This window comes from Vigna angularis, chromosome 1, assembly GCF_016808095.1.
Source record: "Vigna angularis cultivar LongXiaoDou No.4 chromosome 1, ASM1680809v1, whole genome shotgun sequence".
Taxonomy (NCBI): Eukaryota; Viridiplantae; Streptophyta; class Magnoliopsida; order Fabales; family Fabaceae; genus Vigna; species Vigna angularis.
The window spans coordinates 56777608-56921786 of record NC_068970.1 but is presented as its reverse complement, the minus strand read 5'-3'; the positions used below and the strand labels follow the sequence as shown (position 1 = coordinate 56921786).

Below are 144179 nucleotides of genomic sequence, written 5' to 3'. Positions count from 1 at the left end.
CAACATATAAAATACCACGACTTCATATACACCATTAAAACATCATATAAAAATATTACGACTTCTATAAAATATCATAACACCATATAAAAATATTGCGACTTTCTATAAAACACCGTAAAATCATATAAAATATTATGACTTCATATACAACACTAAAACATCGTATAAAAATACTATGGCTTTTTATTAAATAACATGACATCATACAAAAATATTACAGCTTCATATGCAACATCAAAACATCATATAAAAATATAACGACATCTTTTAAAATAGGACGACGACATATAAAATACTACTGCTCTCTATAAAATACAACGATAAGATATAAAATACTACAGCTTCATTAGAAAATCTCAAAAAAAAAAAAAGATTAGCTGACTATTAGAAAATCTAAAAAAAAGAAAGAAAACTCTAAAATAAAAAAGTTTAAGAAAATTGTGTATTTTTAAATAATAAAATTCATTTATAAAATTTTTATTTATATTTTAAAATAATTAAATCTCAATATTTTATTCTGATTTTAATATCTAAACATTCCTTTACGTTATTTCTTCTTCACTCTACATTATTTTTTTCATGAGTTTTTTTTAATTTGTTTAGATATATTATTCAATATATATATATATATAATTAAATATATAATAAGATACCTCATTTTGTAGAAATTACAAAGTATTTTATTATAAATAAAGTAAAAACCTGATTTATCAGAGCAAACTGCAAAAATATCTTCATACATTTTTATATAAAGATGAATATATGTTGAATGAATCATAATTCAATCCGACTTAGGAACAATATTTTATATTGTTTCGGTATAGTGGTATGGTCAATTTATTTCTTAAAATAATTTATAAGATAAGAATTTAGATGTTTTTTTTAGTTTGAAATATTAATTTCATTTTATATCGTTTCTTCAGCACAAAATATTATTTCTCATACTATTTTTGGAACTCAAATTTGTTTAAATGACTTTAGATTTAAAATCATGTAATATTATTAATGTAAAAAATTTTATGTAGTAGTTTTGGTTTTTCTAAACTCGAATTTTGTTTATTTTATTTTTTTATATTTTAATTACACAATATTTTATTCCGAATTTGGGTAGAAAAACAATTTTTTTCCGAAATATTCATTTAAAAAAAAAAACTCATTTAATTTATGTATTTGTTAAAATAAAATATTGAATAATTTTCCTCAATTCTAATACCTCACATCGCCTCCAACCTCATTTAGTTTTTAATAGGTAAAGATATTTCCAATTTTGAATCACCGAATTAAATCTACATTAAATCACATACGGTATAGAAAACTATTTTATCTCTTCATTCTATAAGTTAAAGAAACTAACCTATGACATCATAAAATGAAGAGAATATTAAAAAAACTTCATCGTATAAAATATGCTTTTTTTTGTAAAATTAGTTGTCTTTATTACTTAAATAATCATATATTTTTATAAATAAGAATTCACATTAAGGATTGCAATGAATTAATGAAAGGAAATGAACTATTTTAATAGTAATAGTAATTTTATATTTTTCTCATACTCTTTATTTAGTAGCTGCAACTTTTTGGCTTCTTAACTAACTATGGATTTTGCAGTAGTCTGCTGATCATACTAGGCTATTCTTTCTTGATGAGGGTATCGTCTTTCTTGTGGAGGGTATCATCGGCTTCGGCTTCTCCATCAGATTCTCCATCAGAAGCAAATTCAGAACCATCACTTGTCTCATCATCTTTTTTGTTCAGCCTGTCGTAATAATGCCTTAACAAAGGTGCCCACAAATCTAACCGTTTGTCATTATTGAAGGGTTTCAAGAAATAATAGATAGCTCCAAGATGGAAAGCCTTTGTCATGGAAAACCAAGTACTATCCTCAGACATCACTGCAGATGGTTAAAAGTCAAAAGTTAAAAACTTGAGTAAAAATGTAAAAGACTAGTTACTTGATGGTTAAAAGTCAAAAGTTGAAAACTTGGTAAAAATGTAAGAGACTAGTTACTTGATGGTTAAACAGTCAAAAGTTGTAAACTTGAGTAAAAATGTAAAAGACTAGTTACTTACTGACAAAAGGAATATCAATTTCTTCTTTATTGAGAAATTGCAGGAATTCATAGCCATCCATCATTGGCATATGAAGCTCCATGATGATCAAACGAATGTCTATTTCTTTTTTCAGCAAAACATCCACAGCCCTTGAAGATTCAGAGCATATTACCACTGCACACAATTCAAGCATAAGAATTACATATTTCTCTTAAAGAATGATTACGAATAGAATATTATATATATCTAACCTTGATGAGAATTCTCTTTGCATGATTTCTCGATGACTTCAAGAGCTCCGGGGTCAGTATCAATGACAAGGACATTGAGATTTGGTGGAAATTCAGCGATGTGAATTTCAGAAGACGAAGTTCCGGCCATCACTCTCCACTATCACCTTAGACTAGGAATGGAGAAAGCAATTGAAAGAAATGAATACATATGGCATGGTTTAACAAAATCCAAATCCCCTACTGAACTGATCCAAGGTTGAAACAACATAAATCAAATATCCGGGTAATTAAAAAGACCCAGCAAATTTCAGCACAAGCGAATGTTAGACAAATGTCACAGCTCAAACTAAATCAAATTACAACAATAAAGCATATTACATCATTCTACAACAATTAATCATACTAAATAAGATTCAGACAACCAGGAACCGGAATCCAATATTCTTCATTCAAACCAGAAACACCATCTCTTGCGGGACCTAGACAAAATTGCACCTAGAAATCGAGACCTCACATTCCATTCCAGCAACAAACCGAATGCACCAAAATCCAAAACACCATCAAATAGGAATCCTAAAACGGTAAACAAACATGTGCAAAATTATATATATCAATGGATTTTGGTATCATTTATTATGTATGCTGTTACGATGATAAGCATCATAACATGTGCAAAATTGTTTTGTGCACAACTGTTTTGTGATAAATGGAGAAAAGCTTGTGATACTGAATTTTTTATCCTAGCAAACAATGACATATGGGAGGTAAGTCCCAGAATTGAAGAACCAAGAGGCTGTGAATTTCATAAGACACTGAGGATCCACAAGAAGCAGCTGAGTGCTTGGCAAAGGAAAGTTTGATTAGGCAAAAAAAGAGGGTTCTATAAAGATAGATGACAAATGAAACTTAAAAAGACACACCAAAAAGGAAAAATTGGTTTGTCCACGGTGGGAAACCTTTTCCTTAATTTCTCATTAAGCCCATTAAATTTAAAATGAAAAAGTTAGTTTTAGAACTCAATACTAATCTACTTATTATTAATCTGACAAACATAAAAGTATTTTCAATTTTGGTAAAATTCCTAAAGCAGGTTGAGTTGCACAGTTTAACCAACTACTTACTCTATTACTCTAACACACTCACTCCATTAGGCACCTGTTGATAGAGAGCTATATAGACCAAGCTTAAGAAATTGGTACACAATAAAGTTTTGGTTTTGGGAGAGATGAGAAAATGTATGGATAGAGGATGAAGATGCACTTGAATTATTCCAGACATAATGCTCTATGTTTTTTTCACTACAAAACATAGAAACTAAAAAACACTGCAGCAGTTGAGTGAAAAAAAGGATAAGAACAAAGGCTTACTACTTTTCAGAAAAAAATATTTCATTACATTAAACCACACGAACAAAGGGATGTGAACAGATGAGTGAAACAGAGGCACACGCAGATGAGTGCGAAACAGATCACACGAACAGAGGAGAAACAGTGCGACCACCGAAGGAGGCACGACGCGACCACCGCTGACGGCGAGATTGCGGCCGACGGCGACTGCGAGCGAGGGGGAAAAGCGAGCGAGGGCGAAATGCGAGGAGACGACTACTAAATCGCATAGACAGTGCTGAGTGAATCGTAGGAGACTAACGAAGAAGAAGAGCTTCGTCAATCAGAAAACCCTAATCTGGTGAGCCCTAAAAACGACAAAGCTGCTAGCATATATGGCATAATAGATCTATATAATTCTCAAGTAGTTGAAATGAACACTAACCTTGTCGGAGGTACCGATTCTCCTCTTCTACTACTGGAACCCTACAGAAGACGATAGCACGATTCAGAAATATAAGGGTTATATGACAAAGAAATACTTGGAAAGATAATAAAGAGTGGGCACCTCCTCCAATCACTTCATCCTGCAATTCCAAATATTTCCAGAATGACAACATTACCTATATTGTATTAATATTTATTTAATAAATTAAATGGTCAAAGATTTTTTAGGGCGTTAGTTATTATTCGAGAGATATTTTCCTTCACGCATATCTCTGCACATTTTGAAACATCTCCTCTCTTGCTCTCTTTTGTTCTTCCCTCTCCTTGGTTGCACACAGCACACTCCAGCCACACACAGAAGGGATCTTTGAGGGTTTAGGAACTCCCGAAGCAGCCTGTGCAACAGAAAAGGAAAATCTTGCACTCTCTGGAATCACCATTCGGAATCAATTCCACATAAAAGTACAATGAAAGGGAAGAAAGCAAGAAGAAAGAAGATGGGCACCTTAAAAAAAGAGGAGGATTGGCCACCGAAGACACGGTTATATGCATGAATTTTGGAGAGAATCTGAGCAACTTCAGGATCATGACGCTGGCTGAGGGAGTGTTCGGTGGGGATTAAGAGAGTGATGGGTCGGCGACAGAGAGGGCATTTGCAAGAGCTTGTTCCTGATGAGCATGATGCAATTTGCTGCAAAAAGAAAAGGTTGCGAATTGATGGATGAAAGATTGAAGGGTGAAAAGAGAAAGCGAAGAAGAGGGTTTTATACCACAAAACCAGTGAGAGCAATTGGCTTGAGAAGGAATGTGAAAGTTGGCATGGCAGATTGAACAGAGATCATTGGGAGGAGGAACAGACTCCATTTCCACTCCTTCATTCGCTGTGTTTCTCACTCTCCACCTCTTCTTCTCTTCTTCTCTTCTTCTGTTCTTACTTTGCTTCCCTGATACATCTATCATTACAACTACAGATATATACCATTCCATACCTCTTTTCTCGTATTTTCATCCGATAACATCTTCACAATTTTTTTTTCTAAAATATTTATATTAAATCTAAAAAATTTATAAAAATTATTTTTTAACGATTAATAATTATCTAATTAAATTATAAATTTATAAAAATTCATACATAAATTTAAATATAACTATAAACTAATTAAATAAGTAATATAATTAAACATTTTAAAAACAAAATCGGATATGTATATCTAATTATTCGTTTATCGAATCCGATAAATTTTTATCGAATTTTTATATTCGATACACATTTTAAGAATTTTATTTTCTTTAGAATATTTTTATTAAATTTTAATAAATTCATACAAATTTTCTTAAGATTTAAAAATTTTGTAATTAAATTATAAATTCATACAAATTAATATCAATTTAAAAATAATTATAATACATGTCAAGTCGTGTGGAATATGATGATAAAGAAATCCAATGTAAACAGAAAACGGAAAACCGTCATAGTTAAAATGAGTCCGATGTAGATGTTTCCAAGTAATTAAATAAATTAAACTATTTTTATGTTTTAAATATAATAAATGTTTTCTTTTTCAATAAAAATTTTCATTACATCAGCACATAAGAAGCCATCACAAATGATGTCAAAGGAAAAATCAAGCCAACATATGTATAGCTTGCGAGAGAACTGTGAAAGCTGTTTAAACCCTACAGTTGCAAGCAATCACATCAGTTTACTATTTATATAATAATTAACATAAAGCTAAATCATAACAATCTAATAAACTCATATACTGCTCCCATAGATTAACAAAAAATCATTCACGAATTATGAAATAATACAATAGTAGAGCTACAGTTAATATCAATAATTGAAGAATGGAGTAAAATTTTATTTTCAAGCAACATATTTCAATCACGATAATGAATCAGCAAGCATGAAAATAAAATATGGACGGAATACAAGGCTACAATTAAAATATAATAAAAATTCCTCTAAATTATATATCAAGGAAGAAAAATAAAACATCACCGACGGACAGATGAAGAAACATTAATATTGATAGTCATCAATGAAACTAAATGGAACTTGCAAGCCAACATGTTAAAGTCATCATCGGGAATAAACTGGATCTATAGAGATACACTTGTACGTGTTGTATATTGTCATACAATTATGATATTTTTCTAAATGGATAAAAAATATATACATACCCAATAACTATCATAAATGTCATAACTTTCTTACGTTAAGAAAAGTGAGAATTATAAATTTGTACTTAGAATATATAATGTCAGACATAAAATTATTCTGTTCAAAATAAAATATAAAAAAAATCTAACTATATGGTTTTACTATTGATTAGAGATTAATTATACTTTTAGTAAATAAATTTTGGGAAAAGAAATCAGTTCTGATTAGTCATATATATATATATATATATATAAAGTCTCTGATAAAATTTCGATTTTAGTTTTTAAACACTAAATTTGAAAGACTAAAATAATAGTTTTGGGATTTAGGACATATAAGATTTAGAGTTTCAGATTTAAAATTATTTTTAATAGGCATAATTTTAAATGTTGGTGAATGAATTTTGTAATTATTCGATGCTAGTAAAAAAGTAGTTGCATACTCATGTTTTTGTGCTCATTTCTCGTACCTTTGATTCTGACATTTTTCTCTCTTTTCTTCTATTCTTCTATCAATACTTACAATAAGTTAAATTCAAATTTAATTTTAAATCATATGCAATTAATTTCGCTGGAATATACTACATGCATCATGGTGTCAATGCAAAGTATTACCTGTTTTTGAAAAAAAAAATTATTTGATACCCTTTTTACTCTCAAACCCAAATGAAAACTGTTTGACAATAAAATATTAAATCAAGATATTTAATTTGTCCTTACATAAAGATGAAAGAATTTCATTGGAACAAGAGCTATGATTGTAGGATATTGAAGAAAGCTATAATAGAGCCTCAGCATTATATTATTGAATCATATAATAAGGTGAATACATGTAACGAACTTTCCCTAAGAACAAATTTTCTAATATATAAATAGATAAATAGAAGTGCAGCAGGGGTTTCATTGCTAGAATTTCAAGTAATTCAACGCAATTCATTTGAAACCCCATAACCATCACGATGAGATTTCTGCCATCTCCATGCAATCCTCAAACTCTGTTGAAGATCAGTGTACTTAGCACTCCAATCCAGTTCACGTTTGATCTTTCTTGGGTCACTGTATACCTCAGCATAATCACCAGGACGACGAGGAAGAAATTCCACTTTAATGTCCACCCCTGTCGCCTTTTTACAAGCTTCCACAAACTGCTTCACTGAACTACCTGATAAACATACACTAATACTATAATCAAACGTACAAGGTTGTTTTGTTTTGTTTGGTTTGGTTCAGAAAATATGTTTTCTGCTGTTTTCACCATCCAAGTATTTAACTTACCCTTTCCAGTGCCAACATTGTAGATCCCAACTTTAGCAGGTTGCGCCTTTTCTAGAGCTTTCACATGAGCATCGACCAGGTCAGTTACATCGATATAATCTCGTATGCAAGTTCCATCAGCCGTCTTATAGTCTGTTCCTCTTACCTGCATAGTGCCACCACCCAATCAACACCCTACAGCTACTAAAACAATCAAATGCAAACTTTATTCCACTTTTCATCATACATATCAAAACACAGTCTGACTTCTATAAAGAATTCCTTTTCAGTCATGTAAGAGAAAAAAAAAATGAAAACTTCAGTATCAGCATACCTTTAAACCAGGTATAATACCACGAGCAGCATCAAAGCAAGCCCCTGATATTCGACCTTGCTCTCGCAGTTCAGGCCTAGGAGCCTCACCCAAATTTCCATTAGGGTCTGATCCAATCACGTTGAAATATCTGGTAGTTTCCCAAAGAAAAATTATAAAGAATACCAGCACAGATAATTCTAAAAATCTTTAATGTATCCATAGTTAAAACTCAAATTGTATATGATCATACTAACATGAGGTGGGAAGTTTTGTAAAGCCAAAAAATCCAAATACAATAAAGGAACATGTCGGAAGCTCCATAAAAATTTCCCAAAATGTACACTGATTAAATGGATGAATAACACGATCATGGAATCCCGTTTGCTAGGTTCCATATATTTCAGTTACAGTAAGAATCACTTAAGTTACAACTTTTGCAACAAAGGGCACACGGAATAAGATATAAAAAGCTGTTTGAAATGAAGGGAAACATGTAAATCCAACCTCAGTATCATTATTGCCATGTCTGAGGTTTTAGAGAAATCAAGGATGATGTCTTCAGCCATCTTCTTGGCTTTTCCATATGGATTTATTGGGACCTATATATAGAAATAGAACATCAATGTTAACTCTAAATCTCCTCGAGCCTAAAGTCAATTCAGGATGCAATGAGAAACATAAAATGTTTTCAACCAACCCCCATAATTCAACTATCCTTGGATTCCCACCTGCTGCGTTTCCTCTGTAATGGGCATCTTTTCAGGTTCCCCGTATGTTGCACATGTACTAGAATATATCAATGTCTTCACATCATGTTTGGCCATAGCCTCCAGTACCAACAACGTGTTTGATGTAATATTGTGATAATACCTACCAAACATGCAAATTCGAAATACATTAATTATTAATAAAGTAAACCGAAATTGGTCAATTCAACCATAAAATACCATTCTTGTAACAACAAATTGCCCAACTCCATCAACAAATTCATATCTAATTCCAAAAATTAGCAATATCAATAACATAATTCATTCTTAGAGTAGCAATAGCAAATATGGTTGTACTCAATCAAAAACATCCTCTAGATAAAGATGGTTTTAGAATAGTCCAACTTATTTATAACTAGTCTGGTATTCATTGGAAACATTATTTCAATAAGAACAACAGTGTGTCTATGAAATTCGTATCCACAATATTGAACGGCAAATAGAAATACACACGTATCTTGCATTACACTTTGTGTGTCTAAAGTGTGTTTACAGACTCAATGCGTGAATTTATTGACAAAAGCAAGACCATAACAGAAATCTGTGTGTCAATTCAAATAATTCTTAAAATGTCAACTGGTATCTAAAAAGCTATACGTGATCTACAGTACTTAGATATAGACGTTTGAAATTAGAAACTGCGCACAAGTGCCTTCCACAACTTATTCAGCTGAGATTAACATGAATGAACAAAATTCAGAAGTGCTTACTTAAGAGGATCCATTGTGCTTTCTCCCACGTATGCAACAGCAGCAAAGTGCATGACAGCATCAAATTTGTTCTCCAAAAATATTTTTTCAACCTAATAACCAGTCAAATAAACAATATTTCAAGGTCCTTCCCCACACATGCCAAAAGAACAAAAAGAGTGACACCGAAGTATTTCTAGTAACAAACAATGTAAGCATACAGATTTTTTATCTCCCAAGTCAGCATAAATAAATTGAAGTCTTCCAGGTTCCGGAAATAATCCTTGAAGAACCTTAACTGCTCCCAAATTTCCACGTGAAAGATTGTCCTGCCAGGAAAAGAAATGTCAGGTCTGTAACAATACACTGAGAAGTGCATTTGGCTTAACAGAGAATGAACTTTTATGAATTGACATACTACTATGGTGACACGATGATTATCGCTCAAAAGTCTTAGAGTAGCATGTGAACCAATAAATCCTGCACCTCCTGTTACTAAAACATGAGTGACACCCGGTTCATGGATGGCAAACTGCAAAGGGAGGAGAAATAAAACTTAACGGTAGCTAGATGAATAAAAGAAAAAAAAGGTACAGTTGAATTAGATACATAAAGTAGCAATAAAATTGGGCGAGTGAAAGAAGAAAATTATGACTGAAAAGTAAACACCATATAACAACTCTCAATTATTCCTGTTAGGGATATCTGTATGCATGGATATCTGTCATGCAGTCAGTTAGGTCTGCATGGTTTTGTTACTCATGTATATCTACATATACCTTCCTGTATCAAGCTTTGATCAATAAGATTCATTCTCTGTTTTCCTTTTCAAGCTTCACATCTTCCACCGCTTATCTCTAAACCTTACAATTCCTTTCCCCTAATTTCTTTCTATCTTTCTCATCTCTCTTAAAACACTGCTGAACACCAACTGAACAATTTTAATGCATCTTTCAAATATGTTATTAAAAAGGCCAAAGAAACTTAAAACAAAATTTATGTATCTGTTGCGCTGTATTCATATGTATTATAACAGGGTTTATACCCATATCTCTTGTTGTTAGGTAGGTACAAATGTATTATAAAACCTCACTACAATAAATAATATAATCTAATATACAGATACAACAAGCATGACCGGTGCACTAGTAACATATATAGTTGACCACGGTAATAGTGTGTAGCATTTTAATGGTGTCAATGGTATAAGGATTACCGGACTAGAGGAATTCAAAGATGGAGTTCGCTTGATCATGATAATACATAGTGTTGTTAACACAGCAGCAAGAAATACTTTCCCAACAAAATTGCCCTTCCTTTTTGGATCTGGATAATCCAAACCTAAAGGACAGAAAAACGGAAACTACATTTTCAAACTCCAAGTATATTACGAGTGAGCCAAAATAATAACAAAACACGAAAAAATCACTGGAGATTGACAATTATGAACTCACAAACACCTTGTAGTCAATTATATACATGCACTGCAACTAGTCTATACTATAGTCTAGTCATACAAAAGGTAAAACTTTCAATTCCCATTTTCAAACTGATTAATACTTTTAACCAACCAAGCTTCATTTAAAGGGGAAAATATAAAAAGTTACCACCATTTGTGCTGAAATTTATAGGAGAGAATTATACCTCCCATTGTTGTAGCTCTGACTGTCCTTGGCTGATTTCTGGACCTGCCAAAATTTAGCATTTGCAGAACCCCTTTCTTTTAGAGCGTAGAATGAGATCTTATTCCTTAATATCAATTAACAAATCAAGCTCCACTCCCGACATTGAGTGACATGCTGCACTTAAAGTCACACCATTTGAGACATTTTCTCCTCCAGAATGGAGAACAACCCAAAGAAGTACAAAAGGAAAAGTCATCTAACAAGAAAATATAAACCAAGGAAAGGATTGAATCCACAAGCACAGTAAAGTAAAAAAAACAAGGGTTAAAATTAGGGGAGTGAAGTGGGGCGGGGGCGGCAAATTCAGCCAATGAAAACACGTACAATTCAAATAACCACAAAACTTTTGTGCACAAAACAGAACCACTGCAATTTACAAATGTATAAACAAAATTGACACACGATGAACCAAAGAGAAGGCATTCAGAATTCCAAGATCCACTGAAAGCAGTACAAGAACAAATCATACAAAAAATAAAAGCAAAGAGACGCACAAAGCAGAAAGTTAGGTTCTGCATAACTCATTACTCATAGCACTAGCAAAATACATGCACGCCAATTTGTTCCTCAAAGCATTAAAGGCGAATAAAACATGGGAAAAACGAATCCCCCAGGAAGCCCGCATTGCTATTTAATAATCATTGAGAAAAAGACTACAGATTTTTTAACAAACCCAGAAGAAACCACATTTTCATGATCCAACACAAGACAACAGCGAACAAAAACACCGAGCAAATTAAAATTCAGAATCACACAAAATTCCCAGAAAAGAAAGACGAGTTCGAAGCTTAAGTATCGCTGAGGAAGCCGTTCATCAGAACCAGAGCCATAACCGCAGTGACAATTACCTGAAGGAAAAACAATGCAGAAAGAAAAATGCAAGCTTTCGGTCACCCAAAAGATATTAATAGAAGAAAGAAGATTGAAGAGGTAAAAAGAAGAGAAAAATATGTAGGAGAAGAGAAGGTGGAGAGAAAGATGTAGAAAATGGAAAGTGAGTAGCAAAGGGGTCCAAAATTGAAGGGTGGTCTTGAGAGCCTTGAATATTGATGAAGAGAGAGAGAAGCGGAGAGTTCTGTGCGTGCAGTCCATGCTGTCGAATCGTTAGAGGGAGAGAGAAAGAGAGAGATGCGACCCTGAATCAAAGGAACAACAACACAACATCATCATACGCCTACTTTCTTTTTATATTTCTTCACCTCTATTTCTTGTTACCTTCATCATCATATTAACTTTATTTATCATATTAACATCATTTATTAATTTATTTATTTATTCAATTTATGGAAGGATCACGTTCAATTACTTTATCAAATTTTATTAATATAATAAATAATATGACTGTAAAATTTTTAACATATCAAATTTACTAATTGGAGTCAATTTCTGGACCAAAGTCTTCATTTTAAATTTTATGACTACAAAAAAATCGGTTCACGATATTTTTCTGAAACTATTTAAATTAAAATTTGATCTGATAGATATCTAAATTAGGAAAATTATTTAAATTTATTATATAACACAATTTATTTAATTCATTTTAGAGTTAGTACTTTAAACAAGAAAACAGCTTTTTGAGTGTCCAATCATGTGCAAACATTTGTGTTGTACTATAAGAGGTACGCGGGACGGTTCCGATTTAATTACAATATGCGTTGCATCATACGGAGCAGGTTTTTCTATTTTAGGACCTACGTGTCCTCGGTTAGAGAGCTACTCCCTCCACCGTTCCAACTTCTCCCTACACCTTTCCATAATTTTTTTAATTTCAAAATTATCCTTTTCATTTTCATTATTGGAAATGTCTTTTTTAACAACTCTTTTTTAACAATTTTTTGACAACACTGACGTGGTGGCTTATGATAGGTTGGTTTCAAATATTGGAAATGTCTTTTTTAACAATTTTTTGACAACACTGAAGTGATGGCTTATGATGGGTTAGTTTCAAATATTTTTCTGAAAACAAATTCAAACAGACCAATAAAACAATGACATGTGACCCATTGTCAAAAAATTGTTAAAATTTGTTGTTAAAATATCAGAATCCTCAAATATTTTTCTGAAAACAAATTCAAACAGATCAATAAAACAATGACATGTGGCCCATTGTCAAAAAATTGTTAAAATTTATTGTTAAAATATCAGTATCCTTTACTTTTATACCAAAATCCTTATTTCTTACCTCTCATTTTCACTCACTGTGGAGTCCTCACCCTAACTCTCACTTTCTCTCTTTCTCTTCTCTCCATATCCATTTCACTCTCTCCATATTTGTCAACCCCCCAACTCTCACTTTCTCTCTTTCTCTCTTTCTCTCCTCTCTATTCCGTTTCTTCCCCTACCAATCTCGATATCCGTTTCCATTTCATTCCTTCTCTCTTCTCCATTTTGGTGCCTTGGTTGTGTGTTCGTGGTTCGATGGTGGTGTGTTGATGGTGCTTCGTTCGTGGGGTGTGTCTTCTGTGGAGATTGGCGCTTTTGTTTGGTCTACGAGAGGTTGTTTTTTTTTCCTATTTGAACGGATATCCACATCCGCTCAAGGCCAAACGGAAATGCCATATCCGATGAGGCCTTGGCGGTTTTTTTATTACTGAAGAGAAAAAGATGAGCAAAAGATGAAGGTCTTGGTCATTTGCCCTAAATATTAATGAAGCGAGGGTGAAAAGGTGTTGTTGCTCAAAGATTGAAAAGATCTTGAATCCAAGTGCTTCAAAGGATGCAGTGGAATGGGGAAGGATTACTTGGGGACAAGGACTTGCTACATAAGAGTCATGTCCACCACTTTGCCAATTAGGATATTGGGCCCTCACAATGCTGCAATTTACAGAAGACCCGCCTTGAGATGCAAGTTGCACCGCCCAAAAACTTTGGTGTTGTTGTTTATAGGAAAGTGTTGAACTATAATGAGTTCCACGTAACGGGGTACCTAATGAGGCTGCTGCTGCTGTAACCGGACTTGTAGTCAATTAAAGCATCACGGAACTAAGCTTAATATGATAATAAGACCATTCTTAGTTTCACGTGAATTACTCATAGTAGCAGAATGAACTGTTCCAACAACATTACTATTTCCACTTTTCGTCCAATTCAAGTTGTGTGCTTCCATTATAACCTCACAGTTTGACCCTTCGGGAACTCTCGCTTGATGACTTTCACAAAGAATCAAAGATGGTTCACATAATACTTTCAATCTCATTTAGTTGGGATAGCAAAATAGTTGGATCATATAGGCTTAAGACTTACGTGAATTATGCCAAACATGGTCACGAATGTCTAACAGTACTTCTCAAAAGAGTTGGTCATAAGTTATAAAATCATCTTATTTTATTAGCAAATATTTCAGGTCCTTAGTTTCTTTACACTTACGTACAGTTGCCTGAACAATGCTTATATATCAGTCAAACAAATGCTGCTATCATCATTTAGAGAATTTAATCTCTACTTTCGTTAATATAGTATGTACATGTTTGAGTAGCATTCAACGTGTTCATCTGTTGAGTCTAATTAAATAAACCAGAAAGTAGTTTTTATTACTTCAATAACTTTCTTTTGCAGTTTTGCTGTCATCTTAATTTCTACTATCAGTGATATTATTCTGTTCTGATTCTTATTTGTTGCCATCACATTATATTATTTTGCTATGATAATAATTTTATGTCTGGTACAATTATTCTTGATTACTATTTTTGTGATACAAGGAAGAATCATATTTCTGAGATTAATAGGAATGTGATAGTCATCAAAGTCTTTTACATTCAGATTTTATCATTTTAGTTTGATGTCATTTTAATTTTTCTATTCACTTATATAATTCTCCTTTATTTTTGTGTGTTGAATTATGTTTGACATTTCCCCAATAATTTTTTTTTAAGAAATTGTAATATATAAGTAGAAAGCTTGCATACCCTAAATGACTTTTTCTTAGTTTGACTTAGAACAATCAAGTTTTTGAATAGGATCCGTTTTCCTTATTCCAACTAACAGCCTACAAAGCAACAATTCCAAACTTCAAAACAGTGCTAATACTTATAGTACTTCTGAGAAACGTGAAGAAAAAAATGAGAGTTAGGGAATTAGGATTTTGATATAAAAGTAAAAAAGGTAAATGGTTAAAGTAAAAATAGTAATTTTAGAATTAAAAAAATGATGTGGAGGTGTAGGAAGCAGTTGAGATGGTGACGGGAGTAACTCTCCCTCAGTTAAACTCAACCTTCTGTATTGAAGCCTTTAAATTAATTTTCACTTTTTATTAAAACTTACATATGCTTTTATATTTAAAAAATAAAATTAATAATAATTATTATGAAAAAAATAATCAGTGGTTTATAATACATTTTTTTAAAAGATTTCCAGTATATAAGTATTTACTTTTAGTATTAGATAGTTTATTTTAATTCTTATTTTTTCTTTAAAAAATAAAATAAAAATATGAAATATATATTTTAAAGAATTTATTTATGTATTATTATAAATTACTATTGTTAAAAAGTAAACAATATGAACTGTCAGCGCGATGTCTCTTGCTAGCTTTAATAGTGTGTTTAATGTTATATGAAAATTTATGTCTTATGTCGAAAACTTATGTGGTGTTAATTTCAAAGATTTCTTTTTCAGCTGCAGTGCTGGCTGAACTTTATGTATATATTATACCTTTGTTTTTAAATGTCTATAAAATATTATACTATATACATGTGTGTTCCACTCCTGCAAACATTTACTAAAAAGGTTGGTTGATAAAATAATGAGATTTATAGGGAGTACATTATCTTTCTCCAATCCAAATATATAATAAGTAGTTGGGTTCTAAATTTAATAACTCTTAAAGTAACCATGTGCAAAACACATTCCAATTTTTTTTAATATTTATTCTCATTTATTTTCAACAATTGCAATTGTATTTATATCACATTTATCTTTTTAAAGATAAAATGATAATTATGTAATTTGATTTATTAAAATATTTTTTTAATTTATCATGCATATTTCATTATACAAATTTTTATCTCAACTCTATTCAAATAATGTAATATTTAGCTCAAAACAAACAATACTATAATTTTTTCTCTATTTTCTCAAATTTATGTATTAATTCTCTCTTAAATCTTGTCCTCAATTCAAAGACACCCTAGATCCAAACATAGACCTAGTTTTCTTTTGTCGTTACAAACTAGACTTTATGAAGTCTTATTATGTTAATAATCTTCTAAAAAAATACTTTTAAGTAGTTCATAAAATTTAATATTATTATGACAAGAAGATCGGTGTTTCATTCTCAACCACGTGAAACTATTATCACAATACTACTATAAAATACTACTATAAAATAATACATTATTGACAAAATTTTATGAATTCAGAAAAACTCAATTAATAGATTTTACAGACAAAAAATAATTTTATCAATGGATTTTAAGATTTTAATTACGATAAATATTTTCGTTGATAAATCATAAATAAAATACATTGATAATATATATCTTTTATTGTTGAAGAATATTTTATTCATAAAATAAATATTTAAGTTTTTGTTTTAATTTTGATCATTAGTGATAAAATTCATTTTGATGAATTTTTAAAAATTCATTGGTTATTGAATTTTTTAAAAATTTATACAATTTTTTTAAAAATTTGTCAACAAAATAGACGTCAATTTTTCTATTAAATTCAACAAAATATATTATAAATAAAATAGAGATGAAGATAAGAAAAACAGAAGAAGGAGAGAAGGAGAGAAGGAGAAGGAGAAAAGAAGTAGGAAAAAGAAAAAAAAAAAAAGAGAGGATAAAGACTCTATAAATCTAACATAGAAAGAAGATGAAGACTCTATAAATCTAACACTTATTCTACTCTTAATCTCCAAAACATTGTTATTGACTCTATAAATCTAACATAGAAGGGAGTTCACATCTTTTCCTCTAATCTTTTGCATTATTTTTTTAATGAAAACTTTTCAAAAAGTTACATTTTATTTTTTATATTCTAAGTATACTTTTAGTTATAATTCATAATAACATTTCCATTGACTCAAAGATACTGTGACATAAATCTAAACACGTTACTCCCCACAGACAACAAAAAATCATCGTGTTAATAAATCTAGTTTGTAAAAAATGTTTTTTAAAGTAAAATATATATAATTTTTTCGTATAAATTGTTTAAATTCATAAGTTTTTTAAAATATAGAAAAATATATTTCTTTGAATTAATATTTAAGTTTTTGGACTGAAGTCTATGTAGCTAACCAAACTCTCTCACACTTCTTTTGATAAAAAATTTTCAAAATTCCTTTTTCCTCTTCAAAAAATGTTTCAGCATCAATGTCTTGGGCCATTAGGGTTACCTTGGCATTTTTAAGATTGATTTTTATTATTACTTAAATAATGTTTGGGTAATGGAAGTGATGTTCTATAAGCATATATCAGATTTTGGTTGTAAGATTTGAGATGCTATGTAGATTATTTATACACCAAAAAATACCTGACAGATAATTTTATGTAAAACTGATGAATTTTAATTGGGTAATTTCTAGAATGCTCATGCTACATCACCACTGTGACTTGAATTATATTTTAAAAGTAGTTTTAAGTTAATAAATAATTACCTGAAATACATCCTTAAAAGTTTATTTTTTAAAAAACTGAACTATAAAATAATGTAGATTTTACTCTAAATGGTTCAGTATTTTTAGTATAATATGATATAATTATTTGATAATTTAATTTAGTTTGGTTAATTTTATCTACTCCTTAAATGTTAGTAGACATGCACAACAAACTTTTATAACCAAACTGCATTGAAATCATACAAAAATTGGAGTACTCCAATCCATTCACAAAATATTTTTATTTTCTTAATATTAAAATGTTGAAACAAATTCTTTAATTTTAGAAACCCACCACCTTTCTGTTGGGTCTATGGAGGAAGATTCAATGAGACTCGTATTACTTTTGGGTCTATCAATAAGGAAATTCACCAAGAAGATACAAACACCAATGAGATATGAATCCAACCATATAAGAGATTGATACCTATCTCTACCCAATTTTTATTCAATGTAAAACTTGGACTCACATTTGGATTTTCAACACTTTTCACGAAACTTGTGTGGATTTGAAAAGCAGAAAGAAACCAACTAAGAGAAGTTAATTAAGAGACATCTCTTTTTTGCTGATGAAAGAAACTAAGACAACTCAGTTTGCTCCCATATGCATGTATAAGCCTTTAATATAATTAGCTGGGAAAGCTGAATGAGTGAGATCAAATTAGGTATGTGATAACTTTTTCTTTTTTCTTTATATTAGATAGTATATAATACTCCTTAAGTTTGCTTAAACTATCTATCTACCACAGTGTTTCGTTGCGGTGGGATGTTAAAATTCTAAAAATTAGACACCAATAAATTAACATAAGATGACAATTTTTTTATACCTATTAAATATAAAGATGAGATTAATCTTTACTTTAAAAATAAAAATGAAATAGTCACAGAGACCTTTTGTGTTAACTTCGATAAATATCATAATATGCAATAACCATCTTAAAAATTAAGGAGGTGCATGAATTAGGATTCCAAAAACTGTAAAAGATTTTTTTATAATATTATGCCAAGACTTTTTTAATGATATTAAATTAAAATTATTAAGATTTTTTTTAAGAAGAAAAGAAGATATGGTGGTGATATTCATTTAAAATCGTTTACAATTTATTAAAGAAAAATTGATATAAAAATGTTCTGTGTTTTTTTTTTGTTTAAATAAATATAACTAGGTTTCATGTTACTGTTTAGTAGACAAATAAATAGCACATTTATATATCAATCTCAACGAAACCTTTGATATTATTTTAGGCTCTCTTTCTTTGAAATATTTCATCCTTTTTTCTCTCTCTCTCGTAATTGGACGTGAGATGAATCTGAATGTGTGGTTTTGGAATCTATAATAATTTTACATTATTTAAAAGTTGAGATGAGATAATTTAAATATTTTTGTCCTTCACATTCGACAGATTATCTGTTTTACACCTTATTTGTAAAACGATATATTGAACTATATATGATAAGAAGAGATCTATTTTTCTTTCTAAATTTTATCATTTTTACAATTTTGAATGTAATAGTATTATATTGTTAACTAAATAACATAAGATTGCATTTTGAAAGTTATGTTGATGGTGGTGACATACACTCAAGCATATTAGTTAATTTGAAAGTTAAAACATCACAATGCACTCACCATTTTTTTAAAAAACAAATTTCATATAAAACATTTATCTTCCTAACCACAAAATTTATTCCATGTTTGTCTAAAAATTGAGAAGCAAATATATTAATAGATTGCATGGAAAGTTCCACCCAACACTTATTTTTTTTTTTTAACAACTTTTAGGTATAAAAATGAAATCCAATATATTATTGAGTCCCCCTCTACAAAGTTCTTATTTATCTATTTTATACATGATATTATGTTATCTCTCAAACTTATAATAAAATTATATATATTAGCTAAATGGTGCGTATTAAAAGTTAATTAATATTTTTTTCACTAAGTTGATTAACTTTTCCTTTAAAAAAAATTATTATATATTTTTTGTGTATAAAATTGATTTTTTTTGTTATTTTTCTTTTTTATATAATAGTAACTGATTAGTGTGTTATTAAACTAAGATATATTACTACAGAGTAGTGTTTAACATGAATTACATAGAAAAAACAAAAATTAAACACTATAGAGCATGTTTTAATTTCAATCACTCAAACTTATATAGCCTGAACCCAACGAACCGGGTCCAATATTTAGCCGAAGGTTTGAGTGAAAGACTTTGTTTTCTACACCCATCTAAAATTTAAAGGAACTAAAGTTGAAATCGATAGAGAATAAAATTATAGATTTTTATAGGAAACACGCTATATAATGATAAATGTTATTACGGAATAATACCTCGTAAAGAGTAATTTAGTATGTTAATTATGGACTATCTAATACAAAATGCTTAGAAATCATTTTTATTACTATCCAAAATGTACATTTTAAATAAATTTAAATTATCCGTTAAATGCAGGTTGTAAATGTTTAGTTTAGATAAATTTCTAAATAATCAAACCTTATGCATGTTAAAATAAAGATATTGAAAGAAGATCAGGTGAGAACTTAAAGTTATCTATGCACAACACAGTAGCTAATTTGTAGGTTTTGAAAGTTTTCTGGACAACTTTTATAAGTTTGGACTTTCATCTTTCCTATGCATAGGCTAGTTAGATTGTGAATAATTTTATAGTTGACTTTTTTTTTCACGAGTTTTGGTTGTCCTCCATGAATTGCAATTATAATAACAAACTATAAATGTACTTATCTTAAGGCGTTACATAGCTAAGATATCAAAAAGCATAGTAAAAAAATATAAAAAGAAAAATTAAAATGTATATTGATTCTGATTTAGGAGAGGATTTTGGTTACTTTTACTTCAATTTGTTTATAAGTACTTGCTGAAAAAATTTCCTAGATTTATTTGCAAGATGCACGCAAAAGAAGACAATTAAAAGAAAAATCTGATGAATTGTTCCCAAGAAACTGTCCATATATGTCCAAGAAAACATGGCTGATACTACACAATTTTTGTCATGCTATTCAACAAAACATCAATGAAAACTACACATTTTTGTCACGCTAATTCAGCCAATTTTGTTCATGACACGGTTGTTTCAGTCTTCTGATCCTCCAATTGCTTTAACTCCCTGCGCCAATCTTCTAGTTTTGCCAGCTTTTCCAATTGCTCTGGTTTTAGATCTTGATCTGCACTTCTCTGCTCCAATGCTTCTGTAAGTCGAATCTGAATATAACAGTTCAAAAAATTAGGCTAGGAAAATGGAAAAGCATTATTTGAGATATTTCTTTACTAAGGCGGAGGATAAAAACACATGCATAGTTATGTAAAGAAGAAAAAAGAAGGTTTTCCAATAACAATATTTTTTAGCAATCTACCCATAACAATATTTTCTGCCACCATCAGTTACAACATTGAATATCTACTATATGTAATTATCAAAATTGATCTCAGTGTTTTTAAAAACATAAAATAAAAGATTCATCTCAGTATCTTTCTGTCAGTTACAAGTTAGATGATAGCAAGGATCCATCTTTGTAGTCAAAACAAACAAAGCTAATTAAAAATAAAATGGGACTAGTGAAACCTTTGCATCACCAATATAGTGTTTGGTAGAAAGAAATGAAAGGGAGGAGAGTGGAGATTCGTTTGATTCAAAAGTTGGAAGGAAGAGGAGAGAAGAGCAAAAAGAGTGGGCGAAAATCCCCCCTCTTCTGAACCAGTCACTATTCAGAAGAAGTGCTACAGGATCTTGAGTAGCATTACTTGAATGTCTTCTTTCCTTCATTTTTTAACGGATGTAAGAATATTAATAGAAAGAAAGGAGAGTAAAGAAAGGAAAAGTAAACAGCAAACCCCAGAGGCTATAAAATGCAACAAAGCTTTTTATTTTTTGTCCAATAAAAGAGTGGAAGAAACATCTCCAATCTTGCAGTGCCTCAGTAATAAATTCTCGAGACAGGAGTTAGTAGCAAACACAAATTATATCCTATTCCTTGGATACTAGATATGAAAACCTATACCAATGCTGCAATTAACTCAAATAATGTACAATACTAGATAGACAACAGTGCCATAACCTATGATCACAAGCTCTAACACCGACACCAGATACAAAATTGGACACAGTTAATGATCAAAGTAAAGAACACCACAAAGGCATAACACAACATTCTAAATTTCAACTGCATCATTCTTTTCACCTATATTCTTATTTTCTATACAATGATCTGCAAAGGCTAAATACTAATTTATAAATTTGAAGTCGTAAAAAGATGAAACTTCAGGATCATGTGCTTATATCTGAGCTCTTAAAGATACTATTCCTACCATCACAAGCATTCTGCTGAATCATATCAATCTTACATTCTAAATTTCAACTGCATCATTCTCTTCATCTATATTCTTATTTTCTGTACAATGATCTGCAAAAGGCTAAATACTAATTATAAATTTGAAGTCGTAAAAAGATGAAACTTCAGGATCATGTGCTTATATCTGAGCTCTTAAGGATACTATTCCTACCATCACATGCATTCTGCTGAATCATATCAATCTTACATTTAAATACTTGCTTTATTGTAACTCAACCCTCATACGACTTTCAGCTTCACTAACTCTTATATTGCATGTTGCAACAAGAAACACGTTAAGGACCTTCATTTTCTTTCAATAAATACCCGAGGGACACTTTAACAGGATAGGCCATAATAGCATACTGAAAAACCGAGGAACCAAAGGGGCACGGATGTTTCCTACACTTTTGGCACATTTTTGGCAAACGGAAAACTCTGTTCATTTTACATCATTTTAAGAAAAAGGAATCGGCTGTCAATGAGATGCTTAAAACTAAGAGCTTAAAGGTTATCTTGGAGACAGACAGAGAGAGAAACTCAAATAAGGGAAATGTTTTCTGGACGCCTAAAGTGATCTTAAACCAAGAGATAAATAGAATACCAGAGAGATAAATGAAATAGGTGATATCAGTGATAAAAAGAAGCCATAACAAGGAATTAGGAATCCATATAGAAATGTTCTCAAAACACAAGATACATAAATAGAACATCTACCAACATGGCGTGACACGGTTGACAGATAATAACGTCTTTTAAACATGTGGTTGTTTGACTTTCATGTCCCCTTATACGAAAAACATATGATCGGAGATGTAAACCCTTAAATGGATCTCAGCAAACAAGTCTCTAACTCCTGACTTTTGGTTGGAGATAACCCAAGTCCAAAAATAACTAAATTTTTCTATAGCAATTCTTTTAAACTCTTTTCCCACGACAAAGATTCTGGGGGAGATCATTAGCAATGTAAACACACGAAATTAATATATTTCTGTCACAAAAGATATATTCTGCTGAGAATCAGAAACAAAGGCAGTCTATTTAATATTCGAAGCTTTAACTTAGAATGGCGGCGATCACTGGAAAGACAAAAAAGAATAATAAAAAGCATAAATTGCGCACCTTCTTTTTGAGCGCTCGAATTCTCTTGTCTACATCTTGAACTTGTTGCGTGGAATCTTCCACAGACAAATCATTGACAAGGGAGCTCAATGCCTCCACAGATTCCTTCTTTCCACCATCTTCACTCGCACCACCTTCTTCATTCTTATCCTTTTCAACCGCAGCCTGCAAGAACCCGCACAACTCGTATAAAGATTAATCAATCAATTAAACTAATTAATGAGCAGAACTATTTTTCCATTACCTGGAGCCGCTTCTCCTTCTTTCTTTCGTTCCTCTTGACGGACTTGGTCTTGGGCCGCGCATCGGCGTCGGGGTCGTACCCGGGAGGTCCGGCGGAGCCCATCTCCTTTTTCAGCTGCACAGGGAAAGGAAAAAGGAGTGAGAAACGGCGTCGTGTGGAAAGAAAGAAAAAAAAGGGAAAAGATGAAAATAAGGAAGCGCACGAGAGCGGGCTTGGGCTGGTAAATGGGGACTTCGTCTTGCGGGGTGTAGCCGGCGCGGATGCGAATGGGCTTTCGGAGGGTTCCGTCGGGCCGTTTTGTGGGGCCCAGGAGCCTTTCGCCTTCTTTGAGCGTTTTGGCTAGCTCCGCTATTTGCTTTTTCCTTTCGTCGTCGCTCATTTTTGGTGACAGAGGAAGAAGAAGAAGCAGGTTATGCGACTCGGTGACTCACTTAAGTAGTTAAAGATACTTGACAATTAAACTCTAGAATAATTATATCATATTCTTCTATTTATAAAAATAAATTAATAAAAAAATACATAATCTAGCCACAATATAATCATGATAATAGAATAACCCTAAACAAAATATAATTATAATAAATAAAATAATCTTTAACACAATATAATTCTAATAAATAGGTTAACCCTTGATAAAATATAATCATCATAAAATAGGATAAATATCCTAATAGCCGGAACATACAAATTGTATGTACTAAGCTTGAAACAAATAAACTCAATCCGAGGGTCCCTTAAAAACTTGATCAATACATTTGCGAGTTGATCGTTCAACCTAATAAACTCAGTACATATTTCTTCAATCAACAACTTTTCATGAACAAAATGACAATCAATTTCTATATGTTTAGTCCTCTCATGAAACACTGGATTTGATGCAATGTGCAGAGTAACTTGATTGTCGCAATACATCTTCATAGTATCGATGTCACAAAATTTAAGCTCGTGAAGGAATTGTTTCACTCATATAAGTTAACATGTTAGTAACGTCATTGCCCTATACTTTGCTTCAGCGGTTGATCGAGCTACTACATTTTGTTTCTTACTTTTCCATGAAATAATGTTTCCTCACAAAAAAACACAATATCCTGTAGTAGACCGTCTATTAATAGGCGAACCTGCCCAATCTGCATCACAATACCCAGAGACTTGAATGCTTCCTTTATCTTCATATAACAATCCTTGCCCGGGAACCTTTTTGACATATCTTAGAATGCGAATGAGAGCATTCTAATGGTTAACACACGGAGTCTGCATGAACTGACTAACCACTCCAACTGCAAAGGATAGATCTGGCGTTGTAGTAGTGAGATAAATCAGTTTTCCAACCAGCCTCTTATACCTCTATGGATCGGAGAATAGTTCAACTTCTTCTGCCTTTAATTTCTAGTTTGGGTCCATGGGACTGTCTACCGGTCTGCAATCAATCATGCTTATTTCTTGTAATATATCAAAAGCATACTTTTTCTAGGAGATTACAACTCCATCTTTTGATTGCGCTACGATGTTTTCCGGTCTTTTTCTATGATAATGATGCCATTGAACAAAAACTTCAAAAGGAAAAAAAAACAAACAAAAAAAAACAAATGCCATAACAATGGTTAGAAATAAGGAGGCAAGAGGGGAGTGAATTGGTGTTTTATAAAAACTTAAACTTTTCAAATTTTTTTTTGAGAAATTAGAATGATCTTTAAAATTTTTTGTGTTGTAAGTAAATGTGCATGCAAAGAAAGTAAAGAGATAATGAAAGAAAATCAAACTCAAGATTTTTATCTTGGTTCGGCCTTAATGCCTACATCCAGTCACTCTCCCAATCAACCTTAGATTGGAGAGTATTTAACTATAATGATGAGAGTATTACAACAAAGGTTTTACAGAGTTCTCTCAAATGCAAACACCTTCCAAACTCTCAATCAAATATTAAAACATAATACACCTGCACACACAGAACCACTTGTCCCTTTTTGTAAAAACCCTTTGAGAATCCCCTCTCAAAGTCTAAGAGCTCCTCACTCTTCTTCCTGACGTGCATGTTCAGGGAAACAACATATCAAAGATTGCAAAAACTTCTTCTGATCAACCTAGATACACCTGGAGTAGTGCTAATGTGATCAGCCAATTTAGCCCACGAAAATGCTTTTCAAGAATGCCCCAAGATTCTTCAAATTCTTCGCGTTCTTGATTCTTGGAACGTATGTACAACCTATAAATCTATCTAACATCAAAACTGTAAGATATGAAATTGTTAGAATGATCAAAAGTCTTAGATTTACAAACAATGCATCAATTTATAGTTAGTGTCATATCAGTTTCAAAGTAATCGATTACGTTAGTAATATAATCGGTTACATAAAATAGATGTAACAATATTACAACTAACCCAGCTCTTAATTGAATGCTCAATTAATGTAATCGATTTGCATTTAATGTTAGTCAAACATGTTTTAAAATACCGTTAAAACAATTATAACTAGCATGAAATCAGTTTTCAAAAATACAACAGACTTAATTGAATATCCAACATATGTAATCGATTAAGCTTAAAACTTAAACAGAGTTTGAAAACTTTTCTTCTAAAAAACTCATCATAGCACAGTTGAAAAAGATATATGCAAACACATGGGTTTTAATTGATTTAACAATTAATATAATCAATTCAAACTAGTTGTTTTGCCACAGTCCAAAACATAAGGTGTCTGATGACCTTAATTGATTACAACAACATTGTAATCGATTATGTCATACAGATATGCTTTTGCGCTTGTGATTTTCATTACACAGAAACATACAATATGCATACACAAATACAATCACATCATAATCACAATAGTATGCATAACCAACACAATATGTCCAATATATGTATTTATCATAATATGTATATATAACACATTAAGCATGTACATATTCCACATATGTATAACACAACATAGAAACACTTTTTTTTGTGACATGACAACATTCATGTGTTGTTGCTATTAATATGTTGTCATCATCAAAAATAACATAACAAGGATTGAGTTCAGCTATCACATTGCTCCCCATATCATCAACAACAACAATATAATATTAATAGCAATTGTGAACTCCATACATATAATAAGTGATCATAATTAACATTGTTCAATATAATGAAACAATTGAAGGAAAAGTCAAAATGATACAATAGAAATCAAATTAAGACTATCAAACATACACATGGACTCAACTACCACTCATCATCATGTTACACAACTTATTCCATTGATGATGTAGGGGTATTCCTATTAACCTTTTCGTACATACTAGGTTTGCACATAAGAAATTATAACACTGCTCCATAACGGTGTTCATCGCAGTCAATATTTTCCATATGTCACCCTTAGTGTATTGGAATTATGGGATGGGACGTATGATCTCTACTTGTTCATTGAGAATTTCATTTTGCTTCTCAATGGCAACCACTTGATGCTCGACCATGGATGATATTTTCTCAAAATGAGCATTACTGGATCCCATGACATCCATGAAGCCATCGAGCCTTATCGTTAACTTATTAAATTAGGAGTCCATTATGTCGACTATAGGTTCCTTCCACTTTGAAACACGTGAAGATGACATGCCTCCGGATGGGACAAAAGGCATAAACTAAGTAACCCCTGGACTATACTCGTTCATAGGTGAAAGGGATGGTGAAGTTGGATCACCCTTGAAACATAGGTTCTTCGGGAATGTATTCCATTTTCTCGCTGAGATCAACCTGTAAATGAGCCTCCTACTAAAGTTTATGTGCTTGACAAGCTTTTTGTACTCCACTCCCATATCTCGATCAGTAGTCCAAAGCTCGACCATTAGATCATAATGTCTAATGGTAGTGATCCTCCATTTAGCTGTAGAAGGCTTTGCTTGAAATGCAATATACACCCAAGCATAAATTAATAAATGCTTAACATTTCAATAACAAATCCAATTTGTAAGACATGTCATTAATACCTTTATTAGGTTGTCTCAAACGTCATCCCCTACTTTAAATCTTCTACATGTTGCATTCCATGCAAATCCACTAAGTGACCTAAACAAGTCATGAACCTCACGTCACTTGTCCTTCAATACTTTTTGTCTAGTTTTGACATTGTTTTTTGTAATAGCAACATACCCAAACGAGTGAATATTTTCAAGATATTATTATAAGCTTGGTTTGTCCAATTGTCATTAATCATGTTCCCAAAAAGAGATTCATCGAGCATGACATTTAGAAGTCGTTCGTCCATGTCCTTAGTCCATTTAATAAACTCTCTGGCTCAATTGGACAACTCGATCGCAACATTCTTTCCCTTTTTCATTTCAAACCTAATTCATAGAGAAAACCTTAACAAATTATGTTCAAATATTCATAGAAACGACTTCTTATCATTACAAATAACATAGTCAAAACAACACAATCAAGTACAAAAGGTGGAAAATTCATAGAAATGACAACTTATAAAAAAAGTGGATAACATTCTCATGGTTTCATAAAATTACATATTTAGTATTAAAACCTTTACCTTAAAGTATAAGTAAAATCGATTGTTGTTCACCACATATGGATGAACCTCCGACCTTGTGGGCTGAACTAAAAATTCAGTCTCCAAAGTTAAAATAACAACTAACATATTGTTAAAGTGTTTGCTAACTGTTGACCCAGATCGATGGAAAAAAAATGTGACACTTCAATTCTTCACGTTATGCCTAATTATATAAAGAAATTAAGCAACTTATTCCTGTACTATTGACCGAATTACTTCCTTAACTAATCCATTTGTTCTTAGCCTTTTGAATATGCTAAATAAATGCTTCTAGATCCATCCGAATAATGTCTTGACACCGGTTTTATGCATAAGATAAGACATTAGTTGTTTTCTACAGTGGTCTTTGTCTGGTACAAATTCCGTAACATCACTTAATGCGTTTGAATACATCTTCAATATATTCAAAGCAAATCCAATAATGTATAATATTGTTAATGTAACTAATGATGTGCACATTTGACTATGTAAGTGTGTTACTGGATTGTCCACACGTACGACATCATCATCTATATCTTCACTTTCTAAATAAAAATATGCTAAAATTTTCGTATTCCATTTCTAAAAGGAAGAAGACAACACGATGATCATTTGGAGGGTTTACTATATGCAGAGGCGAACAGAATCAAAAGGTTAGGGTTTGAAAGACGATCAAAAGCCTAAGATTTGAATTACAAAGGAGATATTTTTTTAATGTTAGTTTTTTTTTTTTGGTAGTGGTGAGAGTGGAAAGAGGCGGTTTAAAACACGAATATAGGGTGAACAAAACTCAACTGTTGGAGGCAACATTCAAATTTCATGTAAGTGTATGCATAATGAAGAGTAGAATTATGGATTTGGCTTATTGGCTTCAGACACTTTCGAGGAGGTCGTAAAGCAACCTAGACCAAGGATTTTTGGCTCATCGTTAGGGGAAGGTTTGTTTCTTCATTCTTTTGTAGAATTTCTCATTTGCTTCAACAATTTCTTTGTCCCTTTTCTGTTTTTCCCATGTTGAGTTTGTGTTTGTGTTGATTTCTTTATCAAGTGTAGTTGAATGTGTTTCTCAAGTGTGGTTTAGGACCAAGCAACGGTCGTATTAGGTTGGATTCAGGTCAACACGACCAATCTAGCATAATCTGAATTTATTATTTAAAATCCATATTTGACCATTTCAAGGGTCTCAAGGGTCTCGATAGTTGATTTCGGATAGTATATGGATAACGGGTTATCTAGGTTTAACTATTACAAAGAAGAAAACGCGTCACCAATTAGAGAAGAATGTGTTACTCGCCGACTTTCCACAAACATAACCACCGTTGAAGTTACAACATAACATTCGAATTCACCGTGACGACGTAGATCGAACCTCCACCCACACATATCTACATCGCACTGCAGCCATCGCAACGGAGCACTACAATCAATGCAGCCACCACGACAAGAATGATGCTTATTTGTGTGTTGGTGAGCTTCGAGAAAGCTTTCTGAAGAATGGGAAGAGCTCCGGTAGAGGATACGTCAGATTTCACCTTGTTCACCAATTCCTACAAATGACCCCAAAATGTTTTAGCAAAAACTGAAGATATAGCTAGAAACATTCAATATTCATGAGGAGGTATATTTATAGACATATAAACAGTTATTATCTATCCTATTATTAGAAATAGTGGGTTTTGTAGAGAAAGATAGAAAAAGATTAGGGTTTTCTTCTTAAAAGGAACCTCGAGAACAATTTTGAAATCCAAATATATAAAATTTCTTCACCTTACATTTTCTTAGACTGACCAATAATATAAAAAAATCGATAAAAAAACTAACCAAATAGAAAAATAGAGTTTTAAACTAATTTATTTTATATAAAAGAAAATGAAGAAAGAAATTTTTAAAAGACTTATCTAAAAAATTTGCTAATATATATATATATATATATATATATATATATATAACAATTTTATAATTATCTTTTGTTGAGAGAATTAGTTTTTATAACAGTCTTACAATTTTTTTAAAGTTACATTTATAACAGTTTTTATAACAGTCTTACATTTATAATTATCTTTATCCAAAACTATTAATAATAATAGATTGAAGAGTTCTACATTGAAATGATTAATTTAATTAGGAAGGAAATTAAAAAAATTGTTTGGGTAAACCTGTGGAAACATAAAATTACTTGTATTGTGAATCTAAGCAATAATAGTAAAGTGTGTCAGAATGTTTAGCATTATTTTCCTAGTGAAGCTGTTTAAGAAAAGTTGAATGAGTCAGAGAAGTTTACATTTTTAAGCACTTTGATAGGCAGAAGAAGATGCAACATTGGTGGATATGGACGTAGTTTTCGAGCTTCAAAGAGGAAGATCATTCTCCATGGAAATAGGTTATTTTGACACAGTTCAAGAAATCAAAGAGAAGATACAAAAGTATCAAAACATTCCCGTGTCCCAGCAAACACTCATCCTCAATGGCCAATTCCTCCAAGATAACGATGATCCATGGAAGGTCGAAATCCTTCACAACACAAGCATTCAGCTTCAACTTTCCTACGACAAGGACGAGAAGAAGGACCCACTTAATTCTCCACTCACCCAAATCCACCTCAACATGAAAACCGGATCCAAAACACACGTCGTTCCTCTCGAAGTGGACGTCAACGACACCGTTTCCAGGCTTAAGGAGAAGATCCGCGAGATTGAAAACGTCTCTGTGCCTGTTAACAGGTTGGTTTTGCATGCAACAACCGGTGCAGAGCTCCATGATCATCAACTGTTGCGAGATTGTGATGTTTCGGATAACAGTGAGATCGAGGTGAGTTATAAGCCGTCGCCCACGGTGTCTCCGGCGTCGAAGAAGTTGAAGGTGATGGTGTTACCTAAAAGTGGTATGAAGAAAGTTGCAGTGGAGGTGAATGCATGTGATAACGTGGGAGAGTTGAGAAAGGAGTTGCAGAAGTTGAATCAGAGGGTTCAGTTTCATTTGCCTCAAGATGGGTATTTTTTCATTTATAAACAGAACGTTATGGATGATGATAGATCGTTCCGCTGGCACCATGTTGTGCATGGTGATACCATTGAAATCTTCAATGGAAGTGTTACGGGAGGATCATGAAATGGAAATACTTTCTCAGTATATTACACAACAAACACATTTGTTTTTCTGATTTTTTTTCAATAGGTTAATCTGTTACTTTTTAGAATAATTTTGTGTTGTCTTGTAATTGATCTAGAATTAAAGAAAATGAAAAATAAAACAGTTTTGTCCAGCCTGTTATGGAGTTTTGAGTGTGTGAGAGTCAGGTGCATTGTCTTAGGAATAATCCACGAGCTGAGTAGAGTGTGAAGGTAGGATATAGTGAGTATTCCAAGGGTTGTTCTACAGCTTTGACTGTCAATTAGCACCAGAAATATTGGATGGCTGTGTTTTTTAGAACTTGCGTTTGGAATTAGTAGTGTAGTGGCTGTTTCTGAACTTGGCCTTGGTGCATTGAAGTTTTAGGGGCTAAAACCAGTGATATTCTTTGAACTTGATGTCTTGAAATATTTTGGTGCAAATTCCATTCTCCATATAGATTGTTTTGATTGGTTAAATCAATGGTGAACTTCTTAAATTAGATGCATGTTTCTGCATTTATTCATGTTAGATTTTTAGTGTGCTGTTGTTGTATTGCTGGAAAAATTGGTTTGATAAGTTGACACAAAAATCTGGTATGGTGCAGGAAATTCCATTACTTAAAAACAGCTTGGCATGTTATGACTAAAATCAGATTTGATGTAGTGATAATATGGACTACATAATTTTAATTCAGAAATATAGTTTTTGGTAGATGATACATGGTGTGGCTTGAGAAATTGTGGAGAAAATCTGGTTGAAGTGTTATTGCCTAATGAATGAATGTTTTCTGGTTTGCTTGAATGGATTCTCACTGTTCTGTACGAATTACAGGTGCTGTTTTGGCGTGAATTTGGCTATCATATATTTTTGGAATAACATATAAGTTTTGACGCTTATTATATTTATTAATCATACCTTTTGTTTCAAGTTAGCAATTTAACTATTGAAGTATTGAAGTTGGAAAAAAGTTAGGTTATAACACCTTGATTTTGTCCATGTAAATAAAAACACTATTATTATTACAACTTAGTCTTTTAAATTAATGTTTTGTTGACATTGTTCAAACTGGTTTAAAACCAGTTGAATTTGATAACTAAGTAAATTTACTACTTGTGTTTTATTCATTCATTCCTTATTTTTGACACTAAGTAGATCTATTATTTAGTGTTGATTTCTTCCAATGAAATTTTTTATAACTAACTAGAAAAGCTACTTAGTGTTGAATTCTTCCGTTCCATCAGTAATGAAGATACCATTTTTTTAGATAATAATGTAAAATGTATACATCAATTAGGATAAGTTACAAAAAAAAATATCAATATTATTTTTTTAATAATTATTTAATATTTTTTTAAATTTTGAGAGTAATTGAACTACTTTATTTAAAAAAATAGAATTCATTGTATTTGATTTTTCTAAGCAAATAAAATTTAAAATCAAATCAATTCAAATTCAATTAATTTGAATATTTTATAAACTGTGAAATTTTGTTTCAAAAACACAATGCTAATGTTCAACAGGTTAAGAATTCCCTTTTCGTTTCAAAGGTAAAATCGTGATTGGACAGGTTAAGAAAAGTTATTATTATTTTTCCTTAGAGCTAGGGATAACGTATGCAATTTTCTTTGTTTTAATAAAATTACTTTTATTACTTTTTATAGGTATTGTTCATTTTATTTTCATATTTTATCTTAGTTGCAAGTAATTGTGTTATTACTTTTATACTCAACATGGAAATTATTGTATTTCCATTATTACCGTAGATAACACTAAGAAATATATAAGTTGCTTTCAAAGTCATAACAACAAGATATGAGATAGAAAGGTTCAATGGAATAATTTCTCATTATAAAAACGGAAGATGAAAGCAATTTTGTGAAAGGATAATGTTTAACAACAATTGAAAAAAGACTTCGGATATTAAATATAAAAAGTGAAAGAAATGAACGAGAATACTATAGTAAATTTGCATTTAGCATTGATAGATGTGGTTTTATCTAACATTACATAGAAGACTATAGTGAAGGAGATATAATGTACTCACTTCACACACGAATATTCTTAAAGAGAAATTCTTCAAATGGCGAAATCCACATTAATGACGAACCATGTCACCAATTTGAGTATGTTATTTTCTTAACTTTCAACGAAAAATTACAACATAGTTGAAAATAAACATACACAACTTCTAATTTAGAGTTTACTTGATTTGTATAATCAATTTGTCATCAATGTAACAAATTACAATATTGATGACAACCTACATTTTGAGGATGTTGTCAGAATTATTCTTGAAGAAGAATCCAAGTTGAAGAACAAAGTATAAGTGGTGGAAAGTTCAATGCAAGTTGAGGCTTTGGCGATAATGATAGGTAGATCAACAAAATGTGAATCTAGCGGGAGTCAAACCCATGACAGATCAAAATCTCAAAGTAAGAAGCATGTTAAACGTTACCATTGTGGCAAGAGGAGACATGTCAAGAAATATTATTGGCACAGAAATAATGGAGGAAAAAACTCTAAAGCATCAACAACACAAGGTTATGTTACAAGTACCTCAAAAAACGAAGATATTTTGGTGAGCGAAATAATAATTAGCTTTAATGGTGAAAGACTTGCATTATAGGGGGATAGTGGATTCATGTGAAACTTAACACATGACTTCAAATTGAGACTGATTTTATTCTTATGAACCTATCTCAAGTGGACCCATGTTTATGGAAAATGGTCATGCTTTAGAGATTGCTGGAGTCAGTATTATCAAAATAAGAATGTATGATGATATTGTTTACATAGTTCAAGGGGTAGACATATGAAGGACTTGAAGAAGAATCTATTGTATAGTAGATAATTAGATGACCACAAGTGTAAGATCCACACTAAAGGTGGAATCTTAAAGGTGATGGAAGGGAATCTGGTAGTGATGAAAACAAAAAAGATCATGAAAAATTTGTACGCGCTTATGAGAGATATTTTGCAAGAAGTTAAAGCAACAATTGCCTCAACAAGTCAAGAAGAAGCAGTGATGATGTGACATCATAGACTTGCGCATATGTTAGAGCGAGGTATGCAAATCCTTGCAAAATGTAATCTCTTACTCAAACTCAATAAGGTTGATTTACTTTTTTTGCAAGCACGTGTGTTACACAAGCAACCTAAAAGGAAGTTTGTTAGAGTGAATACTTGAAGCAAACACATATAGACTTGATTCATTCTTATGTGTGGAATCACTAAAGTTATTCTTAGGAGAGACAAAGTATTTTATGTCGATTGATGATTACTCTAGGAGATTGTGGATATACCTCATTAAGAGGTCGTAAAAGTGTTTTCGGTATTCAAGGAATTTGAAGCACGAGTAGCGCTTGAAATTGGAAAAAGAATTAAGTGTTTGGGTTATGCTAACCACATGAAGGGGTATCGCCTATGGGATCCCACTACCCACAAGGCTATTGTTAGTAAGAATGTAATAATACTCCAACTAAAGGCTCTACAGAATGAAAAAATTTGGTTTACAGATTGAACAAATATCTTTACAGTTTAAAGATGAAACTTAGGTGTTCATACAAGATATTCAATTCCTTCATCATTAGTCTCAATTACAACAAACTGAGTTCAAACCATTACTTATTGTAATAGGTTTGGTAAAGATGATTTTATCATTTTACTATTGTGTGTGGATGACATGTTGGAGGTAAATCCCATTAAAGCTCGAATATAAGAATTGAAGCACAGTTAGCTACAGAGATTCATAAGAAGGGCTTAGGACCAACAAACAAGATTTTATGGATTTAGATTCACCGAAATAGAAAGGATAGGAAGATTTGGATTTCTCAGAAGAATTTACTTACTGAAAATCTATCATAATTCCTATCAATTATGAGTTATCCTTAAGTATGATTTCTAACAATGAAGTGGGGAGGACATAATAGAAATGTCTCGAATACCTATGCATCCATGGTAAGTAACCTTATGTAAGTTATGATTTTTACAAGACTAGAAATTACACAAGCAGTGAGAGTTGTTAGTAGGTTTATAACAAATCTTAGTGGAAAACATTAAAGTATTATTAATGAGATCCTTATATACATAAAAGGAATGTTGTAACATAAACACAATGACACAAAAATAAGACATGATGTGAAGATTTAATGAATTTTATCAAAATTTTCAAACGAGAGAATGTTAGAAGAGAATGTTAGAAGAGAAGTCTCACATTGGTGAGAATTTTTCTTGAAAAGTTTCACATAATAGATGAAAACTTATTTGAAACTTATTTTTCTTATTATAAAAGAAGTTTGAACAATCCCAAAATCTCTTCATTACTTTTTTTTTATTTTGCTTTATTGCTTGAGAGAACAATTAAGAGATAATTTTAGCTTTGAGAAAATGTTAGTTTCTCCTTTAAGGTGAGAGATTACCATTGTTTTTTCCTTAAAATGTTTTTAATAAAATAATATTCTTTGCCTATTATATGTTTTGTTTCTTTTACTTTTGTTTTTTATTTTAGTTGAGCAGTCTCTTATACTTATCATAACATTCACTTTTTAAAATATTTAATATATTACACTATCCTTATTATTTAATCTCATATTAAAGATGAATTAAATATCTTACGCCAAGTAAAAATAAAATAAAATTAATATATAAATTAATATATAATCTTTGTACACACATAATTCGCAACCCATCTCCACTTTCCTGCGCTATACCCATTGTAATCAATTCTTCAGAAAAATTTTAGTATTTTATTCTAATCAGTAGGTGATCTGCTATGCCTCTGATATCCATCAACTCTTCCCTCTACATAGCTCCTAATTCCCCTTTTCAAACCTATTTCAACAATTTCATACACTCAATTGGGCATTCTCGTACTATCAATTTTTATGTCTCCTCCAAGCCTATTTAACACTTAATACTATGCACCAATCATTTCCCTCCATAACACTTATCAGTATCTATCACAGAGATAAAGTTCTGATAGAATGCGATAAAATCCTGTACTTTATATAGATTAATCTAAAGACTGGGTACGTCCAAAGAGTTTAGTTGTGAAGTTCTACTTTTTATATTGATGCTTTCTGTTAATTATTACAATCATACACTATCATACTTATTCAAATTATCTCATAACACAACACACAAATCACAGGAACATCGTTTAAGGCTTGAATAATGTTTATACAAATGTTTGAATTCGACAAGTTCAATATAAAAAAGAAAAAAAACAGGCCCTTTAGATTATATTGCAGTCTCAAGCCATTAACACGTTCATGGCCTTCTATGCAGAGAAATTTATTTAAGAATAACACATCCTATGCCTATTTCAGTACTAGGTATGAAGTTATTTGCGTTATTCAACAATAGAACTTCTTCCGAGGATGTCTCATTTGTGTTCCTGTGATTTCTTGACATCTTAAGCAGTCGTATATGGAATCTCTCCAATGGTGTTATCTCCTTGTACACCACTTCCGAACGTTTCTTTGTAGGAATCTTAGTACTCCATAGACGTCCACTTTTCTCAGCTGACAAAAATTACTAACAACTGTCAGAAATATAGATAAAAATACATTCCAAACTAAGTATGAATCTCTGCATCTGTAACATAAATAGATTGAAACAACAAGAAGATTTTTTTCTACCCTTTTTATATTTATATTTATCAAAAAACCCAGGTTGAAAATTCTTGGGCAGATAGTCCTCAAGACCAATGCTTCCTCGTTTCTTATACCTAGATCCACATGCATTGCACAACACTGGCTTGTCTTCTGGTCCATTACGCCAAAGTGGGGTAACTGATGAAGCCATACATAGATGTCGGCAACAAAATTTTTCAGACAGAATAATTTCAGTAACATAATAATGTCGTTGATTTGTTTGTCTATTCAGACATGACAGTTTTGAACTGCTTTCATTGTACATAGTGTGTTTGCATAATTACTCAAATGAAAAAACTAGTGTATTTATTTTATATTAGATATTAAAAAATAAAAATAAAAAGAATAAGAACGTATATGGTTTGTCTGTGTATTCTTTTATAAAAAATTATATAAAATAATTTTATTTCATGGTGTTAAAACTCAGTCGATCTCATCATGTCTACTAGAAGAAGAAATAACAGAAGAAAAAAGTTCTAAACAAGAAGAAGACTTACCATCAATTCCACAATGGAAGCATGGACCAAGCTTTTTCCCCATATGTGTAAAGTTCCTATAAAAATATTAAATCCAGAAAAACCCTAAGATAAGATCTATAAAAACTTAAAATTTGTACCCAGAATTGAAGTTGTAGAGGAAGGAAGAAAGAGAGAGAAAAAATCAGTGAACTTTCTCAATATTCCCAAATTTTTGTGTCTGAGAGTTTGTTCTTCTGTTTCCATTTCTTGTAATCTTAATCACTTGCTCTACACTCTTGCATTTAAGTTTTGTTGGTATGTAATTAAGTCTTAAACACGTTTAAATTCACATGTTCTACAAATGTCTATCTGTATCATCAGATCATATAGGTACAAAAACATGCTAACGTTACTTTTCAAAACCTATTCAATATAAACTTCAAAAAAATTATGACATAAAAGAGAGGGATAAAGGTGGGGTTGAGTTTTATAAGTCTGAAAAGTTTGTGAGAATGTTGCTTGTGTTGTGTTTTCTTGATAGAAATCCATTCAATGCTGGAAAATAGTTAATTTAATAATATATAAAACATATATTAAGTGGATGGGGAAATTAAAAAGAAAAACAAAATTAGTACATATACACGTAAAATAGAACTAAATCACCCACTAAAGCGATATTCAACTAATACTATTAATTTAATATTTATTATAAGAATATAAATAGCATATTTTCTTATAGGTATTAAATATTATGCCTATTCTCTATTATATATGTAATAGGTTTTAATAATATTATTAAATGATATATTTATTAATCATAATATATTTAATGAATTTAATGAATGTAACCCTTATAAGTATACTATTTAATTAATGTAATATTTATATAAATATACAAATTAAATGATATTTGTATATTGTAATAAATATTGTATTTATTAAATATAATGTTTGGAAGCGGCTGTGTACTTTGTAAACCTTAATCTTTGCATAGTATTGATAATGTAAAAGAGTTAAATTAGCAAAATATTTTCTATAACTTATTTATTTTATCTATACCTCTATTTATAAAGGGGTTTCTCCTTTCTATGTCCATATTTATGTTCTAATTTTATCTTGTAAATACAAGTTTTTTAAAATTAAAATCATTATTCTATTAATTTTACATTTTATGTAACCTTTCTTTAAATTTAATCATTTTTTCAAATGACCGTTTTTTAAATTTTATCATTTTTTAATTATAATTTTCTGTGTGTATATATATATATATATATATATATATATATATATATATATATATATATATATATATATATATATTCACGATCAAAAGAGAGAAATTGTTTTCATATTAATATTACTTAGTGATCTTCTACTAATGTACTAATTTGGAATAATTTATGTATTATTAGTCTATCCAAATGAGTAATTAAACTATAATGATTAACTATTGTGTAAAACTATACTTTTATTTAAGAAGATATCATATCATATCATATCAAAACTTAAGAAATTAGAAAAACTCATTGAGTTGACTCAAACTGTACATTTTTTTTTTAAAAAGGAATTCTCCCAGTATAATAAAATTAACACTAATCAATTAATAACATTGAATTTGTTTTGCACACCAAATGAGTTGTAAAATTTGTCAATTAATCGTGGACGTTAATTCACTAATATGAGATTTTGAAAGTAGGCTCTAAAATGAATTTTTAAATCCACATCCTAAGTCTTAATCCATCACTGGCCAAAATTTTAAATTAGAACAATATAAAGTCAAATTGACCGATACTAGTATTATTTATTTCAATATTTATTTAAATTAATATCAATTAATTTAAAATTAATATTATTTATTTAGATATTTAATGTCAATTCAGTCATCTTCAATATTATTTGCTTTAAATATTATTTAAGTTTAGATGGCACATTAAATTTATTTTTAATATTTATTTAACTTTGTGTCCCGACAGTCGATGTTGTTTTAATATTTTTTTTCTGATATTAATTTAAATTTATGTCCATAGTCATTTTATAAATATTTAACAGCTTTGAAAAGAGAAGTAATATATATATATAATCTCTAATATGTAAACCTATATAAATTCATGGCATAGTTCCAAATAATAAATGTATAAAGGTATAATATATTATTTGGTCTTTAGTTTTAGGATTTTGTTCAAAATTGTTTTACAATTTAAAAAAGTTTTCTCATATTTCGTTAAAAAATGTTTAAAATGGTCCTTTTGACTTATTACGTTAAAAATATAACGGTACAGTTGTCTTCGTGGCCAAGGCTGAATGATGTGTAAAGTTTTTGCAATACGTGGCACATATGATATATTTGAATGTGTAAATTAAAACAAATATATAATGACGTTAGGTTTAACCAAATGGGTTAAATCAAATTATCCTTATCTAAGAATCCTATCACAATTTCTGGGTTTAACAATCTGGTGAAACTGGTATTGTAATCACTGTGGCGTGGTGATTTCTTGAAGGTTAAATTTGAAGATCATACGTATGTGAGGTAAGTGTTGCTAACCCTAACCTACTTACTTGATGTTCTTGTTGTTGGATTTGGGGGTTAGGGTTCGAGGGGGAAATAGAGGGTGGAAAGTAATGGTGGAGAGGAAGTGGATGATGGAGTGGAGGGTGGACAGAGATGGTGGAGTGGAGGTGGAGAGGAGGTGGATGGTGGAGCAGAGGTGGAAACTAATGGTGGAAACTAAGCCAAATATCTTTCATGTGTTTTTCGCTGATATTCATTTGGGACCAAAGTACACAGTTTTAAATTGAAAAGGGGACCACATTGCACATTTTTTTACTAAAGGGGAAACTAAATTTAACATTACATATAAACATCTGAACATAAACATTGAGCTTCACCTTCACATTACATGAACACCTACACCTGAACGTAAATATTGAGCTTCACCTTCACATTGTTTCTGCATTTCTAGCTTGTGCAATTTGCAGGTTGGTGCCCATGGATGCTGCTTGCAAACTAGGGTTTCTGCGATTTGGGTATGTTTATGGTTTGCTGCAGGTGTGAATTGGATTTCTAGGTGTTTCGATTCGGTTCTTGCTTAATGGTGGTGAGGCGCAACACATGGTGAGAATTTTGCCCTGATTACTGGCGACGCGATTTAAGGTTTCATGGTGGTTAGGGTTTGATTTTTGGGTTTTGTGTTGCTTTTCTCTGCTTCGAATTGTAGGTCTGTGTTGATGGTGGTGACAACGGCATGATGGCCTGAGGGTTTGGTGGTGGCGTGTTTCGTTCTGCGGCATCGGCGACGGCTATGGTTTCATAGTGGTAGCACAAGAGTTTCTGGTCTTAGGGAAATTAAGGTTTCACGGTGTCCTCCTATCCTTTTACATTAACATTGCCGCATCAATGGGTCACAGTTGCCACATCATAAAATATTGTACAGATCAAAGTTGTCACATAATTGCATCGTTATGTTTTTAACGCCGTAAACCAAAAGGACCAACTTGAACTATTTTGAACAAAATATGAAACACTAGTGAACTTTCTTAACAGGTAGGACGACTTTGAACACAACGTTCAAAACTAGAAACCAAATAATATATTAAACTATTTCTAAATTATAGTGGAGATGTTTCTTATAAATGTAGCGAGTCTACAATAAACTAAATCTATAAAGGCTAAAATTTCTTAAAAATATCTCAGCTTTACACGTAAAAGAAAATACTAATTTTTGTAATTCTTACATCTACAAATCTTAGTTTTAGCTAGTTTGCCTTCAAAAGAAAGGAGTAAGTTTATCCAAAACGATAATGCTTTGGGTTTATATGGGCTTTCTCATATACCTTACATAACACACAAATTAAGTGATCATCACATATCACAAAATAAGACAATAACAATTTGGTATTAAATTAACCTTTAAAATTCTAATTATTAAGAAAACATAAATTGAGCAAAAGAAATAAAGTTTTAGTGAAAGTTAACATGTAAAGCCTGATTTCATTTATCATAATTCAAATAAATTTACTCTTCACTTTTTTTTCTATCATTTTTCTCAAATCTACTACTCCTTTAAAAAAAACCCTTAATAAACAAAACCTTAATTCCTATTTACAAACTCGACTTACGCCAACAAGAAAGTACAGAACAAGAAAACGAAGAAGGCGCAGCTGCTTAGACAACAAGTAGAGTAGCAACGTGTAGGGCTCGGATTGGGCCTAGCCATGGAACCACATCACCTACTTTAAAGTAGCACCACGGTTTTGCTAAGTCACCATCCAATATTTGAATGAACGTTTAAAAGTTTTTTATTATTTCTAATTTTCCTTTTGTATATTTTTATCATGGTAAACTTTTAATTATCTAATTTTATCAATTAAAATATTTAATCTATTTTTTATTTCTTAATATCCTTTCTTTAATCTATATAATTTCACTTACATTTATCTTTCTCTTCAAAATCATTCAAATTCATTGTTCTAAATCCATCTTCAAATCCAAATACAAACTTAAAGAAATGTTGATCATACTTAAAGAAATGTTGATCATTTGTATTATGTTACTAATATCTATTAAGAATTTAAGTATAAGTTAAAAATTTTATATTAAATAGAAAAGGAAAAAATATAAAAGGAAAAATTAAAAAAAAAATATTAGATTAAAGTTTGGGATGAAAATCATATCAAAAATTTTAAGTTATTCCATTATAAGAAAATGTTAAATTATTAATAGAATTTTATTGACAAAAGCAAATTTGGTAAAATGAAATTTATTGACATAACTGACAAATTATAAAATTTTAATTATTAATAAAAATATTTGTTTATAATAAATCTGTCGGTAAAATTTGTTAATAAATTAAATTTGCTATTATTGATGAAAATATCAACCAGAAATTTGTCGCCAATGATCCCTACTTTAACATTAATAGAAATGTTTTTAGAGGATGTTGATGACATTCTCGGAAACATTAAGGCAACCACTTATGTTGCTAAACCTATAATGAATGAAATGTTCTTTCTTCCTTGTATATAATATGTTTCTCATTTTTCTATTTTATTATGCTCACATCGTTATGAGTTTCATCGGTATGCATGTGGTATTTCTCGGAGGGGATCACCTTGTTAGATGAAGCTTCCTTGACCTAGGATGTGCTATGTATCACAAAGTAAAAGTCTTCCTTGATTAGGTAATTCTCAAGAGGGATCATTGTGTTAGATGAAGCTTCCTTGCCCGGGTACTTCTCTAGAGGAATAATCAGGTTGGATGAAACTTCCTTGCCTAAGTACTTCTTAGGAGGGATCATCGCGTTAGATGAGGCTTCCTTGTCCAAGAATATGCTAAGTAGTGATCATCAGATAAAAGCTTCCTTGGCTATGTATACCTTAGCAGGGCTTACCTCATGAAATTTCCTTCATCTTAACTTCAATTATAATAACAAATAATGACTCAAATAACATGATAATATAATTGATTGATGCCTAGTTAAAATATTCTTGGCTAAAATCCTCCTCATCTAGGTTGTTGTGTAACGTTGGGTAATTACATATTATGATTTCTTTTTTCTTTTCACATTACTTCATATGAACAAACTATGTCTTTAGACTTAGCCTTAAAAGCCTCTCAATTATTTTGGTTTTGATTAGGATGATCTAACATTGCCTTGGTTCTTAGTCTCAACATTTCTAGGTGGTATTATTCTAAACTTGAGATTTATAAAAAGAAACCATCATGAATGCAAGCATACATGCTACTGTTAGATTTTTATGTATACCATACAATAATCAAATCGGACATTATTACAACCCTTCTCTTTTATCATAAAATATCTTGAAAAATTCTAGTTATAGAAGTTTTCTTCCTATAAGCATGATTCTCATTGATAATTGAAATTATCATTGTTTTTATTTTATTTATTTTTATTTTTTATTGGTATTTTTATTATTTCTTTTTAGAGAATTAAGGTTTTTATTTAATAAATTAGAAAATAAAAATATTTGGTTCTTATTTGTTAAAATATTATTCTGATAAGTGAAAATCATTGAGGATTGAAGAATATCTCAACAAAATCAGTCATCAACAAATTGAGTTGCTTCAGTTACAAAAATCTAATAAGTGGAAATCACTACAAATTGGAGAATTTCTTAATAAAATTAGTTGTCAACATATTTGGTTACTTCAATTAAAAAAATCAAGTGTAAATTTCTGATCCAGTCCATTTCGAGCAAACTCGTCTAGATCCTACAATTAGGAGGCTTGACAAAGTTAGAAACTACACCACTGTGGCATTGAAAATTAACTCTAAGAGAGATACGACAGATGCTCATTCTGGAGGCTATAGGGATGACTCATTATTTTTTTCTAGTGTTCATAATATATAGGAGTAACTAACTCCCTTTTCCCCAAGGATTGGAATCTTCAATCATTATGATTTCTACTATTCAATACTTTTTTTTTCCATTACTATTGTGTTTTATTATCGATGTTAGCTACATGAATTGATTTATTGAATGTCAAAACCTAAACTAGAATAGAACAACTAATTAATTGAACATTTAGAAACAAAATTCATCATTAATCATTTATAACATTGAAATTTTGAACTTATTGCGAACTTATAATAAAAATTCCTAAGACATTAGGGTTTTTATTATTAAAGTTTAGACTTGTCGCTAAGACCTTAGGGGCTTGTTACATGTGATGTGAATGTTAAAGTAGGAATAGGAAATATATTGTTTAGTGTTTTCCATATTGATTTAATTCATAAAATCTAACCCTAGTGAAGTCTTTACCATATAGTAATTTCATAAATTTTACTACTTTCTCAGTTTTAAATTTATTTCATACACATCAATAATTTTCATTCCTTTAAAGTTCTTAGCCTTAATTAGTGAATAAAAATAATTTTTCTAAATAATGCAAGTCTCTATAGGAAATTATATATGTACTTATCCACTTTATTACTTGTACGATTTTGTACACTTTCCAATTTTGTAACATTCACATTCTAGTAATACAAACTACGCTTTCTTCTTTCCCTCTTCAACACTTTGAAGCTTGGTCCTCAAAGTCTAAAGTTAATCTTGAAATTCCTTATTCTTCTTCTTCATGACTTAGGCGTTGAGAAATCTCCAAATCTTTAGAGGAAAGGGCTTGCTTCTTCTTAAGTTCTTTAGGAAGGGACTACACATTCTCCAACAAATTGACATTTGGTTAAGTTTTCAATTCTTGCAACTAGACAACAATTGTGCTTTGGAAATAATGAAGGGTGGTCAGGCTACTCAAAAACATTACTTATGTCGATTGCATACATCCAACGATCCTGACGATGTCAAACATCGTTGCATCATAGGGTATAGGGAAGCTAGTTCCCCCATGTGTAGGCACCCACCCCAACATGTTAATATACCATAAAGAGTGAGAATACAACTCAAAGGTGGAAACACGATCAACTCAAGATAATGGGCACTCTTTACTACCATAGTAAATAAGGTCAGTAGAAAAGGATGGCAAAGGAGATGTGGGTCATAATGCTTGAGGAGTAGTTGAACTACTAAGAAGAACTTGGTATTGTGGGGGATTGATTGGGAAGCCGCCACGATGAATATTTGGTATGGTCGGGTAATCATGCTTGAGGAAGGGATAATTGTGTCTGGTTTAGGGCGGCCTTGAATAAAAACACCTTATGGTTAAGCGCGGGCTTGAGAAGAAGCACTTTTCGGTTAAGGGTCGGCGCAACTAGCCTTCAACATCTTTCCTTTTCTTTATCAATCTCCCACTAACTTCAATGCTTGGAAGGGCCCCCACTCGAGCACGAGCACGAGTAGTACAAAAATCAAACTTTTTACCCATGATCAAGCAACAAAGGTTAGCACAGTTAGAGTAAAACCAAAAAAGAGATCAAGCAAAAGTAAGTAGGAATCACCCAAGAACGTGGTGATAGGGTTCTTGACAAAGGACACACTAAAGAGCACTTTACTATTAACCAGTTGAGGAAGATCTTTCAAAACAATAATGTCCCTCCTTTCCTTGGTTGATAGGTAGTGTTTAACCTTAGATTTAAATTTAGTTGGCATTTTCTAATAGAGAAGAAACCTCAGTGTGACATAAAAGAGGATACATTTACTTTTATATGACTCAAAGTAGCTCAACTTGAAAATTTGATTTTTGAATCCTTTATAGGATTAGGTATATATACAACAAAAAGAGACTCGTATTAGGCCCCATTTTTAAAAACTCACACGACTTCCTGACCATGTTTAAGTTGTTAAACATACATAAACTTATTCGATGTGGGTGTTATTCCTAATTGATCACATAAGATCTCAAAGGCTTTGAGAAAAGTTCAATTGTTTGGATGAAGTTGGCTAGGCCCCACCCTTATCATAAAGTATTATATTCAAAGTCAGATAAGGGAAAGGAAACATCCGGGTCCTTACATATATACTCATACAAATGAAAAGTCGACAAGGCCGACAATGGTTTTTGGTAAACCTTACCACTAATAGAACATGACTCACTCTCTATATACTTTATAAACTCTTCGTAGATGCTGAAACAGGAAACAAAATTTTCTAGTAACGTAGTGGAGAGGAAGTCGGAAGCATTACTAAAATGTTCCCCAATGAACCTAAAAGTACTCATGGTCATTGATGGAGGGAAATTTGCCCTTCGCCCTATCTTGGGAGGCTCTTCAAAAATTCATTCCCCAATTTTACATTTTCCTTTAAAAGATGGGGAGGGGAGGAGAAGAGGAAGGTTCGTTTAAGGAACCTCTAAGGATGGACTCAGTTGGACTCAATGAGTTATTATCTTAGATAGCAATAATTTATGGATCAACCAAAGATTGTCACCCATTGAGAGAATAAGAAACAAAATAGGAAGACATGAGAACATACCTAGGGATTTAGAAGCAAGTGAGGAACAAAGGCAAGATGCGACATGAGAATGAAAGAAGGCAAGAAAAACTTGAAGGACAAAAATAAGAGTAAGGTATGAGCAAGAGCAAGAATGCCAACACTTAGTTAGAGAAAATGATAAAAGAAATGAAGGAGGGGGAATATAAGGTGAAAAAGTTAGAACATTGAGAAAAAAAATGAGATTCTTCACGAATGACAATAAAAAAAATTATTGGTATTCCAAGCGTTTCGTGTTCTCCACATTTGAAACTCTCTAATAAGTGACTGCCACATGTCACTACAGGTAGATGAAGACGTTCTGGGCAAAAACCCTATAAAGTGTTGTTGTAAACATAACTGTATAACTGACTTGTGTCAGTCAATGCCGTGTGCTTATGCACACCCTATATACTTCACTGTTTTTGATTCTTTCAATACAGTTAACATTCCCCACTTACTCTCTGTGTGTGCTATCTCTGCTGATTTACAACTTCCCTCTCTGCATACTGATACGTTAACAGTGGTATCAAGAGCACAGGTTCGAAACCTGGTGGATCAACTCAAGACGATCAAGAAGATGACTGGTGTAATACATAGTAACTTTCCTGTGTTTGACGGTAAAGGGTTCGATGACTGGTGTGTCAAAATGGATGCAATTTTTGGCTATCAAGAGGTTGACGAGATTATCAAGAAAGGTTTCAAGGAACCAGTGAAGGGTGATCTCGAAGAAACAAAGCGATACAAAGAAAATAAGCGATTGGATTGTAAGGCCCGGATGCTCCTACATCAATGTGTATCGGCTGCCATTTTTCAGAAAATTTCGAAAGAGGCTACGGCAAAAGAAGTATGGGAGATCTTGCAGGAGGGATACGGAAATTCAGGCAAGGTGAAGAAGATTCGGTTGCAATCCTTGCAGCGACAATACAAACTTTTGTGCATGGGCGAGCAAGAAACCGTAATAGACTACATCGGAAGGATTCAAGTCATTGTAAACGCGATGAGATCTTGCGACAAAATCGTGAAAGATAAGAAAATAGTCGAGAAAATTCTCAGAACTTTGACACCCCAGTTTGACCATATCGTCGTAGCGATAGAAGAATGCAAAGATCTTGCAACGATGAAGGTGGAGGAACTACAAAATTCACTGGAGGCAGATGAACAAAGACTAATCGAAAGAAGGAATGCAGAAAAAGAAGTGAATCAAGGTACGAACCAAGCCCTACAGGTTAGCAACAATTACAAAACCAGAGGACGTGGAAATGGAAGAGGTAGAGGTCGTGCCCGTGGAGGTCGAACTGGAGGCAGAAACTCCAGTGTTTCTGATCAGAATGATGAAGATGAATGTAGTGAAAACAAGAACGGCAGCAAGAGAGGAAGAAAATACTCCAGAGGGAGAGGAAGAAGTAACATTGATAAAAGAAACATACAATGTTATACGTGCAATAAGTATGGACATTATTCATCTGAATGCTGGCATAATGAAGATGTAAAGAAAGGCAAAGGAAAAGAGGAGGCTAATCTGGTGCAAGATGCAGATGACTCTGATTCAGAACAAGTGCTATTAATGAGTACAATCAAAGAAGACGAAAACGAGTACAAGAATGGTAACTCTGCATGCGATAACAGATGTAACGAGTGCAAGAACAGTGTCTCTGCATGCGACAGATGTTGTAAGGCTAAACACGTGTTGTTAGCTGACGAAACGCATCATGCAGAAGATGAATCTTGTTGGTACTTAGACACATGTTGCTCCAATCATATGACAGGGAAGAAAGAGTTGCTATTGGATCTGAATCCGAGTATTAAAAGCAGCGTGCGTTTTGCCGATGATAGCGTGATCATGGCTGAAGGAGCTGGAAGAATTATGATCAAACGTAAAGATGGACGTCCTGCCTACATGAATAATGTTCTGTATGTTCCAAACATGAAGAGTAACTTGCTGAGTTTGGGGCAGCTTCTTGAAAAAGGTTATACAATGACTATGTGTCAGAAACACATAAACGTGTTTGACGAAAGACAACGAATTGTTCTTAGAGCCCCACTTGCCAAGAACAGAACCTTTAAGGTAAATCTTAATACCCTTGCTGTTCAATGCTTGACCGCTGTTGATTCCAAGGAAGAAGCTTGGCTGTGGCACTATCGGTTCGGGCATCTGAATTTCAGAAGCCTGAAATTGTTGAAGAGCAAAGATCTTGTAAAAGGGGTTCCTGAGATACAGATTCCTGACAAAGTATGTGAAGGATGTGTTGTTGGGAAGCAGACCAGAACCAAGTTTAAACAAACCATGTACAAGAGAGCAAAGCAACCACTTGTTGTTGTCTACTCGGATGTTTGCGGCCCATTTGATGTGGAGACAATAGGAGGTAATAAATACTTCTTGCTTTTCGTAGATGAATGGACTAGGAAGATGTGGGTGTACTTGATCAAAGAAAAGAAAACTGTATACCAATGCTTTGTAAAATTTTGTGCTATGGCGGAAAGGGAATCTGGTTTGCAGGTTAAAATTTTCAGAACAGACGGTGGAGGAGAATTTAACTCACTTGAAATGAACGAGTTTTGCATCAACAAAGGTATCGTGCATGAAGTGGTAGCTCCATACACACCCCAACACAATGGTATTGCAGAGAGAAGAAATCGGATGTTGCTTGACATGACCAGGTGCATGCTTAAAGCAAAGAAGCTGCCACACTGCTTATGGGGAGAAGCAGTCTCTACAGCAATTCATCTTCTGAATAGGAGTCCAACCAGATCATTGACTAACTGCACCCCAAAAGAAGCTTGGTCTGGAGTTAAACCTACAGTTAAAAATCTGCGTGTTTTTGGATCTATATGTTACAAACATATACCAGATGAAAGAAGGAAGAAGTTAGATAATAGAAGTGAGATGCTTGTTCTTGTCGCGTATCACTCAACTGGTGCCTATAGAATGTATGATCCAAGAAAGAATCAGATAACTGTGAGTAGAGATGTTATAGTGGACGAAGAAAACATCTTTGATTTCAATACGACAAAAGCCGAACCAGACTCTGTTCAAGGCATTTTAGAAGACAATCATGTTGAAGAACAAATTACTTGAGGCATTGAAGGCAATAACAGAAGGTCACAGAGAGTTAGATTTCCCTCAACGAGGCTGTCAGGGCATGAAGTGTTTGCAGATAGTGATGTATTCACTACAAGAAATAATGGATTTATATACAGAATATTATATACGGATTTAAATCCGTATATACGACAGATCTTATATACAGAATTTATATACGGAATTTAAAAAAAAATTATATACGGATATTATCTACGGTTATTTATATACGGATGTTCCGTATATAAAATCCGTATATAAGGTTGGCGCGTGGTAGCGGGAAAATTATCCAAGGATCGGATCCGTATATAAGTTATATTATCAGTATGTAGTTAGAACCAATTATTATCTGCAGATATTATATACGGATCAGGGAAATAATTATTTTTAAAAAATATATTTATGATTAAGTGAAAGTTGGGTGTCATTTCTCAACCTCGAGCTTTCCTCTCTTTCTCGAACCCTAGAGATTTCTTCTCTGTCGAACCATCATGCTTTCCTTTCTCTTTCAAACCATCTTCGATCTCAGTTTGGTGTCGTTCTTTGGAGCCATCTTCGGTGTAGGTGTTGGTCTGGGTTCTTCCTCGTCTCTCTCTCTCTATTATTGTGACCTTCATCAAACACTATGGTTGGGGCTCATTGTTGGGTGCGGTGCCATAGTTGGGCGTTGAGTAGCTTAATCGGGTAAGTAAATCAAACCCTAATGCTTAGTAAATTTGGTTCTTCTTTGGCCATTCCTTTCATGAAGCGATTGTCATCAATCATAGGCTTAATCTCGAACCATCATCTTCGTTGCTGGAACCGTAGGAGTCCCTGCCTTCAATCGTGGTGTTTCAGTCGTGGTGCCGTTGTGGGGTAATCGTGTTCTCCGTCAACGCCGTCGTGATGTTCCAGTTGCAGAGGAACCCTAGGACTGTTGTTCTCGCACTCTGATTTTGGGTCGCCGTCATTCAGTCTCGGGGAGAATGTGGTGAGTCCAGAATATTGTTCCTTTAATATAACTTTTGTTCCTCCGTCCTCTAGCTTCTCTGTCAGCCTGCATATATCACCAACCAAACCATAAGTGTTTTTCATGATTAAAAACAAGCCTAGCTACATATATTTTCATGCTTAAATTGCACTAAAACAGGGATGGTTCCTATAAATTCTATTGTCAATGAAATTAACAAAAGTAACTATAATTTACATGTAAAACCTTCCATAATATTCTTGGTTTCCATAAGTACTGGTCACAAAAAAATTTGGATAATGTGTACCTTGGTTATGAGTCTTTCAAATGCTTCAGTTAGATGCTCTTCCATGTACCTCTCAACAGCAGAAAGGACGTCATCCTGCTTACTAAATATGTTCTGTGGAGGAACATACCACAGAACGTAAATTGCTTCCTAACTATCCTACTCCTACTCCTAATTCTACTGAGTTTCTTCTCTGGTTGCTGCATCAGTTTATAACCAATTCTCTGACCAACTCCCGTAGGATCCTCCTTGAATTCAGACTAGTTGTTTTGTCTTGTTCTCAATTGGTAGCCTGAATTCCTTCCAGCTTTCACGTTTGTTTTTGTCTCCCCCATAGGTTCCTGACTTCCTTCAACTCCTAGATTTGCCAAGGAAATAGGTGAGGCCTTACATCTCTTGTCTTCTTCTTCATGCCGTGGACACCCTTCTTCTTCCCATTCACACATCTGTTTCATTCTCTGCTTGATGTGAATTTTCTTCCATCCATGGCTCCCTTCTTCATTCCTCTTTGAACGCTACCCATGGGTCATCTCCGTGTACCTCCAAACTTCTAGATCAAGGTGCTGCACTTTCATTTGCTGCTGGGACAAGGTGAAGATAGCTGGGCTTGCTTACTGGATGCGTTGCTTCTGCTGTGATCGTCATGGACGCTGCTTTCAAGCTTCTCCTCTCCAGTGATGCTTGTTGGATGGTTGCTGCATCCTCTCATGCTTCCATCATCAAAATGTTGTGTGCTTTGAACGTGGCAGCTGTTGTAGTCCAGCCAAGATTCACGTGAATCTTCTTCTAGTAGGCTCCCTTCACCATTCCATGACAATGAATCAACTCTTCTCCCTTTGGTCCTCCAAAACAATCTTCAAGAAAACATCCAAAATAGCATGCTAAGTGGTGGCTGGATGGTGCTTCTAATGCTAGACCAGAACCGTGGAGCTTGCTGGACTGTGAAGGCCGTGAGTGCTGCTGCCATCTTTCGGCGAAGCTGCTGGACTTTCTTTTCTCCAAGACCAAGCCGTGACCAAACTTTCTGCTGCATCTCAAAACTGTTTTCTGGACTTCCTTCTTGAAAATAATAAAGAACCGAACACTCTTTCAATTTGTGGGCCATGATGTGCTTTTTATTTTTCAATTGAAGAATCAAAACCAAGTGGAGTGAAATAGCCTGAGGCTGGCAGAGCTGACCCCACCCAGCAACTCAAAATAGATTTCACTCCTCTTAGATTAAGCACAAATATTTGAATGCTTCAATGCTCTTCCTGCACACATGTCTCCTCTTTCTCTTAAACCTTCCCATTCTGTTTTATCCACTCTTCCCCTCCTCTTTCTCTTTCTTTCTATTTCTTGCCTCCCAAGCTGCTGCCCATCACGTTCTCTCCATACTCTGCTGGTCATCACACCTTCTTTATTTTAATTAAGTGAAGTGCCGTGTGCAAGCTGTACCATTTGCTCTCTATAATGCCGTGTCTTTTAGTGCTCACGTGGGGTCCCTTTCTTAAACATTGTGATTGCTTTCTTTTCCTAAGGCCGTGACACTCACTCTGCACCATATATCTATTCCGTGAATTAGTGTTGTCCACTTTCTTCCTTGTGATAGCTAAATAATTTAACCCTTTCTTAAACATTGTGATAGCTAAATAATTTAACCCACTTTCTTTCTCAAAATAAAATTATGTTATCCTCCCATGCCTTGCTGCACTGAAAACTTCCTTCATTGAAGCATATTTTTACATTGTGGACCGTGAATGTGGAACTTCCCATGCTGCCAATTAACTATGTGCTTTCCACTTTCTTCCTTGGTTCATATGGTGTTTTTCATGTGAGTGGCTTCCTTGTCATCATGCATTTTATTAATGGCTATGCAAATGGAACAATGGCACCAGGACGTTGTTCTAGTTGGGTAAATCCAAATTGCGTTGGAGGGGATTCTGGTACAGAGCCCTATATAGTTTCACACAACCAACTTCTTGCTCATGCAGCAGCTGTTCGTGTATACAAGACCAAGTACCAGGTTTGTTATTACTTTGTTAAGAACCTTTTCTTTCATCAATTCAAATTTTGTTGAACTTTACCTATATATATATATATATATATATATAAGAAAAGGGATAGTGGGAGTAGTAAACTGATATTTTGAAACGTGCATGTGCAGGCATCACAGAAGGGTTTGATAGGCATTACCTTGGTATGTAATTGGTTCATACCATTTTCAGATACCAAATCTGATCAGAAAGCTGCTAAAAGATCGGTTGAATTCATGTATGGATGGTAAGAAATCAATTCTTGTTCCTCTTCTTTAGTTTGTTAAAGACTACCAATGGAAAACTGAATCAAAGCTTATTGATTTCAGGTTTATGGATCCATTAACCTGAAATCAATAAAAGGGTCTTCTTTTAAATTATTTTAAATGCTTATTCTTTGGAATGGTTACGTGAATTGGTATATGATGTGTCATGCATTATCTTATTTCTATGTATTGCATTTTAGTGGATTTAAGCCAATGGGAATTGAAATGCATTCTTGCTGGAAAAGCTAATGGGATTTAAGCCAATGGGGATTGAACTTCATTAAACTTTTCTTTGCCATTGCAGGTTGGAAAAGCTATAACAAAAGATGATAAAGCTCAAACATAATTGTTCTGGTTGTGATTACAAGTTGCTAAATTAGTATTGAAGTCCAAAGTGTTATTACTACAGAGAGTTATATGATTCAAATGCTACATAAATATTTTATTCTATTAGTTGGTTAAAATCTTGTTTAATATATATTTGTATAGTGTGGATGCAGGGCATATATATTTATTGTATGGGATGTTAGTTATGATTGATATATTGTTATATATATTACATTTATTACGTTATATATTATATAGCAAGCTAAGATAAGTTTTCGTTTCAGATTTTGGGTGTAAAATATTATAATATATATATATATATATATATATATATATATATTAGATGGTTTGTAATAAACTTTTTCCTTTGGGATTATTAGTATATTATATTAAAAGTATTAACTGGATTGCTGCAAAATTAATTTTATTTGGATGTATGAACGTGTGAATGTACCAAGAGGTTTGAACAAATATTATGCACCATACCTTGTGATTTTAGTATAATCTTGTTGCAAATTTGGATTCAATTATTATTAATTAGTTGACTTCTTTTTCATAATATTTTAGATAAAAACTCTTAAGAAAAGAAAATAATAAAAAATCTGCTGAAAATTCTTTGCTGTTTTGATAAAAATGTTGCAGGAAATTATTTGATGTTTGGATATAAAAATGTTGCAGAAAATTGTTTGTTGTGTTGATTCAAATGCTACATAAATATTTTATTGTATTAGTTGGTTAAAATCTTGTTTAATATATATTTGTATAGTGTGGATGCAGGGCATATATATTTATTGTATGGGATGTTAGTGTTGATTGATATATTGTTATATATATTACATTTATTACGTTATATAAGCTAAGATAAGTTTTCGAAACCTATGTCTTATTTTTGATAAATGTTGAAAGTTTTCAGTGAATTATATCTTTTATTAAATAGTTGTAAATGTTTATCTATATTAGATGATTTTTGGCAATTTGTTAGTTATGTTGACTTTTATCAGCTATTGTAACTCATAACTATTAAATGCAGATGCAGAATTACCTTTTTTTTTTTTATAAAATCATAAATTATATACGAATTTTTCCGTATATAATTATATACAGATTTTATATACGGATTTTTCCGTATATAATTATATACAAATTTTATATACAGATTTTCTATATATAATTATATACAGATTTTATATACAGATTTTCCGTATATAAATTATATACGGATTTTCCGTATGTAAATTATATACGGATTTTTTCGTATGTAAATTATATACGGATATATCCGTATATAACTTAGCTACGCTTCTTTTATATACGGATTTTTGTCCGTATATAATCCGTATGTAATATCATTTTATATACGGATTTTGGAGGTTATATACGGATTTTGACCGTATGTAACTGTGATTTTTCTTGTAGTGATTGGACTCTGGAGACTTGACTCATCTTGCATTTTTGGCAGATGCAGAGCCTATTACTTGGAGACAAGCCATTGACATGAAGGATTGGAAGGAAGCTATGATTGAAGAATTGAGATCCATTGAAAGAAACAGAACCTGGGATATGGTTGAACTACCTCAGCATAAACGGGCAATTGAGGTAAAATGGATTTTCAAGACAAAGTATAAACCAAGTGGTGAAATAGCAAAGCTAAAGGCCAGACTCGTAGCGAAGGGTTTTCTACAGCAACAAGGAATAGATTATACATATGTCTATTCACCAGTTGCAAGACTTGAGACAGTAAGACTCGTGATAGCAGTTGCTAGCTGGAATAACTGGAAAATTCAGCAGTTAGATGTGAAATCTGCCTTTCTCAATGGCCCTTTGGAAGAGGAAGTCTACGTGATGCAGCCACCTGGTTTTGAGAAGCAAGGTGAGGAACAAAAGGTGTATAAGTTGAATAAGGCATTATATGGACTCAAGCAGGCGCCACGAGCCTGGAACAACCATATTAATGCACTATTGATCAAGCTGGGATTTCAAAAGAGCTCTGTTGAATTTGGTGTGTATGTGAGAATGCTGGATTACAGAACAAACTCCTGGTGTGTTTGTACGTGGATGATCTCCTCGTAACTGGAGATTCTGAAGAAGAAATAGATATGTTCAAGAAGAAAATGAAGGAAGAATATGAAATGTCTGATCTAGGCAATCTGAGTTACTTCCTCGGACTGGAATTTATGGAAACAGCGAATGGAATTATTCTACATCAAACAAGGTACATCAATGAAGTTCTGAAACGTTTCAACATGACTAACTGTAACTGTGTTCCAACCCCAGTCATTGCAAATTTGAAGCTTGTAGAACAATCTGAAGAGGAATGTGTAGATGCTTCTCTTTATAAACAAATTGTGGGTTCCTTGAGATACATCTGCAATAGCAGGCCTGACATCAGTTATGGTGTTGGCTTACTAAGTAGATTCAGGCATGAGCCTAGGACATCACACTTGACAGCAGCTAAACACGTTCTGAGGTACTTAAAGGGAACAACAAATCTTGGTCTTCTGTTTCCCAAAGCATCCAGCAGCACAGAAGGTACATTGGAGGTATGGTGTGATTCAGATTGGAGTGGAGACACAGTGGATAGAAGAAGTATGTTTGGTTACTTCATTCAATATGGTGGAGCACCTATTTCCTGGTGTTCTAAAAAGCAAAGTGTAGTGGCACTTTCAACCTGTGAAGCAGAATATATATCATCCGCAGAGACAGCCTGCCAGTGTATCTGGCTAGAAGCACTTCTTGGAGACTTGAAGTTGGAGTGCAGAAGACCCATACAGCTGATGGTTGACAATAAATCCGCAATAAGCCTGACTAAGAATCCTGTGTTTCATGGAAGAAGCAAACACATTGATACTAAGTTCCATTTTCTAAGGGATTTAGTGAGTCAAGGCAGAGTTGAGTTACTGCACTGTCCAACTGAAATACAGAAGGCTGATATTTTTACCAAAGCTCTCAGACAGTCCAGGTTTGAGCAGTTGAGGAATTTGTTAGGTGTAAATTCGTTCACTAGTTATGTTTAGGGGGGTATGTTGTTGTAAACATAACTATATAACTGACTTGTGTCAGTCAGTGCCGTGTGCTTATGCACACCCTATATACTTCACTGTTTTTTATTCTTTCAATACAGTTAACATTCCCCACTTACTCCCTGTGTGTGCTATCTCTGCTGATTTACAACTTCCCTCTCTGCATACTGATACGTTAACATAAAGTAATCATGAGTTTTCAAAATCTTTCATTAATAAGGAGAAATGTCAATTCTTTAAAGGCCCAAGTTACAAAGGTTAAACATAATGTTAGATATCAAACGCCGTGCTCATAAAACTAGCCAATAATTTGTCAAAAATATTAAGTTGATCTTGTGCTCGAAAAAAATAGCCAATAATGTGTCAAAAGTATTTTGTTGATTTTGTGTCAAATACATTGGAAAACATTGAACACAACTTGGCCTTTCATTTAATAACTTGGTCTACTTTTAAAAATTATTAACTTTGGAACTCAATGGGTTTATGACCTACTCGACTTAAATCATATTATCATTGTAAAGTCCAAAACGATCCAATAAACATTAGGATCTAAGTATGCCACATAAAATAATAATCTCCCCAAAAAAAGAGAAAAATGATATTCAAGTATATATTTAATGTTATATAATATTATAAACAGAATCCATTCATGATCAATAAAATATATATGTTTATCATATTTGTTATTATACTTTTCGTTTATCTATCATATTTGTTATTGTACTATACATATTAACATGTCTAAAAGGCTTATAAATACATGCTAGTACATTAGTAATCATTTGATACTCATTCTTTATTCAAATTCTTATTCAAAAATATATCTCTTAGTGACTTGAGCGTTAAAATCCTTACAGATCAACTTCTTCCTTCTAATGTTTTGGAGTTTGAATACTTGTTGGCAAAGAATTCAGTCCATCTCGAAATATTCCGACCAAGTTTGATAAGAAAGGTTCGGGGATGTGTATGAAAGAATCATAGAATAAAACGTGAAAAGAAAAGAATGCATATAGAGAACATCAAAAGAGAAAAGTTTATTGAATGTTTTCTGTATGTCGAAATACAACAGGGAAGAAAAGAAGAATATATAAGCAAAACAGCATAAAAATGATGGCACTGCAGCGAGAGAACTAGAAAAATAGCCATAGCACTTGAGAGAGAACGCAAGGCACTGAGCTTATTTTTCCTCAGAATTTTGACAGTTTTAGTAATTTAAAAAATATGGGGGACAAATCTGCACACACAAATAATCTTCTTTGCATGTAATTTAAAAAATAGAATATTAATCATATATACTAATCCATGTGAGTATATTCTTTATTAAAATCAAATACTCAATCTTATTTTTTCAGTGAAATATTTCCAACTGTATTTGGAATTGGTTGGAGTTTGTATGATAATTCCTCCCTCATCACCTAGTATTGATTTTGCCTCTATATCCCGCTACATATGTTCACATATTTTATTATATTATCTTATAACTTTTTACACCAGATATAATTTTTTTGTGAGAATCTTTTCCTAAATATGTATAAATATATTTATAAATATTTGTATATATTTACAATAAATATATATGTATATTTATAAATATTTACAGTTTGACTTGTGAGAATCTTTTCCTACTATTTATTAGTTTTTCTTGTGTTTCTTTTTTTTTTCTCTTGCTCTATGTTTTATTTTATTTTCGATTTTTTACATAGGTTACTTTCATTTTAAATTATGTATTATTGCTTTAAAATAAAATTAAGATCAAAATAAGAAAAATATTTGTGTAAGAAAATCTTTCTTATATATATTGTTATAAATAAAGACTTATGAGGTGGTTTTGCACATCATAGCTTTCCAAAAAAATTATATACCCTTCTCTTTTATATTTTCTAACATTTTCTCAATCTTTCTATTTCTATATTGTAAATAATACTGTAATGCACGTTTAATTACTTTCCGTGGGCATCCAAAGAAATATCTAACAGACCTGTTTTACCTCTTAAAGAATTTGTTTTAAATTTTTAATTGTTTTATGGTAAGCAAAGAGATAATTTTGAATCCAAACTACGCAATTGCTTATTATTTACCTCTTTGTTAATAGATATGTTCTTGAGAATAAAATGCCCCTATATGGAAAGACGTGTATTATTAATTTCAAATAAATGCAGTACACATCGGGAGACATATTTGTTCATTCCATTACTGAGACGACCGTTAAAAACCAGATTAATATGTTTTTTAATTTCAAACAAAAAGGGAACCTTAAGATTAATGTTCACTGAAATTGTTTCCTAAAAGATGCAAGCGCATGGTTGTTTTTTCCCATTTCTAACAAAACTCAAAGCGCTCTACGAAAAGTTATATCTATGAAAACTGAAACAGTATAAATATATAGCCCTTGAGGATAAGCATTTTATGCAAATTATTTTTTCTGATATATCTTCTACCAATTATTTGCGCAATGGAAGACCAGAAAAATGAGGAGAGTGCAAGAAATGTGCTTGTTTCAAGCTATGTTACAGGTAATGATACAACTAATCAAATACATAAGTTAAGTCCTTGTTTGATGTGAGTTTATATTTGTTTCTAACAATTAGACATTTTTTCTTAGGTAAGAGAAGGCGTTCATGGAGTCGTGAGATTCCTAGAAAGAAACGTTCAGTGATGTTGCGGAAGAAGATGATATTGAAGAGGTTTCATATACTGCTGAAGAAGATGTCAGAAAATGAGGGGAACCCAGATGAATCATCCACAGAAGAGGTTTTGTTGTTGAATGACGCCAGTAACTTCATAGCTACTAATGAAATAGGGCTTGGTGGAGTTCTTCTTAAACCATCTGACAATGTTTCTGCATAAAAGGTTCATTTATGTATTATTCTTAATGTGTTAAAATGACTAGATTCAGCAGTGATCATGTTATGTATCAATAATAAATCAATGTAAAATGGCAGACATTGGAATACTGATTGTCTTGTATCAATTCTTAAACAGTGATCATGACAAAAATTTGATCGTATTGTTTCTTTTAAGAAACTTCTGTTGAAATTGGTAAAAAATCTTTATAGGATTATGAAATTGACATGAAATGTGGTAAAACATAGAAGGAAGAAACGTAAATGGAACTTAGAATTTTTAGATTTATTTTGGAATGTGAAAATAATTTAATTTACTGAATGTTCGGAACCAACGTCCAACAAAAGTGTAAAGTTATGATTATTTTTATGACTAAAAAATCAATTTAGACTTAAACTCATCGTTAGAAAAACTGACTTTGTATATTCTACTTGTTTAACTGTCTGAACTGAATTATCATGTCCAAGAATTTTTGGAGTTCTTGATCATATATCAAGTTCAAAAAACTTAGCTTCTTTATAGTCTGCATGAATGAAGGGAGTAAAATGAAATAGATAGAGTACGGAATAAGAGGATTAATAAAACAATTTACCACAAAATTCAAATGGAGGAATAATTTTTAAAGTGACCGATTCTATATGAGAACGCAGTGACACCATCAATTTAGGCTACCTGTGGAATACACTGATATTCATTCACTTTGGTGTATTAACATGTGAGAGTATTTGCTGGGAGTCTCAAATTTCTGTTGGGTAAACTTACATGTGAGAATTATTGTTCATGGTAGATTTCATGAGTAGTTAATTTGTTGTTTTGTATGTTTTAAGAGTGCAAAGGTAATGATGGTGTTATTAGGGTGTCATTGTTTTAATTTGTAAGGTTTGGAGATGAAAAATCAAATATACTGTAATGTTGTTTGCGTGCATATCACATAAGATGTGAATTAGAATTATTCAGATAGAAATTTTTTGTGTACAAATTGGTATAAGAGCTAAAGAATTTGAGTTAAGGAGTGTTAAAAAAAAGTGAGATGTTCATTTTAATTAACAGGATGTGCCCTTGTTAAAATTGACAAAAATTTTCAACTATAATAAATCTTTTCTTGAATCCTAAAATAATATGGAGTAATGAAAAATGGTCATAAAGAACTAGACAACATTATAAATTGATCGAATGTTTAGTTGAACGCATTGAGAATAACCCGAATGAAGTACAAGACAACTTTGTATGTCTTGTACTAAGATAATTGCGACTCTAAGAAGATTCTAACTTTCAAATTTTCAAAAGAAGCACATGGAATATATTGAAGAAGACATATAAGGGGACGAACATTGAGAAATTGTTGCGAACTAATGTCTTAGCAACAAGTATAAACTTTAACAATAAAAACTCTAATTATTAGCAATTGTTATTATAAGTTCGCACTAAGTTCAACATTATGATGTTTTGAATGACTAATTGTTTTATATCTATGTCTAGCATGTGAAATCTATTAATAGCCTTATTTTTTCACATTCACAAGCCACTAGCCTTAGTAAATGGTGTCTTTACTCGAACCACCATTGCGATCCTCGGAGGCATTGCCATTTGGAATCACCACCAATATCGTGTTCCTATTCTATTCTTTATGTTATTCTTGCGTGGGGAGATTCTTCTTCATCCTCCTTTCTCGCAAGAGTGTCAAACAGAGTCAATAAAGTCCTTTCCCAGTGAGTCTCATTACAATGATGCAATCCATCATCATGGTGAATGAAACTTTCAACACAGTCTGGCAGTAACTTCTTTAAGCCAAATTGTACCAACAACCAGCAAATATTCCCCACATCACTAGCTACGTCGTAGCATATGAAAAATGAAGTATTAGATAATGTTGTTTCTAGATGATTATGGTTTTGGAATGATTTGGTGAATAGAGTTAGTGGTTTTAATGAAGGGAATGGAGGAACATTGAAAGATCATGGTGTCATGAAGATGAATCAGATCGTGATATTTAACGACGGAATTTATAGACAGATTTTTTCTTCGATAATTATCAACAATAATATCCTTCGATAGTTAACGATGAATTTTTTCTATAATTACTGACGGGTTTTTCTTTCGATAAATATCGACAAATAAAAAACTTCATCGATAAATGTTACCGACAGATTTCGATCTACCAAAATATCAACAAAAAAGAGTTATTACCGACATATCATTTATGTTTAACGACAAATTTTTCCATCAGTAATACTTATTTTCCTTGTAGTGAGGGACTATCAATTATGCAGACAATATTCATGTAGTTAAGAAGAATACTAGAACATAAGAGTGGTGAAAAAGAAATATATTGAATAGTAAAAGTCACATTACATTCAAACCCATAAACAAAGGAGTTAGTTATTTATATACATTTTGAACACCAAAAAATAATAATTAAGAGAAGTGTGTGAAATTTAATGTGGATGATGAAGCAATGATGTTTCACTTTTGATTTGGTCTCTTACGTTTTGATGGACTGACCGAATCGGTGAAGAAATATATGGTGTGTGGATTACCAAGTATATATGTATTTATGTACACCAAATGAAATACACATTAACGTACTATATTCCTATTATAAACATTTTATGGAAAATATTTAGTAATAAATATTTATTGACATCTTATGGAAACTCTATTAAGCGTGTTCTATAAAGACCAACACTTAGCTTACTTGAAGCTTTTTAGGTCATTATTGGTTTTGTACAATCAGAGTAAATTTAAGGTATCCAATATCTAATACACTTTTTGTTGTAGATATGCAATAAACTCTTTATCAACTTTTCACCACATAAGATTTTAGTCTATATCATTTAAACACTCCGTAGAACCAAAATATCTCTATAATATAGGTTCTAATACTTAATAATCACGTCAAATAGGGGTTCACATACCATTTAGATAGGTGAGTGACATTTGAGTTACATTTCATACACACATGTCATTTACTAACATTTTTTTAATCATTTATGATGTATAATTAAGAAAAAAAATCACTTTAGCAAAGATATTTCTTGCTTGAGTGAGAAGTTTTTCACATTAGCAAACAAAAACAAATAAAGACTAACCTAAACTTTCAATCACTTTTTTTAACAATATTAACTAGAATAAAATTCTCCCAATGAACAAAAACTTGACTCTACTTAAATTTTCACTTGATCGAGAGGATGAAAACACTTAAAATAACAACTAAGCAATAATTTACAAGATTTCTAAAATTTAGGTATAATACATATAACAATTCTACCAACTTAAAATTCAACTCATCCACTTTGAATTTCACCAATCAACTAAAGGATGTTATAATACACCATTTACCAACTTCCCATGTTAATATGAAACTTTTTACATCAATACAAAAAAAATATTCAACATTTTCAAACCATCCTCAAGAGTCGTCACTCTATATATAGGTTGTACATGGATAAACTTATACATCCATTCTAACTCGATTATAATAGTTAACAAGGATAATGTTGTTTAGAAAATCTTGAAGCTCAATAAGTATTAATGTGAAAAGGATAACTACAAAGATTATAGAAATCTAAAACAACATTAAATACTTAAACTGGGAAAAGATAAAGCTTAAACATAAAAAAAAATGAGAATCACAAGATTTTTAGAGAAAGAAGACACTTTGATTTTAACTCAGATAGGATAGAAACAATCTTTAACTCTCACTTTTACAAGGTAGGATTTGATATTAAAATGAGAGATGAAGTTAGAATCTCATAAAAATAAAAGAGAAAAAAAAACTTAAAGAGATGAAAACTTGTTTTTCCATTCTTTTCCTTTTTACTTTTTATTTTTATTTCAGTAAAATCTTTATATTAGGATAATCATATCTAACATGAATTTATTTGAAAAAAGAATAATAGTTACATACACAAAAAAAGAGATTTTAAAATTAGCATGTACATTTAAATTTTATAATAGTAATTAATATATTCAAAATTAACTTTTTATTATTTGAAAACTTTTTAATATTAATTTTGTTAAACTTATATAATTTATTTATATTTTTATAAAAAAGTAACTACATAAACAAAATATATTTTTATAAATTTGTTAATATTAATTTATATAATAAGATACTTCATATCTTTATTTAACATGTTGTATGTGTATTTATATGTATAATTATTGTGACAAATAAATTTAAATTAAATTATTTATAAGAGTATTAGAATTACATAACTAATTATTTAAATATTTTTTAAGATATTAATTATAATTTGAAAATATTATATATATTTTTTATAAAATATAGATATATAAATAAAATATAACATTATATGTTTTACTTAAAATTATAATTTTTTTATAATTTATAAATATATAAAGAAAAGTCAATTTTAAAAGTTATGTGTAATGTTATCTACCAACATTGAATATAGTTAGAACTTATCTTGTTCTATTTTATCTTGTTCTATCTTGTTCTTAAAAAAAACAAAAAGGACTCTATTGTCTTGGTTAAGATGCCAACCAAAGCAGTAGAAGGGGACATACTGCCTCGATTTAGAAGAAATCGAGGCATAAAATCCTGCGAAAAAAAAATTAAAAAAATAAAAAATTCTACTGCTTTGGTTAACTTTAAACCGAGGCAAAATCCTACCTTTTTATACCTCGGTTCTGAATTGAAGCAAAAAGTCTAGAACTTTTTGTCTCGTCTAGATATGTCTCGGTTCGAAAATCGCTGTTTATAGACGAAAATAACCGTTGCCTTTTTTTCTGACTGCATTAGTGATTCACTTTAGTATTTATCCTGTCTTATTTATCAAAACAAAGCTAATATGAAGAGTGAATTAAAAAGACCTACTAAACTACTTTTAGAACCTTAATTCGAAAATAATTTAATTGGGTCATATTTCAAGATAATATCGTAATCATGACTTAAAATAAGTCAGATAGTAATATATTATCAAATTGTAAATCTATATTTAAGAGACATCAAAGTTAAAGTCAACCTCATTTTCTAAATTATAATACATTTTACAATCTTTTAAAAATAAACAAGTACAAAATATATTAATTCTCTTAGAACTAAATTTTGAAGTAAAACAAAGACACAAACAGAAAAGAAATGGAAATTTTTAATCAAATATTGAATAAAAAGAACATGAATTTGTGGGTGGTTGGGAACATCTTTATCTACCTCATTACCTCCACTTCAAGACCTTTAAGTTATGCAAAGATTTTCACAAACATGTGTTGTGTGTCATTTTCAAACACTAAATTCAAAGTTCATGTTTCCTTTTCTTGTCTTCCATTTTACATTTATAATTTTTATCTATAAAGTTTTTCATATAGAAACTAACATTAAGTAAGTATAAGTTTAATTTATTTTCATAAAATTGATTTATAAATAAGAATTATCCATATTTAATACATAATAAATTACGATAAGAAAGTACATTCATGTAAATCTCGTGTTTGAAATTAAATATTTATAAATAATTTTATAATAAATAACACAATATATTTAATAAATTTTGTTAAGATAAATTATAATATCATATTAAAAATAAACTTAAGTCTAACATATTTTTACAAAACTTATATATTAGTAGAAATTATGTTTATTTATATTATAAATTAATTTTATCTTTCAATTGATGTGAATTTTAAATAAATAAAATAATACTTTTTAAAAATGTTAACATTTTTTATTGCTGAAAATTGAAGCATCTTAAAGGTGGTTCCCCCACCACCATTTGACTATCTTAGTATACGCGTTCTCTTTGGAAAACTTGAGACTCTTGTCATTTCGTTTTTGTTGAATCCTTTGGTCCAAAGTAGTAAATATGAGATGAAATTCAGCCGAAATTATGGACTGTAAATTAGAGGTAGGTAGAATTTATTGGTTGTGAATTATGATAAATTAAATAATGTATAGGATTGTAGGATATTCATGTTTAGCAAATGCGTTAGGCACACTTCAAATTTCCATGGAATAAAATGAAAATGGAGAATTAAAGTTCAACACTTGAAGAAAATGGAGCTTAACTTTAACCACTAAATATCATTTTCTATATATGAAATTATGGCTCCAGCAACATCTTCTCAACAGTGACAACTTGAATTAGGGAGAAAAACAAGTAAACAATACTTCATTCATTTGACATGAGCTTTAAATATTGGTTAATTTTATCAATTTATCACACGAGATTTTATCGTGTAAATTTTATTTTAGTGTAAAAAGAAAGGTTATGAACTCAATGAAAAAAAAAATAGTAAAAAGAAAGTTATCCAGATTAATAGATTCGATATACCTATTGTATGATTATAGAAATATTATAAAGTAACCATACTAAAATAAGCTTTTAGAAAAATATTTGATATAGATAATAAATAAATGTTGTACTTAATGTTTATTGATAATAAAAATGCCTTATTTTATTGAATTAAATATTAAAATGAATCCAGTTTTATAAAGATACACCTAAAATCTTTAAAATGGTGAGTCTACTATTCAGTTTATTTGGAAAGAAAATCCTCACTAAATTTAGATAAAATTGACCATGTATCTCCAAAAATTTCAGACCTTGATATTGGGAATAGGGGAGGAGATTTTTACTTTTGGACCACTCACATTAACTTTTATAAAGTTTTATTTTTCTTGGAATAAATAATGAACTTCTAGATGAGATATTGGTTTTCTAAAATTGAAGAAAAATTGGACAACTTTTCTTTTCTTCTTTTTATTGACTCTCTATAAGCTAAGTAGGTTCTCTTTCTTTCTAGAAGCATGTGTTAGTTTTACCATTCAAACCTTCTGTGAACTAAATTATTTTATTAAAGCAAATTTTATATACTTCTTCACTCCATCATGAATCACGAATTTCTCCTTTAGTTTAGTATAAACTAATTCAATTCAATTTATTTGAATTGGAATATTTAAATTGGGCTTCTACGTAGGTTAAATAGATTTATTTACTACTCACTTAATTATAATCTTTCTTTTCAATTTCTAAAAAATAATAATTTTTTAATTTAAATCTAAATAAATTTCAGTCCAAAATAACGTTAGACACCTCGTAAACTTACATCTATTTTTTAAAATAATTTATTTTTATAATATTACCAATTTGAAATACAGAAAACGATTTCAGTATGTCACAAATATGTATATATTATGAGTTTCAAGTAACGGAGATTAAACACTCAATGTTGTCATCGAGATTCGTCAACTCGTGCACAAATTTGCATCATAAGTCAAAATTAATCGATGCAAACGAAATTTAATCAGTACATATGAAATTTAATCGGTGCAAAATAAATTAATTGGAAGAAAATCAATCAAACACACCTTGCAGCAACAATGACAAACGTGAACAAAACAAAAATGCGAAAGAAAGTGAGGCTGAGCTTGTAGGGTTTAAAATGGCATTTGACATCGGCCCTCATCCACCATTGACGTCTAATTGCTAAAAAAAATCCATTTTAGCGCTTCTTTTGGGGTATTTTGACGTCTGGGGAAGGGGATCCGACGTCTAATATCTAGAAAAAAAAGTGACATTTCAATTCTGATTTTACAGCTTTTGGCAAAGGATTTGACGTTTAGTTTGGGAGACCGATGTCTATATCGTAAAAAATTTAATATTGACACTTAAAATGAGATATTTTCAAACTTTTTTGAAGTTGATGGAGGGAATAGTCAATGTCTAATTTGAGTTAGACGTTAGGGACCTCTAGCTGTGTCTAAAGGTAGTAAAACAATGACTTTTCAGTTTTGTATGCAGATCATTTGACATTATGACTTGAAAGAACCAACTTCTATATTTTATTTGATTTCAGACTTTGAAGAAACCGACATCTATAATAACGATTTATTTACAAAACTATCACAAATATTTTTTAGGTTGGATTTTTTCTGGTTAGACATTAAACTTGTAGAAATTATGGTTTGTAGAGAAATAAAAGGAATGAAAATGAAAAAAACAAATAAATCCATAAATAAAAAGGTCATAGATATTTGATACGATAAATTATGTAATTATTTTTGTAATAGAGAAGTAGCTATTTTTGTTGAGTAGTAACCATAATGAGGTTTTGCAGAGACATGTGGTTTGGTCACAGTTTCTCGGACAAAGGAGCCTGCTATGCATATGCTATTTATTTACTATGTGACCAACCACACAATAAGTGCGTGTGTCCCTCACTCCTCCATTATAAAACCACCCTTTCTTCTTTCAATTTCCAACAAACTTTTACTGTCTCTCTTCATTACTTCTCTAACTCTGTTCTATCACTTTAACCACAAAATTAATCAAGAGATGGCTCTGGGAAGAGGCAGTGCAGTAGTGCTATCACTCTCTCTCTGTTTCTTCCTGCTTCACTCTCACATGGCTCATGCTGCCACCTACACAGTCGGAGGTTCTAATCGTTGGACCTTCAACACTGTTGGCTGGCCCAAGGGCAAACGCTTTAGGGCTGGTGACACACTTGGTTCGTTTCCTACCTTTCAGACACTTTTTTCATAAAGATGTCTGAAACATGAAGCACCGACAACTTTTCTGCATGTTTTTTTTCTGTTGCACAAGTTCTGGTTTTTACCCAAGTTTGTTAAAAACATTTTCGTGTGTGGTTTGCAGTGTTCAAATATTCCCCTGCAGTTCATAATGTGGTGGCGGTAAACAGGGCTGGGTATGATGGTTGCTCGACTCCAAAAGGGTCGAAAGTGTATCGTTCAGGGAATGATCAGATCAGACTTGCTAAGGGACAGAACTTCTTCATCTGCAACTTTGCGGGTCACTGTGAATCTGGGATGAAAATTTCCGTCAATGCTGTTTGAGTTTGTGTTCATCACTTTCGATAACTATATATATCTCAGTGCTTTCCTACTCATATACGTATTGTAATGCTAATTGTGCACCCCTCTTTAGTGGGAACTTATCTCAGTTTAATAAGTTGATAACATAGGTATGTGTGAGAAGAAAAAGGGTGCTATCTGTGCTCTCTTCGGTATGTTACTTATTTTCTGTTTAAGAATAAAAAAGTTTATTATTCAATATCATATCTATCTGATAACACTTTTTCATAAATACACTTATTATTCAATCCTTTCGTAATATATATTGTAAGATTATATAGTCATCATTTTTCAGAATTGTCAGCCTTTTTAGAAGGTTGACCAACCCACTTTTAAATGATTTTTGAGATAATTACATTATAAAATTTAACATGTTTTTATCTTATACTAAAATTTTTGATTAAACAAAAATATCAAATACATTTATATTGTCGGTGCACTTTTTCAGATATTTATAAATCATGTAATTCAATTTGTCTGACATTTGTAATGTGAATTTATAGTACATTTTTTATATTTTAAAATTGTAGTGCGTAATGCAAGGTTTTTTGAGTTTTAGATAATTCTAATTTAATGTTTGACCAATTCAATGAGCATATCCAGTACGGTAATCTGGACCGTGTTGACACCGCATAAAAAAATTTATTTTCTACTTCTACTCTGTAAACCAACCACTTTTTCATTTTCTATATTCAATAATTTAATTTATATTTAAAATTAAACAATGTAATTTTATTTGAACTAAATAATTTAATTTAAATATAGTATTACTATTCAAGGTTGTTACATGAACCTAGGAAGAGAACAATGACGTTTAGTGTAAGGTTTTTCAGCGAGAAGATTTGTTACGATTTGGTAACAATGTGACGTGAATAAATGTATATAATAATTTAGTACACTATTTTTAATCGAAATATATTATTCATTTTATTTACTTTTGTTTAATTTACAATTTTCAACTAATGTTGAACTTTTAATAATCTTCTTAAGTATGGGTTGTATTTATCTCAAAAATCTTTTTCTTATTTCTCTTTTATTGGAAGTTCTACATGAATTAGAAAAGGATTATTACAAATACAAAATTTAATTGAAGCAAATAAAGATTAGGAAGTTAATTAGATAATTCAAACAAATATAAAAATAAGCCTAAAATAAATAAATAAAATAAAAAAAGTCTTTAATTAAGCAACACCAGTGGAAAACTATCTTACAAAATCAAATATAAATCAATTATGTTTTTGCCAATATTTTTCGTTTGTTTTTATCTCCGTTATAGAATATTAAGATAACGACAATATAGTTTATGTGAACTTAATCAACATAATAGATAATAATATATTCTTTTCATGAACATGATGATTAGGATTCAACTTTTTTTATTGTGTATGGACAAGCCTTTAATAAAGAAAACATAAACTATACTTTTCCTATCCCTATTATTTGAAAAACAAGTCGTTGGCAATACAACAAAAATATAAATTAACATTTCAACTATAAGGTACAATTTTTTAATGTACACTTTTGAGAAGAGTCAAAACACACAATTATAACATGCTTGTCTTAAAGTTCATCGTATATTCACAAATTAAAGATCATATCTTTTAAAGCATTGGTGGGTTATATATATTAACCCTAAAACTTGGAACTCATGTGAATCAACTCACATAAACTTAATTTTGGACTCAACCCTAAAAATTTTCACATTATAGGATCCACCTGTGATTAAAGCACATGTATCTATCTATAATGATAACTAAATTAAAATGATTATGACTCTATAGGGCCAAGGTGTATTATTTCTCTCAAATCAAAACCATTATGACTGTGCTCCGATCCATGTTCTTGAGTCATCATTTTGAACCATAATAAAGGCCCCAGCATTTCTCAACCACCCCATTACCAATTTCCATCATCTTTTGCTATAAAAACATCAACTTTTCTTACTAACATCATCTTTGGCTATAAAAACATGAACTTTTTTCTTACTATAACAACAAAGTGTTTTTCTTTCTTAATCTTTTGTATTGCAGTTAAAAGCATGGCCCTGGGAAGAGGCAATGTAATTGTTGTTCTAACACTGTCATTTTGGTTCAGTCAGTCACCTACACAGTTGGAGATGCAAATGGTTGGACCTTTAACACTGTTGCTTGACCTAAAGGGAAACGATCACTTGGTTAGTTTCTTTGGATCTCTTTTTCATTTTTATTCATATTTTATAAAGAAAGCTCGAGAGATTAATTTAAGAACTTAATAGGAAGGGTTTGACTAACCAGTCTACTTAAGACACTAATTATATATCTCCGTTAAACCAAACTAGTTGCTTCAATTATTGCACACTGATAAAGTTAACGTAACATATCTAGTAATTTATCATGTCATTGAATTTATTTGTGTGATATGAGTTACTGATGTGACAAATTTAACTTATTCAAAAGATTATATATAGCAGTTGAAAATCATGTTAAAAAACTACCAAATTGGCGATGGTTGAATATCGTAACTATCAGAAGTTTAAATAAGTTAAAAGTAAAGTAAAAATGATTTTTTTTTTTGAATGAGTACATATAAGAAAAGTTAATACTCAAAGACATTTAAAATTTTATATTAAAAAAGATTGAGAATTCTTATATGAACAATTCATATTTAGATATAATTAATCTCCTCAAGCTTATCTAAGTAAAACATTTAAATAGTGATATCAGAACTAATGAGTTATAATGATATTCAATCGGATGAAGACAAATATGTCATATTGTGATAAGACGCAATTTTAATTAAAATTAACATAAATAAATATGTTAAAATAAATGAATTAATGAGACGAATAAAAATTCAACTCATACTTATAAAGAAATTATTATCAATCTAAGTATGAGTTAAGAGTTTCATATTAAATAAAAATAAGAAAAAAAAACAATAGACATCAAATTTTAAAATTTTATATTAAAAATAATGTTAATATCTTTATAATATCCCAACAAAAAATTCCAACAATTAGTATTAGTTAGTTATTTTTCAACATTGTAATATAGCTTATATCACATCATATATTCATTTACGAAGAGTTCTAAAGATAGAATTAAACAACTCAAACAAGAACTCTTGATGACAATATTACATTTTTACTAAAATGATACATACATACATATATATATATATATATATATATATATATATATATATATATATATATATATATATATATATATATATATATATATATATATATATATTTGTATGTATTGTAGTTTTCAAGTACATCCCTGGGAGTGACAATGTGGTGGCTGTAAAGAAAGGTGGTTTACAAGACATGCAAGACTCCAAATGGTGCCAAAACCTATAATTCGTTGGTCACTGCGACTCTGCTACCAAAATTGCCATTAATGCTCTTTGAGTTAGCATTCCACAACTGCACTATCTTATGTGGTTTAAGTATTGTTTGTCCAATTAAAATCTGAGGTTTTACTTCACAACACAAGATAACAACTATTTAATGCTTTATATTTCACTTTTATCTTTTTTAATTTTCATCTTCTATTCCTTTTTTGATTTAGTTATCATTCCTCACTGCCGTTTGATACTAATTACTTCTGTCTCTGATTTCATACAACCTTTATTGAATTATTGTCACACCTTGTTTTTTAAAATTTTTGCATTGAGCTAAGTTTGATAATAAATTTATCAATGTGTCTATTTTCCTTAAAAATCGACTAATTTCTGTATCTATTAATTTGAAAAAACTATGTTATTAAATAATAATGACTTTTAAGATACTTACTATAAAAATTAAAATATTTATTTAATTTATAATTGAATTACACAACCTACACATTAATTATTTCCCACAAAAAATAGTTAAATTAAAGGCTCAAACAGTTTTGTCCAAATTTTTTAATTTCCTTGACGTTATTTTCTTTTTCTTGATGGAAAAAAAATACTACCATATAATATTGGGAACCTTTACATTTTTCCACCAAATTTTATATATATATAAAAAATGAACATTTGCATTCATACAGAAGAAATAATTCAAAATACAATAAAGTTTGACTAAAGCTTGATAATTGAAGCTAATTACAAGGTAAAGAATAAAAATACAATAATACAATTCATACAGACTGAATATTTGCAAAAAAACAAAGTTACACGAAAAACAATATAAGTTAATTGGCACATCCAACTTTAAATATCGAGAGATGAATCAATGGGCCCAAATCCAAATAACTAGCATGATCTTCTTTACGGATATTTCTTAAACTGCACCTCCATACTTTCTTCATGCACCTCCATAAGCAAATTAAAAAGACAAATTTCCCCTCATACTCTTCCCTCCTCTCCGCCTCCACCCCATATTCTTGTAAAAGTTGTATTTCAAATTATATAATTTGAAATGCATTCTATACTTTCCATTCTAGTTTGTATAATCTATATTTTAAAACGTTTTCGAATTATTCACTCTTAAACTCAAAATAAAAAAGAATAAAATTAGAATTTTAATATGGAGAGACGTAAGAAGCACTCTTACATTCATTGCATTAATAATCCAAGATTTTGTTTTCGGCACTCCAACAGTGACTTTTGCTTTCGAGAACTCTATAATTTCTTTTTACACCTACATTGACAAACTAACCTCGTTAATAATATTTAAGAGAGTTTTTGTAACACAAGATTAATTGGCTCTTTCTAAAGATATTTCATGGTGTAGGTAATTTATAATCCTTGACTTGTTTTTCACATACATTCTCCTTTTCATTCGTGCACCCTTCTTTTACATTTAATCGTAAAATTATGATTTAAATACCATGTTAATATTGTATCTGTTTACTTTGTTTGAAATGGTTCTTATTTTTGGAAAATATTCATTTTGATTCCTTCATGTGTAATTTTATGTTTAATTTGGTATTTTCTTATGACATTGTTTACATTGTTAATGACATATTATACATTGATAGTATTTTCTTTCATGGCTCATTTAACACAGTGTACACATTGTCACATTATCATATTCAACTTCCCAACACATCAGAAACTCTAATCACCTTCATCACCACACATCTCCATTGCACATTGTCGGCGATGAGCTATTTTCGTTCAAAACGCAAACCACACATGCATCTTCTTCCAAATTAGAGTCAAGTCTAATGCATCTTCTCAAATCAGGTTTCGACGTTGTCATCCTTTGCTCGCCAGCATTCAAACTTCATTATAGTACTTAGAAGACACAAATTTTGAGCCAGGAAAAACCAACAAGACACAATTGCACCACAAGTCATGTGTGAAGCCTTGTTGGAGATGCAACCCACCATATCTCTACGCAAGAATCGCACCACCAAAACCCAAAATTGCAAAACATCTTTGTCCACCTCGACACACTAAAACCTTCACTACGAGCATGAAAATAACAATCACCACACCTGAAACATCGTCGTTTACCATCAAAACCCTAATCATAGAAATTAATCCACATGAGAATGAACCTAGAACTGCCACATTTGCGTTTCTCTCTCTCGCGATGCCGAAAAACACTTGCAATACAATGTCGAAACAACCACAAAACCAAAAAAGCACCACCCTGAGCTTTAAAACTCTTCAACTTGAGTCCAAACAACTAGAACCCATGATGCATATATGCAAAAAGTGTTTTACCACACAGCAACCACCTGAAAGAGAAAAACCATACTAGAAAACACAATTCTAACAAGCAATGATGAACGATGACGGTGAAAGTGAACAACGATATCAACAGTGGTGGCGAGGGTTCCTAATGTGTTGGGAGATTTAAGATAATGTTGGACAAGCTACATAAGCTAATAACATTATCAACAATGTCTTGGGAGATTGAAGATGATGTTGGACAAGCCACATAAGCCAATATTGTTAACATGTATCATCTGTCGCCAGCAATTTAAACAGCATATAAGAAAAAAAGACCAAATTAAATGTAAAATTACATATTACACTAGTACAAAAATCACGTACAACGTCAAATATTTTGGGCTTTTAACGGCGAATTCGCAAATGACGTCATATCAGGAGATGTTAAATTGACGTCGAATTTAAAAAATTCGACGTTAAGTTAAGATCGAATTTTGTCAATATATGACACTAACTTAACGTTGAATTTTGTTAATATACGACGTTAATCACCTTTTTTGTTTTTTTAATTAATTGTGATACTTTTTTACAACTCTACGAGACCTTAAAAGGAGAAAAACAACAAATTTCAGTTTTTGATATTTTATAAAGCAAGAATTATGAACGTAGTATTAAGGAAAAACAACAATAACTAACAACAAATAAGTTCAATCAAACAACAATAACAAACAAGTTCAACCAAACAATAACAAACAAGTTCAACAAATAAGTTCTTCAAAACGAAAACTAACCTTCAAAATGTGGGTTCGTTGGAATAAAGTGTCGTCACCGGTGACAGAGAAAACAGAATGCGCCTATGAAGGACAAAAGCACGAAAATAATCAGTCAAAACAAAAGAAAATCATACATAAAATGCATTTGTATCAAATGAAAGAAAGATTACATGTGATGGTCATCAAACTTCGTTCGAGAAAAGTTTGAGAAGAGAATAGGGTCTCGCGCGCTAAGATAAAGTGAATGAATTTTCAATGTCCCACTCAAATTTTTATTGAATTCACTAACATTTTGACGTCTATTGCTGAGACATTCGACGTTTTATATCATTTCACGTCGAATTACAATTCTAAACGACGTTTAATAATTACAGTTATTTACAAAAATGTCACTGATCATTTTTAACGTTGACTATTCAGTGGTTAGACGTTAAACGTGTGACGTTATACGATGTTTTTGTACTAGTGTTAAGAAACCAAAATGAACATTTTTTGAAAATCAGGATCATTTGAAAGAGTAAACAAATACAAGAATAAAAAAAAGTATTTAAACTTAAAAGTATTTTGTATTAAAAATAGGGTAGTTAGTTTTTTTTATGTAAAAGGAAAAATAGTTTATGTATCACCAAAATAAAATAAAAATGTTTAAATATATTTCTACTCCTTTAAGTTGGGATATTTTTTTCTATTGATTTAATTGTAAAATATGAATTAATTAGTCTAGTGTATAATTTACTAAAAGAAATCAATAAATACTCAATTAAAGGGACTACATAAAAGTCGTAGTCCATTTACAATCAAATCACGTTACGCTTAACATTAATCAAAGTCATTTCGAGCCAATTTCCTTTATGGAACAATTACCATAAGTAATTGACTGTAGCAATAAATTCATGTCGTTTTGGGACAGAAAATGGGATGTTTTTCTCTACACTTTTTTGCAAACAATAAATTTTACGTTTTTTATTATTTTACCTAAAATTCCTTTTTAAAATAAAAAATACTATATTTGTTTCCTCAACTATAGAACTGTTTTAAAGTTTAAAATAATATTAATTATTTTTTATGTTGATTATATTCTTAGTTTTAATAGTAAAATTTTTGAAAAGAAAAAGCGTATACAACACTATAAATGTTGTTGGTGTTTTTTTTTTTATTTATATATATTAAAGAAAAACTCTACATATAACTGATCAACAATACCTACGATATTTATAGTATTGTATATAATCTTTTTTTGTTCTTTTAAAATGTTCACCTAATTTTTAATTAATTTACACATATATGCTGCATTTATTGTAATTAGAAATAAAATAGAATCACACTATAGATGAGGAAAATTTATGCTACGTCAGTTTCTACATATTATAACAGAGTAGAACAAAGATAATAATTAAAGTCAAGCCATTTTAGAAGAAAAAAATAATTGATTAAAGAAGGTAAAACTTTATATATATATATATATAAGGAAAAAATGTGAATTTTTTTTTTCAGAAAAGGTAAGGATTAATAAAATAAAGTATAAATTTAAACGAAATCATGACTCTAGAGATAAGCTGAAAGTGGACTCTATGGTCATTTGAAAATTGCTACCTGATATAAAATTCACGAACCTGTTAAGTGGGGACCAACTTAGAATATCTTTGAGAAGAAAATGGCCATTGCATAATCAAGTAATCATTTTAAACTTTAACATAAGGAACTTCCTGCCATTAATTTCTTTCAGGCCTGACCCCACTGTCCATCAAAATGAAAGATGAAGTTGGCCCCGCCAGAACAAATTAAATCATAATATGAAATGTAAAGTCATGCATATATGCAGGAAAAAACATCTAGGTAGGGTTCATAAATCTGTAATCATTATGGTAGTTGCATTGCCTTATTCTTTTGGTGTAAGTTGCACTGCAGTATATAATATTATAAATAGATAGATATAATGAGAAATGAAAACTGCTTATTTCTGGTTTGGAACACTGAACATTGATTCATTGTTGCATCATATGATGATGATATCTGTCAGCTCCAAAGGGCACTAATAGATTCCTCTCCCATTTACAAAGAATTGATGTAGCTGACATAATAAATCCTTTTGGTTGGTGGTGGTGGTTGGTGCTATGTGAGTGCATTATGTGGACAATTTAGGGCAGGAATTTGGTTTCCATTTGAAAACACTACAACTCATAATGGTGGCCTCAGAACAGCATTGCCAAGTCTAAATTAATCATACCCTAATGCTTCTAGGAATCCAATGCTGCAACTGCTACAAGGGTCTCACACTACCCAATGGAGTTTCAACAAGTGGAAGCGCATGCAAATATCCCACAACACTTTTTCAGTTTAGATCATTGAAAAGGTGCAACATTGCCATCAAAGCCAAGACAAAAGTTTAGGACACTAACAAAAGGGGAAGTTAAATAAAACATTTACTTATTCACGTTCAAGTTCAGCTTAGGTGGTTGACTTTATATAACACCAACCAAATAAAATAAAATAATATAATAGGTTATGATCAGTGAGTTGCTTCCACCCCCAAGATCCTCCTTTTGCTGGGAAAAATAAAAGCAAAAACTAAGTACCTTGTGTTCACCAAGCAGTGCTCTTGCTTCCTTGTAGAAAAGTTACATGTTATAAAGAAGAATCTGCAAAAATGTAAAATGGAAACTCATTAGGGTGAGACATACAAGAAGTTGCAGACTGCATATGCTGAGAACAAAGTTAAAGGAATCATGGCATGAGTGTATGTAAATTAACATGTGCATGATGTGGAAAACTATGATTATGCAGAACTCAGAAGAGATAATATGAAAGAGAAGAGAGCTGAGGCCACGAAGGTTTCTCAGAAGCAGATTCACATAGCTCGTTTGGTGTTCTGACCACCTCCAGTTGTCACTGATCTTTAATGGAGGTGGACAGAATGCCAAATTGACTATAGAACAAGATTCTGAGAAACCCTAGAGGCTATATAGAGCAAAAGGGAATGGAAATTCTGGGTGAGATTTGAGGATGATGAGATGAGAGACAGGTTTTGACTAAGCAATGAGGAAGAAATAGTTTTGTATGATGAGTTTTGAAATGGGAGTGGCCTTTTGTAGAAAGAAGGTATAGCATGCATGTAGTTGTGCTGTCTGTTGGAATATTTTGGCCTTTTGGTGCTTCTGTTGTTTTCAAAGACTTTCAATCTCTTGGTTTTTTTCTAGAGAAGTTTAATTGCTGTTATATATATCTGCTTAGGTGTTGTACATTTATGACAAAAATAATGTCTACTCTTTTTGAATTTAGACTTTTGAGCCCTTAGAGTGCAACATTCTTTGCTGCTAATTATATTTTGCAAATGGTTAATTCTTTGACATTGGTTGTTATGTCGCAATTTGCTTGCATTGTGATTTCACTATGCTTTTTTGACTTGCTTCCAAAGGAGGAAGCAAAATGGGCTGGCCATGTCCCCCACTCAGTTTCTAATTATTTAATTTATTTCTCACTTGTCACACTAATTATTTTACTAATTTTTGTATAATTTATGTTGTATTTTTAAAATATAATGAGTTTAGTATGTATTTTGAAATATGTTAAAAAAAATAGTATCTAATAAAAGAATATATGTTCTTAACATTGGTCAAGTTGAGATAATTAAGATGTCAGTGATATCTAACTTGAGTTAGAAAAATGTTCTTAATCAACTTAACTTTTGAGATTTATTACTTTAGAATATGCATAACTTTTGATTTGTTTATTTACATAATGAAAATCCTAGAAACATATTTAGAAAATGGAATAATCTAGAACTATATAGGTTAAGTTTTTACAACAAATACATCGGTTAAATTATTAAATTGGCTTGATTGAATGATATTTGGTCAGTTTTTGGAGTCTGAATGTCTAGACATAATGATAAGAAATGTTCGGTATATAAAATAAAATATCCACCATGGAAAGAGCATGCACATATTCAAAAGATATATTAATGATTTAAATTTTGTTTTAGTTTTAAAATTGTCTAATAATCATTTTTTCTATTACATAATCATGACACATACTTTTACGGAGTGTAAAACATTCTCATTCCTTTGAATCATATTCCTTTACGGCTAATTTTACTCGTTAAAAGGAAAAACTGAACAAGGTTTTTGTCTGAAATGGTGGTTCCTAGTTTTGCACAAAAAATGTCTCATGGTTTGGTTATTAAAAACCATAGAACTGTCCAGTTCTTAATATTAATGGATAACAAATAAGATAGTTAGATCAATAAGGTTAATTATGATATCGATTTTCCTTTAATTATGATATCTTAAACATTTTAAACCTTAAACAAGTTTTCTTATAGTCACTTCTAAGACAAACATAAAAATTGAAATGTTATACATAAATTAAAACTAATTTATGTGTTGCGTTATAAAAACTTCTATATAACTTTTTAAAAAATTTGTTTAACTTAAATAATACTAAATATAATATAATACGAATAGAATGTGATCATTTTTCTTTTGCATATTCCTTTTTTAATCTTCAATATAATATCAAATTGCAAGTCATATTTACTTTTAAAATAATTATTCATTCCTAAATTATTACTTTAAAATTGTATCACATTTTATTTAATTTAAGATACTTTCTTTAATATTTTTAATTATTGGTAACTTATCAATTGCTTCATAATCTATTGTAGAGTTAAAGTCTCCATAAACTTTTAAAATAAAATAGTAAAATACTTTAATACATGCACTAAAATAAAAAACGGTAAATATTTTTAGTAAAAATTGTAAACTCATGATATATAGCTATTTAATTTTCTCATATCAAAGAGGCTTATTAAATAGTTATAAAAACACTTATATTAACTCTCCATTTTTATAGCAGTTTTTTACTCTTACTTAATAGAAAATTTAGCAAATATTCTTGAGATCCATAATGCTGTACCAATTAATTGCATAAAGTTACAAATTTATCGTTTGGCTTTAATTCTAATATTGAATAAAAAATTACAGTTAAGTAGGTTCAGCAATTTGATATGGCTACTTAGAGAACAACCTTTGGATCTTTTTCCAGTATTTCTTGAAAAAACATTTAGCATTGTTCATTCTTTTTATGGAAATAAGGGTTATAAACTGAAGTATATCACATAATGAAAGTGTTACCCTATGGAAGACAACAAAATGTGGTAACAGATCTTAGTTCATAAGGTTGCTTCCCCACCCATGTCTTTTTTTTTTCTCTTTTATTGCAGGTCCCATCCCATGATAAAAGATGGCTGATGTTCCATTTCATTAAATATTGCATTTCTTTTGAAGTCTGAATTAAAGAGAAAGGTATCTTCGTAAGTTTAACTCTGAGTATGCTGCTTTTGTATATGCAGATTAGCTTCACATACATCCATGAATATGCAAATTGAACTTTTTATAAATTAATTATATAATTAATAGAAAAAAAAGTAAATAGTTTTCTTAACCTGTTCTAATTAAATTCTTGTTATATGGAAATGCCAGATATAGGAAGTTATAGCAATTTTATAAATGGAACTTTTCTACAGGTTCAAAGTGTTACCCCAATGGAGACAACAAAATGTGACAACAGATCGTAGTTCATAAGGTTGCTTCGCCACCCAATGCCCTTTTTCTCTCTTTTCTTTGTAGCTGCAGGTCCATGATAAAAGATAAGTGAAGTTAAGGATGAGAACGAATGGGATCATATACATAATATTTATTTATTGGATATCAAATTTATAAAAACAAAATTTATTTTGTTATTTATTGGATATTTATTTAAAAAAAATTCATAGATTTTTAAAATAGGACAGATATCCATGAATATCTATAGATATTTAAAAAATTATATTTTATAAATTTTTAAAATAAAATATAAAAAATTAAAAAATATATTTAATAAAAATTAAATTAAATATAAATTGAATTTTAATATTTTATGGATAACTTTAACTTGTTTATAACGGATATTATTGAAATCTGATTTAAAGATAAAGGTATCTTCCCGTTGAATTCTGATAAAGGTTCATTATATGCAACATGAGTTTAATTCATGTAAGGGATCAACACGAATTTTAACCTAACACATTGAGTTTATGTTATTTTTATTTAATACGAGACTTAGACTAAGATTTATTTTCATATGCAAATAGTTCCACATGCATCCATGATTATGCAAATTCAACTTTTAAATCGTCTGATTGGTGTAGACAACTTCATTCAATTTTCCAGTTGATTTTTCTGTTACAACTCTAGTAAATTAGGTGGCTTCTATTTCAGTATTCTTACAAGAACTGTGTGAGTAACTAGTACTGAAAAAAGTGATAAAAAAATCCGAAGATTCAGGGAAGAAATTCTTTACATCATTCATGTGTTAATGCATGAGGAAACTCTCATGTGTTTAGGTGAAATAAATTACGTTGAGAAGCATATTCTATGTTTGTGCATATAGCTCAAAGAAAATCGATGAGCATAAGAAGTTGTTAAACTGAACCAGTTGATAGCAACAAAGAAAATTTCAACCAAAAGAATTGTTGTACAAAGAAAAGGCCTTCAATCACATAATTGGCTAAGGCATGATCCATAAAGAGAACATGTATGTCAATGGTAACATCAGGATCCACCAGCTCTGTGGTATGGCTTTGTAAGCTTTTGATCGATTACATACGGCCTGTTTGTCGTGATAGGAGCATGTCGTTTGATTCCTGCATTCAACAAGAGTAATCAAAAGAAATAGAGGCAATGATATGAGAAATATCTTGTATAATCCTATGATGTGTTCCCATTTCTTGAAACATTTAACTTTCAAGACCAAACCTACCTTGATCCACAGAATACGACAACAAAGTCTGCTTTTGAACAGGTTATTAGACTTGTAGGGTCATCAAGTGCAAAACTATACGCTGCAGGGCACACTTGTTTGAAAATTTTGGAGTAGTTTGAAGGCAAACATGTTGCAGGGTTTCCATAAGTCCCTCTGCAGCAATACTCGTCAGTGTTGAAGACATCACACGCACTACGGCATCCAATAACTTTGTCATTGTCCTTTGAAGCCAATTCTGAGGGGCAATTCTGCCTCAAATCTCCATCACATCCAACAGTGCTGCAGTTTCCTGTGCCATTGATGGCTTTCACTACTATTGGTAAGTTGAAGCCATTCACAAGGCTAACATCATAGTAATCAAGTTCACCAAGGCTGAAGTCAGCACTTGTTGCAGGAGGGTTTCCAGGGCCAGTGCAGTTTATGCTGGTGCCACAGCCACCAGTTTGGCACTTTCCATTGCCACCACTGTCAAAGTTGCAGCCTGTTCTGGCCCATATCCTCCCACTCCATCCATCAGGAGCAGTATAAACAGTTGATTGCCCTGCTTTCAATGTGAAGCCATCGCCACTGTGGTTGTCACTGCGTGTTACGCCAGGCCATATTGTTTCCTTGCAGTAATTTACCAAGGTGAATGTCTTGCTGCTTCCACAAAGTTCAGGTGCTGCCAACCAACAAATCAAAACACCAAGCATAAAAGTAAATTTCCATCCAAGAAAAAGCATAGAAGCTCCTTGTTTTAAGAGCTTATAATTTGGTTAAAATCTCCCTTATGGGAACTTAGTGTACTAATTTACTAGTTACCAACTGTGTTAGTGATGAACCAAGAAAACTATCTAATAGGAATTTCAATCTTTTTTAGTGTATTGATCCAAATAGGAATATTGAAAGTTGGGAATAGAGGAAACTCAAAAAATAGGATAGCACAAACCTCAAGTGTGCAAAAAACAGACTTTTGTGTTTTTCTTTGTAAAGTGTTACTTCACAGAACAGACTTGTAACATGAGGTTTGTATCTACGTGTGTGTATTATGAATCTGCATTATGTAAGATTTTCAACCCATGTAGTAAAAGTAAATGTAAGTGATATAAGTGGAACTTCAATTGGAAAACATCATTAAAAACATTTCAGGAATAGTATTTAAGGTTTACACTATTTGGTTCACTAAGGTTGGAAACAGATAAAGCTTAAAGAAGGAAATACCTGAGGTGATGACAATGAAGATGGAGGTGAGTTTGAGCAGTGCAATGTGTGTATTAGCCATGCTCCTTCTCTGTCTCTTAGTTATGTGACATTTGATGTGGTGTGAAGGGTTGTTATTTAAGAGGACAGTGGAAGAATACGTGAGGAAGAGAGTTTGTGAACAATACTGACAGCCTAAACAAGCTTCCTTGCTTAATCAGACCAAAAATACCTTGCCCGCTTATGTCACACTGATATCTTAAAAACTCATGTTTTTCACCTTTACGCACTTTTCACTAATCTTACAAGTCTTTCCTTTATTTAACTTTTCTCTTGTTTTAAGAGAATCAAATTCACTTAGATATCTCATTTAGAGGATCATGTTTTAACTGACATGGTTGGTCAGATAAAAATGGATTCTAAATCTCATATATGCGTGACTTTATTTTATCTTTTCCTTTTTCAAATGTTTCTTTAAAATTATGGGAAAATGGCACCACTTAAGATGAAGAACAATATATAACCTATATAATGCAGAATCGCAGAATAGACATGAAAATTAATAATGTCTTGCCCTGAGGGATGCTTGTTTCTCAAGTGCAAATAGGACCTTTTCTTCCTCTGAAAGGAACTTTTCCAGTTAGAACATAGAGTCTCAAAGCAAAGCATTGCAAAACTGTGCACGTCATGGATCTGTTTGTTGCTTCATTAGGCCATGAATCTTTCTGTGGTCCATTCTATTTGAATGGGAAAGAGATTAAAGATGTTTGATCTCAGGTTCCAAAGCTTCAATTTCCAACAGAAATTGCCTTATCAAAGATTGTACTATCAGGAGGTGATTTTGATGTTTCTAAATTTCTCAAAAGGAAGTTTCTGTATTCTCTTACTTTGTTGAATTTGACACTTTGTCTCCATATTCTTTCATGTTCTTGTTGAAGTTCATAAGCCTCTTCCTTTGCATCTCATCTTCTCACTCACATTCTATAGCTCAATTATAAGGAATCCAATAAGAAAACTCTCAAGGACTGTTCTGGAACCTTCCATTTCCCTTTTTCTCTCCAAATTTTTTAAATCCTTCCATAACTTTGATTTTTATCTAAAACAATTCTTGTAAAGAAAGAGCAAGAAAAGGTTACAGTGATACCTCTATTTTATAGTTTATTTATACATATCTAGAGCCTCCATTTTTAGGTCTAAACACTCTCCACAAAAGTGAATGTATTATATTTTACCAATTTTCATAGAAATATTCTAGCATGCAAGTATCTCCTTAAAGAGATATACAATGGTTATCTTCTAATTTCATTTTACTTTTCACATATAAATAATTGACCTTATCAATAGGCTTTGTTCAAGTGTTACTTCTTTAAATAATGAATTATCGTATACTTTATAATTTTTTTTTCTAAAAAGAGATACTTCCAAGAAAGAAATTCCATTTCTTACTCTTATTTCCCAGGAAATACTATTATCAAACCAATTTCTATTTTTTCCCAATCTACAAATTCTCGGTGCTATGCATATAATTTTATTTTATAAATACTTTTAATAAATTATATGGGAATCTATTGATTATAAGTTATACTATGCAAGATTTTTCGTCGAAACTGTGAATGGTTTAATATGTTAATGTCATAAGTTGAACCTAATATTAAAAAAAACACTCAATTCATATAATTGATAAAATTCAACGTACCTAAAAAGTTATTCATCTTATCAATTTATGGTAAGTGTTCAATGACATTATTTTTAGATTTATAAAGTGTTCAACTACTAATATCTTATTCACATCCCTCACAAAAGCTTTCTAACATTCTACCACAAATTATAATTGCCATTGGTTTGTCATTAATTTAATCACTAATTTTTATTTGATTTGTTAATTCAACATCGCTCCTTCTTCTCCCCGGCGAGGCATCCTTCTTCGTCGCGAAAGAGCTACAAACGAGACTAAATGTAGAGATCTTTCTTGGTTGCGAGGTTTCATGCTATTGGGAGGCACAATCTGTAGTAAATTGATCTTGGTTATGGTATCGCAAGGTTCTGTTGCAGGTGATGGTGCAACGATCTCTCTTTCTATCACTGATTGTGTTGGTTGGCTGCACTAGTAGTAAGGTTGATACTATTCGTCAATTTTCAATTTTTAAAAAACCAAATTCCAGGTTACATACTTCTTTATTAAGTCATGTCATGCCATTTAAAAACTCCATAACAACATCTGTAGTCACTGTTTATTTAATGTGTTTAATCAATTTAATAGTAAGTGTAGTCACTGTTTATTTAATGTGTGTTTAATCAATTTAATAGTAAGGGTTGAATTGCATCCATTTTTCTAAATCATGGATCCAATTTGAGATAAAAAAAAATAATAAATAAATTGATTTGCAATTTCGAATAAAAAATAAAACCATTGAAATGATTAAACCTAATTTAAAAAATATATCCACATGTTAAACAAGCATTGTGTTACATGACAATAACAATTTTACATGTCAATATCACGTGTCAGTGTTTTATATTTAATTTGGTCCTTATATTTGTTATTTTTGTTCAATTTAATCATAATTTTTTTCAAAAAATTAAAACAATTTTGTCTCTTTATAAATCGACATTAAATCTAACACTTGACACTACCAGTGTCACATAACACTATTAGTGCCACATAACACGAAATTGTCTTAACATGTAAAAAAAATTTAATTAAAAATAATTAAAAAGCACAAAATGTATTGTTTATTGTTCCTTAATTATTTAAATGATATTAACAAAAATGCCTAAATTGATGAAAATTAAAACTTTATTATAAAAAATTATTAAAACTGAATTAACAAAACCGAAAATAAAACTAAATTAGTATTTTAACCAAAATTTAACTTATTTTCATTTAAAAGATCCAAATATAAAACTTTATTAGATAAAAAAATACATTCTCACTTAAACTGTAAGGCATTAAATACTAACAATAAGTTTATGATCGACTTTGAAGATTAATCTAGAGCCTATATCACCCTATTAACTCTCCTTAAGCATTTTAAATACTAAATTTGTGCTATCCAATATTTACAACTCAGTGTCTTCATCGTGATATTAATAATTTCATACCCTTGCGTTTTTTTAACATACAATCACATATGCAGTTTTATCAAACAACAAAGTAGTTACTAAAAATAACTTCAATTTAAAATGAAACTATAAACACATAATCAAAATTCTTTAATAGGTTAAACTGTATTTGAACATAATGAATGAGATAAAATATTAAAATATCGTGATAGTATGGTTTTCAAATTTCGAAATACCGAAATAAAAACCATGTCCTCTTCAAACTCCCGCTCCTTCTTCTCTCTCACTGTTGCCATCACTTTCTCTCACTGTTGCCAATTAAGAGAGAGAAAAAGGGTTCCTCTATCGCCTCCCATCCCATCCAGATCTTCCATGCTACCCTTTTTCCATTCCTCTTAGGTAAGCTTCCTCAATTCACTTCCAACTTTCTTCACTCTTTTTTTCTCCATTTTATCTACATACACCTTTCTTTTATTCACTTTCTCAATGTTTCATTTAGTTTCTATCTAATGCTAGATTAAAAAAGTAATTTTTTTAATGCAAATCTGAGAACCTTCGTTAATTGGCATCTGGGTATTCTTCTTCTGCATTCCCATATGCTACATTGGAATCTTGATTTGTTGACATGCTGTATTGTTCTTTATAGTTAGCGCTTCGTTCAAAGAAAGAAAGATTGTTTGGATGTTTGACTTCCCTGTTGCCGATTGTTAATCTGACAGCTAAAGTTGTAAAATTCACCGTTCAATCAGTGTTTCCTTGTCTTGAGTTTTCTTGATGTTTCTTTTCCTCGTTCTTTGGTCATATGATATATGAAATTTGAGGGAGATTGTTGTTTGTGGTTTGTGGACTTTTCTAATACTTGTGCATGTCAAGTTCGTGTTTTTTTTTTGTTTACTAAAACTGAAAAAACAATGTTTTGTGGCAGTGTTGTGTGTTTGTTATAGTAACTGGGCCAGATGACATGGTGTGGTTCATGTAACCAACCACAGATAAAGGTTTTTTGTTGCTGTTGTGTGTAGTTTTCATAACCAAAGAGGCATAATGTGGTGTGATCTATGTGGTCAATTTCGAGATAAAACTTTTGTTGATGTTGTTGTGTATTTTTTTTCTCATTCAAGCCCAATGATATAGTCTGATATATGCGGCCAATTTTAACTACATTTTGATTTTGAAAGATGGTGTTGATTCCGTGCACAGGTTGACAACTATCTGTTTGATTCTCCATTCTTGTTATCAGCTATGGATGCTCTCCCTGATGCCATTCTCCAATGCATCTTGTCCCAGATCACCAATGCTCGTGACGTTTCATCATGCAATTGTGTTTCCAAGCGATGGAAGGACTCCACCCCCTATGTCAGAACCCTCTATTTTCCTCGCAGTTCATTTGACTCCCCGTCGTCTTCTGAGGGTGCTGACAACGTCATAGAAAGAATGGTGTCAAGAGTAGTGAAGTTAGATGAGCTAATTGTGTATTGCCCCTTTTCCCCTAATGGCCTTGCATCATGGCTGTCACTGGTGGGGCATTCTTTACTTCAGCTTGAGCTCCGAATGGATAACCTTAATGACAACCAAGGCTCCAGTGAGAGCCCTTCCAAATTGGACTATGTTGGTTTTGCTAAGAATTTGGAGTCTCTGAAACTGTGGGGAGTGTTGATGGTGCGTACCCCCAACTGGGATGTGTTTCCAAACCTCAAGAACCTTGAAATTATTGGTGCGAGATTTGAGGATCATGTGTTGAGTGCGGTGCTTCACACTTGTCCTGTTCTCACTAGATTGTTGCTGCTTGGATGTGAAGGGGTTAGATCGTTATCTATCGAATTGCCATGTTTGGAGCAGTGTAAGCTGGATTTTTATGGGATGGGAAACTCTTCTCTCACTCTGACTTCACCCAAAATAGAGTCCCTTGAGGTACAAGGCTGTAGCTGGATTAGAGTTCCTAAAACCAAGCATTTGAGGAAACTTTCGGTATCCAACACTGCAGGTAGTTAACTCGTTGTTGTTGTTACTGTTGACTGTGTCTCAATTATATGAAATGAAACCAATTTTGTCTCTACGTATGTTCATGGATTGTTTGTTCATTAAGCAAAACGTAGATAGTTTTTTTCTAACTAGAATTAGTTTGTCTTTGATAACCTATACTGATCTTCTATGCAAAATTTCATTACTTGAAAAACTATATTATTTTGGTGAAATTCTAATTTTGAGAATATACCAAAAGCATTTATATTTTTTCCCCTTTTGTCAGTTTAACTAACCTTCCTTTGAATTTATATGCTTTCAGGGAGAGTATACATGGTTGATTTTGGAAACCTTTCAGCTCTGGAGTTCCTGTGTATGAGGGGAGTTCAGTGGTGCTGGGATGCCATATGCAAAATGTTGAAATTGGCAAGTGAGGTGAAACACCTCTTTATGAAGGTTGAATTCACTGGGGACTATGATGCACTTCAACCCTTTCCAGAAATTGATTTTGTTGACTTCTTCAACAGTCATCAAAAGCTGCAAAAGTTTGATATCCATGGAGCCATGTTTGCAGCACTATGCCAGAAGAACAGTCTGAAACATGTAAGTTCATAATATAATTACCCTTCTGATTAAGGGTTCTTGTTCTATATTTCAATTCATCTAATGGGGATATTTCACAGGTGGATTCAGGGTTTGTGATTCCATTTCTGGAGGAGGTTGTGATCACAGTGAGGTCACCTCTCAATGCTGAACAGAAAATGAGTACACTGGAATCATTGCTGAAGTACGGGAAAAGTCTTAGGAGCATGGTTATAAAGATTCTGGAGATGAAAAGCTGCCATAGCAGTGCTGATGATTTTTTTGACGAGATTTGCAGGTTCAGATACATGAACCATAGCATAGTTAGAATAGAATAAAGCTCACGAAGAGGCTATTATTATTTCTTGATGCATTCATAATTTAAGACGATTTTCTTCTGAACTAATTACATGGTTAACATTTTTTTTTTCTGGTTTACATTTGAAATTGACTCTTGGTTTAGTAAATTTGGAGAATAAATTTAGCATCCCTTCCATGATTCTGGAAAATTGCAGATGCTTTGAAGATCCTTATGTTTCCTTTTCCTGTTTAAAGGATTATTACTCATTATTACATTACACCATTTTCAATTTTATTATTCTTTTTCAGAGAAAAAAACATGCATTGATAATTTGTGTATATATTTTGCAGTCAATCTAATCAAAGTTATCATAAATATGATTTATTAACTATGATAATAATCACCTTGGAGATTATACTATCATTAGATTTTAGCTACTTGATAATATTAAGTCTAGTACATTTACATTATAATTGATTAAAGTCTAGGTTTTATGTATTATTTTTTAATTACATTTAGATTCTTCAAGTCCTTATCATTTTATTCTACACTTATTTGGCCATTTTTTTTTAGTTCTAGAAGTATTGGATAAACCTTCCTAAAAAGGTTCTACAGTAATTAGATGCAAGACCAATTTTCCACAATAATGAAAAATTAAGGTATCTTATCGTGCATATTGCTTTCATAACCTAAGTCAAATCTGTCAGTAGGAATTGTATTATATTTTAACAACTTAATAATATTTTTTTAGTTCTAGCCACAAATTTTGCTAGCACTCTCTTCAAAGTCACGACCTTTTCATAGAGCTTTAAAACATTCATTGGTTGATTCAAGAGTTTGTCATTTTTCGAAACCTTTTCATTGAGGATTTTTATCTTTTTCTTAAAAACCCGCGCTCCTATGAGAGCATGTTCTTCTTTATTTTCTAGAGTTGATATTCTCTTGTTGCACACATTTTCTTAAAAACTCGCGCTCAAATGTCTACTTTGTTGAGTGTCTAGTTAATAGTTTCCAATTACAGCACAAAAGAAGATGGAGTGCTATCAAGATTTAACATGTTATTAATTTTTTACGTGTTCGACTCTTTAGTTGTGTAATTGCACGAGTAAAAATAGTTTATATTAAATGCACAAATAAGATACTTTTTTGTTTTGACACTACATTTTTTAGGTATTTTAAACTCTTTCATTCAAGCATTCAATTCAATGTTTAATATAATATGATAGCTCAACTTTGATTCATTTTCATATAAGATTGGATATGGAGTGGATATTTGAATATCAATCTAGAACTAATAAAATAAATTAAATTTATAATATCTAGTTAAAATAGATTTGGATTAAGATTTATATCTATTTTAATTATATCAATTAGATTTGGATTTTTTTTAATCTAATTTAAATTAGATAAAAACTAGATTGAATTCACTATCATTGAAATTAATTTCAGTAAGATCGATTTAATATACTTGACTATCATATTCATGAATATAGGTTGGGTTGACTTGACTCAACTTGATTATCAGTGAATCTTTGATTAGGGTTAACTCGAGTTGACTTTCGACTAAGATCTACTCTTGCGGACCTTCAATTAAAGTTGATCTTAGATCAAAATTGATTTGACTGACTCTCAAATGAACCGACTTGGTAGACTTTCAGTCAAACACACTCCGTTGGCTATTGGTCGGATCGAATTAGTCAATCTTTAGTCAAGCAGACTCAATCAAAATTTTGCTAATTTTGACCGGATTGACTCGATTGACCTTTAACTCAAACTAACTCAGTCAAAATTATGATGAATTTTGACTGAGATCGATTCCACTAACCTTCAACTCAAGCTAACTCAACCAACCTTTGATTGAGACAAATAAATTCAACTTTCATTCGATGTTGACTTGATCAATCTTCAACCAAAGACTACTCGGACCATTCTTCAATCGGGGACAATTAATCAAGGTGGCCAATGATTTTGATTAGATTAAATATAGAATATAAATGTTAGTGTTATAAATAAAGTGATCATACTCTTTAATGTTTCACTTAAATATATAAAGAGTAGTTTATCAAAAGTTAAAGTTATAAGTGTCTGGACAATGGATAAGTGGTGCAATGGTCAATTATGGATTGTCTAGTTCTGACAATTACTATAAGCTTATCAATGGTTAATTAAGTTGGAGAACTATCTTCACGGCGGTCAAATGCTTTTGTTGGAAAAATTGTGATTTCCCCATTGAAAAAAATTACCTTATTTTTTTCAACCTTGTGTCATTTCAATAGTTAAAATAAATTGTATAATGATATTAATAAACAAACTTTCAATAACTGTTTTACACAGAATATGTATAAAACATGCAAATAAAACTAGAAAAAAAAAAGCCAAAGATGTAGTAGAAGAGATGAATTTATCCTTTTAACAATTGTCTAATTAAAAAAAACAATAAAATATAAAACATATAGATAGGTATTTGTGGATGAGTTGATCATATGACATCTTTCTTGACATTTAAATGATTAAAGATTTCTGAAATTTTGATTTGTTATAAAATTGAATTGTAGGATACTTTTACGTGTATTTTCAATTCATTTTGAATAAAAATGAATTGTGCTATTATTAATATCAATGTTAGATTATTAGCTTTATTCTATTCGTTTTTGCATATTAAAAGAATAAAATATTTAATATCAAATCCTAATAGAGTTGTAAGAAAATATGTATTATTATGGTTTTCATCTCCAAACCATTTTTAAAATTTATATTTACTTCCTAAACTAAATATATATCTATTTTAACTTTATATTTTATGAAAGTCACAAAATATTCACTCTAATAAACGATACGTAGAGTACTTACTATGTAACATAAAATTTCACAATAAGTTATAATATAATTTTGTGTTCTTTTACATGAACTTTTTCAAGGAGGATGAAATATATATACTAAAAATACAAACACGATTTTTAAAATAGTTTGAAAACTTAAAAATATATCTAACCCTTAATAATAACATGTTTCGTTATCATAAACCTAAATAAACCCACCAACGAATTTCTAATGGTAATCTAACGTTGGATTTGATCCAAGACAGTGGAAAACATAATCTATTTAACAGAAATTCTGTGTTCAATATCTGTTGCGACTTAATTCATTGGAGCATGAGCAGTATCTGATTAAATGAACCGAAAGAATTTCATGACAAGACAAAAAAAACAATGATAATGAATGATAAATATCTTGAGGCATATAAATATTTATAATTTACTCTCCTCTAAACCATTTTATTTCCTACCAAACAAACTTAATAATATTATCACTAAATTAACCCAAAAGGCCTTTATATCCTCAACAGCAGTAGCAATTGAAACAGTCAAGCTTCAACACAATACTCCTTACTGGTCTTATCCTACCCAGTAATTCCCTGCACAAAGATGGTGACTAACAAGAAACAGATGTGATAGCCCACCTCATACTACCTTAGTATCATTCATTAAAATTCTTCTCTTATCTGCCGGTTTTCATATCCCAATCATACAAGACAATTCATTGTAATAAAATTTAGAAAAGTAAAAAACTCTACTTATGGTATCAAAAATTTCTGTCTAAGACTTGAAGTAGTGTCATAAAAAAAATTTTAAGTATTAAAATGTTCTTTGTATCACTAATAAAATTAAACTAACAATAGCATAATCTATATAAGCTTCTTCTTCTGGAAGAACCGCTTCAGATACCACAATTGCAAACCTGAAACAGTTATGCAGATACCCAAGGACATAATGCTAAACCATGCCACCCTAGCATTTGTTTTTTCACTCACAATCCTCATCTCAGCTTCCCTGAACAAATAACCCGAAAGAAAAATCATATACATGAAAAGTTTAGAAAGGAAATTGCAATAAACTCTTCATAGGGGGTTATGTTGATGTGATTGGAATTACCTGCCCTTGAGATAAAGCAAATTCTCATGTATGGCCTCCACTGCTCCTTCTAGCTTTCTCAGCTCAAGCTCAACTCCCTAGGCGTCAATCACATGATACATAAATTAGAAAAGAGAAGCGTTCAAGAGCAAACAGAAGACGTATAGATTTCAATTCAGATTTGGATCCTCTCGTGTTCTTATGTTTTGAGAGAGAAAGATACAAAAACAACAATAGTGAACTCAGCGTTGTTTGTGTGGGGCCCATTACACATTCTTTAATTTGTTTTCTTCTCGTAACTTGGGCGTAACATGACAGGATCCAAATCTTTTCAATTCATATGCAATTACTAAATGCTTTCAGCTAAACGTATTTAAAAACAGTGGCTTGACAGATTTCTTATTATAACTAAATGTCAACCAACAATTAAGTTCTATCTACGGGATACTCCTAGTGGATTAGGCTTTGTTTTTGTACTAGATATTCATAGCATAGGGAGATTTAAAAAAATTATGCATATCCCTTGGACATTTACCTCAATCTTCTCTTTTCTAGCAACCGAATCCCAGTCCTTGGCTGCAATCCCAATTTTCCAATCAAGGTTTACATTAACCTCACCACCTCCTTGACTATGGCTATCCACCCAGAAGCATGCCAGGTAGTTTCCAGCCTCTTGAGTAGTAAATGCGATATTACCATGAGTTGTGTTCTCACTGTGATGAAGATTGTTTCCATATGGTGATGTTACCTAAAGAAAACATATTACTATTAGAAACCAAGAGAGAAGTAATAGACCTTTTTAACAAGCTGAAAAATTAGAAGGTTGTCATTCAAGAGCCAACCAGAATTACATCTTGAAAACACAGAGACACAAACAACAGAAATTAAACTACTATTACTTGGTAGAACTGTAGAATGTTTCGAAGTAAACGTTTTTCATAATTATTCAACCTTATTTCTGTTCAGACCAGGAATTTTTTATGTGAATTTATGTAGCTAGGGTATCTAACAGAACACAAACCGACAAATTGGTGTTTTTTTTATTACAGAATCACAAAATTCACACAATGCAGCAAAGGGTGTCTTATGACTCCTTTAGTGATTATTCTCAGTCCAAACGTAAATTACGACACAAGTAACTCCCTACTGTACCACACTACATACTTCCAACATAACAGCTATCATTATACTTATATCTATTGATACACCTCGTGACAGATATTATCAGTTCCAAACAGCATTAAAGTTTCAAACTCTGCTATCATCTTTCATCTTGCCAACCACTCGGCATAGCAAGAATACTACTCTATGAACCATGTCGGAAGACATTATTACCATTATGTAGGCAACCATATATTTTAAGATGTTTTCGCCTTTCCATTACCACCAGATCTCCAGAAGCAAATTGTTCATTAGTGTCGTCTGGCAAAGAATCAAACCAGAATAAATGGCTGTGTAAGAAGCGTCCATCACGAGAAATTCCTAATAGAGGCTGGCCTCACCACATCACATCACAGTCTGAGACCATCCCTCTCGGGGCTTAAAGGGCTTGTGAATCTTAAACCCTCCTCAGGCCCAGTATATAGAGATTCTAGATTCTTTTCAAATGTGATCAAGGCTCCATTACCCCCACGTCCTCCTTAAATTCTAAATTCTAGATTCCAGAAAAGCCCGTATCCAACCATTAGAGAACAGACCCATTAAATAGGCATGATCATTGTGAATCACGTCACGTTGCATATAACTGACCCTCACTGGGTGTTTTTGTGAACTTTAGAACTACTTAGCAAGTGTATCCTCTGGTGCAAACACCTCGACCGCTCAGGCTCCACTCCATAAGCATATTCCAAGAAGACAATGTACTCAAAATTCATAGCATTATAACACCACAGACAAGTATAACCACGCATGGTGTAAAATACCATACAAGATTTCATGATCAACACAAGATAATAGATAATTGGATAATTCCTAAAGATAACACATACAATTAACGTACACAAATCAAAATCAAAATGAACTCCCAACTAATCATTTAAGCAAGCAGTTCCTCTGCAAAGTGTCAATCGTTTTTTCACCTCTCAAAGTACCAAAGACAACAACCAACATAGACATCCGGACAATACAACCAACCAACGCACGATAATTTTCCAAACCGAACAATAATAACGAATCCACGACAAAAACATACCCTCCTCCATAACAATCTAGATTCAGAACAGGCACACGACACGCAAATCAAGGAAGTAGAATCACTTGAACCTCAAATTTCTTAACCAAATAACAAATTGAATTAAAAATCAGGCAATAAACGTTGGTTGGGAAAGAAAGCAACGAACAATTGAATAAAGACCCAGGAAATACAACGGAAAAGGGTGCGAGAATGAAAGGGAAAAGGGGTACCTTGACAGCGAGGGTGGGATTCTTGGAATGATCACTGGGTATAACGACATAGTCGGCCAAAACGACGACGTTGTGTTGGATTTCTTCAGAGACGCACTTGGTACCAGTGGCGGGCACGGTAAGCCAGATAGCAAGAGCAGAAGGAACCAAATTGATTGAGAAGAAGAAGAAAAAGAACAGGAGTAAGAACGTTGACACACCTCTGTTCCGCATTGCCTTGCCTCTTCTCTCTCTTTCTCTCTCTCTCTCCACAAAACAATATTTTTTTCCCTCTTCACTCTTTCGATCTCTTTGTACTCTGTAGCTAGCTAGGGTGCGTTTGCCTCTATAATCTCAATTTTACGTTACTTCCCTCTCCTTTTGTATATTTTGTTAATTAATTCTTATCTTTATTTTTTTTTCTAACATGTTGATTTAAAATATCATTAAAAATTATTCAATTAATTAATATCAATAAATTTGTAAATTCTATAAAATTTAAAAACTAAAATTACAAAAACAAAACAAAACTACTTGCGAGTTTAAGGAGACATAAAATAATATTTGTTCAAATGTATGCTTATTTGTGTCTTGTGAAAGTTGAGAAAGTTAAATTTTTCAATAACCTCTTTAAAATTTTACATATTTACTAAAATATTTGAAACAACGAAACAATTAATTGATTAATTAAAACGGTTGATAAATTGGGTCCATAATTGAATAACTGAAATTATTGATTAACAGTTCATTGGTTTAGCTGTGCTTATACTAAAATTAAATAAATAACATTTTAATGTTATATTTTTTAATGTATTAAATAATGAATTAATAAATTTACTTATATTTTGTGAGAACTTAAAAAAAATTACTTTAGAATTCTCATAGTTTTTATAATAAAAAGAATAGCGTATTTTAATAATAAAATATTTAAGTTATATATAGATTTCTAATTATTGTAGTTTACTTTTATAAAATCATCCTTTCTAAAAAAAATTTTGTGAATTTTCTCTTTAACTTTTTTTTTTCAATTCTGACCCTAATTTTTATTTGATTAAATATAAAAGATCATGTGAACATTGAAGGAGTGTACATAATAATATGATGTAATCAAACATAATAAGTTTTCGCTTTGTTCTCTTTTAGACATTTTAGATTTTTGGTTGTATGTGTGTTCTGGGATAATGTATATGACTCAAGGTTATTTTTGCTGAATTTATCTACTATATAAACATGATGTTATGTTTAGAATTCTAAATGAAAATAACCTGGTGTTATATAGAGCTATAGGGAGCAATATTGTGAGAAAGAGAGTTTGTCACATGTGAAAGAAACTAATTTTAGCTACTTTATGTTTGATTTCGTCTTATTAATTTTTTGTGTCTTTGAGATGACAATTAAGTGACCAATTATTATGTTGATATGTTGTGAGCTATGGAATTGAAATGTAGGTTTTCAATTTCATGTCTAGGTGTGTTTATGAAATTTGAGACTTATTATGGTATGTATGGTGAATGTGATCATTTTGGCTAAGTTGAGTTGTTTCAACATGAAATTGGTATGTTTGTGACTTGTATAATGTAAGATCCTTGAAAATATTTGTTAGATACTAAAAAAAAAAATTATTAGTGAATAGTAAATTGTGAATAGTAAAAAGTGAATAGTAAAAAAAAATTATTTTTGGAAAGGATAAGTGTTACACGTAGCTTTGAGATCAGAATTCACCAATTTGCAAATAAAAAATTATTTTTGTAATAGTAAAATGAATAAAAAAATGAATAGTAAAAATGAATAGTAAAAATGAATAGTAAAAATGAATAGTAAATTTTTTTACTATAAATAGCCAAGGGGGGGAGGCTGGAAATTTACACCAAAATTCTAGAGAAATTGTGAGAGAAGAGAGTTGGAGTAAATTCTAGTTGAAGAGGGGAAATTCTGGAAGTTTCCGGAGAACGGTTTGAGAAGAGGAAACTAAGTCTGGAATAGAGGTAAGGGGAGCTAACTTTGAGTATTTCCCTTTGTATTATCTTGAGTCTTGAATATGTTATATTTTGCTTTTGTCTGATCTTAAATCTTGAATATGGAGTATTTTGTTTCTGTATGATCTTGAATTTAAATGAGAGTATGCTTTTGTGTTGATATCCAAGTGTGATAGTTGTAAAATGTGATGTTGATTATGTTATGCCATTTGTATGTTATTAGTTGTTTATTTTTGTATTTTGGAAGGATTAGAAATTGTCTAACCGGCTCTGCCAGATTCAATTTCTTGTTTCCCCAAACATTTTATTGCTTTCCTTATTTATTTTTATTGTATTTTGGAAGGATTAGAAGTTGTCTAACCGGCTCTGCCAGATTCAACTTCTTGTTTCCCCAAACTATTTATTGCTTTACTTATTTATTTTATTGCATTTTTGGAAGGATTAGAAGTTGTCTAACCGGCTTTGCCAGATTCAACTTCTTGTTTCCCCAGACATGTTAATGTTCGTGTTATTTAATTATATTGTATTTTTGGATGGATTAGAAGTTGTCTAACCGGCTCTGCCAGATTCAACTTCTTGTTTCCACAGACATGTTAATGTTCGTGTTATTTAATTATATTGTATTTTTGGATGGATTAGAAGTTGTCTAACCGGCTCTGTCAGATTCAACTTCTTGTTTCCCCAGAAATTTTATTGTCTTATCTATTTTTTTATTGCATCTTTGTGGAAGGATGAGAAGTTGTCTAACCGGCTCTGCCAGATTCAACTTCTTGTTTCCTCTGAATTTTTATATTAATATTATTTTGATGGTAACGGCAACTAATTATTTTTGTATGAATTTATAAATATACGAATGGTGAACTGGTGTTCTCTTGCGAAACTGTTTTATGATTTTTATTATATTGGGTGTTATAACTGATACTGTTAAATTGTACATGTTGAGATGCGATGAATTTATTGAATGAGTTTGTTGGCTGAAATTGATCTTGTTGGAAGGTCTGGAGTAAGGGTTTTGTAATTGCTTATATATGAGTATTAAATAGATATACAGATACTGTTTGAGGTTGTTGTGAGAGGAAGTAAAAATATTAAAATTAGGCATTTTAGATTTAGAGCATAAGACAACAAGGTAGATAAATTAAATAAATAAATTGATTAATTATTGAGGGCCTCCCTTTGTTGGTAGGATAGAGGAACCTTAAAATCCTGAGTTGGCACATCCCTGATCATAGAGCAGCCCTGGCCTGGTCCAGTCAGTTGTGACTAGTCATATGTGCTGGCATCGAAAGTGAGTTTGATGCGTTCAGACATCTGGGTCCTCTCCGGTGACCAATTGGAGTAAAGAAAAATCTCTACTAGGATGAAAATAAAATAAAACAAGTTGATTGTAGATGCATAATATTATCATGGTAAAAATTTCATATATATTTTATTTATTATTACATTGAGCCCAGACTTTAATATGTAGTTCCTACGATATGTTGATATATTTTGGTTGATCCATGATCTTTGTTTGGTGAAAATATGTTGAGTTATACTCGTTATGGGCAAAATGAGTTTATAATATGAAGCATAATATATGGTAATATGTTTAATTTATTGATACCAAAACGGGTTATTATGAATTCTTGATTAAAGAATGAACATGATTGAGTTAGGTGGATAAGAGGGTATGAATTGTTGGTTTTATGAAATGTTGGAGTGGATATGAGAAATCATTACTTATGAAATGATGTTTACTACCGGGAGTAGTATGTTCGAGTTATACCATGAGAGTTTGGTATGAGCAAAGTAACACCTGAGGTTTATGAAAGCAGGCAGAAAGTGGTCTGACCATAAGGCTTTGACATAAACATATGATTCGTAAGTTATATAGAAGCAGGCAGAGAGGGGTCTGACCATAAGGCTTCAGAAAGTAAGACATAGTATATAAGTGAGGCTTAAGGAAGCAGGCAGAGAGCGGTCTGACCATAAGGCTTCATGAGTAAGCATGGTACACTTGTAAGATTTATGGAAATGGGAAAGATGACTTTGATAATGATGAATTAATGACATCGGAATAATGATATTTTATCAATTGCAGAAATACATGATTATAATATTTTTATTACAAGTTTAATGATTTTATGATAAGGTTGGCTTACCCTTATTTGTTTGTACTATGATCATATAACTCATGTTATATGTGATTAGATAATGTTGCAGATGCGGTTGAACAAGCTTAGAGATGAGAGAGATGCGGGGAAAAACTTTCAGGGATTTTTGTAAAAAGAATAAATTTGTATTGGGAAGATTATGTTGTGTAAAACTTATAAGTTGAAATTTCAATGGTGAAGACTATATTGTTTAAAGTTTGTAGTTTTGGTATTGTACTTTGGATTAAATGAAATAAAGTTTGATTGTTTATAAGAGATATCAAATTAATTTAGTCTCTACTATCAGTAATACCCTTTAAAATAGTAGGGTGTTACATATAAAGCATGAGATCGGTTTTTAGTATGTTTGGCACTGTCTAAATTGCAAGATCGTGTTCTTTGTGTTATGCAAACTCGTTGGATGAGTCACATTCTCGTTGAGCGATAGTAAAATCCGAGTTTAGTAGAGAGTCAGGGAAGACCTACTCGTTGGGTGAGCAAACTCTCGTTGAGTGAATGTTAAACACTAGTTTGATGGAGAGTTAGGAGAAGGGAGACTCGCTCGCTGAGCGAGTTTGTTCTCATTGGGCAAATTATCCTAAATTTAAGGATAGCAATGCGAGGTGAGTCATGTGAGTCGGCTCACAAGCCCGCGAGAAAAAGTGTGGGGGAGCTGAGTAATTTATTCTGCTATGCCACTTAGGCTGGCCTCACATAGCCCACATTAATTTAAATTTGTAAAATTCAACAACACCAATACAATGTCTTTCTTCTAAGCAACTTGCTCATTCACACTTATCTTCAGTTCTTTCAAAAGTAACTTACTCATTTGTGTACAGTTCATCCAAAAGTAACTTCCACATTCACGTTTCTTCCCTTATTTCTGTTAAGAAGTGAACTTTAAGTCTAACTCACCTTATTTCTTCCATTATCTGATAACGATCAATTTATAATATATAAGCGGGTGCAAACCTCACTTTACAAGCCGGTTTTGTAAGGTTGAGTTAGGCTTAAAGTCTATTTCTTAACATGGTATCAGAGCTAGGTTAGAGTCTATCCTAGCAATATTTGTTGTTTGTTGGACATATTGTTTCACCCGCTATCGGGCTGCTATCGGCGTTACAATGAGAATCAACTTACCAATAGAAGTAGTCGATCGATCGAGGCACCCGCTTTAGGTAATTAAAGACTAATTAATAGTGCAACCGTTATTTATGGATAGTTAGCAGATATATTATTCGATATTAATGATTTGATTGTCGTATCAAATATGAATATGCAACATTAATGGTTTAATTGTCGTATCAAATATAAATATACGACATTAATTGTTTGATTATCGTATTAAATATGAATATACAATATTAATAGTTTTATTGTCATATCAAATATCAATATAGAATATAAACCCTATAAATATATGATTAATGTCCACACCCCTTTTTTTTCTATCCTAAAAATAGAGACTTATTAATCTGACTTGAGCATAAGAGTGTCTTATGCACGTAAACAACTGGTTGGTATAATATATTTATCTCATTCAAAAGTTTGCGTAATACTTGTAGGAATCCAAGATGGTATAAGTATTATATTTTCTTGGTTACAAATTTAAGTTTAACAAACTTTTAAATTAGCATAAAAATATATCTTATGAAATAAACCTTTATTATAAATACTTAAATAATAATAATAGTAGGTTAAAATGTTTTTCACGTTACACTAAAATTTTAAATATATTACATATCTTACAAAAACATCGTATATTTTTTCCTTTTAGTTAAAATTTAAGGTCATGTAAATAATAACTAGGAAAAAGAATTTATATGAATAACAATTTTAGCACGTAAATTATATAATTATAAACAATTTTGGTTAACGGTATAATTGATATTATGTTAAGATTGCTATTTCAACGTTAAATTTTTAATATATAACTATTACTAACACGCTTAAAAAATATATTTAAATTTTAGATAAATATAAAAAGTAAGTTTAAATTTAGAGAGAAAAAATAATATAAAAGATTAAAAATACGCCTTTAATATCTTAATTTTTTTTATAGAAACGTAAAACGTACCTTATTTATAATAGTATGTTATGAGTGAATGTCATATGTGAGATTTTTTTTTTAATTTCATCATAATACAATATCTGACAAGATTATAATCAATTTTACTCTTTTCTTTTTAATTCTTATTTAATTTTATTTACCAAATTTAGTCTATTTGAATATTTTTTTTACTTCATTATTTAATAAACTGTCCTTATTAGACTAATTTTGAAAACTATGAGAAAAGAAAACTGATGCAAATTTAGACTTTTTATGGTAAAGAATTAAACTATTTAATGTGTATTGATTTTTATTTATTTTGGTGTATTTGACTTTTATTTACACACCAACTATTTTCTAAAATGTCCTTATTGGGCATATATATATATATATATATATATATATATATATATATATATATATATATATATATATATATATATATATATATATATATATATATATATATATATATATATATATCTTAAGCTTCAAGATTCCAAAGGAGATTTAGAAAAAAAAAACTATAAAGAAATGAGATTTATAATAATAATAAAAAAAACATTTATAACTTATAAATTTTTGTTTTCTATTTAATTTAATTTTATAAGAAACTTGTCAAAAAAAAATTACTGGATAAAGTTTAACGCATTTAAAACTAATATATGACTAATTATCTTATCTAAGTGGTTTTTGTTTGCCTTATTTTGAATGTATATTCTCCGTTTATATTAGAAGGATACGGAAAATATTTGAAATAGAAAAAAGTGTTAAAAGGAAAACGATAAGATATAAAATAAAATGATTTATATTAAGGAAAAGAAAGTAAATAATGAAAAAAATACATTAAAAAAATTTAGTTAATTTATTTAGTGTAATAGAATAAATATTTGTATATTTGTTTAAAAATTAATTTGTAAAATACTTTTTAAAATAATTTGATATAACAATAATTTTGTTAATATATAAAATAGATTTAAAATACATTCTAAATTAAATAAAATACTTAAGGAATGCATCATGTAGATGTATTGGGAGATTAAGAGGATGTCTCAAAGGTGTTAGACTTTAACCTTATATACTCTTGATATTCATCTTTGGTGAACTTAGAAGAGGAAGTTTCATTCTTCGAAATATTGACGATTTTGAAAGGGAAACCATGTAAAGAGTAGCAATTCTTTTGAGTGTGACCCATCCTACTACAGTATGTGCATCGAGGACGTCCCCGACCTCCTCGTCCTCCTCCTCTAGTGCAACGTCCTCCTCTTCCTCGTGTGGCAACCATGACAGATGGTTCCACTAGTTCATGCGCTTCTTGAGGTACCAGAACACGTAAAAGGCGAGTGATCAATGTTTCCATGGAGGGGATCTCATGACTAGTGAGAAGTTGATATCTGAGATGATCAAAATTGGAAGGTAGGGCACGAAGGATCAACACCATGTAATATTTGTCTAGTTTCTTCTTGATATCCTCTAATGAGTCCGTTTCCAAAAACATCCTGAGTTCTTTGACAAGAGATTGGGCTTCAGTCATGAAGGACACCATGTCATGGTCTGTCATTTTAAGAGATGCAAGCTTGTTTGTCGTGTCATAGAGACGTTGAATATCGTTGACATATATACTTTGAGTTTTCTTCCAAAAGGAGTAACAAGTTTTGGAAGCTCTCAGTGATATAAGAAGTTTGGGTTCCACTGACTGCCATAACAGAGCACACAACTGAAAATCTGTTTGTTTCCACAGGTCAGCTTTACCAGCTAGTACATGGTTGCCATCTTGCTCAAGGTGATCATAATGACCTTGACTAAGAAACCACATCTCAACGGCAGCCGACCAAGATAAGTAATTTTTTCCATTTAACTTTTCAAACGTTATGGAGGGACTTCCGGAAAAAGAGATGGCACTGCTAGAAGCCATATCAGATCAAGGAATAAATAATCCAAAGAGAAACTGTAAATCCTAGGTGACTATCAAAAGGGTTCCGTTTGGACAGTAACGGAACACGGTTCAAAGGATCAAAACGGAGAGGGGAGAGGTTGGCGACAACTATGGAGACTATAGACGACAACAAACGATTGCAGCAACAACCAGAGTTTGGAGACAAGACACAGAAACCAGGTCCCGCATGCCAACTTGAGAGATTAAAACGGTAAAATAATTCTTGAGGACTTAATTAATCTCTCTCATAGTCTTCTAAGAATAAACTAATTTCTATTTATAAGAATAAACTAACACAAGAATACATGATAAATAAGGTAACCTTAAATACAATATAATCATGATAAACAAGGTAATCCTAGATATAATATAACAATGATAAATAAGATAAATATTCTAACAAAAGATATCATAAAATCTGAACAAATAAAAAATTATATTTTCAAATAATGATATATCAAACTATTTTATAAATATTAAAATTTAAATTGATTACAAATTATAAATAGCATAACTTACTATATTACAAATCAGTATAACTTACTATATTACAATTGTATGAATAATTTAAACCAACATTTAATATCAGTTCAACTTGAACTGATGCTGAAAAACACCACAGAAGGCCGAAATATTGCAAAACAATATGAAATTATTTATGCTATTATTTTACTTAAATTAACGACTTATTGTATTGATAATTTTTATTTTATATTTTAAGGAAAGTACTTTTTGATATGTTGACTATACAATCAAATGCATTCTTGATGACGATGACTAGTGATACATATTAATTAATTTTTACTTAAGCATCAATTAATTTGAAGATTTTGTATTCTTGCTTTCCTCAAATAATAATAATAATATTATTATTATTATTATTTCAATTGTTTTAATCTACATTTCAGAATCATCATTTCATTAATTAATTCAATCAATAATATAGTAAAAATAATAATAATTATTATTATTATTATTATTATTTATCATTATTATTTCTTCCAAAATATTTGGTTTTATTATAAACATATTTACATATCAAATGTTATAAAGTTTATCACGTTCAATATACTTACATTACTTAAAAATCAAAGTGAAAGTTAATTTAAATATATTTTAATACCTTAATAATGCAAATAATGACCCTACTCAAATGGATTTGAGATTGGAACAAGTCCTAACATAAAGTTAATTTAATCAATTAATTATTCTTAAAAAACAACCAATTAAAGCATTAATCAATACTTTTAATTATTATACTTTATTCGTTTTTATTGGTCGTATTTGTTGGGCTTTTGAAGTGTAAATGGTATCGCTTTTTTAAAGTCCATAATTTGTCATTTTTAGGTTTCAAATGATTTCTTGAAAAAGTTAAAAGAATATTTTAAAAGTCGATTATTTAGATTGTTGGGAGAGCGTGTATTGACATTAGATATTGTGAAAACAAATATCATTATTTTGTGTAATAATAAAATATTTCTAAAACTGATTAAATTTGTTATAAACATTTTATTCTCATTATTTAGTTTTATGTTTCGAAAGTTCCAACTTTTACACAACCAAAACAATTTTCAATGTTAATAACTCATAAAACAACACAAAAACATAGCATAAAACCGTTAGAGCATCTAAAAAAAGCAACTCACACTACCTATTGCTGAAAAGAGCTTCCTTTGCTCTTCAAATTTTTGTAAATACCATTGTTGATTCAAAAAAGCAAACTGTATCTTACTTTATGCAAACATTTTAGAATCTGTGTGTTTAAGTAATTAAGAAACTGATTTTGTTATTTAAAATAACAAAAACCATAATATCTTTTGAGAAGTTATGAAAAGTATTATTCTTCATGAAAATAACAAAAAAATCATTAGATATTTTATATATTTTTTAACAATCCATCAAAATCAAGTTGTGAATAAAATTGCCCTTATATCAGAAAAGTCAAGTCTTTCATAAATGAGAAACCTTTATTCACTAGCATTATCTTGTAGAGTAGAAGAAAAGGTGTTCCAACGGTTATCTAAGCCTTTTTCACATCATAATAATGTCTGTTTCATAAAAACAATGATCTTATTAAGGCAAAATGAAGCCCGTGAATGTTTTTTTCTTATAATATACCAAATAAAAAGAGCTAATGATTATGTCTTACGTTACTGGTTTCACTGTCCCACAAGAATTTACACTAAGATTTGGTCCAACATGTGTTACGAACCACGTGACCCAACAGCAAATTCCTGCCAATTTTTTTTAACGTTGTAAAAAGACAAATACTTGTTGTATATATGCCTCACCAATGACATCTGCTTCATCAATTCACTCTCAAAAGAAAAATGGAAACCCTCATTTCCCAGTTCACTTTCCTCTCAGATGAACCTTTGCATGACAAAAGTTTTGATCTTTTCACAGCAGAAGACCTAGTAAAGCTGTTTGAGATTGAGTCATACAAGGCATGGGTAGCTGTGGAACAACAGAAAGAGGTGGAAGAAGCAGAGGCTACTATGCAACAAGCAGAGGATCACTTTGGTAGGATCATGGAAACTGCCATGGAAGAGTTTAGGTACTTTGAAGAAGAGGTTGATAGAATGTCAAAAGCTGGAGTTGATAGCTTCGTTGAAACTGCTGAGAGTGGAAGAAAAATGGAGGAAACTGCTACTTCTGTTGCTTCCAAGAGATACATCAGTGAGGCTTCAGTTAACTCAGTCATTTCTTCTAGCAAAGTTCATCCTTCTTAGCAACAGGTATTGAAGACAAAATGCTAATTCTTTAGCACATCTTGTATTATTTACTAAAGTTTATTAGGAATTATAAAAGTGTATATTTCTCACTATATTTATTTGACCAACTTAATTTATGTTTTTTAATTTGTAGCCAACTATTGGAAGTGTATTAAAATGAATGTGTGAAATGGTAATATTGTTTGCACAAGTTAAAATTTAACAATTTATAAAAACTATGAAAAAATTCTCAAATTAATTTGTAAAGAAGTTAACTTTGATTTATTTTTTTCTTCAAAGAATCTCTATAAAGAAACTGGTGCATACATATACAGTAAATTGTAAAATACTTAATCCTTTTAACCTTTGTTGCTTTTGTTTCTTCAGTTCCTGTCTTGGTGCTTTTCTTAGAAAAGTGGAAGGATTACAACTGAATAGTGTCAAAACAGATATGGGAATGAAGAGATACTGATTATTCAGCAATTACAGAAGAACGAAGATTAATTATTCTTGTTGAATAGAAATCCATTTTTTTCTTTTTTCTGGTAGATCTTAACAAAGGCTCAGCATTCAGGCAACTTAACCTGTGGAAGTTGAGAACTGTATTTTTGTGGTTTAGCCCATTCTGTTCTTTTCTTTTATTACTGCTTTGGTCCCAATTCTTTGACTAATTCGTGTAAACAAATATCTACTACATTCATGCTTAGTTTCTCCTTTACAAAAGCAGATTTTAGTGTTGAACTTTTTGCTTCTCCCTCTGCCTCTAAGATGGTCTATTTAGTGGAATTTGTTTCCCTTCTTTCTCTCCTTTTCCAACATCTCTCATTCCGACAACCATCAGAACATGTTTGATATAAGAAATATTTTAGCATTATAATGCAAAAAAAATAAAATTAATTTAATTCTGTGGAAATTGGGAGTGAATACACATTTGCATCAAGAAATATGTAAAATATAAGTAACAAAATACTCTTCTTTAAGAACAAATGATTACAAAGAAAAGGTAAAATATACATTTCAAGGAGTCTCTGGCTCCGGAAAAACTCTTTTCTCCATGAAATTGATGAAACGTTCAGCATAAGTCTGGGGTTTCACGACTGATATAGTCATAGGGTCATATTGCAGTGATTTGCAGGCATGCTCAAGTTTCTTTTTCACAGTGTATTCCTGCAATATGTCAATTATGCCCATGTATAGGACTACATCATAAACCTCAAAAAGCTCTACTTCTGATTCCTCCACCTTGTCCTCCTGAACCTTGCGTGTCGCTTGAGCTGGCATGTTTACTCCTAATTGCACTCGCAGCCTGAGTAACACACCATTTTATATATGATATGTATCATTGCAATGCAATGTGAAGTATAGTGGAAGAAGATACTTGTAAAGGTGATAGATTAATGAATATTATTGAAAAAGGAAGCATACAGAATAAAGTTACAGAGGATACCTTGCAGTACCAGGAAGTAAAAGATCAACTTCCTTGTCACCGATGGAGTATGCTCTCAATGTATTTCCTCTAATGTGGGGTCCAGGTGCAGTGTTGACAAAGCTGGGTTCATGAGCAACCAATAACAAGCCTTTCGGAATGATCAACTGCTCCCCTTGCTTGTGTGCATCTGGTAAAGAAAAACAAGTCAAAAAGTGCTCAATCGTACAAAAGAAACTGAGGAACAGACGCAAGAAGAAAATAGATACAATGGATTTAGTTTAGTCAACTTGTATGATCGAAACACAAGCTTGCATATACCACGTATCACTAAAAAACTACACCCAAAAAATGGAAGCATATCATTGGAACAACAGCCTAGTGAACTGTCTGAACTTCTGGAGTACGGGCATAGGGCAGAACTTTTAGAAGAATTAGGACCTATCCGAATAAGTTTCTTTAAAAGGACCTCTAGGAGAAGAAAAAAAAGTGAAATGAGTTTTTACATAAGTTAAAGTTAGTTTATGTATAAGCTAATTCACAAAAATTCTCACACATCATTTTTCTAAATTTTTATTGGTTAACTTGTGCAGAAGTCCGTTTTATTTTTTCTTATTTTTCTCTCCTAGAGTTTTTCTTTTTTGGAGAAGTTTGTTCAAATAAATCCTAGTTACTTGATAAATCATGCTAGGTGCTTTCTAAAATCAGTAATTTTTGAAGGAAAACTCCCATATCAAGCTCTAAAATGACATCATAGAAGGTATTTACCATCTTCGGAAGGTAAGCTCAATTGAGGTTGCATTAGTCTGGAAGGTTCAACTAAGGCCTTCAGATTCTCCGGGGCTCTAAAATGTAATCCCAACAGAAGGCTGTAATCAATTATGTGCTGAGACTCCAAGAACATGCAGTCTAGAGAAATTTGTCTGCACCAGAAAAAAAACAGATTTGTATCATAACTAGAAGCTCAGCTTACTGATCCTTCAGTCAATGAGTATTCCAAAACAACTGTCCTGATAAATATTTCAGAACATATAGCTCAGGCGACACGAAAATTCCCAGAAAGAAGTAGAATCTTCAATAGTAGGATATAGAAACCAATCAGAATTTCATGCAAGATAGTAACTTTTAATAGAAATAGCTTTCAAATAGTAGGAACTCACTTGAATAGGGATTCTCGTAACTTTTTATCCATATGAAATTCATATTTTAGATCAAGATCTTTCAGTGTTGTATTGCTATTAATTTTTTCTTCCTTGGTATATCTTCCTTGAGAAGACCCCTTCAGATCATAACGACGGTGAATATGCAATTCTGTGCAGAACATATTCCCCATGACCACAAAGCGCACCTAATGAAGAGGGAAGGAAATATTTATCCGACAGCAACAACAACAAATCCTTTCCTCACTTGCTATGGTGGAAAACGAGGATGTTTATATCTGTTGTACCAATTAAAAAGAAGCTAGAGATGGATATTTGATAATACCTTTTTCCCACCTCTTAGTGTTATTCGATGCAGACCAAAGAATTTTGTAATAAGAGTATTCTCATAACGTCCTACGTGATGGTAGTACTTAGGAAGCATATTGAGCATAACCTACAAAAAGAGAAAAAAGTATGTACATAACCATGAACTTTGGAATTGTCATTTAATTGGGTATATCATAAGCAATCATTAGTTTCTCTTTAGAAGTGACCTTTGAACAAACATATGAACAACTTTTTACCAGAAGAGCTCATCTAAATACAACCTTTGATGAGCTATTTTGGAATTGGATTTCATGAACTTTTCCTTCATTTGTCATTAGATTATAGGCACTAGAACTAGAAGTACTTACGGTGTCTATGGAACTACAGAAGTCAGACAGATAGCCATCATCTATTTCAGTCTAGAAATGTATTTTCACAACAAAAACATGTCTATCCAGAAAAAAGGTGCATCATTATGTTGCTTTCTTAGATATTTTGGCAGTGGATTTCATGAACTTTGTCCTTCAAAATTGTCATCAAATTATCTTTCCTCCATATAACAAAAAAATACTTCTGTACCGAAAATTTCCATCCAAATGGCCTAAGCAAGCCATTTTGGCATGAACTTCGTTGAACATTTTCCTTAAATTTTGTAGTCAGATTAGTGGCACTGTCAAGCATTACTGGTTTCTGTGGGGTTGGGTAGCTGATACCAATGGAATTTTATATCACTCTATTGTGTATATGTCCTCTAATATGCTTGTGTATACAAGACAATTAAAGCAAAAATGTTCTTGATCCATGATGGAAGAAAAAGGGGTGATTGCAAACCTTTAGTTCATATTTTTTCAGTGTCTTTATCACAAATCTATCATCTTGAGAAAGAAAGAAGATGCTGCCACTTTTTCCTGGTGAAGATATGTCCCTTAGACCAGAATCACCACAAATGGACATCATGTACTCTGCAGCATCTAATTTGAACATCTCTCTCAAATTCCTGGAAATATATGCTAATGTAATTATGCAAAGAAAGCACAAGAAAAAAATATGGGGAGGCATACATAGATCAAGCACGTGAAACCTTCAATTCATTAATGGTCAAAGTGCAAATTAAAAAATAAGGGGTTGCTTATGTTGAGTCAGCCAATAAATACATCTCGAAATATCATGTGCTTCTTAACCATAGCCTTGACTGAGCACTCTTTGACTCCAATATACCACCATAATCTCAAATTCATGTATATTGTTTTGATAATGACAATTTTCACACTAAAATTGGTTAAACGTCCTTCTTTTATTTGTACCTAAGGGAAAGGGTTGGGCTAAACTTTCAACATTATTCTCCATTTTGGAAATTCTTCTATAGGAAATAAATTAAGGTGTACTATTAGTTTTATAAGCTAAACAAAATTTAAGAGAAGCTAATCCTGTCATGTCTTACAACTTTGAAATAAATCGATCCCACTGTAGCCATATGGAAAAGGTCCAATAAATTATGCTAAACATACAACTCTTCAGGTGTACATGTAGTTAATAAATACCTGAAGACCATAGGGCAATAATCCTTCCAGTAGAAATCTACAGAACAATGTGGAGGAGTCAGCTGTGAACCCTCCTTGGGGAAGTACATCCTTATCCTAGCTCGATCTCCAAAATCAGATGACCGAACTTCACGTGCAGGCACTGGTGTAATCTTTCCAACAGTGTACCTGAGAATTCAGCCAAATTTCTTTAATCAAACCTTGATATTGAACAAAATATCGAATGGAATAAACATGTAATTATATCAGACAAAAGCTCTACATACTTTCAACAGAATATATCATTCTGTCCTCCTATTCACTCATCTTTCTGTCATTTTCCCTCTAAGATCAGCCTGAATGACTAACATCTAATAATCACACTACAGCACCGACATTATCAGCGTACAAAAATACTATTGTCAAAGGTGATTTAAGCCATTAATTTCTGCAAACTAAAGAAGCTCCCATCGGCCTTGAAAATAAGCCTTTTTGTGATGATGGCTTTAAACCCTTTGGGATAGTCACTCTATCTTCTATGTATTATTTTGGAATTCTTGTACTTAAACGGGTTTACATTCTCTATCCGTACGCAAATACGTCTGCTAGTAGTGCTGTTAACAACATGAAACAAATCGTACCTTATCTTTCATTTGTAAATCAATGAGCAACTATGTATCAATACACTCTAATGTCCACTAAGTTGCTAACTACACGGAAACTTGTTCAATACTTCTGAGTTATTATTTTTGGGATTGAAGTCAACTAATTTTCCGGTAGAATCACTTCCTACACGCGGTCTTGATTTTAAAGTAACAATAAGTATAATTCAGCAGAAAGGTGATAATACTGGTAAAATATACTATATCAATTGTTTAAAAATAGGTTAGAAGGGAGCTGTTGGATTATGTAATTTACCTGATGCCAAGCTGCAAATTAAGCTTCAAATAATAGCTCCGGCGGCCCCCAAAAATATCAATCCATGAACTCTTCTTAACCGGCTTCACACTAAGCTTATTTTGCCGTTTGTTTTTATGTGGCATTTCTGAATAATGCCTGATTCTCTCCATATTTAGAACTCCTTGCATATATTCCCTTTCATAAACCAAAGAGGGTGATAATGAGGCCTCAGATTGACTTTCATTCAAAGTCTGTGATAATGAGGGTGAAGAGTCATGACATATGCAATCTACAGAAGGATTGTGAAGGCTAAAATTTGAATCTAATGATGAAGTCCTATGTGATATTTGACGTGAACTTTTTGATCTACCACTGACTGAAATCTTTTCAGAAAAACTACGTGTAAACTTTTGTTTTGGAGGCTTATGATTTTCTGTATTAGATAACAAACCACTATCATCACTGTTAAGAGAGCACAACTTCCTTAGCGATGGTTGTTTACTACCAGCAGGATAGAATATTCCTTTTCCATCCTTTAGGCCCTTACTCCATGTCCCTATATAAAGCCCCCCATCTGCAAATTTATACACTCCAGATCCTTGTTTAAGTCCATTTAACCAACAACCATCAAAAATATCACCATTAGCCCACTTCATAACCCCTCTTCCATTTATTTTACCACTTTTCCAATTCCCAATATATATATTTCCATTCTCCCAAGAATACCTTCCACAGCCTTCACGAATTCCTTCCTTCCATAAACCATCATATATATCTGAATTGAAATATGTCTTCCTCCCAATCCCATGATGAGCATCCATCCTCCACCCACCGGTATAAATGCAACCGGTAGAATGTGTAAAGGTGCCATGACCATGAAGGTAACCCCCACAGAATTCACCCTCATACTTTGCTCCTCTTGGCCATGTAATCACTCCTTTCCCCGTCATTTTCCCATCTACCCAATCACCTTCATAAACTGTCCCATCTGACCATGTGTACTTTCCTTTTCCATGGGGAAGTACGTCCTTCATTTTACCAATGTAGACATCCCCGTTTGGAAAGGACTTCTCTTCAAACCTATACTTTACAAGACAGAGATAGCATATGCAGACACGCAGAACAGAAAACGCTTAATCAGAACAACATAATATACACAACACAAGGGCATAAATGAGGCAGAGAAGGAGTGTTTATGACTATTACCTTTCACTGTCCTCCATGTCTACCAGATTTTCACTGATTTATTTGGATAGCTCCAATAAAGATTTTATTTCCCTTAAAAGGTTAAATTTATCACTCACTGATATAATAAGGAAATTCATCTCTGCCTTCAGCACCTTTATGACACTATTGTGCCCCGTGGTGAGCTCTGAAACAGGTACAACCACCATAATCAGTCTTAAAATCAACAGGAGAAAAAGTCACAATAAACCCTTTAGCAGGTTTCTACACTGAAGAGTGTTTATGGAATCTTCCCAAAAACACAAAATAACAAGAATAAAATAAATAAATAAACACTCCGCTCCTGCTCAAAATTGTTATGTTCAAACTCTTGGAATTCAAAAATTTGTAAAAGGAGATTTCAACCACTGCTGGCAGGAAGGTAGCGAAGTTGGTTAATATTGTGCATTTACAGTATATGGTTAAAATATTTCTCCATTGGTATATTAAAGATGTTGATTACGATGCAGTACTTGTTTCAATCATATACTAAAATAGCAGAAAACCAACCTTGCTTTATGTATAATTTTTACGGTGAATAATGAAATAAAGAGGAAGGCAAATGTTGCATAATTTGTTTCATTACTCTCTCATCATTTGCTACTAATAGAACCACGCAACCTGCAGATAAACAACATATTACAATGTATTCTATAAATGTAATCCACATGTTCCTTTCTCAACCAGCTCAATACAAACGCTGCCTCTTTCAGCATCATTGCAACTCCTCTAAATTTTACACCTGAAAAGATATGCTCGTGCTATCTAGAGCTATGACAACCCAGGAATTTTCTGTATCCTCGTCAAAGGACCGTAGCAGACATCATACATACAACTCAGCAAAACAAAAAACAAAAACGCACACCCCATTTGCATATTGAATCAATACCCCCATTAACATACTACGAATCAATACCCCATTTGCATTCCACCTTCTGCATAAAAGAAGTAACTACGCTTATATTCTTCCAGAAACACTATCTGGGTCAGTTAAGTAAAAGGGCATCCAATCCAGCAAGAGAATCTGCCATTTACGCGACTAATCCACAACGCACCACACAAAATCCTAAATTCCACCACCACAAAAATTGAAGAAGAACGACTTCACTAACCTCGGATAGATTGAAGCGGCAACGGTGAGTACTATCTTGTTCTGTGAAGCAAAAACAAAGTGAAACCAAGAAGGAAGAAAGAAAGAAAGAAGAAGAAGAAGAAGAAGAAGCACCCCACCCCAATAATCAAAACAATACTGAACCCTTTCTAAAACAGTTTGAGACAAAGCTCACGAATCCTTGTCCAACTGCCTGAGCCGGCAACTGCCCCACCACCCGAAGAATTGATTATTCTATAGAATAGTTGCAACTGATTATACCTCCAGCTACTATATATGTACTGTGCTCAAATAGAGACACATCACCTCTTTCTCTCTCTCCCTCTCTCTAAACTTATGAACATGAGAGAGAGAAGTGAGAACAGTAAACATGACACGAACTTAGCTCTTATATTATGACTTTTGTTTTGTGTTTTAACTAACAAAAAAACATAAGCACTGTCCTATGTAATGGGTGTGTTTGTCCTTCCCATGCAGAGAAAAAAAATGCCCCTTTTGATTTAACCCACCTGAAAATCCTACTGTTCGGTGTGGGCACAGTTTCAAGTTTCGAATCTCCAACACGTGTCACTTCCTTACTGCACCATACCATGAACGAGAGGAAAAAAAATTACATTTTTATTTTCTGTGCTAATTGATTCAGATTTTGCTTATTCAAAAAAAAATTGAAACTTTAGGAAATAAAGTACAAACGATGTGAAATTAGTTATAGGGTTTTTTACACGTCAACCGATGAATTCAATCATTTAACGTAATTTTTGTACAAGTCAATGAACTTGTTATATAACACAAATTATACGTGTTAGAAAAGTTAAATATTAATTATATAATATATATGAAGGACATGTCACTATAACAGAAGACATAAAATTGTGAAATATATTACACACTTGCTGGTGATACAAGGTACCAACAGTATCCCTCACGAAAAGGATAATGGCCCACTGATTAACACCGCAGAGTTTCCTTTCTATAAGCATTAAAATACTAATATTAATTTCATTTTAGAAAAAACATACCCGGTATTAACATCAACGTTGATGACTGATTTTTCTATTCTTGGTGTTTTATTTAATGTATGTTACTTGGTCAAAATGTAGGTTTAATTTTTTGAAAATGATGAACTTTCTTGCTCTTCAATTTTCCCTTTTAAGATGAACTGGTTTAATTAAAACGTTTTATGACAGAGTTACGTGGGTTCTGGAATTCTGGTCCCACTTTGACCAAAAATTAGGGTTTTTTTCCCTCTGAAACATGCAACGTGGTCACATGATGTATTATTGGCATTTGGCATCCAACGTTGGTCTACCTTTCTCAATTATCATGGAATCAAACTCTTGATTCTCCATTGTAAAAAAGAAAAAAGAAAAAAATCACTTTACCATCTCAATCATGGTATTAAAAATCTCAGCATTCTCGTCATGATGCATCGATATCAATCCACCACCACTTGATAATATAGGTCAAGAAAGAACTACATCAGCAATGAAGTATGAAAATGTCATATTCCTCAAGCTTAAATATGGCATATATATGGTCATGTGCATCAACATAAATGCAAAAGTTGAATAACGTGGGAACTTAGAGTTATGGGTAAATGAATTTTACCTTAATTTTGTTTATTTTATAATGATGTATAAAGTATAAATGTGTTTTAGGAGAATTATTTGTGCTTGTTTTAAATATCTAAATAGTTTTTCTTTTAATTAGAGTTTCTATTTTAACTAAGAAAATATTCTCTCTATATCAAAATATCTGTAATGTGTTATTGTTCAAATGTGTTGTTTATTTAAATTTGTGGATCTTCGTCGCCACATAAGTTTAAGAATTTTACAAAAGAAATTTCAATTTTAAGATTTTTACATATATATAGAGTGACAAATCCTTGAAAAATATTTTGGAGGTATCAACTTAGATATATAAAAATTTTAAGAGTTGTATAAAACAAGTGACTTCAATTTTAAAAATTGTTAAGTGAATGATTAAATTTTCTAAAAAGAAAGCTGGTTGATGATAAGCGTTTAAGAACATCATTTATTTAAGCAAAATATTTCAAAGTCATTTATTTTAGTTTTAAAAAAAGTATATATTAAGCAACTCATTAATAAATATGCCTTGGAGATGTTGATCTCGTCAATATTTTACATTTTCTTTTGTGTTTAATGTTACGTTAAGTAACTTATAAAGAATATAGCTGCTTATATTTGAAAAAAAAAACTCTAGTTTTAAATAATTTAAAATTATATATAGCAAAAAAAAATATTTATTTATAAACTCATAAGTCTTGCACACTTTAACAAAATTATGTTATAACAAGTTGCTTATTTTTTTTCTTCAACCTTTCATGTTCTCTCTTATAATATAATACAAATATTAAACAACTCATGAAGAATAACAATTTATCCATACAAACAACTCTTTTTAATTTTTGAAACTACTAAAATCACATGTGACATAAAAAGCATATTTTTTTTCAAACAATGTCACACAATATAGCTAAGCATCTTTAAATATTATTAAAGTGAATGTTTATTATATTGTTTGAAAAAGCTTCAGGAGAAGTTGCTTTTAACACGACTAGACCAATATAAAAACTGTCAAATCTTCATCAAACAAAAATATTTAACATGTGTTTCGATAAATCAAAATTCTTTATTATTCTTTCCCTGTATCTTTTAATAATAAAACTACGAAGAAATTTTAAACTTTAAAACAAACTATAGTAATTAATTCTATCATTATATTATCTTAACAAAATTAAGATTAAAACAATATAATTGCTCTTTACAAACAATTTGGACTGCAAATATATAAAAAAATTATGCATGAAGAATAAGTGCCTGCAGAGAGATTCTTGCCCTAAGGGAGAGGTAGGAAGTGGGGCTATTGTACCAAAGCCTGCCAAACATTATTATAATTAAGACAATTAATAAAGTGGCTAATCATGTTTATATTAATTGTGTAGTGACAACCTATGTTATTAATAATTTATTTCATGCTGATTCAGAAAGTTAGTTTGCAAATATATAAATTAAGAGTCTTTCTTTATCAATACATAATCCATGAACCGTCCATGTAGTTTGGCATCTTATTCTTCCACCATGCAAGGCTTTCATAGATGCAAAGTTAACAAAAATATCTTTAATTAATTTATCCACTAATTAATAATATAATTTCTTCGCATACAAAAATTAACAATATCATAACAAAAAGTGTGTGTGTATGTGTCATCTTATTCTTCCACAATTATTCATATGTAAACTTTGATTGGATACATAGATAACAAAAATATATATATTATTACTTTGCCAACTAGAAATTGCAGAGTTATCGAAAATATCTTTGACCAACTCACTAATTAATAATTTCATGCCAAAATAAAACAATTAGAATTTTTCCTTTTATAGAGCAGGTCTATGAAAGAAAGTTATAATAATAGACTGAATGGAAAAAAAATATATTTGTCTGCTGTTTTAATCAGCATGTGTTTTATGCTTTGTAAATATATTTTTAAAGAAAAATTAAATGAGTTATATGCTTCAATCATTCACAAAAAACAAATTAAATTGAATATTCAAAGTGTAATACTAACAAAATGCATATTTTATTAATCAACTAAATAGATTCTAAATTTAAAATAAACATTTAACATGACATTTTCATGAACCTTCTAGTTTATCATATCAAAAGGATATATGTTTCAAGAAAAATGTCGTCAAAGACATGCGCCCTCTTTTCTAGATTTTCTTAATTATTTTCCATATTGTCTCCTAGGTTGAGATAACTTTCTTAATTGTAAAACTTACGTAAACTTTTACGGAATATGTATGCAATTCAAAAGTATGGTATTTTCAATAATTTCTAAACAATAATAATAAAAAATTAGTTAATAAAGTAATACAAAATTTGTAAATAGATAATAATAATATTATTATTATTATTATGTTAAAGCAGTATTCTCCCTTTATACGAATGTTTGCACTTTTCATTAAAAAAAACTCTTGGATTCTGTTTCCTTAGATTACTATAACATTATGAGCTCCTTTTTGTGTCGAGTGGAAGAGGGTTAACAAGGCTACCTTCATTTATTTAAAATTAAATGAATAAATTTGTTTATTTTATTTTATTTAGTTTCGAGATACTATTTTATAAAATAGTTTGTAAAGAAGAATATGAATAACAAAGATATGATAGAAGAAAGCTAAAATAATTCAAATATATTTTTTAATTAATAAGTGAAAAATATCTTTATCACAAAATGCTCTTCCTAAACAATATTTTTAAGAAAAGTTAACACAATTATTATTACTTCAGTTTCTCCACACATGCCCACGAGAGAGAAATTGTGCACAACATAATATATATATATATATTGGTAGCATGCACTTTCCTGATTAATCTCCAATGTATAATTTATATTTCTTTATCACTCCACGTGCCAAATCAAACTCAGCTCAACGGTGACATTTTAAGACTATTACTTTTATATTTTGACATGTGTTCATGTTTATATTTCTAAAAAGTAATCATATTTATCTAAAAAAAATCTGTCATCAATCTATATGTGTGTCAAAATACATGTCTTTCTATTGTCTGCATAAGTCTTTTTTCTTAAACTTTATTATTGTTTGTGTGTTAAATCCTATTGGTCCACAGATCCATAATTACATAACCTAATTTACTGACTTCCAAGTAATCGATTTACATTTATCGTTTTGATTGATAAAGTATCCCCCAAATCCTTCGTTGATATGTTATAGATTGGATTTTGTTTCTACACACACTCAATAACTTATATTGTTTAAGAATCTCAGTTTAAATACTTATTTATTATTTTATCTTTCAAAAGGTTTTTTAACAATGATAAAGTTTCAGTCTGAAAAGGTATATTAAAAATGCGGTGATTCTAATAACATTATTTTTAAGACAAATTATCATTTTATTAAGTCTTTTATTAAGAATGAGAGTCATTTTTCTTAAACTGGTGATTTATATTTTTATCTATGTCTTTTAAGAATAAAATTGAAATAGAATTCCAATTTTCAAAGTAAACAATACTTTATGAATATATAGTAACTAATCCTAACTATATTACTCCTAAATGAAATGATGTGAGACTAATAAAAATACTAAAAACATATTTGAAACTTAACACTAGAAGAAATTATTAGTAATAATTAAATTTAATGATTGAAAATTATAGTCAATATTAATTACTAAATCATTAAATTAATGCATATTTTTTATATTTAATGATGAATATTTTATTATTTTTAAATATAATCTTTGCCTAAAATATATATAATATATAGGATAATAACATAAAAGCAGTTGTGTGGTTCCTATAAAATGACAAATGATTTTAATACTTTCATTGAAAATGTGTTGGACAATAAAATTGTTTTGTTCTCTTAATAATTTTTATATAAGATAAACCTTTGACTAATAATTTGATTCGATGGAAAGATAAATAAGGAACTCTTTCCATTATGCATAAAAAACTACCCCACTTTTCCATAAGTTATATATTTACTTATAAAACTTTTTTAATTGTCTCTACATTAAACAAATTTGATTAATTTAATTCTTTAATATATATATATATATATATATATAATTTTGCATCTCTACATTTGAATTTTTCACAATATATCAAAACATGTTCTTACATTAAATAATTTTTGTTCACACAATCATTCGATCATTTCTTCGTTCAATGTTCATTATTTTCCTTTTTAAGGTTGTTAGATGCAACATTAGAAGAACTTCCCTCCTTCATTATTCTCATCATTATCTAAATCACGAAACTCATGCTTCCACGTGGAAATACAAACTATTGCTTCAACATTTTTTGATAATAGACGATTTCTATACTTATTCAAAATCTTGAATCAATGCTGAAAATAGATTCAGATGCAACTATTGATTAGTTAGGCTGGGCAGGTTAGCCTACTGAATTGGCATGTCGAGTTAGATAAGGATAAGTTCCTTACATTTTAGTTCTTTAACAATGTTGGACTATTGGACTGATCTATTTCACTAGGTGGACTGACTTGCTAAATTGGACACGATAGATAATATCAAATAGTCGTCCCAACTAGCTTTTTTTAACTAGGTTGCCTGATTGACATCGAATTTTTTTTACCACCTCTGAATATCATTGGTAATATATCTTAAAGTTATGGGTAAGCTTGGAAGCATCAACATATCACTACAGGATCTCTCATTATGAACTATGCAAAAAAATCAAAATATGTGGTATTTTCCATTTTTCTTTAAAAGAAAAGGCAATGTCTACATGTTTTACAAAAACTATTAAAAGACAAATGAGAAAGGGGGCATGCTCAGAGATAATAAAGACATGTGTAATTTTTTATGGATGTTCAAGGAATCGTGTTGATCCGAAATATCTTAGTTCTTTAATAAGTGTTCTTTAGCTGAGTTACTATATAATGTACTATTTAAGTTATAATTTTTTTTTGTTTTCACTTTCTTAATCCATCCTATTATATGTTTTTTCTTTCATGTGTGAGGAAACATTTTCAAAAGAAAAATAAAATATATCTTAAGATAATAACCGAGAGTTCAGGGCTTGTACAACTCTATTTACAAGTTTGGTACGGTTTTTCTTCTTATATTGTTTATTTTTGTCATTATTCATGATTTGTGTGAGTATTTCTCCTTTATTTTATAAATAGTTTTAGTCTTTAATAATTATTGATTTTTTATTAGTTTATCTTGTTTTTTCTCTCCTCAATTTATCTTTGTAAAGTGTTTAACCATCATTTTCATAATTATAAAATCCTAAAGGGAGGAACCAAAAGATGAACCTCTTCCATGAATTTATATGAAAGAATATTACTTATTGAACGATAAAAGTAAGTACAACCATTCAAGGAATAAATCCACAACTAATTTCATTAGATACGTCTTCTATGATCAATCAATTGAGTTAAGTTAAAAAAAAAAATTAGTCATATATATGAGATGAAAAGTGTTTATTGTATAATTATAGAAAAAAATATATGAAACATTAACCAAGAATTAAAAAATTAAAAAGAAAACCTAAATATTGAAAACCTCTTTCCTACAAGAAAGCATATGCATGCATAGGTATTTTTTTGTTATGGGAATCAATAGTTGGTATTCTTTTCCTACTCAACAAAAGGCATCTCATTCTTTTTTTTCATACTTCCATTTATGCTCATATTTGACTTTATTGCATTGTTCACTAAATAAATATTTTTAATATATAAAGTTATGTCATAAGTAAAATTCACAATAAATAAATATCTAAAATTTGAGTTGTAATAGAGAGTTATCTTTAACTAAAAAAACTTCAACAAATTATAAAGATTCAATTAAGAGATGGAGACGAAAGAGAGGAAACTAATAATATATATGATTAAAACATAAACTATGAAGTTATTATAGTTTGAGACGATTGAAAGGAATTTTTTCCCTAGTTGCTATAATAGTATACGGAGTGAGAAAAGAATAAGAATATATGAATGAAAAAAAAGTGACATTCTCATTCTCCACGTTACAGTTTCTAACTTATAATACACGAGTATACATATTTTAATACATTTTTAAGCATATTTAAAAATATGTTAAAGCATACAAAAAACGTTAATAACACTTAATCTTTAAATTATATATTTTCACTAATAAATAACAAAACTTTAATTTGAAATAAGTCAAACAAGAAATTTTATATTTTTTTCAGTTTGAAATTAAATTACATATGGAAGAATTTTCAACCATTGGACAAATTTTTATAAATAACTTTTTTCCCGACCTTTAAAAGTTTGAAAATTTGATTTTTTTAATCTTATTCCTTTATTATTATGCTTTGGTGTTTGAAAAAAACAATTATAATTAGAAAATAGTATTGTCTAATATGTTTTTTTAATTAAATCAAACTCAATGTAAATTATTTGTAATAAGACTAATAAAGTCTAACTTAGAGTCTTTTAATTTTGAATTTCATAAGTAACACATAATTGATATGTAAGTAATTTATATCATGAATTTATTTTATAAATATGCTCAATTCACTTAATTATGTTTTTATTATGGATGATAAAATGAGTCAGCTTGTTACATTTAAGTCTGATCCGAATTTGACCTACTAAAAACATGTCAGGGTGGACTGATCTATCACTTAAGAATAGGGTTGATTTTTATAACTCAACTCACCGAATTGTCGAATTGATAAGCCTAATTTTTATTTTTAACTTTATTTTAAAAAAATATTGCGATGAAATTTATAAAAAAACAGTGTCAAAATATAACAACTAAACTTTACTCAAACCAATAAAATTTTGGTCTATCAAATGGGGAAATCCCAGAAAGTCGAGCCAAAGAAATAAAATATAAAGACAAAAAACATAAATTTGAAAATATAAAATTTTTAAAATTATTTATTTATATTTGAAAATCTTGAACTTTAATAAATTTAATTACTTTCATAAAAAAAAATCTGTTTTTCTTTAAAAATTACATAAATAAAATATTTATTAAAAAACATTTTAAGTTCTGTCTTAAAATTTCCTTATCTAAAAAGGCTAATAATTAAATTTGCATACAACAATAATAAAAGTATATGGCGTCTTATTTATGTCTCCTTAATTTATTCTCCTCGGGATCAAGAAAAAAAATCACAATTAGTGATGTTGTGTGCTAAAGTGCGATTAGATATTTTGTTAGTGATGTTAGGTGAGTGATAGATGTTGGTGTGGTGTTAAATGAGAGTTTGTAAGAGGATTATGTGTGTGATAAGGGTTAATTACTTAAAACACTATTAAAGCATATTAATTATTTATATAGGGATATAATTTTTAAGGTCTTACATTTTCACAGCAAAAATAGACTTTGTGAAATGTATCTGGAAACTCGTGATTGTCGTAATAGATAAAGTTAACTATTATTATTATTACTATTTTATTTTAAAAATACATCCCAAAATAATGATATGGATAATTTTCTTAAATTTGCATTTTGTGAACAAAATAATTAAAATTTAATAAATAAATAATAATTAGTGAATAAAGGGATACCCTCCCGTAGATGTTCGCCCTAGAACATCCAGGTGCATTGAACAAAGGGACACACTCCCGCTGGTAGATGTTCGCCCTAGAACACCCAGACCATCAAACCTAGGGGACCATCCTCTAGCCTAGCTTATGTTTGCCCAAGAACATAAAATTTTCAAAGATTCTGTCGATCAACATCGAAAGCGTTCGTCATTCGGCCTCATCGCTCGACCATCAATGACAACGAACGTTCACACAGTCAGTCGTTCGGCCTTAACGCTCAACCATCAATGTCAACGAGCATCCACACATCGCTCAACAATTCATTTCAACGAGCGTTCAAGAACCACTCGTCACTCCATGTCAACGAGCGTTCGAACATCGCTCGACCATCCATTTCAACGAGCGTTCAAGAACCGTTCGTCAATCCATGTCAACGAGCGTCCAGACGTCGCTCGACGATTCATTTCAACGAGCGTTACAAAACCGCTCGTCAATTCATGTCAACGAGCGTTAAACCACTGCTCGTCAATTCACGAGCGTTCGAAAACGAGCGCTCAGACACCGCTCGACAATCCATGTTTTCGAGCGTTCAGGAAGTTGCTCGTTCGGCCTCAAATTTGTTCGACCTTTTGGTTTCAACCACTCAGCCTCACATGCCACTCGGCGCCATACCGCTCGGTCATACGTATCCTCACGTTCGGCCTCACTCGCTCCAGCTTTTTTGCCGTTCGTTTTCGCCTCTTTTTGGACCATCAAACTCAACCACTCGGTCATCCTTGTTTTAAAACGTTCAATCCACACATGAGCAGTAACTAGGAACACGCTCTCTAATACAGCGAAGACAGCCTCCCTCAAACTCATAAGTCCTATAGTTACCACGTCCATAAAACGGAACGGTTAACTCGGACTTGGGGGCATGTTATGTAGTAAGATACTCATTAGAATATCTTAAATATCTTAAACGGTTAAGATATTTATCAAGCCACTAACCACATTTTTAGGTAAGGTGGTTATTTCTTATTTTGCTTATAAATACAGTAACAGGGCCAAGGTCCAGGTACGTTGCGTCGGAGTATCTTTGCAGGTACCTCCCCCTCCTTTGGCGAATATGAACATCAACAATTGGAGAAGAGCAAGCGTCCCAGACAGCCAGGAGTAACAAAGACACACCGGACAACATTCACACTGAAACAGATATGAATTTTATTGTAGACTGTATTAAAAAACTTGTTGAAGTGTTTAAATTACAAAAAAATGTATTTGTGAATGGAGCCTTAACATTTACTGAAATGAGAATAAAAATAAGAATAATTATCTTTAAAAGAAAGCGATTCAGTTAAAAGAACAACTGGTCAGTGTTCGGTTTCACTTGTACTATCGTACTAACTCACTCACTTCACTCTGCAGAGGAACCACCATGGGAACGCTGTACCCGAACCCCATTTTGCCATCCGAAACCCGAATCGGATGGGTCGGAATCGGCGTAATGGGCTTTGCCATGGCCTCTCGCCTTCTGTCGGCGGGCTACAGTCTCACCTTCTACGCCCGTAACCCCTCCCACCCCAACGCCCTCGCTCTCCAATCCCGAGGCGCCACCCAGGCCCAATCCCCGGCCCAACTTGCCCAACTCTCCGACATTCTTTTCACCATGGTGGGCCATCCCTCCGACGTCCGCGCCATCCTCCTTGACTCCATCCTCCCGGTCCTCCGCCCCAACTCCGTCACCGTCGACACCACCAGCTCCCACCCGGAGCTCGCTCGCACAATCTCCTCCAAGGCCCGCGAACTCGGCACCTGGGCTATCGACGCTCCCGTCTCCGGAGGCGATATCGGCGCGCGCGACGGCACTCTGGCGATCTTCGCGGCGGGGGAGGAAAATGTGGTGGAGTGGCTCCACCCTATCTTCTCGATCCTGGGGAAGGAAACCTACGTGGGCCCCGCGGGGTGCGGGCAGAGCTGCAAGATCGCGAACCAGATAACGATCGGCGCGAATTTGGTTGGGCTGAGCGAGGGTTTGGTTTTCGCGAAGCACGCGGGGTTGGACTTGAAGCAATTCGTGGAAGGTATCAGAAACGGTGCTGCGGGTTCTAAAGCGTTGGAGATATTTGGGGAGAGAATGATTGAAGGGGATTTCCGACCAGGTGGGTTTGCAGAGTACCAGGTTAAGGATTTGGGAATGGGAGTTGATGTTGTTGAAGGAGCCAAAGACGATGACGTTGTTGTGTTGCCTGGGGCTTCCTTATGGAAACAGCTGTTTACTAGTATGGTGGCCAATGGACAGGGAAAGCTTGGCACGCAAGGGATTATCTCTGTCATTGAGAGGATCAATGGGATGAATCAATGAATCAAAGAATGGAAATTCCTGTTCTATGTAACCAAATAATATGTTCATGTTGTAACTTTTACTTTGAAATGCTTGAGGTGGAGCAAGTGTGTTGTGTTTAGTTTAACCAGTGCTGTCTACAACTCTGGATTGCTTCTTTAGTTATGGTGATTGTGTTTTTTATGTGCCACTTATAAAATCCATGCTGATTTTAAAATTCCACAGAAAATGCTCTATTGGTTTTGCTTCTCTAAAAAACAAAATATGACGTTTTTTAAACTAGTTCCCCCATTATAAGGTATCAAATTCATGTGTTTTCTAGCAGATACAATGACCAGAATTGAGGTGAAGAATGCATTGACAGAACAAGTTTGGTTGGGTCCTGAGTGTAAGAAGGTTCTTTATGTTTGATTCCTTGTTAGATAGTTTTTTAGAGTTATTGTTTTTATTATACAAAGTGGTTGAAATGAAAAAAATATAAATTTAAAAAGAGATTCAAATTTCTTTATTCAAAGAAAAAGATAGAAATTAATTAAAATTTAACACAAGAAAACACTGTTTTTTAAAATAAAAATGAAAATTAAAACCTTTGAAAATGGTGTGAGTGAGTTAAAAAGATATAATAATAAACAAAGGAGGAAAACCTATTAATCTTATGATACATAGAAAACACAGATAAAATCAAGAGGTTATTATTGTAATTTAATTATTTCGTATTCTGACGGAAGTACTTGGCGGGAAAATTATTTCAATTTTAATTTAATTTTGGGTTTGATTTCGTTTCTTTTTTTATCAGCAACCTCCCCTAAGGGTTTGAAACCTTGAATTCGTGGTGGCTTTTGGAGCGGAGCGGAAGAAGATGGCCGCATCGAATTACGAATACCCAAGGCTCCAGCGGCCGGAAATAGTCGCAATCTTAGCGCAGTTTCAGATTGCCAATGTGACGGAACAGGAACTCGCCAAACCCAACCCTGACTTGGTCTCCGAGCTCTACACCCGCGTCCTCTTCCACCTCGGCATTCTCCTCGAGTCTCCCTCTTTTCTCTCATCTCGTCTTATTTATCGCTACATTCCTCACTCACCTTCTTCCTCTCTTCCTTTTTTTGCAGAGAAGACAACGAGCAACTCGACTTTGACGCCCTAGAGCATCTTGAAAATCCTGATTTCCACGTTGAATCCGTTCGCGCCGTCATACTCTTCAACAGGATAAAGGAGGTTCTCGCAGACATCGAATGCCCTGGCAAATTCACCTTCGCCGATCTCCTTGCGCCGGATTCTCACCGGACAGACATCTTCCTCGGCGCTCTTCTCAATTTCTTCCTCTACAGGTAAGTCTCTTTGCTTCCTCACTCGACTAAGAGAAAACCTAACTGTCATTGTTGTTTTTTCCATCCCAGGGACACGAAAATGAACACAGTGTCTGAGAGCGTGAACGAATTTAACGCTCTGGAGTTGCAGCATGAGGAGTTGGAGAGCAAGATGCTGCATGTCTGTGCCGAATATTATTTCATCTCTTCCCATTTTCGAATTTGTTTATACTGAGTGAGTGGTTTTGTTGCAGTTGAAAGGGGAGATTGCGGAATGCAATGAGGCGAGGGAGAGAGAAATGCCTCTTGTTCAGGAGGAGGCGGCGAAAGTTAACGAGCTGAAGCAATCGATTGAGGCGCTGAACAAGCACCAGAGTTCGTTGAGGAGTACTTTGAAGAAGTTGAAAGATAGGACTGCGGAAATGGATCAGAAGGTCAGTGATTATTTACCATCTAATGCTCTGTGTCCAATAATGGAAGCTTAGTTGTTGAATCTTATATGTCATATGTTGGTGATTTTGGATGGTGTGTGAAAGAAACAACGGCATAGGAGTAAAAGGTTGAAACAATTTACATAGGTGTGAAGAGCTGAATCTTTGGATTATGTAGCTTGTAAGTGTATTGCGAGCTGCAGTTTGTCGAAAACGTTGGTTTCTAAGGTGGTCTTTCTCTGCTGTTATTCAGCAATTCACGCTTGAAACGGACTATGTTTAGTTGGATGCAAGTGTTTCTTAATTTGGGTAGAGTATAGACATTGGTCATGGCTTTGGTTTTAATTAGTTGAGGCTATGTAGGTCTTTACTATTTTGTGTATTACATTGCGATGTGACTGTTTAAGCATTGTTTTCAGTTTGGTGTTGAAATTCCTACCTTGGTCTACATACTTCAACCCCCATTGATCCTGATAGTTTGACTACTTGGTGCATATATTATATAAATACTTACTCATCCTATTTTCCTTTTTCGTAACCCAGATTTCTAATGCTGAATTTACATTGGTACAAAACGTTCAAGAAAATGCAAATCTACGTTCAAAAATTGCCCAGTCACCTGATAAAGTACAGGTAATCTTTTTTATTTTGTTCACTCCAGTAGTTAGTAGCATGGATATTCAAATTCATTCATTTTAGTTTGTTCTTATATTCCATGCATAATCAAAGTTAATTGGCTTTAATTGTGTTCTTGGCTGAAAAATTGTGGCATACTTAGCATTTCTCCAACCAATTTGCTTGTATAAATATTATATTGGCGATTATCTGGCTACCTTCGTGTTGGTTCCCCACTCGACAGTTGATCATCTTCTAGTTTTTTAGCACATTGTTAGTTTTAAACTGTCGTCCTTTTCCTGCAATTTGTAGTGGATTTTTACTAATGGGGAAAAAAGATTCTATTACAATGCTTGGTTTAGATGTTTGTGCTCTTAGATAGAGTTATGAGATTTTTACTCTGCCAGTACTCATGTAAATTTACTCCTCTTACCTTCCATGAAGAGAGCTTTAGAGGAAAAAAAATTAGCTCGAGAGGAGGCAAGGAACGCTAAAAGTTTAGCAAGGCAAGCTTTTCACGAGAAGACTGCCCTCGTTGAAGTTTTTTCCAAGGTATTTTATCAGCATAGCGGATCTTTTCTTATTCCCTCATTACCTGCACTTTAGGTCACAGTACACTTCTATGCATACTTTTCATGTGAATAGTGTGCACTTGTTGAGAAGTTTATTTCACGGAATTTTGTTGCAGACTAGGTCTATTCTTAGCGCCCCTTCATCCACATTTCATTATCATAGCAGTGAATTTCTATTTTAATTTACTTATGGAGTTATGTGTTTTGAACAATGTTAAGAAAAGTTTGAAATCTGAGTTGAAAGGAAAGGACAGTACAAGCAGGGAAGGAGAGGAAATTTTGTTTACAAAAGTCAACTTTTCTTGAGCATTTTCTCTTCTAACCAAACCAGAAAAGATATTTTGTCATTTGTGTCTGCTTTTCTTCTCTATTTCCTTTCCTTCCAACCAATCATACTTAAGATTTACTCCAGAGTGCAATTGCAGCACAATTTTAAATTTTGGGAAGCCTGAGCTATTGAGTTGTAGGGCACATGTATGAACTGAACTGAAAAGTCAATTAGTTGGTGCCATTGCTGAAACTGGGTTGGGCTTAGGCAAGCTGAATCGTCCCTTCCATTGTGACTGGAAGACCAAACGGCATGGATTGACAGATGAAATTTGCCATAGATATTGTTGTTCAATCTTTAGTATCTTTAATACTTAAATAGTTTCGGAAGGCAAACTACAATGTAAAGGGCTGTAACTCATGGATCAATTCAAGATATTTTGTTTCTTGAATGTTGATCACTTTATCGTTTATCATTTTTTTAGGTGTATAAGAAAATGTCAAAACACTTCAAGCTGATGCAGGATATACAAGAACAGGTAAACATACTCTGGTCAGTTGACTTCTGCCCTGGCATTTGTCATAATGATTGAAAATCTACTGGGGAAGAAGTGTTTTTTTTAATGGAGCTTAAAATGGAGTGGTTAGAGATATGAGATTATTACGATGCAAAACCTTGTTTGATGTCCGTTGTGTCTTCTATAGGTAAATTCTGGTAAATCTATTGAAAAAGAACTTAAAACATTGAAAGCTAAACTTAGCGATGAAGAAATGTTGGAGAAGTCACTTGAGGCCAGACTGGTTGAAAGAAAAAGTAAAGGTACTTCTAGTGCAAACAATGCCGTATTTCTACTTATAGCTTCATGGCTTAACTGTTTTAGCATGAGTGATGGTAACATTTACGAAACACAATCTGCAAAAACTGCTGCTCACTAGTAATCTGGCATGATTTTTGTTCAATAATTTTGTTTTCCCTTTTTTTTTGTCTTTTAAATAGCATTTTGCTGGCTGAAAAGCAGCACAACTGTGCATCATATTGCTTTAGTGATTTTTGTTAAAAACTTTCATGCTACATAAACTGTTTTTAAGGTTGCATTTTTGTTGCGTTTTACCTTCAACTTTTTTGACCTGTTTTCCCTTCCCCAGTTGAGCAGATGGAAGAACTAATGAAGCAAACGGAGAAAGAGTGCAATACTATGCGGGACGAAGCAACTAAATATTTAAGCAGTACAAAATCAGAGGTGGAATCTAAGTCTTTTTCTATGGAAATGAGGCAGAGAAATGTGGAGGCTGTGCTATCTGAGGTTGCATTTTTTAAGTTTCATGATCAATGGATATAATTGATGAAAGAATGAATATTTATTTATTTTCTGCTATGGACAGGCCGACGCAATAAATAGTAAAATTGCATCAGAAAAAGAATCTGCAGCAGTTGAAGTGGAGCGGTTATGCCGCAAATGTGAAGAGTTAGTGGAAGCGGTAATAGGCCAATTTTTATATTCCGGGGAAATATGTGTGACCTAATCACCATGGTCGGCTTAAAAACCTTCAATTTACATCCATAATTCCTGCATTGAACAAAATTTTTAGTAGTTTCTTAAATTGGTCAATAGGTTACATCTTTCACGTGAACTCTACTTTTATTTTACTGTTTATTTTCTGTGATGTGATTACCTTGAATCCTGTTCATGCTGTGTTATAGTGAATGAGAAATTATTGAACTATCGCGTTTGGATTTTTGCAGTTTCACAAGTATGCAAATCCGATTGCAGATGTGATTGAATCTGGGCAAAAAGGACTCGAGGCCGCTCAAGTGGGTTGATCTGACATTTGAGTTTCAGTTTAGTGACACTTACTCTGGATAGCATAACAAATCCTTTAGAATTTTCTTAATGGTTATGCCTTAGTCACATCACCATCTTGCTGCAGAATAGTTTAACCAGTGCTGTCTACAACTCTGGATTGCTTATTTAGTTATGGTGATTGTGTTTTTTATGTGCCACCTATAAAAATTCATGCTGGTTTTAAAACTCCATAGAAAAATGTTCGTTCTATTGGGTTTGCTTCTCTAAAAAACAAAAATATGAAGTTTTTTAAACTAATTCCTCCATCACAAGGTATCAAATTCAAGTGTTTTCTAGCAGATACAATGACCAGAATTGAGGTGAAGAATGCATTGACAGAACAAGTTTTGTTGGGATTCTGGCTATAAGAAGGTTTTTCATGTTTGATTCAATGATCGCAAAATTTCCAGTTCAGCTACCTCATTAGATGTTCATGCTAGTGCTGCTTTTTTTGTTGTTCCTTTCGTTTATGGCCAACTACAAAAAAAGTTGAAGATAAAACTAACGTATTCCAAACTCATGCTTAGTGCATAGATTAAAGAATTTGAATAAGAAATAAAGGGGTGGCCTGTATTTTGTAATGAATAATTTAAAATAGTATCAATGGTATCTCGTCACATGACCCATTCTATTTTACATAAACCTTCAATAACGGCTTACATCAATGCATACATTACTAATTATATCAAATGAGATTTTCTACTACGGAATACCTTACGTTCTCATCATTTCATACCTCTTCATCGTATATATTTTATAATTCATACCACATTCTTAAGTATAGTACACAAAATCAAGGAACTATTAATTAGAATAAAGTACTATCAAGGATTCTAGAAAAAAATGTGCCTCATTAGAGTAACATGCAAGACAAAAATTGGCTTAACATCAAAGAAGACCCAAAATTTTTCTTACCTGAATGAAGAAATTGATCAGGTAGAGTCAAAGAGGGCATTATGATGATGGAAACCCCTATCTTTAATCACAAGGAAGATGAAGTTGCAGTGAGAAATTGGGTGAAGAAGATGATAGGTGTGGAGAGAATATGCCTAAGAGAAAAGCCAAATTTTGTGGTTTTAACACTTTGAATAATTGGCTTTAGTTCTTTTAATAAAACAAATTTATAATTAAAAGGGTTTTACATTGCACTCCTTTTTTTATTACTGGGAGGAAACTGCTTTCTGCGTGCTTAATAAAGAAGATGGAATAGGTAGTATTTGGATGCGGCACCACTGGCGACGATCTTGGTGATTATGGCATGGCTCGTTAAAGATGGAGGCTTTCTCTTCTTCCATTGATGTTGAAAATAAACTTCTCCTTATGGATTATTTAACTCCATATTTCATTATGGAGGCAAAAAGAAGTTTTTTCCAAACTTATATTTTGCTATAATTAGTAAAAATATTAATATCCAAGTAATTAATTTACTTTTACTTAAAGAATAAAAATTGATCTTAGGTTCTCTGTAACCAAACCATTCTTATTTCAATTTTATATCTAGCTTTTCTTTCACTAACTTTTTTCTGTTCTCTCTTTAATTTTAACTTGTAACTATTTTTTTTCAAAATTTTTCATAATGTTAAAAAAATTATTAGCAATGTAATAGATCTAATTTAAATATATGCCTCAAATGACACCACTGCTCACACACTCAACTATTACAAATAGAATTTTAATGTTAGAAGTACTATTTATAACGATAAATATTAAATGAAGTATGCATTGCATTATTTATTTAAACATACATAGAAATAAATGAAACACGTAGAAAAGATACTGCTTTTAAAACCCAAGCAATGCAGTGAGAAGTTAGGCACTTCATCCTTATCTCTCACATCAACATCAAACTAATACGAGGGTGGAATGAGATCACTGGATTTCTTGATCTTAGATATGAATTCTGAATCCACGTTAAGACCAATTTCTTGAATCGAAGATGACAACTTTTCCCAGATCGAACCCTTCCCTGCCAACTCCTCAAACAAAGGCCTGCAAATCATATAATTAAATCAGTAAATCTTTTGTTATCTATGTATCTATATATATATATATATGCGAAAATTTGTCAGTACTTTATCTTTAAAAGATTTTTTAAAGATGTAAGAAAAAGTATTTAAACTGTCATTTAACTCGACTTATTGAGTATAATAAAAACATCTCTAATACAAAAATATATTTCGGTGTTTCTGCATTCTGCATATAAAGAAAGTTGCATAAAAAACCAGCGGAAACTCACTTTGTAGTTGTTGTAATGGAGTAACATTCCATGGTTTCTTCTCCTGCAATTTTAGCCACGACAAAAAGTTGCGGGACCACAAACAAATCACCAGCCTTAACATGAGTGTCTAATGCAGATTTTCCATTAGAGTCCACAATTTCAATCTTGCCACTTCCTCTGGCAATGTAAATCAATTGAATCGCAGTGGTTGTTGCATATGAAGGAGCCTTAACAGCACCAGCTTCAAGTTTCACTCTAATCAAACTCAAACCAGTGTCCCCGATAAAAGGGAACTCTTTCTCCGTTAAAGTTTTCACCAATCCAGCTTTTTCAACAACATTTTCTGGCTCTGCACCATCTATATTATACACTAACTTTTTGGTTATGTCAACCTGGGGTTTAGGCAGTGTCTGATTTTTGTCTAGTTTAACAATGAAAAGATCAGCTTGACTTTTTGTGAACTTTTGAACCTCATCTTTGTCAAAGTTATAGACTTTGCTGGTGAGCTCAGATGAGAAACCTCCTATAACTCCTACAGCTCCAGTTAGAAGGAAATAGGTGAATTGACCAGGAATAAGAGCCTTTGAAGTTTCTCCAAGAAAAACAATGATCAGATCTGTGTCTCCATCGTTGAACCACCAGGAGACAGCTCCAACAGGTACTGCTATAACGTCTCCTTCCTTAAGTTTCACAACCACCTCTTCTTTGCCGTCGGGGAGAACCATCCCAACTACTCCATCACTCCCTGCAAAGTTTCTTATATAAACAACTTAGTAACTGGAAGTTAAGGTTTGTATCTATATATGGTGAAAAGCGAGGAGAGAATAGAAAATATATATATGTAAGGGTTCTGACCTTGAATGACATAACCTACTTTGGATGAATCTGCATAATGAGGAAAGGCAAAGCCGCGAGGGTGAAGAAGAAGACGACCAGCACCCACAAAAGTCGTAGCGAGAATTGGCATTTGAGAATTATACCAAGTGTAGTAACCTCCACCATCTCCCTCAAACAGTGGTTGTGCTGATTTTGGTGTTAAATCCAACTCCATTCACCTTAATTTCCTTTTGTCCACCAAAAATATTTCAAACACTTTCAACCATTTTAGTTAATACCCACAAGCCACATACATATATATATATATATAATAGCTTTATCTTACAAAGTCTTATAAACATCGATGGCTCGTCCAAAGATTTGTGGCATTGATGACAGTGTCCACGCGTTCCACGCGTTCATGTACTGTCTTTATAATTCAAAGTGTACCTTACATAACTTGCTTCGTAAATTGTTTAAAGTTCATTAAGATACATTCACACGTCCTAAAATATTTTAATGTAAAAAAAATCAATTTAAAATATAAAAGTTAATATAAATTTTACTTTATAAATTAATTTTATTTGATTAAATTAAATTTAAAGATTATTTTTTAATATAGTATTAGACACATAATTTAAAACTTATTTTAATAAAATTTGTTATTTATTAAAAATATTGTTTTATCCATTATTAAATTATTCATTAATATTCAATCTCATATACAAAATATATATACATTAGACTCTAATTTAAAATACACGATTGGTTGGTTAAATTAAGCTTAGATTTTAATATGAAAAACATGTGAAATTGATTTTGTTAGAGTTGTTTTATTCAATTATTTGCTTTGCGTGGTTGGTTTTTGTCGCTAGGTGAGGCGCCACTTCTGTTGGTTACAATGTTTTCCTTTTGTCGGAAAAACGTTTGCACATTCCATCTTCTTTAGCCATTCGTTCGTTATCTACAATGCTGTTAATAAATTAATCTTAATGTGATAATCATATTTCTGTTGATTGTGTTGGAGTTAAGTATAAACTAAAGAGTTAGAATAAAATATTGATGTTAGTTTTCTGTTTAGATTACTATTTTATGGTAGTAATCTGTCAGGATAGTTAGACTTTTTAGTGTCTTTCCCGTTCCTTTTTCCTAACTTTTAAAAGGTTAGGTTTTCTCCTCAATAGTTTGTAACACAGAACATACAAAATACACAGTACAGTTTTATCATTTTACAGATATGAGAAGTTGAAGTTTTTCTTATCTTTTCTTGTTTCTCTTGTTCCGATCTATCTTTTCTCTTATTGTATCTGCAACGGAGGTCTTCTGGTGTGACTTCCATAGCTTCTCTCTCTACTACGAACCTAAAGCTTTGTTCTGTTCCTCTCTCTATTCATCATCAAAAGTTGACGAAGACTGGGTGTTTCTGGAAGAGATATTTTATCTCCGTGGTCTTTTCAAGATTTGGGTTTTGGTTTAAAAGGCTTTTGGGCCTTTTTTCGTGACTTAATGTTTGGGCCTTACTTACAATATGGTATCAGAAGTGCAACCTGTTTCTTGAGTTGTTCTTGGCATCTTGACCTGTTCTTGACACGATGGAAAACACCACAGATCCCACCACTAATCCCTCAAGCCCCTATTATCTTCATCCTGGTGAAAATTCAGGCATTACCCTTATTTCCCAGGTCCTTACTGAATCCAATTACTCATCATGGAGCAGAAATCTGAAACGAGCTATACTTTCCAAAAACAAAATTAAATTCATTGATGGCAGTATCCAAAAGTCTGCCAGAACTGACAAATTATTTGAAGCATGGGAAAGATGTGATAGAATGGTTCTATCTTGGATCATCAAGACCCTTTCAACCCAGATTGCAGAAAGCGTCCTTTATGTTGACACTGCCCAAGATCTTTGGGAAGAACTCAAAGATAGGTTTTCTAAGGGGATTATTTCAAGATTTCAGATTTATTACAAGATATCCATTCTATTAAGCAAGGAGAAAGAAATATCAGTCAATATTTCACTGACTTAAAAATTCTTTGGGAAGAATTAGAATCTCTCAGGCCTATACCCTGTTGTACCTGCAAGAACCCATGCTCTTGTGATCTATCTAAAATCTCTCTAAAATACAGAGAGACTGAACACGTTATTTGCTTCCTAAAAGGACTCAATGACACCTATCAAACTGTTCAGACTCAAATCCTTCTAATGGAGCCACTTCCCAACATCAACAAGGTCTTTTCTCTCCTTATACAGCAAGAAAGACAACATCAGGACAGGGGAGGCCAAAATGATTCTTTCAAAATTTTAGCCAGCACATCTGACAAGACCAACTGGAGAGGTCAAGGCCATGGCACTAACTCAAGGGGTCAAGGAAGAGGAAGAGGGAGAAATCCCAACTATGGGAAGAAATGTTCCCATTGCCATAAGATGAATCACACGATTGATGAATGTTACTCTAAACATGGTTTTCCACCATGGTACAAGAAGAATGATCACCAAAACAGTCAGGATAGGGGAGGCCAAAATGAATGGAGTTATGCTAATGCTTGCAAAGAAGATTCTACCTCTACCCAGACTCAAAATGCTCAACAGGAAACTCATAGTAATTCTATGCAGGGTTTTACTCCTGAACATGTGCAAAAATTATTAAAAATCATAGAGGGTACCCAGACACAAAATACTCACAACATTAGTCAGGTTCAGAGAAATATCCCTGGGGACAACCAAGGTAATTTTTCCTGGATCATTGACATTGGGGCCACTGATCATGTGACCCATGAAAGAAAATATTTTATTACTTTTCGGAAAATTAAACCCATAACAGTCAAACTTCCTAATAATTCCGTGGTTACAGCCCAACACGCTGGAACTTTTCAATTCTCTGAAAATCTTATCATTTTCAATGTTCTCTACATTCCTGAATTTTCTTTTAACCTTATCTTTGTACAAAGTCTAACAAGGGACTTAAATTGTATTCTAACATTTTCTTCTAAGACCTGCCAGATTCAGGACAACTCTACCTTAAAGATGATTGGGCATGCTAACGTTTTCAAAGGCCTTTACTATCTTCAGTCATTTCCTGTTTTTACCAAGCACTATATACCTAAGACTGTTCTTTCTTGCAAACATGTTAATGATAACCTATGGCACTATAGATTAGGACATTCAGGTCACAAAATCATAGAACAAATATGTAAAAGTTTTCCCTATGTTCAAATGCCATCTAAGATTATTTGTGATATTTGTTATTATGCTAAATAACATAAACTGCCTTTTTCCCAGAGCACCACTATTTCTGCTAACTGTTTTGATCTAATACATTGTGATATATGGGGACCCATTTCTATATCTTCTATCCATGGACATAAATACTTTCTTACCATAGTTGATGACTATAGTAGACACACTTGGTTTTTTTTAATGCACAATAAAGGACAAACTAGAGAGCTTTTACAGAATTTTATCCTAAAAATCAAAAACTAGTTTGGAAAAACTGTTAAAACTCTTAGATCTGATAATGACCCTGAATTTAATTGTATTAGTATGTATAATTCCTATGGTATTGAACATCAAAAAATTTGTGTGGAGACACCCCAACAGAATTCTATTGTTGAACGTAAGCATCAAGATATATTGAATAAAACTCGTAGTCTTCTCTTCCAATCTGACATCTCTACTACTTATTGGTGTTATGATATTTCTCATGCTATCTATTTGATAAATAGGCTTCCTACTTCTGTTCTTAATGGTAAAACTCCTTATGACATGATATATAACAATGCTCCCACTTATTTGAACTTAAAAACTTTTGGCTGTCTTTGTTTTGCCTCCACTTTAGAACATAATAGACACAAGCTTGATTCTAGAGCTAGGAAAGGTGTTTTCTTAGGATATAAAAATGGGGTTAAAGGATATGTTATACTTGATGTGAATACTAGAGAGATTTTCCTAAGCAGGAATGCTATTTTCTATGAGAATATTTTTCCCTATAAAAATCAACAGAATAATGCTAATAATTGTGCTGAAAAGGAGATAGAAACAATTTTTTCGAATGATTTCTGGTATGGTCCTAACTGTAATGGGACTCAAAATTTTCTTGAGAATATAAACACTGAGCAGGAACCTGATCACACAGAAAACACTAGCACCAATACTGGTAATGATCATGCTAGTGACAGTCCTAGAAGACCCACTAGAACAAAAAGGGTCCTCAGATATCTCAATGATTACATCCATCAGGTTAATCACTCCTTATCTGATTCTCTACATGTTAAGAATAATTACAAAACCCCCTATCCCATTTTCAATGTTTTGTGTTATGATTCTTTGTCTGAAAAACACCTAAAGTACACTTTAGCTGTTTCTGCCGCTAAAGAGCCAAAATCCTATAATGAAGCTAAGGAAAATCATGAATGGGTTACAACTATGTAGAAAGAACTCAAAGCTTTGCAGGATAATGGAACTTGGAACTTAACTCAACTCCCTCCTGGAAAAAACTCCATTGACTGCAGGTGGGTTTACAAGATAAAGCATAAAGCTGATGACAGAATAGAGAGATACAAAGCTCGCTTAGTAGCCAAAGGATATACTCAGCAAGAAGGTATAGATTTTCTAGACACCTTTTCACCTGTTGCTAAGTTAACCACTGTCAGAATGATTCTGGCCATTGCTGCCGCAAAGAATTGGCATCTACATCAACTTGATGTAGATAACGCCTTCCTACATGGAGACTTAAATGAAGAGGTGTACATGGAACCACCACCAGGGCTGGATATTCAGGAGAAAGGACAGGTTTGCAGGTTAACAAAGTCTCTATATGGGCTCAAACAAGCTAGTAGACAATGGTTTGATAAATTGTCTTCTTTTCTAGTTTCTGTTAATTACACTCAATCTAAATCTGATCATTCCCTTTTTATTAAGAAAACTTCCACAAATTTTACAGCCCTACTTGTATATGTAGATGATATTATTTTAGCAGGAAATTCTATTAAATAAATTTACCACATTAAAGCTCTTCTCCATCATGCTTTCCGGATCAAAAACCTAGGAGAGCTAAAGTATTTTCTGGGCTTTGAAGTTGCTAGATTTAAGAAAGGAATACACCTATGCGAAAGGAAATATGCTTTGGACATTCTTGAAGAAACAGGGATGCTGGGATCTAAACCTTGCACAACTCCCTTTCTAAGTGACACAAGTTCCTTATACAAAACTGAAAATCACTTGACAAATGTAAATTCCTATCACAGGCTAATAGGGAAGTTTCTTTACCTCACTAATACTAGACCTGATCTATGCTTTTCTGTTAATCTTCTTAGTCAATTTGTTAATTCACCTACTGATTACCACTATCGGGCTTTGCAGCACATGCTTAGATACATTAAATCCGGCCCTTGACAAGGCCTCTTCTTTGCTGCTGACTCTCATATCCAGATCAAAGCTTTCAGTGACTCGGACTGGGCAACTTGTCCTAATACTAGAAGATCTATCATTGGCTTTTGTGTCTTCCTTGGATCCTCTCTTATATCATGGAAAACTAAAAAACAAAGTACTGTTTCTAGGTCGTCCACCGAAGCAGAGTATCGAGCACTGACTGCTACAGTATGCGAAATCCAATGGATCTCTTACATCCTACAAGATCTCAATGTTGAGACCACTACGGCTGCTGCTCTCTACTGTGACAATAAGTCTGCCAAACATATTGCTCACAATCAAAGCTATCATGAAAGGACTAAGCACATTGAACTCGACTTTCACGTTGTTCGAGAGAAGATTCAAGCGAATCTCCTTCATCTCCTACCTATTCGCTCCAACGAACAGCTTGCTGACATATTCACGAAACTTCCTCACCGTGTGCGTTTTCAGTTTATCGTTCCCAAGCTTGGATTGATAAACATACACAATCCAGCTTAAGGGGAGGCTATTGATGTTAGTTTTCTGTTAAGATTACTATTTTATGGTAGTAATCTGTTAGGGTAGTTAGACTTTTTAGTGTCTTTCCCGTTCCCCTTTCCTAACTTTTAAAAGGTTAGGTTTTCCCCTCAATAGTTTGTAACACAGAACATACAGAATACACAGTACGATTTTATCATTTTATAGATATGAGTTGTTGAAGCTTTTCTTACCTTTTCTTGTTTCTCTTGTTTCGATCTATCTTTTCTCTTACTGTATCTGCAACGGAGGTCTTCTGGTGTGCCTTCCATAACTTCTCTCTCTACTACGAACCTAAAGCTTTGTTCTGTTCCTCTCTCTATTTATCATCAAAAGTTGACAAAAACTGGGTGCTTCTGGAAGAGATATTTTATCTCCGTGGTCTTTTCAAGATTTGGGTTTTGGTTTAAAAGGCTTTTGGGCCTTTCTTCGTGACTTAAGGTTTGGGCCTTACATACAATATAAAAATAGATGAAAATGTTAAAGAAAAAAAAAGATTAAAAATGATGTCATGTTTTTTATATAAATTTGTTTATAACGTGAGTCTTGAAAAAGAGATCCTTAAATTGTAGTATCGTTACATACCAATTATTTAATTTATTTAAAATTTTGATTATTTTAATAAAATTATATGAAATGGAAAGTTGCTAAAAGTTATATGTTTAGAGTATATAGACTTATGCATAGTACCAAAGGCTCTCATGATGTTTAAGCACGTTTACAGTTTCCATCGGAGACACACGCCGGGCGGATGTTACTTACGATACGGGCTTCTCCAAAGTTTTTCTTTTTTATATATATTTTAAAACTATATTCATATATTATTATATTATTTATATCAAGTCTATAAAAGTTTTTTTAAAACTTGTAAAATCACGGCAAACCTGTCTTTTTGCAATTTCTTTTTCTCCTTTCCTTCTTTTCTCTTCTTATATTTTCTCTTCTTTTCACTTCTTCCTTTTTATCTCAATTTTTACCTTCACTCTCTTATCATTTTTAAAATTAAATTATACGAGAGTGAAATTATCACGTCAATTCAATGGTTGGTTGTAAGACTGATAGATGTGGATAAAGGCTCTTTTAGATTTCAAGAAAAAGATGAAAAACTTCTTGGTTCAGAAATACCATATCTTAGTGTTATAAGATCATTAATGCATCTTGTTAATTATGCTCAAGGTGATATATCATTTGTAATACCTTAAAAAAACCTTCTAAGGAATAGGTTCTTACCTTGGATGACAACTTATGTTGGATGAATCTGCGTAATGTGGAAGGGCAAAGCCGCGAGGGTGAAGAAGAAGACGACCAGCACCCACATTATTCGTAGCCAGAATTGGCATTTGAGAACTTGACCATGTGTAGTAACCTCCACCATCAACCTCAGACAGTGGTTGTGCTGATTTTGGTGTTAAGTCCAACTCCATTCAGCTTATTTTTCCTTTGTCCACCAAAAATATTTCAAACACTTTCAACCATGTTAGTTAAATGAAGTAGATATGTTAAATCAAATAACCACGAAGTCACATACATATATATAATAGCTTTATCTGACAACACACAAAAGATCTGAAAACATTTTCATAGCGAGTCATGTATAATATATATATATATATATGTACCTCTGATTTAAAGGCAAACAAAACAAGAGTTTTTCCTTTTCTGTGATAACCGATGAAAGAAAGAAAGTAAGAAAAAACAGCAAACAGATATGGTCAAGACTCTGAAGGCCAAGGGCTATATATAGAGAATTAAATTGTGTAAGAAGAGAAAACGTACGTATTTCACTTTTATGTTTGAAAAATACCATGACAAACACCGATGGCTCGTCAAAAGATTTTTGACATTGATGTCCACGCGTCCAAGCTCGAATGAGTAGAACGCACAAAATGTACTGTCTTTAAAATTCAAAGTGTACCTTACATAACTTGCTTTTAAGAAATTCTTTAAAGTTCATTAAAATAGATTCACACATCTTATTAATGTCTTTTGGTATAGATTAATGGGTCAATTTAAAATATATAAATAAATATAAATTTTATTTTATAAATCAGTTTTATAAAATTAAATTAAATTTAAAATTTAATTTTTAATATGATATCATAATTATGATTTAAATTTTTTTTAACAAAATTTATTATTTATTAACAAGACTCTATATTAAAGTATATAAATAGTTGGTTTTATAAGAAATTAAATTAGATTTAAATTTCGCTCCACGTGGCATTTGCATTAGGTTGTCTTATTCACTGTTTGCGTTGGGTGGTTGGTTTTCGTCGCTAGGTGGAGACGCGAGCTGCCGCGCCACTTCTATCATGTTTTCCTTTTCTGGAAAAACATTAGCATGTGATTCCATCTTTAGCCATTCGTTCGTTATTTACGATGCTCTCTTTATTTATCCTGAATTATTTCTAATTTTAACTTTTATAATATGTTAATAAATTAATCTTAATGTGATAATCATATTTCTGTTGATTGTGTTGGAGTTAAGTATAAACTAAAGAGTTAGAATTAAAATGGATGAAAGTGTTAAAAGAAAAAAAAAATAAAAATGATGTCATAATTTTTATATAAATTTGTTTATAACGTGTGAGTCTTGAAAAAGAGAACCTTAAATTGTAGTATCGTTACATACCAATTATTTAATTTATTTAAAATTTTGATTATTTTAATAAAATTATATCAAATGGAAAGTTGCTAAAAGTAATATTAGAGTATAGACTTATGCATAATACCAAAGCCTCTCATGATGTTTAAGCACGTTTACAGATTCCATCGGAGACACACGCAAGACGGCTGTTACGATGCGGAAGGGCTTCTCCAATGTTTTTTTTATTTTAGTTTTTATATATCTTTTAAAATTATATTCATATACTATTATATTAAAATAGAATACTTTACTATTTTCAATTACTTTGATTAAAAATCTAACCACAACATCATAATTAATCATATATTACGACCAATATTGAGTCACATACATTGTTTTAGGTTCATATAACATCCAAGTGCTAAAATCTTCAAAATAGATAAAACAAAAAATTATTATATTTGAATCTTTGATCGGATAGTTACTTAGAACTCGTCATTAAAAATGATCTTACCGTACTTAATCTTCAAAGAAACAAAGATTAGAATAAAAAGTTCAGACAGAAGTTAGAAAAAAATTAAAAAAAAAAGTTTAGAAAGATAGTGATTTTATAAAAATAATTTTATACTATTAAGAATTTTTATATAACTTCAATTTTTTATTATTAAAATATTGTAGTGTTTTCTTTTAATAAATTTCTATTTAGTTTCTCAATTTTTTTTAAATGTATGTTCTTTAATAATTTTAGGATGAATTATTTATTTTTAATAATATTTTAATTAATATAAAAAAATTGAGTGATTAATTCTAAAATAAATACAAAACTCTTACTTTTATTATAAAAGCATTTTAAACAAATAAAAGAACGTGTTTTAAATAAGAAATAAGAAACTTTTTTATACTGAAAATTTGAGTCAATAATTAAAAGAAAAGAATTTTCATCTCATATTTTATAATTTTAATCATATATTTTAAAAATCATTCATGAAATAATATTTTAAAAAATAAATAGACCCATTTCATATATAATATAAATTAATATTTATGAATAATTATTAACTGTTTTTAGTATGAACAGACATTTTAATACAAATTAAAACATATATACATTTTTATTAAAAAAATAAAACAAAACATATATAGATTTTCATTTAAAAGATGAATTGCATACCAACAAAATTTTATGGATAAAATAAAAGATGAATATACACATAAAATACTAAGAAAGATTTTGTAGTGATATGAAAGACAAATTTACAATCTTAATTTTACTTACTTGCATTATACGTGTAAGTCAAATATTAAATATAATATTTTTAATTAAACATTAATTTTCCACACAAGAAAAGTTTAAATTATTAAATGATGAGGAATAATTTACCAAGTATTAATTTAAATGATCTTTTTTTCTGAATCAAAAATGACTTTACTTATGACAGCATAAACAATTGAAATTCCTGAGTCCATGAAAGTTATAGATTATTATCAAATGTTTCAATTGCTGAAAAAAAATCAATTGTTTTAATTAATATCAGCCAAATGAGACAAGAAAGCTTGAATGGTCTGACAATTTTGTCTATTAGAGAAAGACACCAAATGAGACAAGAAAGCTTGAATGGTCTGACAATTTTGTCTGTTAGAGAAAGACACGTAATTATTGAGTATGGGCATTCATGTTATCATCAGTTTTGAACAACAACAATTTCAATTATCATTTGAATGGTAATTTATCTTTCAATATAGATATAAGAGTTTTAGAAGAACAATAAATATCCCTCCATTCAAATTTGCTCAAATTTAACTTAATCGAAAAGTGTTATCACTTAATCAACCATTTATACGTTTAACAATAATACTTTATAGATACAACAAATATTCAAACAAGATATGAAAAACTACTAAAATTAACAAGTTTTATAATAAACTAAAATAAATCAAAATGTAAAACTCTTATAAATCAAACCAAACCTAATTTGTATACAAATATATTGAATGCATAATATGTGCAAACCACCCTAATAATGATCACATGAACAGCACTTGTTGGCAAGGATGTGGCAAGCCAGATCCCTAAAAAAACTGAAACAAATCCTCATATATACTGAGAATTCATTATTACTAATAAATTATAATAACGATACATCTATTTCTTCAACTCAGGATAAAATAGGTGAAAATAACAGAAAAATGTCAATTAGAGATATAAATTATTTAGCAGTAAAATAATTATTATAACAAATCTTATCGTTAGATCTTCACTAATTAACAATTCTTAAAAGAGATTTTGGTCTAATAAAATATTCTGCCTTTGTCATACTGAGATATATTTTTTAAGAGATTTGGTTTGTCACAAGAGATTTAAACATTATAAATAATAAAACGTGACATTTTGGAATAAAAGTGTACGAAATGAAACGTTTGTTTAATATTACAAGTAATTGCACACATTTAGAGAACAATTATTCACAGCTATGAATTAAATACAAGCAATTTGATCCTATTATATAACCTGATTTGGACCTAGTGGGGCCAATATTTATGCTTTTTCTTTTCTATATACGTTTTTCTTTTTAAATGATTTTGTCTCATTTTAAAGATAATTGTTTTAATTTTAGTTTCTTATAATATTTTAACCCATGTCATTTTTTAATTGTTTTATTATTTATTTGTTAAGATGTAGAGTACTATAAATCTGATGAAAAAAATAACATATGTGCTGCGTCAAAATATTATTAAAAAAAATTATATTAACATATCATTACTCGTTGAAAATAGAATCATACTATTTTGATGTTTTCTCCAATTTAACGTTGTACTAGCGGGAGAGTTTAATATTAAATTAAGAATTCGTAGGTCCCACTAATGATACAAGGGATAATTTTGTAGTTTTGGTTTTAGGTTTTTTCACTATCTATTTGAATTTGTTCATTATTTGACATTTTCGATCTCCGTAGTAAACATTTGCGCTTCCACTTGCTGCCCTATGCAAGTTGTGCGCCAAACAATTCTCATTTGAGGTTTGTTCTTTCCTGAGCCATAGTCCAGAGGGTGTAATTATGTGGTTTATTTTGAGTGGTATTTGGTTTTGTTCTACAAGACTTATTAAATCAAAATTACTATATTAAAAATGTTTTGAATCTAGCACAGGTGAAATTATGAATTGTTATTATATTATTTTTAGTTACTTGCATTATACGTGTAACTCAAATATTAAATATAATTTTTTTTAATTAAACATTAATTCACTCAAGGAAGTTTAAATCATCAAATGATGATGAATAATTTACCAAGTATTAATTTAAATGATTTTTTTTTCTAAGTTAAGAATGACTTGACAGCACCAACAATTGGAATTCCTGAGTCCATGAAAGTTATAGATTATTATAAAATGTTTCGATTGCTGAAAAAAAAAATCAATTGTTTTAATAAATATCATCCACGTGACAAGAAAGATTGAATGGTCTGACAATTTTGTCTATTAGAATAAGACACGTAATTGAGTATGGGCATTCATGTTATCATCGGTTTTCAATTTCTCAAAATATTAGAAGAAACCATTTGTACGACGACAAGGCCTCTCAAAAAGATGCTTTGATTTTTCCTTGTAGTTTGTCTCCTTCTTCTCTTCTATTTAATAATAATTTGATGTTACATTTTTAGAAAAAACCTACGTCAAATGTACAATCTCGCAAACCTGCGATAACTAACTATCA

General features: G+C 31.5%; 13 protein-coding genes and 1 long non-coding RNA gene across 29 annotated transcripts; 6 read left to right on the top strand and 8 right to left on the bottom strand.

Moving 5' to 3' along the window:
* Positions 1–1413: 1413 nt before the first annotated feature.
* Positions 1414–5000, bottom strand: LOC108321861 (two-component response regulator ARR14-like). Of its 7 annotated transcripts, XM_017553753.2 has the most exons (5): positions 4182–4281; positions 4059–4099; positions 2307–2458; positions 2074–2229; positions 1414–1895 (listed from the first exon to the last, which is right to left on the bottom strand). In XM_017553753.2, the coding sequence occupies exons 3-5, from the start codon at positions 2434–2436 to the stop codon at positions 1633–1635; spliced, it is 549 nt and encodes a 182-aa protein (XP_017409242.2). In that variant the 5' UTR covers positions 2437–2458; positions 4059–4099; positions 4182–4281; the 3' UTR covers positions 1414–1632. The 7 variants fall into 7 exon arrangements, 6 of the variants coding, with proteins under 6 accessions (XP_017409242.2, XP_017409241.2, XP_052735318.1 ...); XM_017553752.2 differs by having other exon boundaries at positions 4059–4286; XM_052879358.1 differs by lacking the exons at positions 1414–1895; positions 2074–2229; positions 2307–2458; positions 4182–4281 and adding exons at positions 2540–2861; positions 4566–4751; positions 4831–5000.
* Positions 5001–6897: 1897 nt separating this feature from the next.
* Positions 6898–12099, bottom strand: LOC108321860 (UDP-arabinose 4-epimerase 1). 4 transcript variants are annotated; one of them, XM_017553749.2, is made up of 11 exons: positions 11783–12098; positions 10894–11084; positions 10466–10590; positions 9668–9781; positions 9471–9578; positions 9271–9362; positions 8522–8663; positions 8298–8392; positions 7812–7941; positions 7499–7643; positions 6898–7385 (listed from the first exon to the last, which is right to left on the bottom strand). In XM_017553749.2, exons 2-11 carry the CDS (start codon positions 10952–10954, stop codon positions 7147–7149), a joined length of 1251 nt encoding a protein of 416 aa, XP_017409238.1. In that variant the 5' UTR covers positions 10955–11084; positions 11783–12098; the 3' UTR covers positions 6898–7146. The 4 variants fall into 4 exon arrangements, with proteins under 4 accessions (XP_017409238.1, XP_017409240.1, XP_017409239.1 ...); XM_017553751.2 differs by having other exon boundaries at positions 10894–11053; XM_017553750.2 differs by having other exon boundaries at positions 10894–11048.
* An 8366-nt stretch (positions 12100–20465) lies between these two features.
* On the bottom strand, positions 20466–23674 carry LOC108321880 (partner of Y14 and mago). The gene is made up of 4 exons (XM_017553777.2): positions 23455–23674; positions 23253–23366; positions 23009–23173; positions 20466–20759 (listed from the first exon to the last, which is right to left on the bottom strand). The coding sequence occupies exons 1-4, from the start codon at positions 23629–23631 to the stop codon at positions 20616–20618; spliced, it is 600 nt and encodes a 199-aa protein (XP_017409266.1). The 5' UTR covers positions 23632–23674; the 3' UTR covers positions 20466–20615.
* Positions 23675–30106: 6432 nt separating this feature from the next.
* On the top strand, positions 30107–30886 carry LOC108321887 (ubiquitin domain-containing protein 7SL RNA1). The gene has a single exon (XM_017553783.1). The coding sequence runs from the start codon at positions 30107–30109 to the stop codon at positions 30884–30886; it is 780 nt and encodes a 259-aa protein (XP_017409272.1).
* A 36003-nt stretch (positions 30887–66889) lies between these two features.
* LOC108321881 (basic blue protein) lies at positions 66890–67708 on the top strand. Its single transcript, XM_017553778.2, has 2 exons — positions 66890–67145; positions 67292–67708. Exons 1-2 carry the CDS (start codon positions 66974–66976, stop codon positions 67489–67491), a joined length of 372 nt encoding a protein of 123 aa, XP_017409267.1. The 5' UTR covers positions 66890–66973; the 3' UTR covers positions 67492–67708.
* Positions 67709–72454: 4746 nt separating this feature from the next.
* LOC128193658 (uncharacterized) lies at positions 72455–77040 on the bottom strand. Of its 2 annotated transcripts, none has more exons than XR_008245074.1 (4): positions 76454–77040; positions 75491–75614; positions 73896–73958; positions 72455–73169 (listed from the first exon to the last, which is right to left on the bottom strand). It is a non-coding gene; the product is annotated as an uncharacterized LOC128193658 (long non-coding RNA). The 2 variants fall into 2 exon arrangements; XR_008245072.1 differs by having other exon boundaries at positions 72455–72923.
* Positions 77041–80195: 3155 nt separating this feature from the next.
* LOC108321883 (pathogenesis-related thaumatin-like protein 3.5) lies at positions 80196–82013 on the bottom strand. The gene is made up of 3 exons (XM_052867545.1): positions 81879–82013; positions 80676–81339; positions 80196–80559 (listed from the first exon to the last, which is right to left on the bottom strand). Exons 1-3 carry the CDS (start codon positions 81937–81939, stop codon positions 80424–80426), a joined length of 861 nt encoding a protein of 286 aa, XP_052723505.1. The 5' UTR covers positions 81940–82013; the 3' UTR covers positions 80196–80423.
* A 3155-nt stretch (positions 82014–85168) lies between these two features.
* Positions 85169–87988, top strand: LOC108321878 (F-box protein At1g10780). 2 transcript variants are annotated; one of them, XM_017553775.2, is made up of 4 exons: positions 85169–85319; positions 86158–86901; positions 87202–87482; positions 87563–87988. In XM_017553775.2, exons 2-4 carry the CDS (start codon positions 86160–86162, stop codon positions 87797–87799), a joined length of 1260 nt encoding a protein of 419 aa, XP_017409264.1. In that variant the 5' UTR covers positions 85169–85319; positions 86158–86159; the 3' UTR covers positions 87800–87988. The 2 variants fall into 2 exon arrangements, with proteins under 2 accessions (XP_017409264.1, XP_017409263.1); XM_017553774.2 differs by having other exon boundaries at positions 85170–85319; positions 86118–86901.
* A 3207-nt stretch (positions 87989–91195) lies between these two features.
* LOC108321876 (transmembrane emp24 domain-containing protein p24delta4) lies at positions 91196–94395 on the bottom strand. Its single transcript, XM_017553772.2, has 4 exons — positions 94077–94395; positions 92209–92421; positions 91695–91771; positions 91196–91592 (listed from the first exon to the last, which is right to left on the bottom strand). Exons 1-4 carry the CDS (start codon positions 94287–94289, stop codon positions 91448–91450), a joined length of 648 nt encoding a protein of 215 aa, XP_017409261.1. The 5' UTR covers positions 94290–94395; the 3' UTR covers positions 91196–91447.
* Positions 94396–104438: 10043 nt separating this feature from the next.
* On the top strand, positions 104439–105669 carry LOC108318850 (uncharacterized). Its single transcript, XM_017556388.2, has 2 exons — positions 104439–104890; positions 105254–105669. The coding sequence occupies exon 1, from the start codon at positions 104483–104485 to the stop codon at positions 104882–104884; it is 402 nt and encodes a 133-aa protein (XP_017411877.1). The 5' UTR covers positions 104439–104482; the 3' UTR covers positions 104885–104890; positions 105254–105669.
* Positions 105670–105740: 71 nt separating this feature from the next.
* Positions 105741–112915, bottom strand: LOC108318719 (phosphatidylinositol 4-phosphate 5-kinase 7). 5 transcript variants are annotated; one of them, XM_052878881.1, is made up of 12 exons: positions 112636–112915; positions 112518–112558; positions 111916–112026; positions 111388–111553; positions 110200–111261; positions 109303–109470; positions 108593–108758; positions 107778–107888; positions 107453–107640; positions 107061–107215; positions 106314–106482; positions 105741–106172 (listed from the first exon to the last, which is right to left on the bottom strand). In XM_052878881.1, the coding sequence occupies exons 4-12, from the start codon at positions 111402–111404 to the stop codon at positions 105884–105886; spliced, it is 2325 nt and encodes a 774-aa protein (XP_052734841.1). In that variant the 5' UTR covers positions 111405–111553; positions 111916–112026; positions 112518–112558; positions 112636–112915; the 3' UTR covers positions 105741–105883. The 5 variants fall into 5 exon arrangements, with proteins under 5 accessions (XP_052734841.1, XP_052734848.1, XP_052734843.1 ...); XM_052878888.1 differs by having other exon boundaries at positions 112518–112915; XM_052878883.1 differs by lacking the exon at positions 111916–112026.
* Positions 112916–122894: 9979 nt separating this feature from the next.
* LOC108321899 (probable 3-hydroxyisobutyrate dehydrogenase-like 2, mitochondrial) lies at positions 122895–124070 on the top strand. The gene has a single exon (XM_017553806.2). It carries the CDS (start codon positions 122975–122977, stop codon positions 123899–123901), a length of 927 nt encoding a protein of 308 aa, XP_017409295.1. The 5' UTR covers positions 122895–122974; the 3' UTR covers positions 123902–124070.
* A 596-nt stretch (positions 124071–124666) lies between these two features.
* Positions 124667–129074, top strand: LOC108321898 (kinetochore protein NUF2 homolog). Its single transcript, XM_052872121.1, has 11 exons — positions 124667–124909; positions 124990–125208; positions 125278–125368; positions 125442–125621; positions 126162–126251; positions 126678–126785; positions 127558–127611; positions 127778–127892; positions 128219–128376; positions 128456–128551; positions 128817–129074. Exons 1-11 carry the CDS (start codon positions 124740–124742, stop codon positions 128892–128894), a joined length of 1359 nt encoding a protein of 452 aa, XP_052728081.1. The 5' UTR covers positions 124667–124739; the 3' UTR covers positions 128895–129074.
* A 1546-nt stretch (positions 129075–130620) lies between these two features.
* LOC108321877 (glutelin type-A 2) lies at positions 130621–132351 on the bottom strand. The gene is made up of 3 exons (XM_017553773.2): positions 131990–132351; positions 131153–131879; positions 130621–130905 (listed from the first exon to the last, which is right to left on the bottom strand). Exons 1-3 carry the CDS (start codon positions 132183–132185, stop codon positions 130764–130766), a joined length of 1065 nt encoding a protein of 354 aa, XP_017409262.1. The 5' UTR covers positions 132186–132351; the 3' UTR covers positions 130621–130763.
* Between the last annotated feature and the right edge of the window lie 11828 nt (positions 132352–144179).

Coding starts and splice junctions, on each gene's coding strand:
- LOC108321861 (XM_052879343.1), bottom strand. CDS start 4,938: ATGAAGGAGTGGAAATGGAGTCTGTTCCTCCTCCCAATGATCTCTGTT. Junction 4,100..4,565: donor AATCCTCCTCTTTTTTTAAG/GTGCCCATCTTC, acceptor CGTCTTCTGTAG/GGTTCCAGTAGTAGAAGAGG. Junction 3,931..4,058: donor GAATCGGTACCTCCGACAAG/GTTAGTGTTCAT, acceptor CTTCTTCGTTAG/TCTCCTACGATTCACTCAGC.
- LOC108321860 (XM_017553749.2), bottom strand. CDS start 10,954: ATGCTAAATTTTGGCAGGTCCAGAAATCAGCCAAGGACAGTCAGAGCT. Junction 9,363..9,470: donor ACTTGGGAGATAAAAAATCT/GTATGCTTACAT, acceptor ACTGGTTATTAG/GTTGAAAAAATATTTTTGGA. Junction 7,386..7,498: donor CAATGTTGGCACTGGAAAGG/GTAAGTTAAATA, acceptor TATGTTTATCAG/GTAGTTCAGTGAAGCAGTTT.
- LOC108321880 (XM_017553777.2), bottom strand. CDS start 23,631: ATGAGCGACGACGAAAGGAAAAAGCAAATAGCGGAGCTAGCCAAAACG. Junction 23,367..23,454: donor ACCAGCCCAAGCCCGCTCTC/GTGCGCTTCCTT, acceptor TTCCCTGTGCAG/CTGAAAAAGGAGATGGGCTC. Junction 23,174..23,252: donor AGAAGGAGAAGCGGCTCCAG/GTAATGGAAAAA, acceptor GGGTTCTTGCAG/GCTGCGGTTGAAAAGGATAA.
- LOC108321887 (XM_017553783.1), top strand. CDS start 30,107: ATGGACGTAGTTTTCGAGCTTCAAAGAGGAAGATCATTCTCCATGGAA.
- LOC108321881 (XM_017553778.2), top strand. CDS start 66,974: ATGGCTCTGGGAAGAGGCAGTGCAGTAGTGCTATCACTCTCTCTCTGT. Junction 67,146..67,291: donor TAGGGCTGGTGACACACTTG/GTTCGTTTCCTA, acceptor TGTGGTTTGCAG/TGTTCAAATATTCCCCTGCA.
- LOC108321883 (XM_052867545.1), bottom strand. CDS start 81,939: ATGGCTAATACACACATTGCACTGCTCAAACTCACCTCCATCTTCATT. Junction 81,340..81,878: donor CTTCATTGTCATCACCTCAG/GTATTTCCTTCT, acceptor GTTGGTTGGCAG/CACCTGAACTTTGTGGAAGC. Junction 80,560..80,675: donor GTCGTATTCTGTGGATCAAG/GTAGGTTTGGTC, acceptor TGTTGAATGCAG/GAATCAAACGACATGCTCCT.
- LOC108321878 (XM_017553775.2), top strand. CDS start 86,160: ATGGATGCTCTCCCTGATGCCATTCTCCAATGCATCTTGTCCCAGATC. Junction 86,902..87,201: donor TTCGGTATCCAACACTGCAG/GTAGTTAACTCG, acceptor ATATGCTTTCAG/GGAGAGTATACATGGTTGAT. Junction 87,483..87,562: donor AGAAGAACAGTCTGAAACAT/GTAAGTTCATAA, acceptor GATATTTCACAG/GTGGATTCAGGGTTTGTGAT.
- LOC108321876 (XM_017553772.2), bottom strand. CDS start 94,289: ATGCGGAACAGAGGTGTGTCAACGTTCTTACTCCTGTTCTTTTTCTTC. Junction 92,422..94,076: donor ATCCCACCCTCGCTGTCAAG/GTACCCCTTTTC, acceptor TGTTTTCTTTAG/GTAACATCACCATATGGAAA. Junction 91,772..92,208: donor CTAGAAAAGAGAAGATTGAG/GTAAATGTCCAA, acceptor ATTGACGCCTAG/GGAGTTGAGCTTGAGCTGAG.
- LOC108318850 (XM_017556388.2), top strand. CDS start 104,483: ATGGAAACCCTCATTTCCCAGTTCACTTTCCTCTCAGATGAACCTTTG.
- LOC108318719 (XM_052878888.1), bottom strand. Junction 107,641..107,777: donor CACTAAGAGGTGGGAAAAAG/GTATTATCAAAT, acceptor CCTCTTCATTAG/GTGCGCTTTGTGGTCATGGG. Junction 106,173..106,313: donor TTACTTCCTGGTACTGCAAG/GTATCCTCTGTA, acceptor TGTGTTACTCAG/GCTGCGAGTGCAATTAGGAG.
- LOC108321899 (XM_017553806.2), top strand. CDS start 122,975: ATGGGAACGCTGTACCCGAACCCCATTTTGCCATCCGAAACCCGAATC.
- LOC108321898 (XM_052872121.1), top strand. CDS start 124,740: ATGGCCGCATCGAATTACGAATACCCAAGGCTCCAGCGGCCGGAAATA. Junction 125,209..125,277: donor CTCAATTTCTTCCTCTACAG/GTAAGTCTCTTT, acceptor TTTCCATCCCAG/GGACACGAAAATGAACACAG. Junction 126,786..127,557: donor TCGTTGAAGTTTTTTCCAAG/GTATTTTATCAG, acceptor TCATTTTTTTAG/GTGTATAAGAAAATGTCAAA.
- LOC108321877 (XM_017553773.2), bottom strand. CDS start 132,185: ATGGAGTTGGATTTAACACCAAAATCAGCACAACCACTGTTTGAGGGA. Junction 131,880..131,989: donor AGTAGGTTATGTCATTCAAG/GTCAGAACCCTT, acceptor GAAACTTTGCAG/GGAGTGATGGAGTAGTTGGG. Junction 130,906..131,152: donor TCCATTACAACAACTACAAA/GTGAGTTTCCGC, acceptor TATGATTTGCAG/GCCTTTGTTTGAGGAGTTGG.